General features: G+C 39.2%; 3 protein-coding genes, 1 non-coding gene and 1 pseudogene across 5 annotated transcripts; 1 reads left to right on the forward strand and 4 right to left on the reverse strand.

Annotated features, from left to right (window-relative positions):
• Positions 1–40,446: 40,446 nt before the first annotated feature.
• Positions 40,447–42,165, reverse strand: LOC132637382 (uncharacterized). Its single transcript, XM_060354477.1, has one exon. It carries the CDS (start codon positions 42,163–42,165, stop codon positions 40,447–40,449), a length of 1,719 nt encoding a protein of 572 aa, XP_060210460.1.
• Positions 42,166–66,882: 24,717 nt separating this feature from the next.
• Positions 66,883–80,696, forward strand: LOC132635818 (nuclear pore complex protein NUP85). 2 transcript variants are annotated; one of them, XM_060352360.1, is made up of 19 exons: positions 66,883–67,426; positions 72,209–72,311; positions 72,402–72,512; positions 72,633–72,716; positions 73,110–73,181; positions 73,297–73,353; positions 75,415–75,534; positions 75,604–75,804; positions 75,952–76,062; positions 76,146–76,183; positions 76,297–76,453; positions 76,938–77,039; positions 77,175–77,231; positions 77,413–77,559; positions 78,391–78,461; positions 78,558–78,645; positions 79,014–79,070; positions 79,774–79,998; positions 80,130–80,696. In XM_060352360.1, the coding sequence occupies exons 1-18, from the start codon at positions 67,074–67,076 to the stop codon at positions 79,966–79,968; spliced, it is 2,124 nt and encodes a 707-aa protein (XP_060208343.1). In that variant the 5' UTR covers positions 66,883–67,073; the 3' UTR covers positions 79,969–79,998; positions 80,130–80,696. The 2 variants fall into 2 exon arrangements, with proteins under 2 accessions (XP_060208343.1, XP_060208342.1); XM_060352359.1 differs by having other exon boundaries at positions 66,884–67,426; positions 80,125–80,696.
• Positions 80,697–82,315: 1,619 nt separating this feature from the next.
• LOC132635819 (ultraviolet-B receptor UVR8) lies at positions 82,316–87,015 on the reverse strand. Its single transcript, XM_060352362.1, has 5 exons — positions 86,828–87,015; positions 86,563–86,742; positions 84,172–84,207; positions 83,926–84,041; positions 82,316–83,856 (listed from the first exon to the last, which is right to left on the reverse strand). The coding sequence occupies exons 1-5, from the start codon at positions 86,925–86,927 to the stop codon at positions 82,555–82,557; spliced, it is 1,734 nt and encodes a 577-aa protein (XP_060208345.1). The 5' UTR covers positions 86,928–87,015; the 3' UTR covers positions 82,316–82,554.
• A 1,962-nt stretch (positions 87,016–88,977) lies between these two features.
• Positions 88,978–90,654, reverse strand: LOC132638349 (uncharacterized; annotated as a pseudogene).
• A 24,691-nt stretch (positions 90,655–115,345) lies between these two features.
• Positions 115,346–115,452, reverse strand: LOC132638930 (small nucleolar RNA R71). Its single transcript, XR_009581987.1, has one exon. It is a non-coding gene; the product is annotated as a small nucleolar RNA R71 (small nucleolar RNA).
• Between the last annotated feature and the right edge of the window lie 16,135 nt (positions 115,453–131,587).

The raw sequence follows: 131,587 nt of genomic DNA on the forward strand, positions 1-131,587 counted from the left end.
CGTAGAAAATCAGAAAAATAAGAGAGAAAGGGAGGTAATACCTTGTTTGGGGGAGAAAATGGCCAAATGAATCCCCAACGTTTGACCGAAATCCCAACTACACACCAAACCTTTGCGAGGGTCCTATGAACCCCCTGGTCATTTTAAAAGTGGAATATACTCACCCTTAAAATGCTAATCCCAGCTATGTGTTGGAAGAGTGAAGTGCACAAGCCTACACCTGTACATTTGATAAAAAACAAAATTTTTAAATATTTTTCTTATTATTTTCCATAACTTCTTTTACTTTATATATATGAGAGAGAGAGAGAGAAATGTTTGTCAGTTTCATTCCAGCCGGAGCGCCACCTCCGGCCACCAATGCCATTTCAGCCTCAAGGAGAACTTGTTTTTTTATTACACAAAAAGAAGGCAAGATCATATTTTAATAATTGTTTTTTACATTTTCCTCGGTCATTTTGGCTTTCTTTAATAAGTTCAGGTCCTCCATTCTTTGTTGCCACTGCTGACGAGCTACCATGTCGGAGCTCCAGCGAACTCCATCTCCCTATTCCCTCTTCTCCCACCTCCGTTTTCACCCTCTTCCCATCCCCTCCGTTCGCCACTGTGCTCGGAAAACGGCCATGGCCGACTGACACTAGTGAGAAGCGATGAGCAAACGAAGCAAAGTACAATATGATCTAACACTGAGCTTAAAACCACAAGAACCAAACCCAGTATGAAAGAATTTCAACACATTCAATGGTTTCAAAACTGAATGAATTTCCAGGAAAATAGCATCAAATCTATGTGGAGTCAAATAGGCAAGCAAATCTTTAATCTTTAATGAATCTAATGGTGGGTTTGATAGAACTAAAGTAACCCATTTTTGCAAATTCAAATCAAATACCTCTTTTGGTGGGGTGATTTGATTTGAAGAAGAAGTATAACTGACACAAGTTAAAGGGCGTTTGATATGTGTGAAAATAGGTATGGCTGGATTTATGGTCCTTTAACAAATAATGGAATTATCATTTATCAACTAAAAATCCTAATTGAATTATTCACATAATAGCTATGAAATAACAGAAGAATGAATCAGAGGGCATCGCTCCAATGTCTATCTATGGTGATGAGGAAAATGACAAAATGTAAGAAAAGAAAAGAAAAGAAAAAATATTTCAGTTTAAATTAATGGATTAAAGAGATAATTAATTTAATCTAATAATCGTACAGGTGCAAATTAAGAAATGACACGTGTATAAATTAATCAGTTTTTAACTTGTCTTTTGCCTTCACTCTCTAAAAGAGAGTGAAATACACTTTTTTTTTGCCACCTCATGCCACCTCAACATTTAAAAGTGGATACGGACATGGTCACCTGTTATCGGTTTAAATTCCTCGACTTTATCATCACTTCATACATATTTATTTATTTCAAGTCGCTAACAAGTTCTTTTAGAATGTGGTATTTAATGAGATTACAGGATCGAAATCTTGCATCATATGTTAAATCGTGGGGACAATTGTAGATTTAACCTCCGTCACAACGGGACATGGTTTAGGATGTGGAATTATATCTCTTCACGAATGGTGTTGTGGATGTGGACATAAACGTGGATATGCATTTCTACATTACAAATTGTGAGAGCGGACGTGGATTTATATTTCAATATCGTAGATTGTGTGGACGTGGATTTATTTTCTGCATTGTGGATATTGTGGACGTGGAAGTGGATTTATCTTTTTACATTATAAACATTTTGGACGTGGACGTGGACGTGGATTTATCTTTCTTGCATGATAAAATTTGTGAAAGTAGACGTGGATTTATCATTTTTCGCACGAATGACATCGTGGATGTGGACGTGGAAGTGGATTTATATTTTTTACATTATAAAATTTGTGGAAGTTGACGTGGATTTATTTTATGCATTGTGGATATTGTGGACGTGGAAGTGGATTTATCTTTTTACATTATAAACATTGTGGACGTGGACGTGGACGTGGATTTATCTTTCTTGCATTATAAATTTTGTGAAAGTAGACGTGGATCTATCATTTTTCGCACGAATGACTTCGTGGATGTGGACGTGGAAGTGGATTTATATTTCTACATTATAAAATTTGTGGAAGTGGACGTGGATTTATATTCTGCATCGTGGATATTGTGGACGTGGAAGTGGATTTATCTTTTTGCATTATGAACATTGGGTCGTGGACGTGGATTTATCTTTCTTGCATTACAAATTTTGTGGAAGTGGATGTGGATTTTTATTTTTGCACCGTGGAAGTGGATGTGGATTTATATTTTTGCACCGTGGAAGTGGATGTGGATTTATATTTTGTACCGTGGAAGTGGATGTGGATTTATATTTTGTACCGTGGAAGTGGATGTGGATTTATATTTTTGTACCGTAGAAGTGGGTGTGGATTTATATTTTTGTACCGTGGAATGCGGATGTGGAAGTGATTTTTTTTTCCGCCCTTAAAGTCTGTGGAAGTGGATGTGGATTTATATTTTTGTACCGTGGAATGCGGATGTGGACATAGATTTATATTTCTACATTATAAAGTTCGTGGAAGTGGACGTGGATTTATGTTTTGCATTGTGGATTTTGGGCATAAACATGGATTTAAATTCCAGCACAGTGAATTCCGTGGACGTGGATTTATTTTTTACATTATAGATCTTGTGAACGTGGAAGTAGATTTATCTCTTTGCACTTAAAGTTTGTAAAAGTGGAGGTAGATTTATATTTTTGTACCGGGGAATGTGGACGTGGATGTGGATTTATATTTGGGCATAGTGGATTTTTGGACGTGGACATGAATTCATTTTTCTACATCATGAGTTTTATGATGTGGGCATGGATTCCGTGAATGAGGACGTGGATTACTATTTACGCACTATGGATTTTGTACATATGGATTTGAATGTGATCATAAATTAGACTTCCTCAAAAGCGGACATAATCATGGTTTTAGATTTCCTTAAAAACAAACGTGGGTGTGGATTTAGTTTTCGTTAAAGTGGATATCAATGTCGACTTAATTCTTCTTCAAGTGGAAGCCATAAATTCAATTCATCTCCAAAGTATGTTGTGGATTCAACTTCCGAGACATGGGTTACAAGTGTAAACTTCTCCAACCCTGTCTTATTTACACATATATTTCTTTATTGCTAACAAATGTTTTTAGCTTGCGGCTATTTGAAAGTGACAATATTAAAGTTGGCATCACACATCAACTCGTGGAACTATTTCTTCGGCAGCGAACTGGGGCAATGCGTTGGGAAGGATAATCAGACTTCCCGACACGGGTCAAGGATCTACCTCGAACGCTTGTCTCCAATCCCAAATATTCCACTTGCATTCCAACAATTCAATTTTTAGAATTCTCGAGTTCTATCGTAATACCCAGTGTCATCATAATTCGACACTGGGACAATATTGTGCAAAGATTCGGGCCAATCGGGATTCGTTATTCATAAGGTATCGTATTTATCCATGAACTGCACACGGCCTGATTCCCGTGTAGCCGAGGTGTGTAGGCAACTCGGAGACCAGGGTTCGGTCGTAATCCTCTCAAGTTTTCTTTATCTTTAGTCTTCCAAAATCCTTTATGCGGGACAAAATAGGCTACTGAGTCAACGTCTTTGCCCGAAAATTCTTTCATCATTACCAGGCAAAGAGGGACAAGTTGTTGACACCCAATTTTGTCCCGCCTCTCCTCCAAAATATCTATTTACGCTTCTAATATTTTATGGCAACTTCAAAAAAAGAATTATTTATATTCTACTCCTTTTATTTAGAATTAGAAGCCCATTGTCACCTAAAATAGTACCCTACCCGTTAATAATCAGCCCACATTTTAATTCACCCCAGCCCAAAAAATAAATACCCAGCCCAACATTTTTCATCTGCCCTGCCCACATTTTCAGCCAATTCCTACCTCAACTACCCGACTCGGTCCATCCCATTCCTTCCACCCGAGCCGGTCCAGCCCATCCCCATATTTTATTAACCCTAATCCCTAATCTCTTTCTCTTTCTCTCTTCAACCAGCCGCCTCCCTCCCCTTTCTCTCTCTCGCTCCTCTTTCCCCCCACTTCCCGCTGTCCCCCACGCCGGTCTCTCCCACTTCCCTCTGTCCCCCGCTCCTTTCCTCTTCCCGCTCCTCTCTTTCTTCTTCAAAACGAAAAACCTTAGCTCAAACCCGAAGGGATCCTATAAATAATCGTTTTGCCAGTCGAATAAGGGGCTCTGGGAACCGATCTAGGAGTCATCTAAAGTTTTCCAAAATATCAAATTTACAGCTCGTTGTGGTAGTTCAAAATATCAAATAAAAAAATACTCAAACAATTTTTTCTTTTTTTGTTTTCGTCTGCTCTGTTGTTGCTGTGAATCCGAGCCTGGCAAGCTCGAATTTGGTAGTTTTCAAGGTAGATCGGAGACTCGAGGCCTCACTTCGCTGCACCCGTAGAAGGTAATTCCCCTCCTTTTTATCGCTTACATTTTTCATTTTCCTTAGCTATTTGCAGTTAGTTATGTGCTATATTGGCGTGTTTTATGGTTAAATAGGTTTTAGGTTGCCGTTTTAAGTTTAGCTGCCATGTGGTATGGATTAAAGGTTATTAGTCTTGAATTTTACTAAGTACATTTTTGGCTAAAAAAATCACCTGAATCTAGTCACACGTTTGGTTAATTTAATAAGTTAAAATCAACATGCCGTATGACCCTGTATGTGATTCTGTATGCTTGTTTCCATTAAATGTATGTTGTTTGCTTATGTTTATGTCCGTTAAGCTAGGAGTTGACGTATAGGATTTTATGAGAATAAATCAGCCTGAATGTTGTCTGGTTTCAGTTTATTGAATTTTAAAGGGTTTCCTGTAAGAGCATGCATGAAAAAGGGGTTTAGTCTCAGATACAGGTCTTGTCTTGTTTGGTTTTAAGATGTTTCAAATCTATTAAAGTCTGGTAGAAATGCTTATCCAGTAATTAAAAGCTTTCAGTCGAAGTAGTCTCTCTTTTGGCATATCAGTAGCACTCCCCTTTCTTTTCTCACCATTCTGTTAAAGGATTCTAGTAATGGATTAGCATGTTCTCCTCTGAGAATTATCTCTGTGCTGAGAATGTTAATTGCTTCTAAATTGTTGATTTGATTAGTTTAAGGCCGTCATTTGGATCAACTAATGTCTAGTTAATAAAAGGACTATCTTGAAATATATATTTTGTCATTCTGTAAACTAATTTTGTTTGGGGTTGGTTTCCTAGTTTTCAAGTGCATTATTCATTAATGCTAAAATCTAGTTGTAATGTATATCATCTATGCTGCTTGGTTGAAATCTGAAGCATATACCCATTTACTTTCAAGTAAGTTACTGTGAACAGTATTGTCTAGTTCTCTCGCTGCTATGGGGTTTAAGTAAATAGATTAGGGGACAAATATGGGTAATATATGAATCCGAGGATAAGTTGTGTTTGGAATTTCATTTTTTTTTTTGTGCCTCTCTTGCAGCTTCTCTGTTGTGGTTTAAGGATTTGAATGTTTGGGTTAAGATAGCAAAGGGTGCGTCCTTGTGTTTTATCAAATGAGATTTAGTTTACATGAATGTATGTTAGGAATGGGATTTTCTTTATAAAAAAAATATAAGTGAGTTTGATTGATGAGTGACAAATAAGATTAAAAAAGAGATGTATTTCCTTTTCATTCTAACAAGGAAAAGAGTACCTTTCTTCTATGATTAACCCAAAAGAGTACTTTCTTTTTATTTGGCTTAAACCTCAACCCTATGTTACTACTGGTCGCGTATGTATAGCAAAAAATGATAATCAAGTGAGCAATTTGCCGCTCTTTACTCCCGAGACAGAACTTACAATGGACTGTTTCAAATTGAGAAATGTTGGTTTAAATGTGCAGAAGCTGACTGAATCCTGACAAGTCTATCCACTGTAATATCATTTTCCTCATCTTAGCTTGTATTCTTCTTTGGTTCTGTTATACTAAGTTGTGTTTTTTGTTTCTGCTTAGTTAAAATATAGTAGGACTTATGATTAGTGTTAGGAGTCCTGTCTGTTTCTTTGGACTTTAATCAGGAGAAAGCCTGGCGTTATCTCTACACTCTTTTAATGTAGTATGACATATCTATTTGAATGATCGACTTTTAGTTATGGAATTGAAGAGCTTGGCTCCCTTATTTTCCCTTTCATATGATCACAAGTTTATGTGTTTAAAAGAGGACATTGTGAATCTGTTAGGATTCTGCCGTTGATAACCTGGTGCAGCCTTCCTTTCCTGTTGTCATTTTAGTTCTATGGTCTTGCTTATTTGTTTTCGGTGTTTAGCTCCAATTTTGTTCAAATTTATTAAAGATTTACTGTGTTGTGTGCCTTCATGTTAATTCCCAGGTCCTTTCCAACTTTGAAGTATTGTTTCTCTGCTTTGGTTTTGAATGAGCGTAGCTAGTAGTAACTGGTGTTGTTATTATCAACAATGTTCTTACTGTTAGATTTGCCATTGTTAATTTGTTTCTGCTGTTGATTGGTTGGAACTATAAGTTGTTACTTACATTATTGCACATAATACATCGCGTTCAATGACTCATATTTTCACTATTCCTTTTATGTTCTAGAGGTTATATTTGTAGCTTTAATTTAGTTGCTTAGCTTCATTTTCTTTTATTGTTTGAAGTTGTGAAAATTAGTCTTAATGTGTGAAATGTGCTTTAGTTTCCAATTGGTTAAATAGATGAAAAATCGTCTGTTTATTTTTATCATCTGTTAGCATGCTATTAGACTTAGAAGTGTATTTCTAACCCTTATTCCTCTCTTTATGCATGATCATCGCACACGAGTCCGAGGGATTCGTCTTCTTCCGCATTTGGAGTTGGGCTAAAAGCCCAACATGACCTCTCTCTGTCCAGCCCCCCGTCCGCAAAAAAAAAAATAGAAAATAAATTCTGGGCCAAGCCCAATAGGCGTGAACAGTTCGCAACATGTTTAAAATGGGCCGAGCCCATTCCCACCAGCAGCCCAGATTGCAGCAGTCTTGAAAAAGGGCTGAGCCCATTTAACTTACTTGCTCCTCTATTTTATCTTTTTGCATTTTAATTTGTATTATGCAACTAACTCTTTGCTTGTTTTGTTAATTTAGATAAACCTTAGCAGAATTAGTGTGTTAGTTTAATGTGACGGGTAGTTAATTCAAAGTATCTATAATATTCATTTTGTTAGAACAGTGGATTTTTAATAGCATATTTGGAGTAAAAAGGAATCATGTTTTGCTGCCTTAGAATATTGTTTTAAGAAATGTCACTAATACGCAAACATAAACTCTAGTATATTTTATAAATAACTCTTCAAGTTTGAATCAATCATGCTTTTTTTAATTAAGCATAGTTGATAAAAGATAATGAAAAGGAGAAAGAAAATTCGCATCTTGTCTATATTCCTAAACTGCAAAATCAATTAATACCTCGCCACTTGAGTTGTTTCAAATATTAAAACGCAGCAACCCGCACTCTCTTCTACTTATATGCAAATTATTATATTTTGCAAATCTTATTTTTTAAAATAGCACTTTTTAAAGCCATAGCAATATTTATAAGATTATTTTTTAAATAGCATTATTATATTTTCACTTAAAGCTTTAGCAACATTCTTAAGTTTATTTTAAATAGCTTTATTATTTAAAGCCTTAGTAATATTTACAAGTGTTATTTTAAACAGCTTATATTTTCCTTTTAAAACATTAGCAACATTTTAAGCCAATTTCTTAAAATTTAAATGCTACATTTACATCTTTAACTTTAATTAATTAACCTAAGTTTGGCCGGATAACCGTAGTTAACGGATTCTAAAGGATGCCTAACCCCTTCCCTTTAGGATAATATAGAACCCTTACCTAGAATCACACTGATTAAGCAGACTATTAACGGAGGTTTAGTTAGCTTTACCTTAGTTAATAAATTAGGTGTCCTAATTCACCGTTAAATTAATTAGGTGGCGACTCCTTAAAATAAAACAAATAGGAATCACCAATATGTTGTACTCTAAATTAACCCGTTTAAAATAGGGTATGACACCCGTGTGCACACAGGCAGCCGATGCTGTTGGGCACACAAAACGTCCTCCTTGACATGCGATCCCTGTGACTTTTTTAAGTGTGTTTTTCTTGATTTTTCATTACATTCTTCACTTCTTCAAACCGTAGCACGAATTTTCTCTCTTCTCCTCGTCCTCATACATCAAGATAAATCCCTCCCATGTATTCCCAAGTGAATTTTAATGATTATATATGAATTCTAAGCAAAATCCTATGTTAACAACCTAGGGTTTTCAAGAAAACCCATCTCAATGTTCAAGATTTTGGAATTCTTTTTCAAAGATTCAGACTTTTCTTAAGTTTTTGGAGAGATTAAGGTATGTAGGGTTTCTCTCCATGTGTGGGAACATCATCGTTTTTCCCCACCCAATGTTCGTCCATTATTATACGAAATTTCACCAAAACTAGGGTTCAAGACAAGTTTATGATAACCCTAAGCTCATGTACCATGATATACCATTTTTGTATTGATAACTCGTTATTGTATTCTTCATATTCCATTTTGGTTATTCAGAATCTATTTGTAATCCATGAAAGCCCATACTTTGCGTTCCATGGGTTCTTACATGCAAGATATGAACTATTATGCTTATTTTCATGAAAATCCTACATGTCTCCATGTTTTCATACCAGTATATTATGTAATTATATATTCATGTTATATCATACTTACAATTCATGTCTACAAATTGTGTTTAAGAAAATCATAGGCTCAGATGCCACCTATTTTCATGTTCATGTTTTTGGGAGTTGCAAATACTACCGATGTCACGACCCAGGCCGGTGAGTCATGACAAGTGCTCGACCACTACTGACCAAGCACCCCTAAACTCGTACTTGCATCTCACTGAGCAACATGGTGGTCCATAAATAACTTATAACTGAGCTATACTATCTCTTGTAAGATTAACACAATAGACTCTGCCTCGAGAACTCACAACCAACGCATATATAAACATACGTGCTAAGGATAACAGTGCAAGCCGACTAGGCTGCTACATATGATGTACAACAAAAATAGGAGCCGACAAGGCTACATAACATCATAAGTCAATGTACTTTCGCATCTATTTCCCACGACCCGCTCTTTCATTTTCCCAACTCATGATGTTCTGTAGTTTTCCTTTACTAGGTGGTTGTACCATAGTCAGGCGTCATAGTTCTTCCAATATCTTATCGATCCTTGTCCTACTTACCAATACTTACAAAATATATCTTTTTCTTCCCTTTTCCATCCCTTTATTACCTTCCCTTTCGATGCCATAACTTGTTCATATTTATACATATTCCTTGTATATTCATCTTATTTCCTTTATAATCGAATTTCTATACTCCTTATCAAGACTCTTGTCCCATGCTATCGATGTTTTGTCTCTTGGCCAGACTTATTAGCTTATTAACCTTCCCCTTGTCTTTGGCGGTTACACAACTTCCTTTAACCAATTCATTAGTGCACTTTTCTTACTTTCGATCTTAGGGTTTTTCTTGACTTCCCTTGCTCATGAAGTGTTCTTCCCCACTTGCCATGCTATAGCTTTGGCCCCGGAGTTCATAGAATATTCTATTACGAGTACGAAGAATATTCTATTACGAGTACGAATCATTTGTAGGTGAACGTATCAATATGACTTCATACTTATCCCTTCGAATGTACCTTAAGAGTTACAAATCCCTTGACATCTTTCATAAAACCAGATTATTCTTTCTCAAGTTATATCCATACCCATCGTTATTATAATTCAATCATGTTTAACAAGGTCTGCTTCTGGGATCTTGGCACGCGTCCTTTATCATATATTGCACACTCTGTCCTTCCTGCTTACTTACTTTAAAAATTTATCCGAATATCTTCGCCTCTACCACTGCCTTGACCCTTTTCTCGGAAACCTTACTTCACCCTTACTAGCAGCATACTTCCCTTGCTTACACTTTTCTTCTTTTCACGACATCATAATCTTCTTACTCTTATGTATACATTTTCTTCTTCTCCCTAATATTGTTGCATCATGATTATCCAACTTTAACATTCGGAGAAAACAATATCAATCTGCCCTGTATTACTTGCTACCTTAACTTCAATACCCAGCTCAATCAATACCTTTAGCATATCGTAAGATCGATCATAAGGGCACGCATAATAGTTAATGTGGCCACACATGAGTTATCATTTACATCACTTATTAATACCTCACTTATGAAATATCCCCATGCTATTTAAAATTATCCTGAATCTGTGGCTCGAATACACCTCCCCTCTTTTTGCCTAGCTAGCCATACTTATACCATTCAAATCGCAATGCTCATATGCTTCTAATTTCTCTCGGGCTATTCTGGTTCCTCATATTTTCGTATGTCTGAATTTGTAGGACTTCTTAGTATATTTTCTAAGTCCTGATTATGAGCCTCTGACAATATAACCATTATGAATAATCTCCACTCAAACACCTAGTCTTCTTTCCTCTTTATTCATAAGCTGACATCGCACTTATTTATCTGCTATCAAGTGACCTTCACCACATCCGTCTAAAAAATCAAGGTAAACCTTCTTTTAAGGGCCACATTCGTCCTTTTTATTGTTGCATGGTCTTTTATCACATATCTTTAAAAAATCAATTTGACGTTCTACTGGGAAATCCAAATAAAACCCTGTAATATATTTTCCCCAAGGTTGGAAAAATTCCTTACTTCCCTGGTTGGATAACTACTATCGTAACCTTTGAAACTTCCAATATCTAGAAAATTGTCATAACCACAAGTCAACACACTCGACTGCTTTTCATTCCTTGTCCTGAGGTTCCTAATGGTAACACAAATGTCTTAGTCATAATTACCCATAAATATTTCAGTTATCGGTTTCTTTAAAATTTCCATTTGCCAACTATTAAATGATATCCCATAATAATCACACATAATATAAGGACTTTCAATAAAGTGGCCCATATGCATGTAACCGGCTTGTCCTGGTCCTGGTCTTGGGAACTGTGAAGTGAAATATCCTTTTAATCATCTTCCCACCATCTACGCGTCTGACCATCCTCATCTCCCCCTTCATAGTCCGACGGATACGAATACTCTGGCAGCTCCTGATTGACTGAAGGCCAAGAAAGAGGGCTAGAATACTCCGTAACACTTACACTCGTGGCTGCTCTGACGTAATGCTCAATCATAGAAGAAACTGGAGGGACCAAATCTGGTGCAGCCTTAGGGGCCTCCTGCTCCACTGGTGTCTCATACGAACCCTCAGACGGGTCCGTCTCATAGATATCCTCTAACAGATCCTCTTCCATAGAAGTCACATGCTCTAGGGGAGTCATCTTAATCATATCCTGAGAAGGATCTGACTCAATGGAGTAACTAAGACTCCTCCTAATCTGTCCTGGTACCTGTGGTCCGGAGTCCACCCTGGGGGCCTTCCTTGCACCCCCACTATCAGACGCCGACCTCTTCATCTCTATCAATCTGCACTTACCTACAGGAAAAGAGGGTCAGGAATGATCTTTCCTAGACTCTGGCTCTATTGCACGATCTAAGATAGAAAGAAAGGTCAAAGGTTCCTAAATACCCCGCAGCCTTCTGTTTATAAGTATGGCGCGCTTCACACCCATAAACAAGACTCTACCGGACACGGTCTGTAGACAACCCTAGGACAGAACTGCCATGGTACCAGTTCTGTCACGACCCAGGCCAGTGAGCCGTGACGAGTGACCGACCACTACTGACCAAGCACTCTTAAACTTGTACTTGCATCTCACTGAGCAACGTGGTGGTCCATAAATAACTTATAACTAAGCTATACTATCTCTTGTAAGATTAACATAATAGACTCTCCTTCGAGAACTCACAACCAACACACACATATATATAAACATACGTGTTAAGGATAATAGTGCAAGTCGACTAGGCCTCTACATATGCTGTACAACAAAAATAGGAGCCGATAAGGCTACATAACATTACAACTACATACAACTGTCTACAGACCTCGATGGAGCACGAGCGGTAGAAAGGATAGGACAAGGCCGGTCACACCAATATGTACATGTCAAAATAGCATACCAAAAGGGGACTGCAGCTCCGAGCCAAGTGGAGTGCACTATCTGCAGCTGAGTGGAAAACCAACTGAGCTGGATCGCCTGTCTGGTTACCTGAACCTGCGGGCATGAACGCAGAGCCCCCCAGCAAAAGGGACTTCAGTACGAAACAATGTAATGAGTATGTAAGGCAAACGATAACTGAAACTGAACTAAAAATAGTACAATCTGGAGGCTAAAGAATGCCCTGAATATCTTACCTAACCTGTCTCATATGAAATGCAATATAATACTATTATATATCTCACTGACCAAATGGACAGGAAACTATAAAATCTCACTGACCCGTCGGCCAGGCATATCTGTCTCACTGACCCGTCGGCCAGGCATGTCTGTCTCACTGACCCGTCATCCAGGCATGTCTGTCTCACTGACCCGTAGGCCAGGCATGTCTGTCTCACTGACCAAGTGGTCAGGCTAAAGAAAATATATGTATATCATGCATATGCTGAAAAATACTGATACTGTGATATGTCCCTCTTGTCTCTCTATAAACTCAAGGACAGAGGGAGGGGATATGATCCGTCAGAAAGAATAACACAACATCCGGAAACTAGGCAAAAATATGACAAGCTCCACTTTGACAAATCTCTAGTCATAAGGTTCATTACGCTCTTACCATATATGGAATCATCCCAAGAAAAGAAAGAACAACCTTAACATACCTGAAGCTTACTTCTCGACTTTCCAACCTACTTCCGGTCTTGCAGTCTACATAAGATCATTCGTGGTATCATAATATTCATATAAACCATTCATACTATTGTTTAGGCTTATTTTCATATGCTTATCTTAAGCTTTCAACTTAAACCCCTTTTAGAATCTGTCAAAATTCGGGCAGCATCTCCCCTGTTTATATCCCTAGCCCGAAATCACAGTACCAATAACCACCACCACCACCACCACCACCACCACCACCAACAACAACAACAACAACATCATTATCAACACCAAAATACTCTATAAAACATCCCACATGATGTTTACCCAATTTCTCAACCAATCAATCGAATTTACGAAGCTTTATCAACTAAATCTCCATAATACAATTCATAATATCGATAATAAAGAATATTCTTACCTCAATCAAGGTTGGAAGAGCATGAAATTTTATTTGTCTTCGATGGATTCCTTCGTCCCGTCAAAATTTGATGTTTAGAACAAGAACCACAAAACCCTATACGCTTCCCGAGCCTCGTTGATAGCTAACTTCAACACTTTATGAACAAGATTTGCATATGGACTTGTAGTATCATGCATGTATGTTGTAGGATATTCGCGCTGGGTTGTCTAGCACCCTTCTGCGCATTCGCGCCTAGTGGTGGCGCGTTCGCGCTAGCCAAATCTCTGGCCTGCCAGCCAGATTTGTAACGTCCATATCTCTTTACTCTGATGCCGTATCAATGAGCGGTTTGTTGCGTTGGAAACTAGATTTCATGAACTTTAATTTAGGCTTTTTTTTTTTACTTCAAAACTCTTTATGTGCTAGAAGATATTCTTTCTCCAAGTTGGTTCATACTTTGTCGTTCAAAGTAACACTCATCTTCTTCCAAAGTCATACTAATTCAACTTCTTCAACTCATTTCTTTACAGGACCTCCCGGTATTCCTTGCGTGTATCTTTTCCTCCTAGAATATACTCAATAATGCTCCACTCCTTATATTCCAAAGTTATTTTACTTAGCCATAGCTTAACATACCTTCGTTACTTGCCTCAACATTTATTATATTTTCAGATCATTTATGCATCATGTTTAAACAGTATTTTCATTAGTATTATGATAACTCGTGTTGTTCAGACTATCCATGTTTTAAAGTTATATTCTGTATTCAGTTCATGCCCCATGTTGATTCAGCAAGCCATGTGGTTCGCTCGGTCACATGCAGTCAGGCACTGAGGGTTATGTTAGACCTAGGCCATGGTTCGGAGCGTGACATAAACACAACCATAGAGGTATTAAGATATGGCTTAAATACCTGGCCATAAAAACATCTTGAAATTTATAAGCCTAAAAGACATGACCAAAGAAACATATTGACCATATCTAGTACAGAATGTAGTCTTTGATATCTCTTTTTTCTTGATTCTCAACTGGTGAAATCTTTACCTTAGGTCAATCTTAGACAAATAAACCGCACATTGCAATTGGTCGAACAAGTCATCAATGTGAGACAAAGGATACTTGTTACCTTGTTATCTTTCTATAATCAATGCACATGTATACATAACCATCTTTCTTCTTCACAAACAACATCAACGTACCCTAAAGGGAAATGCTAGGCCAGATAAAGCCTATGTTAAGCAAGTCCTAAATTTTCTCCTTAACTCCTTTAGCTCCACAAATGCCATATGATATGGGGGATTAAAGAAAGGTTGAGTCCCAGTAAGATATCTATACAAAACTTAATCTCTCGCATCGGGGTTAAATTGGTAAATCTTCTAGGAATACGTCTTTAATCTCACAGACAACCCAGACACAATCAATTATAACATCCACTGCCTGAACGCCATGAACTATGATAATGTATCCTAAAAAACATCCCGAACTAATCATCCTCTAACCCTTCATGAAGGATGTGATTTTACCTTTAGGATTGATATTTACACCTCTCTAAGTAACACTAGGCTCTCTCAGAATAACAACTATCAAGGTATTGGTGTGGCAATCAAGCGTCACATGATACGAAGCCAACTATTCCATACATCCAATGATGTCCAAGTCCACCATATTTAGTAGCAAAAGGTCCAAATATGTATCTATATCCTGAATGGTGATCAAACAATCGTGATAGACCCTATCAATAATAATGGACTTCCTTAATCGAGTCAAGATACAACCAAATCATCTAAGCAAGCAAGATCTCTACTCAAATATGATAGTGGTACTATAACACACAGGAAAAAGTAAACTCGGTAGCGTGAAAGCATCATGGGGACATTGTAAGTATACCTGTAAATTTCCACTCACGAGCTGATATGAAACTAGAAAGTTCATGGATGATTAAGAAGGCTAAAACCCATGCTAGAGTTTTAGGCGTGCATTTCCATACCACACATCCTTGGATAAGGAAGATGGGCCTTTGGAGGCCATTGAAGGTGATAGGCAAGCCACAAGGGTGTGGATGATTGGTTGGAAGGGAATTAAAGATGAAGGCCAAGCCACACAAAGTGGTTAGAAGTGCAAACATAGCTAGAAGTGCAATTCATGGCTAAGGAGTGCCATTCGTGGCTAGGAATACAATTCATGGATAGGAGTGCAAATTCGAGGCTAGGATTGCAATTCAAGTAAAGAAGGGTCCATGTTGGTTTATTTGTGAAAAGGCCACTTTTGGCCCTTTGTTGTAATAAGGAAAACTATATAAGCTTGTCTTAGGCTATTTTCATGCTTTGGTTTTTTGATGTTCAGATGAATACTCTAAATGAGTGATAGTTTATTTGGTAGAATTAGTGTAGTGCTAATCTAGTGATTTGTGATAGTTAATTATGGTGGATTCCATTGTTGACTATTGAACCCTTTTCCATTGATTTCATATTAGAGTTGTTCATTTGTGGATTTATTTGATTAACTCTTAATTGAATTCAAATAGTATAGATTCGTTAGTAGAAATCGATTTGGAGGGTTTGGATTTCATATATACAAATTTCCTATAATTCCTTGACTAATTGGGACTTGTTTTTATTTCTCTATTCTCATTCCAATTTCTGCACTTCTCCTTTTTTATTTCTGCTCTATCTTTTGTTTTCGCGTATTTGTTGTTTGATTCTGTGTCTTCCACAAGCCGGATTGTATAATCTAGTATCCGAGCTTAGGCTTGAGTGTTGTTTCTACAATCCTCAATCCATGGTTCTAGAAAAAAAAAGTTTTAAAAAAATCGAAGATCAAAACCCCTAAATTTTGTTGTTGTTTGCTGGATTTTAGGTTATAATTGAGTTTGTTGAAGTGGAAAACCCCCAAATTCGAAGTTTGAAGTTGTTTGGAGGAGTTTTGAAGGTTCCACCATTGAAGAATCTTCAAATCTTGAAGAACACGAAGTGGGTTTAGTGATTTGGTGTTTATTTGGAACTAATTTTTATTGGGTTTTATTCTCCTAGTCAAGGAGGACTTAGATCGAAAATTTAAGAAATTTAAGAGAAAAACAAGTTGATTTGGGCATAGAATTGGTTTTGGGTGTTCTTATCTCATTTCTTTGATTCTCCTAGCTAATTTAAAACTAGTAATTGATCTTTACTTGGTTGTTAACTAGTTCTTGAGTCTGTATTTCTTTCGTACTAATTCTTTCAAGCTTTATTTGTTTTAACTTTGTTGGAAGTTTATTGGCTCTTGTCTGTTTGTTTTGGGTCGTCCGTCATTCATTAAACAAGAATCCATTCTTCCACAAAGCTTAACAACCTTGTGAATTGATTTGAGATGAGAGGTTCTTTACCAAATTTGGAAGAACCACTAAGTTGCGTGGTAAGCTTTGCGTGTAAATACGAGTGACGTAAATACAATGTTTAAGTTAAGGAATTTGGAATTGCCTCCTTGTAGTATCAAGGTGTGTATGGCTCAACTTGTGCAAGAAATAGAGAACATATTCATTGCAAATGTGCAAAATTCCAATGTGGAGTGTGGCCAACCTTGAATCCAAAATTTAATGAAGAAGCTTACTTCGAATGGGAACACAAGTTGGATGAGATAATGAGATTTTTGAATGTTACCACTACTTGGAAAAAGAGAAAGTGGAGCTAGCTTCTAGCGCCCTTAAAGGGATTCTTATAAAGCATTGGGAGCATGAGAAAGAAAGGGGAAACCCAATTGAGACTTGGAGTGCCTTAAAGAATTTTGGAGGTGTCGCTTTTTCAATCCACATGGAAAGAAAAACGACACCAACCACATTTCAAAGAGGCTAGGAGGAAAGAAAGACGCTCCTTGTGCAACCAAATGGAAGATTGACGTGAAGGGCCATCCTAACCCTTCAAAGGATATTTTGGGAGCTCATCCCCTCTCTAAAGAACATAAGAGATACAAAATTGAGAGGAATAAGGGAGATCCATGTGACAACTCTAGATCAAAAAAAGGAGAGGTTGTGTGGAGTGACGTGACGGAGCTGTCACAACATCATTCTAACCTTTTTACTTCTTCATCTTGTTGTGAAGACTCTTTTGTAGGTACTCAAGGAGATAAATTACTAAAGAAGTCTTATGTGAAGAACTTCCATGCTTGAAAGAAAGAAAGAATGGGGGCCAAGACTATCCCTCCAATTGGTCAAGTGAGCTTACCATTGGCAGCTCAAGGTAAAGAAGATCCTTTGAATGCACATCGAGGTAAAGAAGCTTATCCTAATACTCCTACTTCTCTGAGTGATCTTGATGCTGATTTGAGTATTAAAGATAGCTTACCATGCATTGAGCTTAATGATTCTTTACCATGTGTTGAGCTTAATTGGTCTTTGGTGAATATTGACAATGTGGTTGATAGGGGTGTTCCAACACTAGTTGATCCTATTGATGACCGAATTGAATCTTCTTGTGAGGTCAATTTGTGTCCACCTAGTGTTGACACTTGTGAATTGAATGTTAGTATATTGTCATGTGATATGATAGCTCATACACTAGTTGATCCCAGCGATGACCGAATTGATTCTTCTAGCAAGATCAATTTGAGTCCAACTAGTGTGGGTACTTGTGTTGATCAACTTGCTTGTAATGCTAATCCACGATTTAAGGAATTTTTTTATGTGCTTAATGAACCTCAAATATTATTATATGATCTTGTGTTATTCAGTCATACTAATATTGCCACTATTTAAATTAGGTCAATTCTAGCCCTAAAAATTGGGGAAACGGACCCACAAGGGCAAAACGGAAAATTCGGAAGCAAAATGCCAAATTAAGTATTAGATGATCATAACCCAACCATTCATTACTGATTTAACTCAAGGATTAGCCTAATTTCTGATTTCAAGAAAGAAAAAAAACCTAATTGGGTATAAACCCTAAGTCTTTGATTTCGAAATTCAACACTAAAAAGGAAAGATATATAATTAACAAGCTTAGATTCATTAAAATCTAACATAACCATCATCAATTTATCATTAATAAGCCTAGGGACAATATTCATCAAAACCCTCTTTCAACTTCCATCACCATGGGTTTATTAAAAGGAAGGGGAAAATCTAAGATGATTATGGTTAAAGGAACAAGTAAGATTTACCTCCAAGAATGTCTCCAAAATATCTCCAAGAACTGTTCCCCAAGGCTCTAATTTCGAAATGGGAAATAATGAGGGTCTAAGGGATTTTAACACTTTATTAATTTTACAAACTGCCCGTCACCGCTTTAGCGGCACTGGGATCGCCCAGCGGCACTGATTCAGCGGTCACCTGACCGCTTTAGCGGTCAAGCCTAAAACACTTGGGCCGCTACAGCGGCAGGGTTACCGCTACAGCGGTACCGCTGCCACGGTGCTGGTGCCGCCAAAGCGGGTACCAGACACTAGAAAACTTCTGAAGTTTCAAATTTTGATCCAATTTTTCGACTAGATTCCGAGGCCATCTGCTCACATACCGTACACATAGACATACATAAAAACACGCTATGAACGCGCCCGTGGCCTCGGAATTCCCAACGAAGGTCTCGTTGACCGAGTCAACCCCCGATGCCTTAATTCTAATTTCCCAACCCAAGTCCTGAGATGCATCCAAGTGCATTGGGAAGTGAACGAAATACACACCCAAGTTCTAAACGACTATCCGGACCTCTCGGAACCGATGAAATTGTGAAAAAGGTCTGTCTACCCAAAATTAGTATCTTTTGTGCTAACCCTCATGCTATGAGGACCATATTTTCATATATCTTCCCTTGGTTTTTGCAAGGTTCGGATTAGAGGAAGAATCCTTTTGAAGAAGGAGACGATGATATGATCCTAGAAAGCTCATGGACGATTATGAAGACTAAAACCTGTGCTAGAGTTTTGGGTGTGCATTGTCATACCACACACCCTTGGATGAGGATGATAGGGCCTTTGGAGGCCATTGAAGGGCAAGCCACAGGGGTGTGGATGATTTCTTGGAAGGAATTGAAGATGAAGGCCAAGCCACACAAAGTGGCTAGAATTGCAATTCATGGCTAAGGAGTGCAATTCGTGGCTAGGAATACAATTTGTGGATAGGAGTGCAAATTCGAGGCTAGGATTGCAATTCAAGTGAAGAAGGGTCCATGTTGAGATATTTGTGCAAAGGTCACTTTTGGCCCTTTGTTGTAATAAGGAAAACTATATAAGCCTTCCTTAGGCTATTTTCATTCTTTAGTTTTTTGATGTTGAGATAAATACTCTAAATAAGTAATAGTTTGTTTGGTAGAATTAGTATAGTGCTAATCTAGTGATTAGTGATAGTTAATTATGGTGGATTCCATTGTTGGCTATTGAACCCTTTTCCATTGATTTAATATAAGAGTATTTCATTTGTGGATTCATTTGATTAACTCATAATTGAATTCAACTAGTATAGGTTCGTTAGTAGGAATAGATTAGGAGGGTTTGGATTTCATATATCCAAATTTGCCTAGAATTCCTCTACTAATTGGGTCTTGCTTTTATCTCTCTATTCTCATCCCAATTTCTTCACTTCTCATCTTTGATTTCTACTCTATCTTTTATTTTCGCGAATTTGTTGTTTGATTTCATGTCTTCCACAAGCAGGATCGTATCACGAGCTCCTCCGTACCAATGGAAAAAACTAGGTTTCAAAATTCATCACTGTCTTATTTATATTCGGCATAAACTGACCTTGTACTATAGGTTGTGCGTCGCACACCCATCACACATGCCAATATTTTTCCTAGTGCTTTGGTCGTGCGTTGTGCACTCCATTGCACAGGACAAAGCAATGCCTTGTGCTCTGGGTAATGCGACCATGCACAAGTCTACAATTTTGTTATTTTCACTTAGTTTCAGATGTTCTAAGACACACTTAAACAACTTGCCTCCTATTCAAAATCATCCTTACTAGTCCAAAATGTTATACGGATGCATACACATGCTTAAGACTCAATTTGCAACGTAAATACTAAAAATCAGGGGTCGAATATATCGTTACATCTTGATGGCATATCAAATTATGGTGGTGTACTTTGTGTTGAAAGCTTGTGAAGTTAAAAAATTCTAAAAAATTACTTATTTGATTAGATCCAGAGAGGGTCCACTAACCTATGGGGAAAGCTCAGAGGGCTCATAACCTCCTGTCACGACCCAAACCGATGAGTCGTGACGAGTGTGTGATCTCTAGAGACCAAACACCCCTATACACATATCTGAACCATACTACGCATCAAGGGCCCATAAGTGACCTCAACTGATCCCATACTGCCTCATGAAGGGTGGCATCATAAACTCTGTACAATATGTCTATACATAACATACTGAAAGAGCAGCGCAGGCCAGCTAGGCCGCTACATATATTGTACACAAAATAATAGAAGCTGACAAGGCTACATCATCTGACAAATACATACAACTGTCTACAGACCTCTACTGGAATAAAAGTTGTAGAAAGGACGGGACAGGGCCCCGCCATATGCATTTACATATACATCTCAAAAGAATAGCATACCAAAAATAGACTGCAACTCCGGATCAAATGGAGCACACTGAGCACCGCTGGATAGAGGTCCTACTAAGATGGACCGCCTGTCTGTCTACCTGGACCTACGGGCATGAACGCAACCTTCTGAGCAATAGGGGATTCAGTACGGATAATGTACTGAGTATGTAAGGCTTAAGAGTAGCATAAGCATAAGAATCATAAATGGAATCTGTAACTCAAAAGTCAAACTGACTATCTGCATGCATTTGCATGAACTAGTATCTAAAAGTATGTGCATGAGTTTATATCTCTGACAATTCCTCTGTGGGTGCGTAATATTCATGTTCTCAATGATAATCATGCTCCCGTATATAAATATAGGTCATAGTGCTGAGGAACGTTCAGCCCGATCCATATCTCATATAATAGTGCCGAGGAACGTACGGCCCGATCCATATATCATATAATAATGCCAAGGAACGTACAACCCGATCCATATATCATATAATAATGCTGAGGAACGTACGGCCTGATCCATATATCATATAATAATGCCGAGGAACGTACGGTCCGATCCATATATCATCATCAAGGTGCACCAGCTGATCAGGTAGTAATGCGTATATAACGTCTATCCCTTTGCCCATACCTCATATACATATAATGCATGCGTACATAACGTCTTCTGGTCATGCGTCAATATGCATATGTATATGAAAGCAATGCATAACTGAAATGTATACATAGAACGCTCGGAGTGACATAAGGTCATATTACCTCCGATGGACAACCTTTGAGCTAACGTCATCAACATAAGTAATCTCAAGACCCGTGAACACAAGGAACAATCATACGGGGTATAGGAACATCAAAGACTGAAGTACTCCTAGTGCTTCTAAGAGTAGAGTAACATGGAAGCTCGTTCAATCGCTTGTTGGCTCATAACATAGGATCATGCCAAAATGAATAAGGAATAGCCTTATCATACCTTGAAGTGTATCTAACCGTCCAACTTTTACTTCTCGAATTCGTAAGTCTACAATCAAGATAACACAAGCCTTAATTAGACTACTTAGCTCATTTACTAACCATTTTAAATACAAAAAGAGCTTAACAAATTGTGGACAACATTTCCCTTGTAAACTTAACAATCCTTCAACTTCCCATTCAATCCAACATCAATCACAATATCCACAACAACAATGACAACACTCAAATATCAAAATATACTTAAATCCATTCCCAATCATCTCTTAAAACAACCTAAAATCACCATCTTACCCATCATCAACTTACCACTTTCATAAGTATCTTCTCTTTACTTAAAACCACTAAAACTCATAATAATTAGCTTAAGTACAAAGGTAGAAATCATTTACATACCTTGAGGGGTCTAAGATTCCAACGATCAACTTCAACTCCAACTTCCCAAGCTTCACAATTTAATAAAATCCTAGGAGCAACCTTTTTTTTCACAAGCCCGGGTTTTACAGGGCTCGGATCTTACCAAATCTCCACTACTATGATAGAAAATATTGGGAGTAAATATACTAGAGTTTTCTCTGACTTGGAAGAGAGAAAATGAGAAATAAAGTCATGGGATCATATATTTATACTTGGAACTAAAAAGTTCCAGCGGTGCGGGTCGGCGACCCGTCGACATGTCGACGGTCCGTCGACCTGCGTTTGCATATTAGAGGGTGCAGAGACATAACGACGTCACACAATTCTGTAAAACTCGGGCACAGGTCTGATTGTGTCGATTCGATTCGTTCAACTTCTAATTCTGTAAGTTACCAAGAATACCTGCTAGTACCTTTGTACACGAGGTAAGACACTTTCTATCTCTAAAACTCGGGCACAGGTCTATATTCCAAACGCATACCCAACTAGAAAACCATAAGTTCTCTTACGACGAAAACTAGGGGCGTAACATCCCCCCCAGAAACATTCGTCCTCGAATGTTCAAATAAATCATGGGCTATAAAAATTTTGGCAGAGTTTTCCTGGTAATTATACCAATCCAACCTGCACACTGCAACCTAAAATAATGCCACACCGAGCCACATGCTATAATTTGCAATACCATGGCCTCACACAACCAATCACGATAGCTGCAAATGAAATAATACCTGGGGGAGATGATGCCTCAAACTGAGCCTCCTAAAATGCCGGGAACAAATACGGGTACTTAATCTTCATTGCCTTTTCCGCTTCCCAAGTCACTTCCTCAACATTATTATTCCTCCATAAAACTTTTACGGAAGTTACATCCTTGGTTCACAACCGATGAACCTGTCTGTCCAAAATTACCACTGGGATTTCCTCATATGCTAACTGCTCATTTACCTGGATATCATCTACTGGTACAACTCTTGAAGGATCTCCGATGTATTTACGAAGTACAGACACATGAAATACCGGGTGTACAGACTCCAACTCAGAAAGCAATTCTAGCTCATATGCCACCTTACCCATGGTACGAATGATCTTATATGGCCCAATATATCGAGGGCTCAACTTACCCTTCTTGCCAAACCTCATCACTCCTTTCATAGGCGAAACTTTCAGGAAAACTCAATCGCCTACCTCAAACTCTAACTTGCACAACTGATTATCCGCATAGGATTTCTGTCGACTCTAAGCTGTTAGCAATCTTTCCTGAATCATTTTCACCTTATCAACTGTTTGCTGAATTAAATTTGGGCCCACTAACTGGTTTTCTCCAAAATCAAACCACCCTATAGGCGATCTACATCTCTGCCCGTATAAAACTTCATAAGGGGCCATCTAGATACTAGAATGGTAACTGTTATTATATGCAAACTCGATAAGAGGCAAATGATCATCCCATATACCTTGAAAGTAAATCACACAAGCTCTCAACATATCCTCAAGTGTCTGTTTAGTACGCTTCGCTTGTCCATCTGTCTGCGGGTGAAATGCAATACTACCTGAGTCCCCAATCCATTCTGAAAAGATTTCCATAAGTTAGCTATGAATTGTGCTCCTCTATTTGAAATAATAGTTGTAGGAACACCGTGAAGTCGTACAATATCTTTAAGATAAAGTTTCGCATAATCTTCAGCTGCATAAGTTGTTCTGACAGGTAGGAAATGAGCTGACTTTGCAAGTCTATCAACTATGACCCATATTGAGTCATACTTCCATTGCGTACAGGGCAAACCTGCAATGAAATCCATTTTTTTTTATCTTCCATTTCCATGTCAGAATATCCATAGCTTGCAATAAACCTCCGAGCTTCTGGTGCTCTATCTTAACTTGCTGACAATTCGGACACTGAGCAACAAATTCTGCTATATCTCTTTTCATACCATCCTCCCAATAAACTTTCTTAAGAGCATGGTACATCTTTATTGTGCCTGGATGAATAGAATAGCGAGAATAATGAGCTTCCCCCATAACCTGCTGACGAATCCCTACAACATTAGGGACGCACATACCTCTATATCGGAGTACTCCATCTCCTGTAATCACAAGGGGCAGGACAGGGTGTTTTTTCTTTCTGAGGTACTATATCTCGGTAATTGGCCAGAACAGGATCTTCATACTGACGCTTATTTATCTCTGCTGCCAAAGACGACACCACTGTGTTATGAACTGTAACTCCTGCATCACCTGAGTCTATCAATCGAACTCCGAGGCTAGCTAATTGACGAACTTCACAGAATATCTCCTTTTTCTGGATGCACATATGACATGCTGCCCATGGATTTACGACTAAGAGCATCGGCTACTACATTAGCTTTTCCAGGATGGTACAAAATATCAACATCATAATCCTTTAGCAACTCTAGCCATCGCCTTTGACGTATGTTCAAGTCCTTCTGCTTAAATATGTACTGGAGACTCTTATGATCAGTATAGATATCAACATGAACACCGTATAAATAGTGCCTCCACATTTTCAAGGCATGAAACACTGCAGCTAACTCAAGATCATGAGTTGGATAATTATTCTCGTGTTGCTTCAGCTGTCTAGAAGCATAAGCGACAACCTTACCATGCTGCATTAACACACAACCCAAACCAATACCTGAAGCATCACAATATACCACATAGCCGTCTGTTCCCTCTGGAAGAGTCAAAATGGGTGTTGAAGTCAACTTGTCCTTCAATATCTGAAAACTCTACTCACAAGCATCCGTCCACTGAAACTTAGCTAATTTCTGAGTCAGCTTAGTCAACGGGGCTAAAAGAGAAGGAAATCCTTCTATAAACCTTCTATAATAACATGCCAAGCCCAAGAAACTACGTATCTCCGTTGGTGTCGTAGGCGTTGTCCAATTCTTCACAGCCTCAATCTTTTGAGTATCCACTCTAATGCCTTCATGTGGCCCAGAAAAGCCACAGAGTTCAACCAGAACTCACACTTGGAGAACTTGGCATACCACTCTCTACCTCGAAGAATTCCAAGCACTGCTCGTAGATGTTCTGCATCGTCAGCCTCTGACGGTGAATAAACTAGAATATCATCTATGAACACAATCACGAACAGATCTAGGAAGAGCCTGAATACGCGATTCATCAAGTCTATTAATACAGCTAGAGCATTAGTTAGCCCGAACGACATAACATCGAACTCATAGTGGCCATATCTATTCCGGAATGCTGTCTTCGGAATGTCTTCCTCATTCACCCTAACCTGGTGGTACCCGATCTCAAGTCTATCTTCGAGAAATATTTGGCGCCTTGCAACTGGTCAAATAAATCATCAATTCTCGGGAGCGGATACTTATTCTTTACAGTCACTTTATTTAATTGCCTATAATCAATACACATTCTCAAATAGCCGTCTTTCTTTCTTACAAATAATACAGGCACTCCCCACGGTGATGTACTGGTCTAATAAAGCCATTCTTAAGTAAATCTTTCAACTGCTCCTTCAATTCTTTCAACTCCGCAGGTGCCATCCTATAAGGAGGAATAGATATTGGCTGAGTATCTGGCAATAAACTAATAGTAAAATCAATCTCTCGCTCTGGAGAAATGCCAGGGAGCTCCTCTGGAAACACTTCTGGGAACTCATTAACCACAGGAACAGATTGAAGAGTCGGTGATTCTGCTTGTACATCCTGAACCCGAACCAGGTGATAAATGTACCCTTTTCTAATCATCTTCTTTGCCTTAAGGTAGGAAATAAACCTACCCCTCGGTGAAACAGCATTGCCCTTCCATTCTAGGACTGGCTCGCCTGGGAACTGAAATCGAACTATCTTTGCTCTGTAATCAACATTAGCATAACAGGAAGCCAACCAATCCATACCCATAATAACATCGAAATCAATCATATCTAACTCAATCAAATATGCTAAGGTATGGCGATTGCAAACTATCACTACACAGCCTCGATATATCTGCTTAGTTATAACTGGATCACCAACTGGCGTAGACACCTCAAAAGGTTTAATTGATTCAAGCTTTATCCCAAACTTCCAGCAACAAATGGATTAACATATGATAAGGTAGAACCTGGGTCAATCAGTGGATACACATCATGGGAGGAGATTGATAATATACCTATGAAGACATCAGGAGACGACTCACGATACTGCCTACCGGCTAGTGCATATACGTGGTGCTGAGGACTGCTCGAGCTGGATGCTCTACTCCTCCATCTACCTCGTGCTGCTTGTGTCTGAGAGACTTGCCCTGAAGGGCGTACTGCAGAAGATGAACCAGCTACAGACCCTGTGGGCCGAACCACACCCCTATTCTCTTTCATCGGCCACTGCCGCATCCTATGACCTGGCTGACCACAAGCATAACAAACATCTGATCCCAGCCGACACTGACCTGCGTGTAATTTACCACACTGGGCACATCGCGGCAAAGGAGGTCTCATTTGACCAGACTCTGGTCTGTGCTGAAAGCCTGATGCTTTAGAACTCTGGCCGCTCCGGAATAAGAAGACCGATCAAACCTCAGACCTGAAAACTGCAGAGATGGACTCCCTGCTGAATGGAATGGCTATCGGGAATACTACTGCCTCTGTCCTCCCCTGGAATCTCCCTCGATATCTAAAGATCTAGCCTTCTTACCGTGGCCCCGGTCACAGTCACACTCTGTCCTCCTCTGACGCTTACGATCTTCTAGATTCTGTGCATATTCTTGTATACGGGAGATATCTATGCCTGGTTGTAATGTAGCAGTCGTATAAGCATCTATCAAATGTGGCCCTAGACCAGCCACAAAACGATGAACTCTGTAATCCATCTCAGCCACCATGGCTGGAGCATATCTGGCCATAGAATCAAAATACACACAATACTCCTGGACACTCATACTGCCCTGCTCAATGCGCAGAAACCTATCAGCTCGAACTCGTCGGACCTCTGGGGGTAAATAATGGCGAATAAAAGCGTCTGAAAACTCTCGCCAAATAGCTGGATGGGCATTCTCTCCTCTAGATAGCTCCCAAGTCTGATACCACTGTACAGCAATATCATGAAGCCTATACGAAGCCAATTCCACAGACTCGACCTCATCCGCGCGCATAACCCTTAAGGTCCTCTGCATACCATCAATGAAATCCAGGGGGTCCATATTTTGATTTATCACAGAAAATTCTGGAGGATCTAATCCGAGGAAAGTCTTAACCCTCGAACTACCAGGGCTGTCTGCCTGGTTAACACCAACCCCCCTGCAGCTGAGCCTGAGCAGCTACCAATCTGGTTAATAACTGTACAGCTTCCCACACATGCTGGCTCAGTGCATCCGGCTGAGGAACTAGGGCAGGTACTGGAGGTGAGGTATGTGAAGTCTCAGACGGGATCTCACTTTGAATCTCATCTCCAACCCTCGTAGCCTACCGAGTACGGCTAATGGCCTCATCGGACGCTCTCTTACCCTTTTGGGCAGCTGTAACTTTCTTGCGAGGCATCGCTGAAATCAAAACAAATCATCAGAAGGCAAACTCTCAACTCATGGCTCTATCGCACGATCTAAGAGTGAAAAGAATGACATCATCCTAAAAGACATCTAGCCTCCTGTTTATATATGTGGTGCACAACACACCCATAAATAGGACTCTACTAGACACGGTCTGTAGACAACCCTAGGACAGAACTACTCTGATACCACTTCTGTCACAACTCAAACCGATGAGTCGTGACGAGTGTCTGACCTCTAGCGACCAAACACCCCTATACACATATCTGAATTATATTGCGTATCAAGTGCCCATAAGTGACCTAAACTGATCCCATACTGCATCATGAAGGGTGACATTATAAACTTTGTACAATCTATATATACATAACATACTGAAAGAGCAGCACAAGCCAGCTAGGCCACTACATATACTGTACACAAAAGAATAGAAACCGACAAGGCTACAACATCTGACAAAATACATACAGCTGTCTACAGACCTCTACTGGAATAAAATTTGTAGAAAGGACGGGACAGGGCCCCGCCATACCCATATACATATACATCTCAGAAGAATAGAATACCAAAAATAGACTACAACTCCGGATCAGGGCATGATCGCAACCCTCCGAGCAATAGGGGATTCAGTACGGATAATGTACTGAGTATGTAAGGCATAAGAGTATCATAAGCATAAGAATCATAAATGGAATCTGAAACTCAAAAGTCAAACAGACTATTTGCATGCATTTTTATGAACTAGTATCTGAAAGTATGCGCATGAGTCTGTATCTCTGACAATTCCTCTGTAGGCGCATAATATGCATGCTCTCAATGATAATCATGCTCCCGTATATAAATATAGGTCATAGTGCTGAGGAACGTTCAGCCCGATCCATATCCTATATAATAGTGCCGAGAAACGTACGGCCCGCTCTATATATCATATAATAATGCCGAGGAACGTACAACCCGATCCATATATCATATAATAATGCTGAGAAACGTACGGCCCGATCCATATATCATATAATAATGTCGAGGAACGTACGTCCCGATCCATATATCATCATCAAGGTGCACCAGCTGATCAGGTGGTAATGCGTATATAACGCATATCCCTTTCCCTATACCCCATATACATATAATGCACGCGTATATAACGTCTTTTGGTCATAGGTCGATATGCATATGTATAAGAATGCAATGCATAATTGAAATGTATACATAGAACGCTCGGAGTGACATAAGGTCATATTACCTCCGATGGACAACCTTTGAGCTAACGTCATCAACATAAGTAATCTCAAGACCCATGAACAGAAGGAACAATCATATGGAGTATAGGAACAACAAAGACTGAAGTACTCCTAATGCTTCTAAGAGTACAGTAATATGGAAGCTCGTTCAATCGCTTGTTGGCTCAAAATATAGGATCATGCCAAAATGAAGAAGGAATAGCCTTATCATACCTTGAAGTGTATCTAACCGTCCAACTTTTACTTCTCAAACTCGTAAGTCTACAATCAAGATAACACAGGCCTTAATTAGACTACTTAGCTCATTTACTAACCATTTTAAATACAAAAAGAGGTTAAAAATTGTGGACAATATTTTCCCTGTAAACTTAACAATCCTTCAACTTCCCATTCAATCCAACATCAATCATAATATCCACAACAACAATGACAACACTTAAATATCAAAATATACTCAAATTCATTCCCAATCATCTCTTAAAACAGCCCCAAATCACCATCATCAACTTACCACTTTCATAAGTATCTTCTCTTTACTTAAAACCACTAAAACTCATAGTAATTAGCTTAAGTACAGAGGTAAAAATCATTTACATACCTTGAGGGGTCTAAGATTACAAGGATCAACTTCAACTCCAACTTCACAAGCTTCACAACTTAATGAAATCCTAGGAGCAACCTTTTTTTTCACAAGCCCGGGTTTTACGGGGCTCGGATCTTACCAAATCTCCACTACTATGATAGAAAATATTGGGAGTAAATATACTAGGGTTTTCTCTGACTTGAAAGAGAGAAAATGAGAAATAAAGTCGTGGGATTATATATTTGTACTTGGAACTAAAAAGTTCCAACGGTGCGGCTTGACGAACGGGTCGATGACCCGTCGACGTGTCGACGGTCCGTCGACTTGCTCCGTCGACCTGCGCCTGCAGATCAGAGGCCGCAGATACAAAACGATGTCGCACAATGACGGTCTGTCGACATGTCGATGGCCTGTCGATATTGACTGCGATCTGCAGATTTCCCTGAATCTGTTCTGATTGCGTCGATTCGATTCGTTCAACTTCTAATCCTGTAAGTTACCAGGAATACCTCCTGGTACCTTTGTACACGGGGTAAGACACTTTCTATCTCCAAAACTCGGGCACAGGTCTCTATTCAAAAGGAATACGCAACTAGAAAATCATAAGTTTTCCTACGACGAAAACGAGGGGCGTAACACCTCCATCAATTCAATTTCAGTTTGCATCTCAAGTAAGTCTAGATTCATCATACAACTCACCATATCAGATGCCATTATAAAAATCTTGCAAAGATTTACTGTCAATGATAGACATTTTTGTACCTATATAACGAGTATAACCTTGAACAATACATATGGTCATCTCTTAGAAATATCAAGCCTTAACGAGGATCGGAATGAACGGACCTAAATAAATTGGGTTGTATTTTATGTTGTGTTTTTTGACTTATAAGTGACTTTGTGAAGTATTTTAACTTGGTTTGTTTGTTGTCTTGTGTTCATAGGGCCTTAGAATGATTTTGAGAGACTAAGTATAAAAATGTGGAAAATTTCGTGCTCACTGCCTAAAATACACTGCTGCAGTGGAAGGATTTTTGCTGCTACGAAACCGCTGCAGTGAGAAGGGGTCTCGCTACAGCGAAGGGTGGATTCTTTAAGGGCCAGCTGCAGCGAGGGTGTTTCTCGCTGTAGTGAAGTGGGGAGCCTACAGCGGTCCTCATTAAGTCAGAAACCCAATTTAAATAGCTTATTTCGACCCCACATTTCACATAATCCCAAAAATAGTTCCCAAGATCATAGGGGCGACTTTCTAAGGCTAGGGCACTATTCTCCATCAACGGTAAGCCTTAATCACTAACTTTCTTCACATGATGTTCTTATTCGATTCTTGTTTCAATTAAAAGACTCTTTAATGGGAATTGAAGGATAGACCATAAATACCAAGGAAACCCTAGAATATTAATGGGTATTTTTTATTGTTGTTTAATGTTGTTTAGTTATCTAAAAGTAGAGATTATGAATTCATAGCATGAGAACTTGTTATTCAATGATGGAAATTGGTTGTTGAGACCTAGGGTTCCAATAAAATGGGAACTTTGGCTAAAAACGGATTTGTAGGGTTGAAATGATTGGAGAACCCATTAATTGATTCAATATGATACTTGAGACTAGCATTAGGATGATCATGATCCTAAGGAAAATTAGCCCATCTGATTAAGGGTAGAATTGGTGGGGTTGTCATCCCCAATTTGTTATTGTTAAGTGATAATCCTTTACTTACTTAGAATTGTAATTCTAGACTTTGAATGTTCCGAAGCTTTGAGGAAAGGAAAAGCTATTGCGGAGTGATGGAATCATTCCAGTTCGGCTTCGAGGTAGTTACGGTTTACTTGAGTTAGACTTTGATTAGTTGATTGTATGTGTCGTAGAATCAATGGGAGAAATCATGTCTATGACTTCGGACATGGAGTTTGGGTGATTGTTGTTAGTTGTATGATTAAATTGTTTAAAGTGTTTTTCCATTGTTGAGGTTGATAAACTTGACTTGTATTCTTGAGACTGTTGCAAGGAAGGTGTTCATAATACCCTTCAGAGACTGATTGAGATAGCTTCAAATTATATTATCATTGAGCAGATTATTTATGGGTCTTATTGTGACTTGTATTATTTGGTTATACTTCATTGATATTGATTTGGTATGTGTCCTTGAGTCATTCCTTGTAATTTAATTATGTTATGTTGTTGATGATGATTGGGATAAAACATATACATCTATTAAGGCGCATTTGACAGGGAGTGACGATGTAGCCTAGTTGTGAGCTCTGGTCCAAGGTTCTTTCCAGAACGAGTGGTACATGGACACTATTAGTTCCCTGCAGGTCATGGCTATTTGGGGAAAACATTACCATTTAGCATGTGTGTACAGATGTGTGACAAAGCTGGAACTTTATTACTTATTCTACATCTTTTGGCTTGAGCATTGGTGTTTCATTGTTGATAATTGGTGACTTATTTTGAAAGTGGATTATTTGAGGATCTTATTTGTGATACATGTTTGTTGTGCCTATCTATCTATTTCATTTATTTTATGTATGGATGCATGATACTAATTTTAGTCAGCCTATGATACCTACCAATACGTATTGTTTGTACTGACCTACACTTGCTGCACTTCTTTTTGTGAGTGCAGATTTTGAGCCATAGACGTCTTCCAGACCTCGTATTTAGTTGAGGTTGTTCGTTGCCAAGATTAGAGGGTGAGCTCCTATCCGTGCCATGCCGCCTGAAGATCTTTCTTTATTTCACATGTATATTTTCATCCCAAACATTATGTTTATTTTTAGACAGTATCTCTTCTTTTAAACATTGTTCCTTAGACTCCTCGTACAGTGACTTTAAGATTTTAGGGATGTAACAGCAAGATTTCCGTACTTGCTATTTAGTTTATTTTATTGTCAGACATTTTATTCTGTTATTCATGAGCAATGTTTATTAATTGGTTAAGTAATTGAAATCGGCTTGATAATAGGTTAAGTGATTGGTTCGCCCACTATAGCACTAGTGTAGGTGCCACTTACGTCTGTGTGGGACGTGACACAAGCATTATCTCTTTCGAGTTAGTTTTAATTCTAATATACAAGTCTCTAACTAACTAATCATACTCGACACCATGCGGTAAGTATAACAACAATGAGAACACCACAACTATATTTAAACGTGTCACATACATATTATATCACTGTCTTAATACAATCAATTTTTATATGACGTTTAGCTGACATTTTTTTAGACCTATAAAAAAAAAAAGAACTAAATTATAAATACACCTTTAAAAAAGATACAATATGAGAAGTTACATCTTTTTCACCAAATTTATATGCAACAAAAATCTTTCAATAAAATATAAACAAGGTTACGTGAATTTCTTTCTTTGCCATGTATAGTACCCCTATTTTATAAAATTTTGAAAATGCTTTTAATCTCCAATATGTGTTTTCCATACGTAAAGGATTCCAAACTGGAAATTATGAACTCGATCATTCCCTTTCTTTTCCATAAACCTCTATTCTAAAACCCTACGTTAGGGCGACCTGACAATCCGGTGAAAATGTCAGGGATGACATAATCAGAATCTGATGACCTGGCAATGGTTCCATTCTCTGGGGACTCAGAAAAGAAACTAGTAGTGATCTACCCTATCCGTCACTGCCTAAAATCCCCAATTAATCGACTCTCAATTTCATATGGGTGCAGAAATACCCTCCGTGTCTCAGCTTTCCCGAAACCGCAGATTTTCTCTTAAATAGAGTTTCTACTAATTTGGTCCAATGTTATGATTTTGTCCCTCATAAGTTGTTTTACATATATATAGGAAATCAATGGAGTATATATCCATTTGAAATATAGCATAGGTCTTATATATATATACATAAAGAGATTTCTACTTATTATGTTTTTTCTATTTTTTTAGCTCATTTGGGTCAACCATATTCTAACCAAAGCCATCTGCACCTCAAAATCAAAGTCCAAATATACCCCTCTTGTTTGATTGCCTTAGGATTTTGGGCTTGGGGCCCAAAAAAGTTTCAAAATGCCTCAAGTTAATTATAAGTTGAAAAGCGTCTGTTTATGTGATATGACTTTTTAGAAATCGGTCACATTGACCTTATATCAAAACCAGTCCAATTTAAAATCTTAACAACAAAGTCCAAGACAGTTTCTGAATCCCCTTTTTTAGTTCAAAATGATACATTTCATCTCAGATTTTTCCGAAGGCTTAAAGGCCTAAAACGGGTCCAATTTCTTATTCAACAAAATCATTTGCAATATTATTGATTTTTTCAGATTTATACTACTTGCAATGCCTTGCAAAAAATTTCACATCTACCAATTTACATGCAATTATTAGCTTGGCACATATTAGATTTTTTATAACAAAAATCCTTTGAAAGCTTTTTCCTAATCTTTACGTGGGATTTCCTAAGTCTAACCATACGTGGGTTTCAATATGTTCATAGATGTTGTTTACATATACAACTATTATATAAATAACTATACACATGCATGTAGAAATAAGAATAAGAGAGGGTTTAGGCTAGTGGCCTACCTAAGCCCACTAGCTATCATTTTTACCCATGGTTGGGCCTTCAATCATTTCTTCAATCCGGACTCGATCAAATAAAGAAGTTAGGCCTCTAGCCCAACAAGTTTATCGACAGAAAATGGCCCAAGTGACCCATGTAGTACTCCCATGCAAACGAAGAGGGGAAAAGAAGAATAGCGATTAGAAAGTACATAACCTTAATAACTAAATTAACAAGAACTTAAGTAGTAAACATGATTGTATGCAGACATATATGCATATATGATAAACTCATTGTCTTGTGATTTGATAGACGACAAGCGAAAACCAGAGGCCCAAACAACAAGGATTTAGAAAAATAAGCCCAAGTGAGAACAACCTGAGGGTGAAGCCCAATTTAGCAAACAGGTGAAATCAACCAAGGAGAACATGCCCAATTTTTAATTATTAGATTTAAAAGGGGAGGGGAAAGAGATGGTGCAGTTACAGACACACTAGACATCATAAACAAGTACAAAGCATGCTTTCAAGTACAGCAAACTGCTTCAATGCAAGTGTTATATCCCGTATTTTGCACATTCGGATATTTTAAGGTAATTGCGACAAGTTAAAGACAAGGCTATATTTTGATCTTGTTTAATACATAAGTTGTTTATGAAAATTTTTGATGTGGAAATATTAAGAATGGCTAGGGGTAAAAAGGGAAATTCGCAAGATGACTCATAGAAATGTGGAGGAAGGCTAAGGGAAAATTTGAAATTTGGAAAATAAATTTTCATGAATTGCAAAACAAAAAAAAAAGATTGGGCTTGAAAAAAAGGACCATGTGGCCGGCCAAATGAAGTGGGCCAAGGCCCACATGGAAGCCCAATATTAATGCATAAAAGATGAGAAATAGAGCTCATATTTCATTCCTTATCCTAAGACTTTTCAAGAAACTTGGAGAAAGAATAAAATAGAAGGGCCATTCGGCCAAGAAGAAAAATTGAAGACTCCAATTTTGATCCAAAAAAATATTTTCTTCTAGCATTCCTACTAATTTGAAGGTCCTCTTTAACGTGGGATAATTGTTGGAGCAAGTAGACCACTCTTTGTTGCAAGATCATAACCCTAGCCAAGTGAGAAGTTAAGGGTAAAAGGTAAGATTTAATCTTCTTTTTATATGTTATAGATGGTTGTGTATGTTGTAGTATGTAGAAATGGGTGAAATTCATAAAAATATGGATGCATGTTGTGGTCGTGTGTATGTAGTGTTGTGGCCGTGTGGTTGTTGTGTGGTATAGAAGAGAATGAATCAATTTTACTTAGTATTTTGGTTGTTGTTGTAATGGAATCTATGATGAAAATGAAGGTTTGATAATTCTAGTTGAAGTTGTAAGTGTTGGAGAGTGGTTTTAGAAGCTAATGTGACTATAATATCATTTCTTGTATTTATGGAAATAATGTTGCTAGCATGTGAATTGTTGGTGAGGTTCATGAATTTGAAAGAAGGAAATGTATTGTTGTTGTTTTTGTTGCATTTGGAAGGTTTCGGGTGGAATGGAGTTTTGGTTGGATAGTTTGAATATTGTGCGGATTGTTTGAAATGTTCCTGAATCTTGTTTAAATGACTTTGGATTGGTATTTGAGTATGCGAACATTGGCGTTGGTTTGATTGTATGTAGTTAAAGTGAATGTAAACGGAATGTCGTTGAATTATGTTAAAGCGGGTTACTAATGTTAGAATATGTTTCAAATTGATTGTTGGTATTGTTGGAATAATTGTTGGTATGGTTGTTGATAAATTTGGCCGAGTTGAATTCTCAGGGTGGTTGTATTTACAGGGGAGATGCTGCCGAAATTTTTGTAGACAAGTGCTAGCTTAGGATTGAATTCCTAAGTACTTGTAGCTAACGTTTGGTATTTAATGACGTTGTTGTAGATCTTGGGGAGCCCGAGACTTGAGTTGGGATTAGCTTAGGAAGCGATCAAGGTATGGAAAGCCTAACCTTTCTTTCTTTTGGCATGTCCTAGTTGCAAGTAAGCTATGATACGAGCCTCGGGGTAACTCCATTCTTAAGATCCGAGCATGCCGACGATTTTTATTCACTTCTTGATGTTAGTATTCCTAATATAGTCGAGCTATGGTTTTTGTGCCCTTGGTATGATTGGATAATAAATGTGTGTAAAGAATTTATAGTCTTAAAAGTCTTATGTCGAATTATGTCTCTAACTTTCTTAGACGAGCTCGGATCGCTCCAAAACACTCTTAGGGAATTCTAAAGCGTATTATGGTTGTAACTTTCGTAGGCGGGCTCGGATTGGGTTGCTACTCATCCGTGGTCCCCGAGACTTACCTTTGTATAACTCTAACGACGTTTGAAAGGATTTCACATGATTATTGTCTTGACGCTCGAGCGTCGGTTAGTTTACTTATTTGTTGAGTCTAAAATAATAATGTTTTTAAATTGCATATAGTTTCTCACTACTCTGCTCGTGCATACTGTATTTGCATCTTTCGCCGAGTCCCGGGCCGGTTTGTCTTCGTGCGCACTATGTTATATTCGGCAGTATGATGTGTTACGGTTTCCCGAATCCCTCGCTACAGGGTCGGGTGCCGCTTATATATGGCGTTATGATGTGTTATGGCGTATGATGTGCTATGATGTTATGATGTGTTTCGGGGTTGTACGGAGATATGAAATCTTCTGGAGTATGATGTGTTGTGGCGCCAGCGTCGGAGTGGCGACCACGTTCCTGAGCCCTATGCATGATTTTTATATATGCATCATTTGTGTTTCAAAACGAGCTTCTTGGTATACTGATTTTTGTACTCATTTTCCATACTTCTTATTTTCCGTTATGATCTTGATTATTGTATTTCATGCTTTATATACTCAGTACATATTTCGTACTAACCCCCTTTCTTCGGGGGCTGCGTTTCATGCCCGCAGGTACAGACGCTCATTGTGGTAATCCGCCAGCCTAGGATACCCATTCTGCTACTTTGGCGTGCTCCCTTGATCCGGAGCCCATGCTTTTGGTACAGATCTTTTGTTGCACATATTTATGTATATATATGACTATTTGGGGGTACGGCGGGGCCCTGTCCCGTCATATGCTTCTGTTGTTATTCGTAGAGGCCTGTAGACATGTATATGGGTCATGGGTCGTTATTATTCAGTTATGTCTGTGTGATTTGCGTCTTAAGCGGTTCCATTTGCTGTGACGGCCGAAACGGCCTGTATGTATGTATATATATGTATATGTTTTCGGGCGATATGTTTTACGACAGCCTTGCCGGCTTCTGTGTGATACATTTGCTATATGTGACCGCTTAAGACGACATTTGCTCTTCGTATCTGTGTAAGTCAGTGTACGCTGAATATAGATAAGTCACTGGTATGCCGATTTGGTAAGTGAGTGTGTATGAGTGTCCAGCTCGGGCACTAGTTACGACCCACGGGGTTGGGTCGTGACAGCAAGATTGAAACTTCATTCAAACAAAGATATGCATTCTGATATACTCGTGGCATTTAGGCAACCTAAACTAAGTGGAATTAGACATCGGCAGAGTTGTTTATCAAGCTAGTGAACCACAAGTCCAACTGAAAAGTAGCCATGCATTAATGTTAGGCTAAAACAGGATCATGATTGACTAAACTAAAGAGGAATCATGCTAATATGGATGATAGCTATCAGTAAAGGAATGGCATATAGGTGCAAATGACTTAAACTACCACTAATCTAATGTTTCTTACAAGTATAGATGGCCATTAAACTTGACTAATGACAAATATGACTACATAGCAACCAAACATAAGATCTAATCAATAAGCCTAATAACTAATCAAACATACCTATATTGATAGATGCTAAACTAAACTAACTTAGATCAGCCCATAATGAGCGTATAACAGTCATTAGATAGCATGTAGACACTTAATAACTTCATGTTAGACTAAACAGAATAGTCCTCTAATACCAAACTCACTAATATGCTAGTCTAATAACTAAAACTAACAACTGAGGACACACAAAGCACATAAAGCATATGTACATATGAATACTTAAAGCTACTAAAATAACCTAAAGGAAGAACCTTTACTAATGACCAGGGGATAGACAAATAACACAAAGGAAAACTTTCACTTAATCCATAATAGACAACAAGATAATCAGTTGAATACATGAAATACTTAAAGGTAACTAAAGGATAAAAAACACAAAATCTTTCTACTTAAGCAAATCAACACATTTACTCAGTTTCCACCTTAATCAACTTAGGCTAGAAACATGAATAAATACTACATATAGCTAAGCAAAAACCCTATACGCATACTGACTAACATACTGATCAATATACGTAACCATTTAACTGAAATAATTTAAGCAACTAATGCAAGCATCAACCACAACTAAATTAAGCTAAACATGAAACTAAATTAACACACATAATACACAATAGAAAATCATACAAAATTACTAAAAATAAACAAGAAAATAAAAAAGTTTACCTTGTCTAGGCGCAGCCTGATCGAGGATGAAATTGGAAGCCTCCTTGCACTCCTCAACCTAGAGACTCAGCTAAGAAAGAAAATAAAAAATGAAACTTAAGCTCGATAATGTTAAATTTCAACTAGGTGTCCAATTCTAGTCGGTCACCTTGTCAAAAACCCTAGATTCGAGTTTTTTTTTTGTGAAAATATCTGATTTTCTCTGTATGTGTAATGTGAATTGGGGGTTCCCTTATATAGGCCTTAAAAACCCCAATTTTTGGTGTATCAATCGATGTGGGATAAACAAAATTCTGGGAATGTAAAACCCTTTGATTTAACAGTAGACGGCTAGGATTAAAGCAAATAACATATAAAGGGTCTGATTCTACTCATTTTTTATCGATCCATTCGATTCTCCATGTACCAATGAGGATTGAGAGTTCAAAATGGTTGAGACGAATCTCATTAAGGTATTTGTAACCTATTGACCGTAGAAAATCAGAAAAGTATGAGAGAAGGGGAGGTAATACATTGTTTGGGGTGGCGTTTGATGGAAAGAGGACGAAGCATTAAATGCTTTGCTCGATCCGGCCAAACCAGAGCTGGGAAAGGTGTACAACACCTACAACTTTAACAGAAATGGCTACGATGACACAGGAGAGAGGCTTTCGCCTCCAGTCGGTGCTAGGGTTTGATACCCAAAACCTTTGTGTTCACAAATGAAGACTAAAGGGTAATTTGGGTATGCTGACCATAGACGTCAGGGGTCGTTTGGGCCGAGTCTGATCCTGTTGGACTAGGCCTGGTACTAAAAAAAAAAAGGTGGCGGCCCAGGTCATGTATATATACATGTGTATATATATATAGCCACAATCCTTGGTAGACAAAGTTGAACGTAATAGCATCGACACCAGATCTAGATTGACTAGATCAAATTCTTCATATCATTCTTTTATCTCTCCTGTTGATTATATTGTTCAATCTTCATTGAGAGCTTCTCTTCTCAAATTAGAGAAACTGATAATAATAATAATAGCGTTATTAGTATTAGTATACATATATATACACACACACACACACATTGTACATGTGTATATTTATTTATATAGAAGGACAAATGCGCTAATTTTAACCAATAGCCAAAAATTAGAAAATGTCTATTAATTAAACATTTCAATTATGACCAAAATTTAACTAATAAATCAATTAAAAAAATTAAAGCCACGGCTAATTACACAAAAGAGCTTAAATTGCAAATTTAGCCTTAATTGAAATAGACCAAGAAATTGGCTATTTCAATTATAGCCATAATTAGCTAATCAATTGATTATTTCAATTGTAGCCGCAATTGATCATATGATGAACAATTTCAAATATAATCACATTTAAGTTATTTAATCAATTACGATTCATTTAAAAATTGCCAATGCAAATTGATTATTCTGAAATTAAAAATTTGAGAAGTAAAGTGATTATTTATTTAATTAATCAAAATTCTTGAATTAAATGGAGTAAAATTCAAGAATTTAAACAATTAATTGAATAATTGTTTTGATTCATTTCCTGATTAATCTTGACAAAAACTTTAAAATTAATAATAATATATGTAAATTATTTTTAAAATGACTTATAATATATATTTGAAGTTATTTTGCCAAATTAAATTGAAAAATATTATCGAATAATTTTTATAAAATCATTTTGATTTATAAAAAATCCATATTTCACTCCATTTTAAATAAAAGAATCTCGGGTAATTAAATAAATTATTGGGTGTCCAAAATTAGCTAGGTGTCAACAACCTCATCAATATCAAAGATGAAATTTGTGAACTTCCCTTTCAAACCACGCCCCGAAGCTCAACCAAGTGTCACAATGCACACGAGATCTCTACTTGGTACTGTATCATCAATCCAAACCCTCTAACTAAAAAAGTCTGAGTTTTAATAGTCGCAAGCCTTCTCTCAGCTAAGATTTGACTCGTAAGACCACGCAATCAGGCACCTCTATCTTGACATCAGGTTTTATCTCAACCAAAGCAGCAAGGAAAGTTTCTTCACCTTTCTTCAAGCCTTTCTCAACAGAAATAGCAGAAATAATGGGGCTCTTGTACTTACTTAATTTTTCTGCCTCGCCATATGGATGAACAGCCTTTATGAATCCCGCCATCTTTTCCTGCATCACCATGACTCCGTCCAAGTAGGGCATTGGAACAAAGCAGTTCTTCCTCAAGAAATCGATTCCGAGTATCATATCGAAATCTCCTAACGGAATCACCATCAAACTGTGCTTTCCAGCCCAAGGTCCAGCAAGTACCCTCACGTCATATGCCATACCTTCAATCAGTTGGGCCACCTGGTTCACAGTTTTATTATAATTCGGGCTCTTTGTTAATCTAAGTCCGAATCTGGCAGCAACTTTGACATCGATAAAAGTGTGAGTAGCTCCAGTATCCACCATCGCCACTAACACTTTATCGTCAACTTTCATCTCAATGTGCAGTAACGAGGAATGAGGATTTGTAGATGACTCCCCCACCGCGTTCACTAATGAAATATGATTGTTCAAGAGTAAACCAAGTGGGTTTGCCAAAACAACAACTACACCACCTTCCCCATTCACATTTGCATTCCCCGCAAGCATAGCATTCACCCTTTCACGATTTGGACAGCTTTTGGCCAAATGAGCCCCTCCACAAGTCCAGCAACCTTTGTCACCCGCTGAATTTTTCCTGTTCTTTGAATTTCCAGCATCCGCAACAGCCTTTCCTTTGTCAGCACCTTCTTTCCGCTCTTCCTTCCTCCACTCCCACTTCTTTTCAGTCTTTTTCTTGGACTTAGAAGAAGTGGGAATTTCAGATGGAACACGTGTTGAGCGAAAATCCACCAACGAATCTGCCGCTGCAATTGCACTTGGGAGATATTTCACGTTCTGTCTCCTAATTTCGTTTTGGGCCCATGCTTGCATCCCAGAAATGAAGTTGTGCAATTTATCTTCATCCGACATATTTTGGATGTCTAACATCAAAGAAGTGAATTCCTTGATATAGTCACGAACAGAACCTGATTGCCTCAATCTTTTCAAGCGATCCCTAGCAATCCAAGATGCATTGCTAGGAAGGAACTGGTCACGCATTTCCTTCTTCAATTTGGCCCAAGTATCGATCCTTGGCCTGCCAGCACTCATATCGTCCGCATCCCTGGTCCTCCACCACAGTTTCGCATCACCAGTCAAGTACATAGTGGTGATACTTAACTTGTCATTTTCAGCAATACGGGCAGTTGTGAAGTACTGTTCCATATCCCACAGAATATTTTCCAATTCCTTTGCAGATCTTGAACCAGTAAAGGCTTTAGGTTCAGGGATCTTCACCTTGGAACGCTCTGCTTCATGGCCTGCATTAGCACCAGCAGCCATTGCCCTTCGCAGCACTACCACTTCCAAGTTTAGAATTTCGTTTGCCTTCTTCAGATCCTCGATCTGAACCAAGGCTTCTTCACGGAATTCATCATATCCCGTTGTTCTTATTGTCATTATCTCACGAAACTGAGCAAGTTCCGTATTCAAGCCCTGAATGCGACTAATTATAGACGTCACATCATCGGCGTTTTCAGCCATCCCCACCAGCGCCTCCAGGGCAGCCACTCTGTCCTTCAGTTCATTGTACGTACTACTTCCGCCAGCCATCGTGCCACGAACGTAGCCACGCTCTAATACCAGTTGTGACGGGGGTGATTTTTTTTTCTCTTCTGTGTCACCACCGCCCGGCAGTCAGCGTCACAGCCAACTTCAGCCTTCGTACACACGCTCACTTTTTAACACTTAGATTTAATTTCACGTCAATCACAATGAAGGGGACACACACAATTTACGGGCAACGCCCAACCTTTTTATTATCTCTCAGATATACAAAAGGACTCACGAATTTGGAGGCTTACAAAACTGACTTTGCCTTAGCCAAATTCTCCCTACTTATACACACATGTCAGGGGCAGTTACAAGGGTTACAAGGGGGATAGACGTGTCTGGCATGTGCCAGCAGTTACATTAGGATAATGGCCTACAGACTCTAGGCCTAGTATTTCGCCCCATGTGGGCAAAGCTCTCGAGCACCGTGCAGCACTATCGCGCATGCGCCGCGCGCATGGCCCTTCTACATGTGCTGCGCGCGTGCCTTAGCGTCAAAAGTCGTGCACAGCTGTCGCGCATGCGCCGCGCGGATGGCTCTTCTGCATGTGCCGCGCGCATGCCTCGCTCACGTGCCGTGCACCTGCCTCGCTCATGTGCCTCATAGCTTCGCCCAACACTTAGAATATTTTTCGCCCATCTTCATGCCAATGTCATGCCGATACCATGCCAACCCTTTGCCTTACCCGTCTGCCTTGGCCCCAGCCAGCCCATGCCAATGCCCATGTCTACTGGTGCCAACCCACTGTTTGCACGCATGCCCGTCTGGTGCCATGCGCCTGCCCGTGCCACTGACATTCGTCAAGCTGCTTTGCCAACACCCAATCACCTTGACTTGGCTGCACACCATGCCATCGGCATGCAACCCCACACATTGCTTCCAACACCCACATAGGCCAATATCAAGGGGCAATGTACAAGCCCTTGACATTTCCCTCGCCCGCATGCATCTAGGTTAGAACTTGGGGGTCTAACATTGGGGTATAATGAACCCAATATGAGTAATGTAGAATGGGTGTTTGAAACCCAATTAAGCCATAAGAAGAGTCCTTGAGAAAAGTAAAGTCCGAACCAAGATGGGAGGTGTAGCAAGTGTTTTGAAATACCTTTCCATTAATACAAGGATCAGGTCAGAGCTATGTACAAAAAGATATGCACGTTTTACTAAAGAGCTATTAGTGGTGCTCGTCCACGGGTATGCAACGCGTGCAGACTGACGTCCTGTCACGACCCAATTTAACTAAGTCGTATGGGCACCTACCTGTCACGGCCCAACCGGAGGGCTATGACGGACACCCAGAAGCTGACCTCCTAAATGCCCAAGACATACGTAACCTACCTGCTCATGCTCATTCTGGGCCACCTGAGGGCACCCACAACATATTCTGCTGACTGATAGATATCATAAAATTGAGGGTCACAGCCCTCAAAAGATATATATACAAGCACCACTAAACTGAACTGGGGCACAAGCTAACAAGGCTACCCGATAAAACTATGTAACCAAACATGTGTTGAGCGGGCCACACTGTCTGACTGAATATAAGCGTCTATGAGACTCTACTAACACACTGGACATGCTATGGACTGGACAGGGCCCCTGCCCTATCCATATACTTCAAAACATATACCTAGTCTAGACGGTAGCTCCGGCAAGAGATTAGTGGTCCGCTACCCAGCTGAAGAAGCAGCCCAAGGATGCGATCTGTCTTCCTGGATATCTAAACCTGCGGGCATGAATGCATCCCTCCGACCAATAGGAGAGTCAGTACGGATAATGTACTGAGTATGTAAGGCAGAAGAGTAACATACACATAGGAATCATGAAGAAAATCTGAGAATCATAAACTAAACTGACTGATTGAATACATCTGTATGTCTGACTATCTGAACATATCTGTATGAGTGCATCTATATGTCTGACTATCTGAACATATCTGTATATCTCTGCTTACTGAAAATGCCTTTACGGGCGTATGATATGCATAGGTCATAGTGCCGAGGAACATACGGCCCGATCCATATCCCATATAGGCCCCTTCGGGCATAATAGCATAATCATTATCAATGTGCACTAGTTGATCAGGTGGTAATGCGTATATAAAGCCTCGCCCTTTCCCCATACCCCATATATATATATATATATATATATATACGCCTTCTGGTCACGGGTCAATATGCGTGTATGCAATTGAATGCAATGCATAAATATGAACTAACATAATCATGATACAAAACTCAGGACCCATAAACAGAAGGGACAATCATAAGAGGGGTACAGGAACATCAAAAACTGAAGTACTTCTAGTGCTTCTAAGAGTAGAGTAATATGGAAGCTCGTTTACTCGTTGTTCGCTCATATCATAGGATCATGCCAAAAAGAAATAAAGGGAAAGCCTTAACATACCTGGAAGCTTACTTCTCGACTTTCCAACTTACTTCTTGTCTTGCAATCTACATAAGATCATTCGTAGTCTCGTAATCTACATATAAAATCATTTATACTATTATTAGGCTTATCGTCATGTGCTTCCTCAAGCCTTCAAAGTAAATCCCTTAAAGTCTACCGAAATTCGGGCAGCATCTCCCCTGTTTATATCACTAGCCCGAAATCACAATATCAACAACCAACAACAACAACACTAACATCATCATTAACATCAAAATATGCCATAAAACATCCCACACGATGTTTATCCAATTTCTCAACCCACAACTTAATTATACGACCCTTTAATCACTCTATCTTCGTGAATAAACCAAAAGTAACATTAATAAGGAGAGATTCATACCTTATTCTTGTTAAAACAGCAATATCTTCACTACCGACCTTGAATCCAAGCCCAAAATCCACCGCAAAACAATTCTATAACCGTAACTATGCATTACCCGAGCCTTAATTAGCCAAAAATCACTTCAAACCCTCACTTTTTATGACATATTTGCCCCTATATATGTGCTGGGCTTTAGGATCTGTTTTTGGTGCAGAACAATGGGGTCTTAACCCTTTTATAGGTGGGTAAAGTCGATGGCACTATATCAATTAGTGTAGCAGTACTGAAGCGGTTACTGTAGTGCGCGTTTTCTGCTCTGTTAGCCTAACTTGTAACGTTCATAAGTCTCTACTCCGATATCGTATCGACGAGCGGTTTGTTGCGTTGGAAACTAGACTTCACGAACTTCATTTTAGGCTTTTTAAACACCTTAAAACTCCCAATATACTAGGAGATATACCCATTCAAAGTTGACTTAAAATTCTGTCAACTTTTTTCCAAATTTTCAACAAACTTATTTTCTTCGATTTGCTTGATCCCGGAACCTTTAGACGCTTGCTTAACACTTGGTAAGAGTATTCATTAACCTTATAAGGGTTCCATGACCTCTTCGAGCTTACGTTAGTTTTCTTACAACGCACATGACGCGAAAATTTTTGAGGTGTAACACTACCTTTCCCACCTCGGTAAGCGAACCCTCAACCCAACGATAGTAAAAACGTAATTAAACAACTAAATATGCGGAAGAGAATAAATCACGTAAGTCTGACGATAATAATATAGAATAAGTGCCGAAATAAGAAAATACACCCCAGAGTCTGGTCTAATCCATACAAGAGCATCTAACTAGAATTTATAAGTCTGGAATATCAATAACACATCAACACTGAATATGTCTCGGAATAGAAAATGAGACATAAATAAAATAGAATCTTCAAGGCGGCAGACGTCTCGTGCTCACCCTGTAGACTCTAAGCACATCTCGAAGCGACTATCAGTTGCGAGAAACAGAAATAGATCCAACCTGGAATTCTGCATTTATAAAAGAATGCAGCAAGTGCAGGTCAGTACAAAACCACAGTACTGGTAGGTATCATCGGCTGACTAAGTTTAGCTAATATAATCCAGACAATAAAGCAAGATGAGTAGATAAATCAACAAGTATAAGTCAAACCTAATTCAGAACCAAGTACACATCATCACCTAGGTTGAAGAATCTAAACCCAAGTGTACCAAGTCTCAATATATCCAATCCTGACACAACAACACAAGTAAATCACCAGATCATCACAATATAAGCCATAATGCCATGCAATGCAATAATGTATAAATGCAAATGCAATGCAATGTTGTGTACACATGTACTCCGGACAGAAGCATCGACGTCCCAGTAGCACAACCCATGTGTCACGACCCAGCTAGGGGCCATGACGAGTACCCGGAGCTACCCCACCGAGCACCACTTATCATGTTAATTATCATTCTTAACCTATACACATATAATCCCCAAAATAACGCTTCATATGAACTGATCATAAAATATCTCCCAAAGCATGCATATATGCACAAGCCCTCACGGCTACAAAAATGATATACAGAATATACACTGAGAGGTAACATGACATCTACTACCCACATATATATATATATATATATATATATATATATATATATATATATATATATATATATATATCTACGAGCCTCTAACTGGAGTACTAAGCATAAGGACGGGACAGGACCTCGCCATGCCCAAATATGTACACAAGAGAATATATTAAAACTGCACCTCCGGAGTAGGGAAGTGCCCCGGCACAAGCTGATCTGGCTCCTAAGAATTTGGGTCGTCTCCCTGTCTACCTGTGGGCATGAACACAACGTCCACAAGAAAAAGGACGTCATATGAGCAATGTACTGAGTATGTAAAGCATGTATAACAACATAATGAGAAAAAATATAGGAAATATAAGATAAAGGGAAAAACCTGTGACATATGGCCCCTTCAGGCGGAATCATGCATATTAACTTTCCTTTAGCATCTTTCGTACATACACTTATATATATATATATATATATATATATATATATATATCACATACATATATCCATATATAGCCGCGGAACGTGCGGCACGATCCATTTATCCACAAATCCCGCGTCCGGGCATCCCGCATCCGGGATGGTATAATCATATCAGATACCAACTGATCAGGTGGTTATGCGTCTATAGTGCATTGGCCCTTTTCCCCTTTATCCCCTGTATTCATGCTCACATATCCATGTACATCATATATATATAATCAATTAGCAAATGATCATGCGTCTATAGCGCCTTCCCTTTCCCCATATCTCATATATATACATATATGTACTCATATGTCCCTTTATATATACATGTACACATATCCTGTACTATAGAAACATGTATGAGTGTTCTAGCAAGAGCTATAACTTTATAGGGGTGACATAAGGTCGGTAGCCTCCAATTCCATTATGGAGTAGTCTAGATCATCATGTCTCGCCTTGAAGGAACTAACATCATAAGGTGAGACTAGCAACAAAGAGTATCGTCGAGGAATCGTGTAAGAATCATTAGCTTCACAACAATATCATATCACAAGCTTTAGGATCTTGAGAAATGAAATCATCACTATTGTCATCATTATCATAAACCATGTCTATCTCTTTCTCATAAGAACTATCAAGAATCTTTATCTTTCCACATTTTGGAATACAAGAAGACCATAGAAACATCTATAGGAAAACATTTTATAGGAGTCATGCCTTTGAAAGAAAGGGACTAGCCTTACATACCTTTACGACTCTCCAACTTTATCAATTAAACGCTTTTCTCCAAGGTTCACGATTCTACCTTCAAGAGAATTCGTACTAATATTAGATAATTGGAACATACTTAGGCTTAAGCTAAAGCTAACGAAAATTGGGCAGCATTTCTTGTTTTTACAACTTCCTCCATATAATCAAAAACTCCCAAATACCATTATCAACACCCAATACATCATAATCAATAACTTTTTCAAGTTAAACATTATTCAATTCTCAAAATCCCTTTCCAAAGTCATCCATAACCATAATTATGACACAACATCATACTCATTCACATATAATGCTTTTACAATATCTCTAATACCATTCTTAGCAAGATTATATTCATAGCATCTCAGGAATCATGATTCAAATCAAGTTACCCTTCAAGAATTTCACTAGTTCTATATTTGCACTTCCTACTCTACTTTCTTCCATAACCCAAGTCTTTCAACCATTCAATACTCTTAATAACATGAAATGAACATAAACCTCACCTTTTTTTGTACAGGAACAATCTTTGGATGAAGATACTTCACTTGGAGAAAACCCAACTTCAATTCCAAAGAGATTCTTGGCTGCTAACAACCCTAATGGGCACCCATATACTTGATTTCCTTTGGTTATTGGTGTTTGATCTTTGATATACCTTGGATTTATGTTGATCTAGTGTGGAGAAGGTTCTAGAGGTGTGGAAATGGTTTTTGGGAGTGTTTGGGGTCAGTTGGTGAAGAAAAATGAAAAAACAACGAAGTGGACCAAATATATGTAACTTGGAACTTTCTCCACTGACAGCAACTTACGGTGGACATACGGTTCGTATGTCATATTTACTGTCCGTATGTCTGACTTACAATCCGTATGTCTGACTGTATGTTGGCCAAAATTTTGCACAACTCTCTGATGTTGTTTTACGCCTCTCAGACATGACAGACGGTCTATATGTCACTTTTACGGTCCGTATGTTGGGCCGTATCTCTACCAAGTCAACAAACTTTCATGAAAAGTACTTTCTTCGATTATCTTAGCCTCGGAACCTCTAGGGTACATGCTTAATAGTTGTCAAAAGTCTTTCTTTAACCTGATAAGGGTATCATAGCCTCTCTGGACTTACATTAGTTTGCTTACGACGTAATCGACGCGAAAATTTTCAAGGTGTAACACCATAGGGGACCCGCGAAGTCCATGTCCTCACTCAATCCTCGATTCCGGGACAACCATCGGACTCTCACATCACTCCACACAATCCACGATTTCGGGATAACTATCGGATATCATACTTCTCACATCACTCCACACAATCCACAATTCCGGGATAACCATCGGATATCGGACTTCTCACATCACTCTCATGCAAACTGAGCCCAGCTCATCACAGTGTTTCATCAAGTATCAACAATGTATCAACAGTATATCATGAGAGATGTGAATGCATGCAATGTATGAATCATCACCGATCAGGTCAATATCACAAGTACCAAGCATGGATACGCCCACCATACCATGAAAGACTACACTAGTCTTATGGAATACTATCCTCGTATCAACATTAACAAGTGGGGTACCATAATATCATGAACAATATATATCAATAGTATCCAATATCTACTATTACCACGCGGCATCAAGCCAATAATAATAGAGAAATCAAGTCACAACACAACGGGGTGGGTAGCTCCAAACACACAACAGGGCCCAACCTAAGACAATATCCAACCCAACTGCCCGAAGTTTACATGCTTTCTCTGATAATATAATCTAAATATATGTTTCGCTATACGAAGTCTCACCAAGGGCAAGCCATAACCTACCTGGAAGGCCGAACAACAATATCACCAACAATCACACCGTAGCCTTTCCTTTCCTTGAGCCTCGAGATCAAAAAAGTCTATTCATATTCGAAATCTAGATTAGAAATCATAAAGATCGATACCTATATTTCTATCATTCAAATTGGGTCAAAACCAACCCTAGAATTTAGGGAAACGGGGCCCATAAGGGCAAAACGGAAAATTCGGGGGTAAATTATCCAAGTAAACACTAGGTGATCAAAACCCATCAACTAATTGTTAAATTAACTCAAGGATTCATCCAATTTCGAAATCCAAGCCAAACTCCCAATTTTGGGTATAAACCCTAACTCTTAAAGCCAAACTCCCAATAATGGAAGTTATATGATTAACAACCTTAGATACATCATAACCTAGTAAAAACCCAATCGATTTCATCATTTAAAGAAACTTAGGAAGTCTAACCAATTTTATGAACTTCTCAAGAAGACCCATTAAACCCTCTTTCATGAAAATCCCAATTTCGTACTTTAGAAATCATGGATTAAAGCTTAAACCAAGTGAATGAATCAAGGAAAATACTTAGATTGTGGTTTAGACCTTACCCCATGGAAGAAACTTGAAGAACATCCTTGAATTCTCCCAAACTCAAGCTTTCAAGATGAGAGAAATTCAAACAACATTAAATAGCAAAAACACCCAGCTGTTCTGCCTCGTTTCTGGTGCCAAACGATCTCAAAACTCGTTTTTGATGCCTCCATAGATTCCTTGTGAAATTCCAGTCGAGTTAGGCTTTTGAATCACTCCATTTTACCTTATAATGAAGGAGATATGTTTGTTTCAATATTTGGAATAATGTAGATTTTTAAATACGAATTTAGTGGCAATTTCGTAATTAATCTGAAAAATCTAGCAACCCAATTCTTAGTAAAATGACCATAAATCCCTCATACGATGTCAAAACTTGATGATTTCAGTTGCTATGGTTCCGAAATTACGATACGGATATAATGGTTTAGTCGAAACACAAATCAAAGGTTGTTTGCTCAATATGGTACCATTTATGTTCTAATCGACGTCAAAATCGAAAACAATCACCATACAGTCCAAACTTATCCAAAACTCATCGAAATCTAACCAAACTTTATGGACATGTCCAAAATCATCATACAAACTTATTGCAACTTTCAAAACATCGACATGGGATCATCTTGACCCGATAATGACCGTGGTCAACTCCAATTCTAACTTAACCAGTTTCTTAACCAATGACCCAAATCACACTTGATCCCTTTGGGAACCAAACCAATGACACCACTAAGTCATAACTCACCCTAAGAAGCTAATGGAACTGTAGGAATTCGATTACAGGCATGTTTACCCAAAAGTCAACTTCGAGTCAAATGGTTTTCGCTTTAAGGCTGAATTTCTAAAAGTCATTCTAAAACCCAAAACGATGTCGGTGGCACCGGCCCCCGCTGGTTAAAATAGTACTAACAAGGCTCGGGGATGAGTAAACAGGGGCAAAAATGGTAAAAACATAATAACGTCATTACATGTCCTAAGGCCATGTCTCGCACAGACGGGCAACGAAGCGAGGTCCATTGCGTGCACGTGCACACTGCTGGGCATGCAAAACATCTTCTTTGACGTGCGATCCCTGCAACCTCTTTAAGTGCGTTTTTTGTGATTTTTCAATCCATTCTTCATTTCTTCAAACCCTAGCACGAATTTTCTCTTTTCTCCTCATCCTCATACATCAAGATAAGTCCCTCCCATGTATTCCCAAGTGAATTTTAATTATTATATATGAATTCTAAGTGAAATCCTATGTTAACAACCTAGGGTTTCAAGAAAACTCATCTTAAGGTTCAAGATTCAAGATTTTGGAATTCTTCTCTAAAGATTCAGACTTTTCTCAAGTTTTTAGAGCAATTAAGGTATGTAGGGTTTCTATCCACGTGTGGGAACATCATTGTTCTTCTCAATGCCATATTAATCCATGATTATACGAAAGTTCACCAAAACTAGGTTTCTAGACATGTTTATAATAACCCTAAGCTCATGTACCATGATATACCGTATTTGTATTGATAATTCGTTACTGTACTCTTGATATTATATTTTGGTTATTCAAAATATGTTTGTAACCATGAACGCCCATACTTTGCATTTCATGGGTTCTTACATGCAAGATATGAACTATTATGTTTATTTTCATGAAAATTCTACATGTCTCCATGTTTTCATACAAGTATATTATGTAATTATATATTCATGTAATATTATACTTACAATTCATGTCTACAAATTGTGTTTAAGAAAACCATGGGCTCAGATGCCACCTATTTTCATGTTCATCTTTTTGGGAGTTGTATAGTTTATCGAGAAAGCTCAGATAGCTTGAAACTACGCTTGCCACCATAGGATAATGATCTCTCTGCCCAGTTAGGATGATTCCTTCAGGTTTTATTGATTAGATCCTTTCATGTCATATTTATGTCTCATACCCCTAGCAAGGTATGAGATTGCTCTGCTGGTCGGGCCAGGTACCAGACTCCACGTACTGACGTGGTGAATCATGTGGTCGGTTATATTAATTCTCTCCCAACTAAAAATGCTTTTACTCATGTTTTTTTATACACACACACACACACTCATGTCAGATGATACTCATGTTCATGTTCAGCTTACAGTTACAGTTTCAGTTCTATTATTTCTATGTGTCATGATTATTTCATTTAGTTGCTTTACATACCAATTCAATTCAAATGCACTGACATCCCTTTTTATTTGTCTGGGGGCCTGCATTTCACGATGCAGATTTACAGGATGACGGATTAGCTCGTTAGGACACTGCTCGTATCAGCTTTTTGGTCAGCCCCATTTCACTTGGTGTTTAGTCAGTATTTATATTTCATGTTAGTTTTACAGGTTATGGTATGCCGGGGACCTTGGCCCGGTAAACAATTTAGCAGTCACTCATGTCAGAGGTTTCATAGAATAGTCAGTTATGTCATGTCAGATGTTCAGAGTCATATAGCCAGTACTGGCTCAGCATTTATTAGATTTTTAGATTATTTTCGCATCATGTTTAAATAATATTTTCATTAGTATTATGATAACTCATGTTATTCAGACTATCTATGCTTTAAAGTTAAATTCCGCATTCAGTTCATGCCCCATGTTGATTCAACAAGCTATGTGGTTTACTCGGTTACATGCAGTCATGCACCGAGTGTCGTGTTACACCCAGGCCATGGTTCGGGGCATGACATAAACACAACCACTGAGGTATCAAGATATGGTTTAAATACCAGGAAATTTATAAGCCTAAAAGACATGACCAAAGAATCATATTGACCATAGCTAGTACAAAATGTAGCCTTTGAGATCTCTTTTTTTCTTGATTCTCAACTAGTGAAATCTTTACCTTAGGTCAATCTTAGAAAAACAAACCGCACATTGCAATTGGTCGAACAAGTCATCAATGCGAGACAAAGGATAATTGTTACCGTGTTATCTGTTTATAATCAATGCACATGTATACATAACCATCTTTCTTCTTCACAAACAACATCAACATACCCTAAAGTGAAATGTTAGGCCAGATAAAGCCTATGTTAAGCAAGTCCTGAATTTGCTCCTTAACTCGTTTAGCTCCACAAATGCCATATGATATGGGGGACTAAAGATAGGTTGAGTATCAGTAAGCTATCTATACAAAACCTAATCTCTTGCATCAGTGTTAAATTGGTAAATTTTCTAGGAATATGTCTTTAAACTAACAACCAATCCAGACATGATCAATTATAGCATCCACTGCCCGAACGCCATGAACTTGATAATGTATCCTAAAAATCCCTTACTAATCATCCTCTAAGCCTTCATGTAGGATATGGTTTTACCTTTAGGATTGGCATTACACCACTCTAAGTAACACTAGGCTCTCTCAAAATAATAATTGTCAAGGTATTGTTGTGGCAATCAAGTGTCCCATGACACGAAGCCAACCATTCCATACATCCTATGATGTCCAAATCCACCATATTTAGTAGCATAAGCTCCAAATAGGTATCTACATCCTGAATGGTGATCAAACAGTCCGGATAGACCCTATCAACAATAAAGGACTTTCTCCAATGGAGTCGAGACACAAACAAATCATCTAATCAAGCAAGATCTCTACTCAAATATGATAGTAGTACTTTAACACACAGGAAAAAGTAAACTCGATAGTGTGAAAGCATCATGGGGGCATTGTAAGTATACCGGTAAATTTCCACTCACGAGCTGATATGATCCTAGAAAGCTTATGGACGGTTATGAAGGCTAAATCCCATGCTAGTGTTTTGGGTGTGCATTCCCATACCACATGCCATTGGATGAGAAAGATGGGGCCTTTGGAGGCCATTGAAGGGCAAGTCACAAGGGTGTAAATAATTGCTTAGAAAGGAATTGAAGATGAAGGCCAAGCCACATAAAGTGGCTAGAAGTGCAAACATGGCTAGAAGTGAAATTCATGGCTAAGGAGTGCAATTTATGGCTAGGAGTACAATTCATGGATAGGAGTGCAAATTCAAGGCTAGGATTGCAATTCAAGTGAAGAAGGGTCTATGTTGGGTTATTTGTGCAAAGGCCACTTTTGGCCCTTTGTTGTAATAAGGAAAACTATATAGGCTTGCCTTGGGATATTTTCATTCTTCAGTTTTTTGATGTTGAGATAAATACTCTAAATGAGTGATAGTTTGTTTTGTAGAATTAGTGTAGTGCTAGTCTAATGATTAGTGATAGTTAATTATGGTGGATTCCATTGTTGGCTATTGAACTCTTTTCCATTGATTTCATATTAGAGTTGTTCATTTGTGGATTCATTTGATTAACTCTTAATTGAATTCAAATAGTATAGATTCGTTAGTAGGAATCGATTAGGAGGGTTTGGATTTCATATATCCAAATTTGCCTATAATTCTTGACTAATTGGGTTTTGCTTTTATTCCTCTATTCTAATTCCAGTTTCTTCACTTCTCATTTCTTATTTCTATTCTATCTTTTGTTTCCGCGTATTTGTTGTTTGATTCCATGTCTTTCACAAGCCGGATCGTATAATTTGGTATTAGAGCTTAGGCTAGAGTGTTGTTTCTACAATCATCAATCCTTGGTTTTAGAAAAAAAAAAGTTTCAAAAAAAACTGAAGATCAAAATCCCTAAATTTTTTTGTTCTTTGTGGGATTTGAGGTTATAATTGAGTTTGTTGAAGTGGAAAACCCCCAAATCCGAAGTTTGAAGTTGTTATGAGGATTTTTGAAGATTCCACCAATTGAAAGATCTTCAAAGCTTGAAGAACACAAAGTGGGTTTAGTGATTTGGAGTTTATTTGGAGATAATTTTTATTGGGTTTTGTTCTCCTAGTCAAGGAGGACTAAGATCCGAAATTTAAGAAATTTAAGAGAAAAACAAGTTGATTTGGGCATAGAATTGGTTTTGGGTGCTCTTGGTGTTCATAAAGAGCTTCATACCTTCATCTTGAAGAAGAAGGCAAAAGGGAGTGTTTGATCCAAAAGTCTTCAATCCAAAGGATTGAAAAGTGATTGTGTGGGCCCAAGAAAAGTCTCCAAAAAAAATTAGTAAAAAATTCAACCCGAATTTTTTTTAAAAAAATAAAAATTCCACATCAGCAGCCATGTCAGCGACGCGCCTGATGCACGCCCAGTCGCACCTGATGGACGCATGGGACCCAAATTTAGAGAGTTTTTTTTTTCAACACTCAGAAATTTTTTCTAAGTATTGGAAGATTTTGGCCCGACTTTAGGGGGATATATCTTCGTGTGTATAAAGAGTTATGAGACCCATAACCTATCTAAATTGAAGTTCATCGAGTTTACTTTCCAAATCAACAAGTCGTTTGTCAATCGGAGCTTTGTAGAAAACGTTACATGAGTTTTAATAAAATGCTGCAAGCAGCTCTGAATTTTCTAATTGTTGGCCCAAAAACTTCCCAAATTTTTCCTAAGTGTTCGGCCAAGATTTGTCTATATCTTATCTCATTTCTTTGATTCTCCTAGCTAATTGACAACTAGTAATTGATCCTTACTTGGTTGTTAACTAGTTTTTTAGTCTGTATTTTTTTCGTACCAATTCTTTCAAGCTTTTCGTTTTAACTTTGTTGCAAGTTTATTGACTCTTGTCCGTTTGTTTTGGGTCGTCCGTCATTCATTAAACAAGAATCCATTCTTCCACAAAGTTTAACAACCTTGTGAATTGATTTGGTATAAGAGGTTCTTTACCAACTTTGGAAGAACCACTAAGTTGAGTGGTAAGCTTTGAGTGTAAATACGAGTGACATGAGGAGCTTTAACTACTAATGTTGTTTGCTAGTTTTGCAGGTACAATGTTTAAGTTAAGGAATTTGGCATTGCCTCCTTGTAGTATCGAGGCGTGCATGGCTTAACTTGTGCAAGAAAGAGAGAACATATTCATTGCAAATGTGCAAAATTCCAATGTGGAGTGTGGCCAAACTTGAGTCCAAAATTTAATGAAGAAGCTTACTTCGAATGCGAACACAAGTTGGATGAGATTTTTGAATGTTACCACTACTTGGAAAAGGAGAAAGTGGAGCTAGTTTCTAGCGCCCTCAAAGGGATTCTTATAAAGCAATGAGAGCATGAGAAAGAGGAAACCCAATTGAGACTTAGAGTGCCTTAAAGAATTTTGGAGGTGTCGCTTTGTCAATCCACATGGAAATAAAAAGGACACCAAGCACATTCCGAAAAGGCTAGGAGGAAAGAAAGACGTTCCTTGTGCAACCAAATGGAAGATTGACGTGAAGGGCCATCCTAACCCTTCAAAGGGTATTTTGCGAGCTCATTCCCTCTCTGAAGAACATGAGAGATACAAAATTGAGAGGAGTAAGGGAGAGCCATGTGACTACTCTAGAGCGAAAAAAAAAAAAATTGTGCGGAGTGACGTGACGGAGTTGTCACAACATCATTCTTACCCTTTTACTTCTTCATCTTGTTGTGAAGACTCTTTTGTAGGTACTCAAGGAGATAAATTACTAAAGAAGTCTTCACGTGAAGAATTGCCATGCTTGAAAGAAAGAAAGAAAGAATGGAGGCCAAGACCATCCCTCCAATTGGTCAAGTGAGCTTACCATTGGTAGCTCAAGGTAAAGAAGATCCTTTGAATGCACATCGAGGTAAAGAAGCTTATCCTAATACTCCTACTTCTTTGAGTGATCTTGATGCCGATTTGAGTATGAAAGATAGATTATCATGCATTGAGCTTAATGATTCTTTACCATGTATTGAGCTTAATTGGTCTTTGGTGAATATTGACAATGTGGTTGATAGGGGTGTTCCAACACTAGTTGATCCTATGACCGAATTGAATCTTCTTGTGAGGTCAATTTGTGTCCACCTAGTGTTGACACTTGTGAATTGAATGTTAGTACATTGTCATGTGATATGATAGCTCACACACTAGTTGATCCCAGCGATGACCGAATTGATTCTTCTAGCAAGATCAATTTGGGTCCAATTAGTATGGGTACTTGTGTTGATCAACTTGTTTGTAATGCTAATCCACTATTTGAGGAATTTTGTTATATGCTTAATGAACCTCAAATTAGTGATGATCTTGAACTAGTTGATAATGTGGAATATTATGAATATGACACACCACCCTCATTTGATACATATGAAGATGAGACCCTTAATCTAGGGGTGGGCATTCGGTTCATTGGTTCGGTTTTCTCAAATTTCGGTTCGATTTTTTAATTTCGGTTTTTTGAAAGTGGACGCCAAACACCGCACCAAACTAATTCGGTTCGATTCGGTTTTTTAAAGTTCGGTTCGATTTTGGTTTTTCTAGTTCGGTTTTTCTAGCTTAAGCACCAACAAGACACTGCATAAAAAAATATACATATGTTCATAGATTTTAGCGTGCATGAAGTTCATGTCACATATTAGTGTTGAATTGTGAGTTTACAAGATGAGAAATAGTAACTTTTCTTTAATAAGACGCCCCTGAATTGCACAATAGTTTCTATTCCATACAATTATGGCATGGAAATTTAATGCATCAGTTTCCTTGAAAATCATTTTACAAAATGAAGTTGCAGACAACCAAGATTAAAATGAAATTTCTGGAACATCACGCTTACAATTCTGTTTGTAATGTTTGATGATAATGAATACTTATGAAACATGAAATATTTGTATAACAGGCAGCAATGGTCTTGCAAACTAGGGGTGGGCGTTTGATTCTTCTGTGTTTCGGTTCAATTTTTTTAATTTCGGTTTTTTGAAAGTAGACGCCTAACACCACACCAAACTAATTCGGTTCGGTTCAATTTTTTAAAATTCGGTTCAGTCTGGTTTTTATTTTCGATATTTATGCCCACCCCTACCTTGATCTTACCTTATTAACATTTGATGAGGCTCAAGGCTATGATAGTGTTGTGTGTCATGTAGATAGTCATAAAACGTAAAGTGCTTTGAAAAATGATGTTTATCTTTATGAGGTAAATTCACTTGTTTTGAATCCTCATCATGTAGCGATTGTTTCCTATTTAAAGATAATGTCTTATTTGATTATAACATGGGTATTGAAAATGAAGTGCCTAGTGGAACGTATTGTAATGTTGAAAGTGTAGTCATTTTTGAAGACTACAAGGTGTTTGGAAATCCACTATGGGATGATGACACTCTTTCCTTTGATGGAGATTTTCCCTTGGGGAATTATACTATTTTTGTGGGGAAGGATTGCTTTGAAAAGGAAGGTGATGTTTATATACAAATTGGTACTTCTTCCTTGTGTCCCCAAAAGTCTAGTAGTATGCTTGATTGTGTTCTTAAACCTTCTCGTAATACTACATGTGAAGGCACCATAGATGAAGTTGTTTTAGGAGAAACCTTTCCTTACTACTTGTTTGCTTATGATGACACTTATGCTTGTGTTGAAGGTACATCTTGTGTTGAGAGAGGTCTTATTGAGGTATATCGTTGTTGTCTTGACCAAGATGTGTAGGTATTCTTCCCTTTTGACCCTGTGATGTCTTAAACTTGCATGAGTACTGTACGCGGCGCCTTCCTGAGACTTCTTGGAAGGGCGACGTAAGGCTAAGCAACCGATGATTCCAAGGTTACTGTCCGCCAACCGGGGTCCCCTCCGCACGCTAGACGAGACTGTCAGTGCCGTGCGGGAAAACCAATGTCAAGAGAAATTGAGAGAACAGGAAAGTGAATTGAGAAAATAGTTGTTTGCATTAATGAAATCTATTACAAAGAAAGCAAGCGGTGTCGAGGGGGAGAGACACTAGTACAGAGAATTGATTGCTTGCTTGAAAGTTTTGATTGCTTGATCCCCCCTAATAATGCTTTAAAAATAAAAACCCAAGTCATAGAACTAGACATAGACTTGCTAGAGAAACACAATCAAAATACATAAAGTAAACTACTCTATAATTACAACAAAAAGGAAACCTAACTAGAGCAGGTCCATGTGCACCCTCGGTCGGGGCACTGTCATGCACGCAGGGCACTATGCGCGCGCGCACTGGGCGCTGAGCGCTGGCACTGTAGCAGGGCTGCATTGATACTAGGCGCTGGGCACGCGTTGGGGCGCGGCCAGCGCAGGAGCGCGCGCGAGGGGCATAGATGGGGTGACATAGGCAGAAGCAACCTTGTCACTTGGGGCATCCGAGACCACGGGGCCGTCCATGGCGCTAGGCGCCGAGAGGCTTGCCATGGCGCCATGGGGCGCGCCCAAGGGGTCATGGGGCATGGCTGGAAAGCCGCCCATGACATTCTCCCTCACCTGAGTTGGCGACGTCCCCGGCGCCTTGCTTGTAAGATAGTCATCGATCAGGTGCTTGTAGGCTTTGAGGCTGGTGCCCCTCTCCCATGTATTTTCTTCGGCATCACATCCCAGCCATTTCACCAGGAACTCCTGGTGATCTTTTCTTGAGGCATGTATGACTCGATCGTTGAGGATGGCTTCTACCACCCTTTTCCCCGTTGCTTATGGGCCTCGAATACTGGGTATTGTGAGATGGCTGCGTGAAGGATCGTCTGTGTCTTCTCGAAAAGGCTTCAAAAGACTGACAGGGAACACAGGATGAATCTTCCACCATGCTGGGGTAGCCACCCGGTATGCTACCTTCCCGATGCGCCTCTCAATGGACAGAGGTCCAATGTATTTTTGTAATAGGCGGGGGTCATGGACCCCTGCAAATAGGTATCTCTTTGGGATCTTCACCATCACCTTGTCTCCAACCTGATATTCCACAAAGCGACGATTCTGATCGGCATGTCTCTTCATCCGCTTTTGTGCCTTGACTAGATAGCTCCGCACTATCTCTAAGTTCTGCTTCCATTCTTTCGAGAAGCTAGCTGCTCGTGGAGATTTGGCCATATTTGGGGCATTCACAGTGTGTGGGAGTAGCGGTTGCTGCCCGGTAACAATTTTGAAAGCGCTCTTGTTTGTGCTGGAGCTCTTTTGTGAATTGAAACACAATTGGGCCGCATCCAATAGCTTCACCCAATTCTTCTGCGAGCCGGTAACAAAGTGCCGCAGATATTCCTCCAACATGCCATTGAACCGCTCCGTCTGACCATCGGATTGCGGGTGAAAACTCGAGCTGTGACTCAGTTTAGACCCTAAGCACTTGAAGAGCTGGGTCCAAAAGTTGCTGGTGAAGCGAGAGTCGCGATCACTAACAATATCCTTGGGCAGACCCCAATATTTGACAACATGGGTGAAGAAGAGTCGAGCTGTTTCCTCTGCTGATATATACTTGGGTGCTGCAATAAAAGTGGCATACTTAGAGAACCGATCAACCACGACCAAGATAGTCGTGAGGTCTCCAACCTTGGGCAAACCGGTGATGAAATCCAATGAGACGCTTTCCCAAGGCCTCTTTGGGACAGGTAATGGCTCCAACAGGCCCGCTTGTGTTAAGCGGTCAGACTTGTCTTTCTGGCATACTAGGCAAGTTTTCACATACTGAGCGACATCATCTGCCATCTGGGGCCAATAATATGCACGGCGTAGCAGTGCCATGGTACGTTCTTCTCCTGGGTGGCCCGCTCATAGAGTATCGTGACATTCCATCAGGAGAGTCCTCCGCAGATCTCCTCCTTTAGGGACATAAAGACGGTTCCCCTTTGCCTTCAGGAACCCGTCCTCCATGTAGAACTGGCGAGTTTTTCCTTGACCTGCTAAGTCAACCAAATATTGTGCATAAGGGTCCTTGGTGAGAAGATCCTGGATTTGATCTTTTATGGTGGTAGCCACCTCACTCCCCCTAAGGGTGGCGAGTAGGCATACCGACGCTAGATCAGCCCTTCGACTTAGTGCATCCGCAACATGGTTGGTCTTCCCGCCTCGATATTCCAGGTTGAAGTGAAATTCTGCCAGAAGTTCCTGCCATCTGGCCTGGCGGCCATTCAGTTTTGGCTGGGTCATGAAATGACTGATAGCTGTGTTGTCCGTCTTCACCACAAACGGACACCCGAGAAGATAGTGCCTCCAAAGGCGCAAGCAGTGGACGACAACCAATAATTCTTTCTCATGGGCCGCATAGTGCCATTCCGCGTCCTTCAACTTTCGACTCTCATATGCTACTGGGTGCCCCTCTTGTAGTAAAACTCCGCCCAAGGCGTAATCAGAGGCATCCGTCTGCACTTCGAATGGTTTGGTCAAGTCGGGCAAGGCCAAAACAGGACTACTAGACATAGCCGCTTTTAGTGAGTTGAAGACGTCTGTTCTCTTTGGCGACCAGTCCCAAGGTGTGATCTTCTTGAGGAGCTCTATCAGTGGTAATGCAATGAGGGAGTAGTTCTTGACGAACCGTCGATAAAAATTGCATAGGCCAAGGAACGCCCGCAAGGCATGGATATCCTTGGGTGGCGGCCAATCTGTGACAGCCTTGATCTTTTGTTGGTCCATCTTGATGCGACCTTCTTCCACAACATGCCTGAGGAAGTCAATCTGTTTTTGGGCAAAGGATCATTTGGACAGCTTTACGTACAATTCATGCTCTCGCAACCGAGTTAGGACTTTCCTCAGGTGCTCCAGGTGTTCGTCCAACGTTTTGCTGTACACCACAATGTCGTCCAGGTATACCACCACAAATTCATCAATGTATTCTCGGAAGACCTGGTTCATTAGCGTGCAAAACGTGGCCGGAGCATTGGTCAAACCGAACGGCATGACTAGGAAGTCGAACGAGCCATATCTTGTCACACATGTCGTCTTGGACTCGTCTCCTTCAGCAATGCGGACTTGCCAATAACCTGTCTTCAGGTCTATTTTGGTGAACACTGTGGCGCTGCCCAGTCTATCAAACAAGTCCGCCATTAGTGGTATGGGGTACTTGTTCTTCACGGTGATCTTGTTGAGGGCCCGATAGTCAACACAGAGCCTTAGAGTACCGTCTTGTTTCTTTTGGAATAGCACAGGTGACCCATAAGGCGATTTGGAGGGCACAGCGATCCCCGTGTCCAGCATCTCCGTCAACTGTCTCCGAAGCTCGGTGAGTTCGGGTTGTGACATTCTGTAGGGTGCTCGGGCAGGTGGCTTCGCACCCGGCACCAATTCAATTTCATGATCGACCGTCCGCCTAGGCGGGAGTCGCTTCGGCATGTCTTGCGACATGACATCCTCAAACTCCTTCATGAGCTCCTTCACGGGCATTGGAATGGGACCCGAATAACGCTCAATCTCTTCGACGCAGAGGGTAGCTAGGAACGTGGGTTCTTGTCGCTGGACCCCCTTCTTCAGCTGCAATGCAGAGATATTTCCTGAAGCCATCTTTATGGTTGTGCAGGGGACAATGCAGGGTTTGGCCCCGTTTTCTCCCATCATCAGAAGCACATCCGCATAGGGTATAGGAATGATGTTAGTTTGTCTCATGAATTCCAACCCCACTATCAAGTCGAAGTCGTCAATGATCACTACCCGCAAGTCGAACTTGCCTTCGTAAGGGCCCATCTTTACCGGCACTCCTTTGGCTATTCCACCTACCAATTGGGGCGGTGAGTTGATAGCTTTGACACGACCCTTACCTTTTCCAACAACCAGGCCAAGGCGTTCTACTTCTGTGGTGGCCAGATAGTTGTGCGTAGCACCTGTGTCTATCATGGCCTTAATAGGCTTGCCATTTACTCTCAAGTCAACAAACATCAGGGTCTTCTCCCTTTTGGGAGGAGGCCCCTTGCCTGCCTTTGTCTTTCCCTTCTTGGCAGTTGAGCTTGGGTCTCTCTTTTTGCATATGCCGGCACTGGTACCCCCTACGGTATTGGAAATGGAACAAACAAGTGCATTGAAGGCACCTATTGGTTCTGTTTGATCCGCATCATCCTCATCATCGTCCGTCCCATCATCCAAAATTTGATGGACGTTCATCTGTGCCTGCGGGCACTCCTTGTTCCAATGTGGTCCGCCACAAGTATGACATCCTGTGGGGGGCGGAGGCCTCCGCCCCCGATCATTATTGTGAGACGCAGCACTATTGCTGCCTGAGGAGGAACCTTTAGATTTGGCTGCACTCCGATCTCCCCCACCTGGGGCCAGTATTGTAGGATTGGCCTCCTTTGAATCCCCCACGGCCTGGTGGTTGAGGTCTATCCTTTCGAGTATCCACTTGGTAGTCGCTGAGGCACTCCGCAGCTTGGATAGCTTTGGGCAAAGAGTCAACCCTTTGTCTTTGTATTTCCATGCGGGCATAGGGTTTCAAGCCTTCCATGAACGTAAAAAGCTTGTCCTTGTCACCCATGTCCCTTATGTTCAGCATGAGGGCAGAAAACTCGCGAACATACTCTCGAACTGACTTCGTTTGCCTGAGTTCGCGAAGTTTCCTTCGTGCATTATACTCGACGTTCTCGGGGAAGAACTGTAAGCGAATGGCTGCTTTTAGTTCTTCCCATGTCTCAAGAGCGTCCTCACCCGCCTTAATGGCTTCGTATTTCACCCGCCACCAGAGTTTGGCATCACCGTGTAGATACATGGCAGCAGTTGCTACCTTCCTGGACTCCTCCAATTCTCCCACAGCGTTGAAGTATTGCTCAATGTCAAAGATGAAGTTTTCCACCTCTTTGGCATTTCGAGCGCCCTGATAGGGTTTTGGTTCAGGAATCTTGAGCTTCGGGGTTGTTGCGACAATGGGTGTCGCGCCCCCAATAGGATTGCCTCCTCCTCGGAGTAGGCCTTGTAAGGCAGCGTTGACAACATTGAGCTGATTGGTCAAGTCGTCGATGGCTCCTTGCATGGCAGTCAGTCTGTCTGCCTTCTGAGTCCTCTGGGCGAGGTCCTCATCTCTTTGGATGGCAGCCGTCCGCGCGGCTGCATCCGTGTCAGTAGCTATATTCACAATGTCTTGTTCGGCCTGCCACATCCTGCGGTCCAGGTCCTCCACCCTTTCGGTCACGGGTCGAAATCTATTAACCGCAGTTTCCAAAATCAAGAGGCGATCTCCATGGTTCACCATGGTCAGAAAATGATAACAATAGCAACGTGTTCCCTCGTCCGATATCGAGCCTAAGCTCTGATACCAACTGTTACGCGGCGCCTTCCTGAGACTTCTTGGAAGGGCGACGTAAGGCTAAGCAACCGATGATTCCAAGGTTACTGTCCGCCAACCGGGGTCCCCTCCGCACGCTAGACGAGACTGTCAGTGCCGTGCGGGAAAACCAATGTCAAGAGCAATTGAGAGAACAGGAAAGTGAATTGAGAAAATAGTTGTTTGCATTAATGAAAGCTATTACAAAGAAAGCAAGCGGTGTCGAGGGGGAGAGACCAGTACAGAGAATTGATTGCTTGCTTGAAAGTTTTGATTGCTTGATCCCCCCTAATAATGCTTTAAAAATAAAAACCCAAGTCATAGAACTAGACATAGACTTGCTAGAGAAACACAATCAAAATACATAAAGTAAACTACTCTATAATTACAACAAAAAGGAAACCTAACTAGAGCAGGTCCATGTGCACCCTCGGTCGGGGCACTGTCATGCGCACAGGGCACTATGCGCGCGCGCACTGGGCGCTGAGCGCTGGCACTGTAGCAGGGCTGCATTGACACTGGGCGCTGGGCACGCGTTGGGGCGCGGCCAGCGCAGGAGCGCGCGCGAGGGGCATAGATGGGGTGACATAGGCAGAAGCAACCTTGTCACTTGGGGCGTCCGAGACCACGGGGCCGTCCATGGCGCTAGGCGCTGAGAGGCTTGCCATGGCGCCATGGGGCGCGCCCAAGGGGTCATGGGGCATGGCTGGAAATCCGCCCATGACAGCACTCTTGTTTGAATAATAAGCATCACTTTCTCTCAATGCTTGATAGGACCAATGTAGTCTTACTTGCTTCGTATTTTAAATCCATTAGTTTCCCTACCATATACTTGTTTCATGATATTCGGAGGAATCAATTTTTTGATGCCTCATGTGTGGAGATTTTGTTCTTAGTAAACATTGACTTGTGGTTGTACCATAAGTTTGCACATCATTGGCATGAGAATAAAGTTATTGTCTTTTGTGCTAACCCTCATGCTATGAGGACCATATTTTCGTATGTCTTCCCTTGGTTTTTGCAAGGTTCGGATTAGAGGACGAATCCTTTTGAAGAATGAGAGGATGATATGATCCTAGAAAGCTCATGGACGATTATGAAGGCTAAAACCTGTGCTAGAGTTTTGGGTGTGCATTGCCATACCACACGCCCTTGGATGAGAATGATGGGGCCTTTGGAGCCATTGAAGAGCAAGCCACAAAGGTGTGGATGATTGCTTGGAAGGGAATTGAAGATGAAGGCCAAGCCACACAAAGTGGCTAGAAGTGCAAACATGGCTAGAAGTGCAATTCATGGCTAACGAGTGCAATTCATGGCTAGGAATACAATTCATGGATAGAAGTCCAAATTCGAGGCCAGGATTGCAATTCAAGTGAAGAAGGGTCCATGTTGGGTTATTCGTGTAAAGGCCACTTTTGACCCTTTGTTGTAATAAAGAAAACTAAATAAGCTTGCCTTAGGCTATTTTCATTCTTTAATTTTTTGATGTTGAGATAAATACTCTAAATGAGTGATAATTGTTTGGTAGAATTAGTGTAGTGCTAATCTAGTGATTAGTGATAATTTATTGAACCCTTTTACATTGATTTCATATTAGAGTTGTTCATTTGTGGATTCATTTGATTAACTCATAATTGAATTCAAATAGTATAGGTTCGTTAGTAGGAATAGATTAGGAGGTTTGGATTTCATATATCCAAATTTGCCTAGAATTCCTTTACCAATGGGGTCTTGCTTTTATCCCTCTATTCTCATCCTAATTTCTTCACTTCTCATCTTTGATTTCTACTCTATCTTTTATTTCCGCGTATTTGTTGTTTGATTCCGTGTCTTCTACAAGCCGGATCGTATCACGAGCTCCTCCTTACCCAATGGCGAAAACTAGGTTTCAAAATTCATTACTGCCTTATTTATATTCGGCATAAACTGACCTTGTACTATAGGTCGTGCATCGCACGCCCATCACACATGCCAATATTTTGCCTATTGCTTTGGTCGTGCGTTGTGCACTCCATTGCACAGGACAAAGTATTGCCATGTGCTCTGGGTAATGCGACTATGAACAAGTCTACAATTTTGTTATTTTCACTTAGTTTCAGATGTTTCCGGACACAATTAAACACTTTGCCTCCTATTCAAAATCATCATGACTAGTCCAAAATGTTATACGAACGCATACACATGCTTAAGACTCAATTTGCAACGTAAATACTAAAAATCAGGGGTCGAATATATTGTTACATCTTAATGGCATATCGAATTGTGGTGGTGTGCTTTGTGTGGGAAGATTTTGAAGTTGAAAAATTCTAAAAAATTACTTATTAGATTAGATCCAGAGAGGGTCCACTAACCTATGAGGAAAGCTCAGAGGGCTCATAACCTCATAGGGGTCATAACCTGCATCAATTCAATTTCAGTTTACATATCTAGATTCATCATACAACTTACCATATCAAGCGCCATTATAAAAATCGTGCAAAAATTTACTGTCAATGATAGACATTTTTGTACGTATATAACGAGCATAACCCTGAACAATACATATGGCCATCTCTTAGAAATACCAAGCTTTAACTCTTTCGAGTTAGTTTTAATTCTAATAAACAAGTCTCTAACTAGTAACTAACCAATCATACTCAACACCACGTGGTAAGTATTACAACAACGAGAACACCACAACTATATTTAAACGTGTCTCACACATATTATATCACTGTCTTAATACAATCAATTTTTATACGATGTTTAGCTGACATTTTTTTAGACCTATCAAAAAATAAAAAATAAAAAATCACCAAATTTATATGCAACAAGAATCTTTCAATAAAATATAAACAAGGTTATGCCAATTTCTTTGTTTGCTATGTTTAGTAATTTATAAAATTAAAAATTATGAACTCTCTCATTCCCTCGCTTTGCCATATACCCCTATTCTAAAACCCTAGACCGGCGAAAATGCCAGGGCTGACGTCATCAGAATCCGATGACCTGGCAATAGTTCCATTCTCAGAAAATCAGCCAGTAGTGATCTACCCTGTCCGTCACGGCCTGAAATCCCCAATTAATCGACTCTCCATTTCATGGGGGTGTGGCAATACTCTCCGTGTCTCAGCTTTCCCCAAACCGCACGGTGAGGCTGGTGGTGGTAGAGTGGTGGAGGTGAAGCTGAGTAATAGCGGAGATGATGAGGAAGTTGATGCTGCTACATGCAGGAGAATTGCTTACAGTTCGGTCACTCCTTTCGCGCTTCTTCAGAGCAGGAAACATTCTGGAATGTCCTTGGATAATCCTCCTTACAAGGCTGACTGGTAAGTTAACTCTCTGTTTGGATGGTTGTTTCATAATGTATAAGTATTGTGTTGTATTGTATCGTACTGCATTGTTTTGATGGATACAACATTTAGATAGATTGTACTGTTTTCCGCTGCTACTTAATGTCATACGTCTTCAAGTTGAAGGGTAAACCTACAAGAAAAGAAGGGTACCGGGTAGAGCTACTTATAAAAGGGTAGGGTAGAGGATAAAATATGATTATTAGAAAATAAGTAAAGACAAAATGAGGAAAAAAGATAAGGTAACGACGCGGTCACACTAAATCAGTCATCACATATATTGGGACTTCTCGTCTTTACAAAACGATGGATTTAACCATTCGATACAACAACACAATACAATATAATAGGTAACAACCATCCAAACAGAGTGTTATAAATGCTAGAGTGGTAAACTTGTAACTTGATTTAGCTGAAATAGACCTAAAACAACCTCAAGAATTTTTCATCTATGGGCGTGTTTAGTGTGAGGAAAACATTCCTCAATGTAATCATTTTATAGTGTTAGTCCAAATGGGAGAAAATGAGTGTAAATTATTTCGACCACTCTGATTTATTCAATCGTACAACATCTTATATATACACTTTCAGCAGAAAGAGTTTGCTTTCTAGCGAAACACTAACTCTATCTAGCTATCAAGTATCAACCTTATCTAACTTTAAGACTCAGTCTGATATTTGATCTATAGCCTGTTTGGCCAAGCCTATTTTTCTCCAAAAGTGCTTATTTTAAAAAGTGAGGTGTTTGGCCAAGCTTTTGGGAGAAAATAAGTGCTTTTGGGGATTAGCAGAAGCAGTTTTTCAGAAACTAAAGAAAGTAGCTTTTCCCCAGAGCAGAAAAGCACTTTTGAGAGAATACACTTAGAAACACTTTTTAAAAGCTTGGCCAAACACTAATTGCTGCTCAAAAGTGCTTTTTAAATAAGTTGGCCAACACAAAATGCTTCTCGCCAATAGTCCTTTTTTGAAAGCACTTTTGAAAAAAGTACTTTTCAAAATAAGCTGATTTTAGGAGCTTGGCCAAACAGGCTACTAATCATACTAGCTATATAAATCTGTAATTTGAATTTTGGATTTGTGCACAACGGATAGATATTGACTTTCCTCGAACACTCCTCTCAAGTTGGAGCATATGCATCTAAAATACCCACCTTGCTCTGATAACTCGGCAAATTGTCGTACTCCTAACACCTTTGTAAAAATGTCCTCTTTTTGCTCCCGAGTTGGCACATAACTAGTGGTTAGGCGACTATTCAAAGAGGAAGCTGATTGGAGACTGAAATCAGAGTGTGGGGTGTGTAGTGTAGGATTTAATGGCAAAGGGAAATAGGGAATGGTTGGGAAGGGTAATTAGGGAAGAGGAGGCGAGGAAGGCGGTGGAGTATTGTGCGGGTGATAAAGCTCTGGGAACGGATGGATTCACTTTGACTTTTCTCCAACAATGTTGGATACAGTCAAAGGTGAGGTTATGGATACCATAAAGGAATTTCAAGAAAGGGAGAATTCGAGAAAAGTCTCAGTGCATCTTTCATTCATCATTTCAAAAAGGAGGGAGCATCGAGCATCAAAGATTATAGACCCATAGTCTAATGTGAAGTATTTATAAGATTATTTTATATGCTTTCCAATAGATTTCAGAGGGTATTAGATGAGATACTGTCTACATCGTAGAACACTTTTGTGGAGGGCAGACAAATACTTGATGCAACTTTGTGGCAAATGAAGTTGTTGATTCCAGGAAAAAATAAGGGGTTTCGGACATTTTGTGAAAGCCGGACCTCAAGATGGCATGTGACCATGTTAACTGGAATTCTTGGACTAAATAATGTCGAAGATGAATTTCAGTCTTCACTAGAGAACTTGGATGAAGCGCATTATTTCCATTGTTAGTTATTCGGTTCCTGTGAATGGCAACTCGTTTGATTTCTTTTGTAGTTCGAGAGGTTGAGACAGGGAGACCCCTTATCTTCCATGCTACTCATTTTAGTTATGGAGGGGGCGGAGCAAGATGATAGGTAGGGCCATGGTAGGTGGTTACCTGAGGGACTTCAATGCCGCTGTTGGAAATAGTACTGTGAAGGTCTCACATCTGTTGTTTGCAGATGACACTTATGATTTTTTTGTGATGTTGATAGGACTCAATTGGAGCATTTGGGATATGTGTTAACATGGTTTCAGGTGGTGTCCGGCATTAAGATTAACCTTAGAAAGTGTCCAGTTGGAGATGTGGAAAACATTGCAACTTTAGCACAGGTGCTGAACTGTAAGGTTGTGGCTGACTACTACCTATCTTGACTTGCCATTTGGTGCTGCAAATAAAGATCAAACAACTTGGAACCCAGTACTACAATGAATTGAGAAGATGCTTGTAGAATGGTAGAAAAGATAACTATCCAAAGGAGGAAGTAAGTTTTCATTTAGAGATCTAGCATCTCCACATACTTTATGTTTTTATTTCACGCCCCAACTTGAATCACGAGAAAGTTGGAAAGGCTTGAGGGTAACTTTTTATGTGACTCGGTCGACTGAGCAAGGAAGTTCCATTTGATAAGGTGGGAGACGGTCACAACTCTGAAGATCTAGGGGCATTTAATGAGGCCTTGTTAGGAAAACGATCGTAAAGATTTGGGATGAAGAAACATTCTTTTTTTTTTTTTTTTAAAAAAAGTGACAGTGAATAAAGAAATAGAAGAAATGGCAATGCAACTAAAAGAGAGGAGAGATGGAAGATTGTCCCAGCTTGTATTTGGTGGTCTGTCTGGGCAGAAAGGAATCAGAGATATTTTGAGGTCAAGGAAAGCAATATTCAGAAGTTTAAAATGAATTGTTTACGTCTTTATTATGTTTGGTATAAACAGGAATTGTTAGTACAAACTGAAGATAGTTTTGATGTTCTAGGCAGTTTCTAAGTATCCTTAACATATAGGACTCCATCGTGTAAGTGAACTATTTTTGAGGGGGACTACACAGGTTTTGGGGTAGTATACCTGTTGATATTAATATAACTATTACCTTTATCAAAAAAAAAAAAAAAGAAAAAAAGAAGAAGAAGAAGAAGAAATGGATGAGTTTTTTTTCTTTTCTTTTTGAGAGTGTAGAGATGAATTTTGTACAGTTGAGGAGTAGACTCTAATCCTTCATTTCTTTTGGGTGCACCCATGAACTTCCTTTATGTAAAGAATATTGGGTGTCTTTCATAGAAATCATATACTTTTGGGTTCTGCTTTTTCAATCTACATCTTGTATACGGTCACCTTTTGGCTTTTGCCCAAACGTGAATAAAATTTATTGCTTTATTAAAAAAACTATTGTTTATGACTTCTGTATGTATCTTTTCTCGTATAAACTATAAAGTGACAAGATGCTGTTGCAAGCTTAGTGCCTCTTGTTCATCTGTCTGTAAATACTTGCGAGCTTCTAGGATTTTCCAATTGGGTTGCTCGTGATGCAATTCATGAAAAATTTGAAAGCTGGAGGTCTTATTTTTTTGCTTTCTACAACAGAAGAGTTCTAAGTCACATAAACTTGTCAAAAAAAAAAGAGAAGAAAAATGAGTCCCAAGTCTAGAAGCTTGAAGTTTTTTTTCTCTTTTTTTTTTTTGAAAATGTAACATTGGTATGTATTGACTTGATCAGTGCATAGTTTGCACTGGAACCATATTTACAGCAAAAGTGAGAAAGCTGATCCAAACTCTGAAAATCTAACAAGAGCCTAGGATTTCAATTATGGATTCAGTCTCCTCAAGGTAAATCTGTTTGCACCAAAAACAAAAAAGTTTGACGCTATTTAGCTTGATCTTTTGTACATCACTACTACTGTCTTCAAAGCACCGTGAATTTCTCTCTTTCCATATTGTCCACCAAATGCAAGCTGGGACAATCCTCCATCTATCTCTGTCTGAAGCTCCTATTCCTGCCTCCTCCCAAATATGGAGTAGATTAGTAATCCTATTTGGCATTACCCAGACAATGCCCCTGAGATTCACAAAGATCCTCCAAAGCTGTATTGTGATCCGACAATGTAAAAATAGATGGCTGACTGTCTCACCCTCTTCACCACACAAGTAACATCTGGAACAAAGAGAGAATTTTCTCTTTTTTAGGTTTTCTTGAGTCAGTACTGCTTCCCTTGCCAACAACCATATGAAACATGCAACTTTGAATGGTACCTTCACTTTCCAAATGTGCTTCCAAGGCCAAAGTTGCACCTGCTGGTTACTCTGGTTCAAAAATTTGTATGCTGTGCTCACTTTGTAAATGCCTTTGCTGTCTTCTTTCCACCACAATTTATCTGCAACTTCTTGTGTGCCTTTAAACTCTTCTAGTAGCCTAAAAAATTCTGTCAATGTGTTGATTTCCCAGTCATTGAAGTTTCTCCTGAACTGAAGGTTCCATCCATGATTGTCCCATATCTCAGCTACTTTCTTGTGTTGGTTTACTGCCAGCCCATGAATGACAGGAAATAATTCCTTTAGACTAGTGTTTCCCAACCATTTGTCCTCCCAAAAAGAAGTTTTGTGGCCATTACTCACCTTAATGGTGGAATGGTTCCACAGGAAAGGCCAAAGAGCTCTGATGGATCTCCACAGACCAACACCATAAGGAGTGTGCACCTCCTTGGTCATCCACTTGTTTTCTTCCCCATATTTTTCTCTATTAGAGACCTGAGAGAGTTTTAATCCACACTATAGTAGCCTGGGTGGCTATGTCATTTCACTGGGTCACTATTTGACAGTTATTGCATTTTGCATGTAATCAGGTGGGAGCATGTCATAGAGTACAGCAAAGAGATAAGTTCACTGCTCAGTGATCGAAAACCGCCTCCTAGACCAATTATTGAAGATCCCAAGTCGGTAGTAAATGTGAGTATGTCATCACTCTTTTGTTTTGCTGTACCCAGACTCTGACCTTTGCAATTTAGTATTTATCTGGTGGCTGTGTGTGCCTGTTAGGAAATTGCAGAGCCAACGTGTCTGAAAGCGGCGTGGGAGCTATTGGAGATATTTTACGTAGACAAGCAATCTCAATCTTGGATTCCTGAACGGTTGCTAGATTGGTTGGCTGTATGTTTTTTTTTCCTTATTTTGTATAAGTTTCCTTGATTTTCTCCGACAGATGTCACGGATCTTATACTCTGTGATACTGTACTATTCGTCCAACTTAGTGCATGTTTCATTCAACAGGACTACAGTTCTTTATTCTCGGGAACTTTACCAACTATTCATTCAAAGCTTGTGGATTTTCAGCAGGAACTTGTTGGTGTACAGGTTTAGCTGTCAATTGATATCCCTGTGAACTTTACATTTGTTGGGCCTATTGGTGGACAAATTATTAGTCATAATTTAAGTGTCCTAATTTGACTGGATATAGATATAAACGTAAAAATTAAAAATAGTTGTATTTAAGCAGGTGTGAGTTCAAAAGTAGAGTGAATATTAACATTTTGAAAAATTGGAACTTTCTTCAATGAAATAGTGGGTCAATGATACTTCTTTCAGGGTAGGATATTCAAAAGATAATCATTGGTGTAACGACAAAGTTTCCCTGTAGAAGTGGATTTTGGTACAATGCAAAATAGAAAGAAGGATAACTAAACTATGATGGAAGGAGTAGCCATCCCATCTTTGAGCGTTCATTTCCAATTAATGTACTCATCACAGGTTGTTGAAGAAGATCCTAACTACTGGGACGCGATGTCATCAGCGTTGGCCGTTGGCTGGCTGGAAATTGTGGTAAGCATATTATTTGTGGATATAGACCATTATAATTGTGCATTCATGTTTTGTTGCTTGTGTGAGGTATATCAGGAGTTTGGTTAAGGAGCATCTATGATTGCCAATTTTGCAGGTAAAATTGTTGCGCTTGCATGGCTCTTACCGGTTTGATCAATTAGTTAGCCGAGAGGTAAGAGTTTTGAAAAACTGCAAAAAGGAAAAAAATAAAAAAAAGAGGCAAGAATTTTGAACTTGTGATCAGTGGCAGTCTAGCATAACTTAACTCAACCTAAATTATTCACATAACATCATAGCATAACTTAACTCAACCTAAATTATTCACATAACATCATATACTGTACTTTTCTCTCTTAAATGACATGTCTATGAGTTAACTTGGGAACAGTTCTTGCCTTTTCTTTATGTTGGTATACCTAATCTTGGATAATGAGTTGTCTTTTCAGAGCTTTGACACCTTATTAGGCCTTGTACCTTTTCCATCAGGTTCCAAAGTCTATCACTCTTAGCGTGTTTTGCCTGAGAGATTAGCCACAGGATGCGCTATCATTTAGGATGATAAAGTGGATTTGCTTTTTCTTTTTGTAGCAGATTGTACTTTCTTTAGCTTCTAGTTGGCATAAGCTACCTACCTCTTAACAGCTTGAGAGATCAATTTTTATCCACCCTTTCATCCCTGATCTTTAGCATTGACAACATTATAATTTCTTTTAGTAACTACTCAGGTTAAGATGATTACAAGTAATTAGTCTCTATGGGTAGAGGACTCTCTCGATGAGCCTCTATGGCAAGTGACTGTAATATCATCAGATTAAGGCTTCATTTGTTTGCCACTTAATGGAGGTCTAAATCTGAATGGTTCAAACCTTAGGCCATTAAGTGCATTTGTTTACATTAAGAGCCTGTTTGGATGGGCTTATGCCTATAAGCTGTTTGCAGCTTATAAGCTAAAAAAAATAAGTTGGGATAGTCTAACTTATTTTTTTTGGCTTATAAGTTGTTTTCAGCTTATAAGCTGCTTTAGATAAACTAAGTTAAATGGGCCCAATTATTTTTTTGAGCTTATTTTAAGCACAAAGTGACTTTAAGCTGACCAGCCAAACACTCAAAAAAGCTGAAAACAGCTTATAAGCAACTTATAAGCCAATCCAAACGGGCTCTAAGATCTAAGCACTTATTTGATCTGAATAAGTCTTAATCATTAAGATCTTGAACAAAGTCTTATTTTCATTAAGAGGTAATTTTTGTATGGATAATTTTTACAATGATTCTATCCATAACCACCAAAATCATCCCTACCCCCAACCCCCACCCACCCCTCTGCCCCACCCCACCCACCCACCACACACTCCCACCCCCCTCACCCCACCCACCACTAACCCCCCCCCCCCCCTTACCCACCACTACTAGTCATCTCTGCCATCACAATTGCCACTGTTATCAACCGCCACCACCACTAACCACCTCTGCCATCGCAACCACCACCGCTGACAACCACGCTACTGTCAATCACTACCATACCTACCACCTCCTTCATTATAATTATATCAACAACCACTGTCGTCGCTGCCACTACTACTTACCACTACCACCAAGCTACTACCAACCACCTCCACCATCATAACTAGCAGCGCCGCCAACTACCACCATACATTGTTCAGCCACCAACACCGCCAATTACTAACATCAACCAACTCCACCATCATAACTATCACCACCACCATTACTAGCCACTAGCATCAACCATCACCGCCACCACTACTACAAAGCATCTCCACCATCACTAGCGAACATACATATTTTTTTATCAAATAATAATTTTATTTTATTAAATTGACATTTATCTTTAATATTTAGTTACTTTTTTATTTAAATTATATATTTATTATAATGTCTAGATAAATACATTATGCACATTCAGATGTTGAAAATAAACAGTCTTAATCATTCAGTGTTCAGATCTAGAGACAATATCTTAATCATTCAGACGTGCATTCAGATTCAGACGTCTTGATCTTAATGAAAACAAATGGGGCCTAAGTCTAGGCAATTGGTCACCTGCTGATAGGGAGCTGGTGACTGAATCCCTGGGGAATGGCAGCTATGAAAATTTTATTTGATTGCTCTCAGATAGTTTCTGAAGTATACCTATCTCCCGAAAAAAGGGTCTCTGAACTATGAATATAGCTTTCCCGTTTTCCCTTTTAACCTGTTTGATTCTTGCTCTTAAAAGACAGAGAATGGATTGGTTGAAGCAGTTGCTGTTCTTATATCCAAGATGCCTAGAATGCGTCCTAGTCTGAGAGAAGAAAATTTGGGCGAGTGTTGCAAAACCAAGCCTGACTTCTTGAAGGTAATGTAGGCCTTTGCTAATGATCAGTGGCCTTTACTGGACAATGTTTGATTCCTTTTTCCCTGTTAGGCATGGGAGAAGTGGAGGGCACAAATAAGTAAACTGGACTGCAGTTCCTATTGGCTTCAATGTGATCACCAGCAGACTAAAGAAGGGCTAAAAAATTTGATCCAGATCATGTTGGGAAATCCTAGTGTTCTATCAAATGCAACTTTCAACTGGATGGAGCTTTTTATATCCCATTTCTTATACGTTAGGCCATTTACTGCGGTCAGTTCCTCTTTCAAATTGATCTAAACATCTAAGATCACTAGAGTTGACTCACTTTGCGCACAATCATCCAAAAGTGGAGAGCAAGAAGATTCTTTTGCTGTTGCATTTGCGATTAACATACACATTCTATTTTTTGTGGTGTAGGGTCTAGAGAGCATGCACAATTTAGCTCAGAAGTGCATGCAATCAAAGCCAGTTTCCAGCCCCCATAAGCTGTTTGGTCTTATACTTGGAATTCTTGGAGAAAATAATGAGGTAAACCACTCTAAAGATTTAGTTTGTAACTTTTGGTATGTTTAATGTAGTGCAGAACTCATGAGCATATCCTATATTTTCAGGTTGTTCTAGCAGAGTGCTCAAAATCATTTGGCCCCTGGTTTGTTAACCTTCTCTTCTGTGTGCCTTTTTTTTTTTGGGTGGCTTGAGTACTTCAGCATTTTCTTATCTATTTAATTCGTCTGATGCAAATCTTTTTGTTTATCTCTCAAGGATGATGGCGCATGCCGTAGAGTTGTTGACAGCTGGGAACACTCATGCAGAAATTCTTTTGCATGAAGAGCATTCCAAACTGGGGGGAGTTAGCATAGAAGAGCTGCATAGACTTGTATATGCACAAGTTCTGTCTTCTCATGCATTGACATGGCAAGTATGTGTGGATGCAAACTTGGGCAAATGAATGCCTGATTTACTTGTACTATTACTTAAAACTCATTTCTCATAAAAAAAAAAGTATTACTTAAAACTCTTCTTTTATCCTCCTGTACATGTATAAGGTTCAGCTTTCACCCTAAGTAACGGAAAACGAAAGACATGAGTGAGATTCAACATGGGTATATGATATGTCCCCTAAAATGTATGGGAAAATAACATTTTGATGATTCTGGATTGGAGACAACCTATAGCTTACAAGTACAATTGAACTTGAAACAATGGTTATCTAGATGCTGGAGAGATTTTACCTATAAACTCCCTTACACAGTTTGCATACATCGTTTAATTTTATAAGCTGTTTTGCTGAATATACTCTAAGCTCAATCTGCGGAAAACTACAATACCGGTGTCTGAAAACTCAGTTTAGATTTTGGTTCTTTTACTCATATTTGGATCGCTGTTTTTTCACTTCCCTTCAGATTGCACCAATATACTTGACTTCATGCATAAAACAAGGGATTGGATTACTGGAGAATTTGCTGTACAAGCAGCCTGTACATCATAGTCAAATTCTGTTAAAGGTACAGCTTCTAGGGTGATTTTTCTTTTGATTCCTCACCCTCACGGTTTTGCTCTCAAATATCTTGTTCTACAGCCTCGTTTCAATAGTGGTTCCTTATTGATTCTTGCTTGGTTAATTTTGCTTTTCTATGCAGAGTATAGAGATCTGCCGTCTGTATGAACTTGACACCCTAAGTTCAAACATTATGAGGGTATGTCATGATATTATTCATATTGACTATCTTTAATCTCTGAGGTGTAGTTACTTTCTTAAGCTCAATAATAAAGGTACTCTGATGTGATTTCCCTGTAATGGCATGTATTTGAATTATTGTAATTACTTCGAAAATACAAGTGCTTCGCTTTCAACTTATATTTCATATTTTTCATTAGATTGCTGGGGTGCATCACTGGAAACATGGGAGAAAAGGCTCTGGTGTCTTTTGGCTGCAGCAAGCTCGAGATGAATTTCGTTTAAGCAGAATTGCCAAGCAATTATTTGATTTCGTGGGGAAGTCGGTTTCTGATGAAGGATTCAAGGTTAGTATTACTCGGTTATACTGGTTGAGTCCCTTGTATATATTCTTAGTATTACTCTGTAACAGTTCATGTTTATACCCATTTCTCTAGATTGCAAATTTTTATATGTTATGTATGCTGAGTGTGTTCCGTCTTTTTTTTTTTTTTTTTTTCTCATAAAGGAATTCATTCTTTAAAGTGTTGATTTGGTAGAAGGTTGAACTGTACTAAGTACTTCGCAGGCATGTTTACGTATCTACCTGTTCCTAGTTATCCAAGCATGTGCATTATGATGGGTGAGACAGAATTCTAGAAGAAATTTAGAACCTTTCATATGCCAAACATGGTACACCACGTGCAGATGTATAGATGTTAGTTGGCAAGCTTGACCAGGTGCTTGATTAAGCATCTTAAGCAATATGGATAGTAGAATATCATGGTGAAGCCCTTGAATATTGTTCAGATGTGATTCATATAATGTAAGGAACCTCAAAATGGTTCAGATGTGATTCATATAACGTAAGGAACCTCAAAATGCTAGAAGTCCAATCTTGCTAAGCTTGTACTTCTCAGGATCTGGGTTTAAGCGAATCCAGCCCCGGCAAAAAGAAGACGAGAAATATTAAAACAGAAGGAAGATAGCCAAAAATTGGCTTGTCGATCTAGTTAAATTTGGTAGAATTGGTTCGCCATCAGAGTTGATCTATTTTGATTATCATGAATCTGATTGCTGTCTCTGAGATATTTGTTCTAAGTCAAAAGTCTAGTAATTTTGCTCTGAAGCAGCATCTCTTTTCTCATAGAATTAGCTGGCTTATTCTCTTTGATCATTCTATTGTTCTTTCCCTGCAGCAATGGGAAGGTCTCATAGAGTTGCTGGGTTCCGAGTCTAGAACTGCTGGCGGTCTTGAGTTTCTGAACAAGTAATTAATACTTACTTTGAATTAGTGGATGTCACCTGTAAGCATGGTTTTGAAGCATTTCATATATTTGAAGTTTTTATGTTTACTACTGCACAGATACAGGAATTTTAGGAGATCCCTGCTGCAGGTTCACGGTGATGCACCCACAGATGCTGCTCGTAACGCATCTGAAGCTCTTGTCTCTGTATGTCTGACACCTCGTATAATAATGAAGACTAACATTGGAGTGATGTAAAATTTCATTTTATGGGTGTATAAGATCAACAAGTACCAAATGCAAAATCTTTCTTTTTTTGACTTGATCAAAAAAAGATTTTGCATTTGGTATTGAGGCCTTGTTGATGTATAAGATTTAAACTTGAGTGGCTACCTTAAGAAACTGAAAATAAATTAACATAAGATTTGTTAATGAAACCTGGCAGCCGGAATGTTGTGTCGGTTCGATTGAAATATTTGTTAGGATATGTGGCGTGTTTATCTCCGTTACCTAAGAAAAATAAGCCTTCTGCTTTGCCTCCTCTGAGTCAATTTTTTTTTTTCTGTACTCTGCAGCTCATGAAAAATCCTTCCACGCCGCAACGCTTTTGGTTACCTCTTCTATATGATTCAGTGAGTACTTCTCTGACTATTGCATTTAGTTCCTTGCTCAACTTGCCAGATTTTTTTTTTTTTCTGCTTTTCAAAATCATAGTGTCAAATAGGTCATAGAAACACTAGGTGGCAATTAAAAAAGGTCGACATGAAAGAAGATCATGTTTATGAGTGGGATCTAGATTGCTAGTAAATGTTTAGAGGTGTAATCACTCTTTTCTTTTGTTTTTGTTTACAGTTATGAGTATGATGTAGCTTCCTGCTTTCTTTTTTTTAGTTTCGAATAATGCTTCATTGCGGTTTCATATTAGTTCGCTCCTGCTCAGGTGCTAAATTCTTGCTTAAGGGGAAAAAGAAAAGAAAAGATAAGCTGGTTTGGTGGGTATCTCTGTTAGATACCATTTGGTTGTGAAGATATTCCTGATGGCTTAATACATGAAACTTAGTTTATATCAAATTGAAAAAGCTAATATATTGTGACTGTTCAAAAAAAAAAACCTAATATATTGTGTGGGGCATTTGTGCTAAAATCTTTCAGACGACAGTACACCCAGTGGATTGGGAAATGGGTACCGTTGGTGGTGTGGGAAGGGGTTAGCAATCTATTTATTTAATTAAGGCTGAAAAGTTCACCATGCTTTCAGATTTATATGTTTATCAATAGCTGGTGCATATTTCATCTTTGACCTCATTCTGTTTTCCTCTTTTTCTTCCTGCGCAGTTGAAATTGTTAAACTGGCACGAGCGACTGTTGCTTAATGTTTCTCAAACTCAGCTTCTCTTGAATAAACTGCAAGAGTTGTCCATGGCAAGATTGAGGCCAGACTTTGTTGAAGCTGACTTGCCATCTGACGCCTTAAGCTCTGTCAGGCTGGCACTTGCCACTAACCTGGGTCGTGCAATCCTTGAAGAGTGACTTTGTTACCCCTGTTTTCTTGCTTAAGAGGTGACTGATTGCATCTTTCTGACATGCTTAAAGTGTTATATCAGTATCCTCTTTCCTCTTTAGTAGTCTGTTTCGGGAGTGGTTAACTTTCGAAAATCTTACTGAACTTATCATTGCTTGCGGCAGAAAAGCTACATATGTGAAGCAGGCACTGCATAGTGAGTGGTCTGGCCCCCTGAGCCACTTCTGTCACTTACATGCTGCAGAGCTAGACAGACAGCTAATCTGCCGGAAGCATTTGGATGAGAGCTTCGGGCTATGGAAGACTTACCCTGGCTTGACCAGAGTGAAGATGATTATAAGAATTAAGGTTTCTTGACTTAGAGAAACTTTTATTTATTTTCTTTTTAGAGGGGAAAGGGGAGGGGGTACCCTACTAATGTATATGCCTTTGTAAAAGACCACCAAAACCCCTGCCTGTTGCCTGGTTAAAGTGTTGAGATGGCTGTGATAGAACTCTTATGTACAACTTTGTTGTGTTATTGTTCCTGGTTGGGCTAGTATTTATAAGATCAAGTAATCTGCAACATATTCAATGAAGGTTGCAATAGTTTGCCTTACATGGTGGGACTGCAATTGATTTTCAACCCATCTCTGCGAGTGGAATGGGACCATATATCTTCTGATTTAGTGGGTTGGCTAATTGTAATATCATGTTCTAGATTTGTTTTGGCCATTTATATCATATGCTTTGTCAATATCCTAAGGGGTCAGTTAATCGTGGTATTGAATCCATAGAATTTGCACCAGGTATCCGCTTTTACATGTATATTTAAAGCCTAACTAACCTTTTCGAAATATTAAAATTTTATCCTTAAGAATGTAGCTTCAGACAAAATCAATGTTGCTGCTGCTTCTTCTCAACTACAATAATCCATCCTTTTTCGTAACAACAGTTTGGCTAATGAAGCAATGGAAGATCTTTGCTAAAAGCTAGTTGACTTGGATATTTTGGGATATTTGACGAGAGTTTTTGGCCAAAATTATCCCTCATGATTAGTGTAAGTTTAACTTTGTCATCTAAATATAAATCTAAGCCCTATTTGTCCTTTTAAGTTTGCAAAACTTGGAGCGCTTTTAGTCCAAGTAATAAAAAATGCCCAAAACACCACTAAAACTAGCAGAGATTCCAAGGCGACCTACATGAAACTTGAAAACAAACTAGCTTTGTTTCACCCCAAATTCAAGAACCCTTCTTCTCCAGTTCACTTTTCTCTGTCACAGCAGTAAAAGAACCCTACCCTCCTCAATTTCACTCACTAATTCAGATGTTATGAATTTTTTATCATATTTCCTAAAATATTAGGGTTGAAATCGACAATCCAGAAGTTATTGAATTTTTAATGGCATATACTCTGTTGGTATTGCATCAGGCTATGCATTTAAATTGTTGCCTGTATAGAAGCTTATCTAGATTTCAGCTTGAATATCAAGATTAATTTCTCTATAATAGTCTCTCTTAAATTTGTTGCCATTGTTTTGTACCAAAGAGCTAGTTTTGTGTTTTGTCTCTTAATGCACATTTTAGCCTTACTGCGTCTCTGTAATCGTTAGAAGAGTAAATGAAATCTAGAAGGTTAGGATTTCTTTTTACTGCTGGAACAGAGATGAGCAAAGTGAATTGGAAAAGACTAACGTGGAGTGAAACAGAGCAAGTGTATTTTTATTTTTTTTAGTTTTACCTGCAGGTGATTTCTGTTGGTTTTAACAGTATTCTGGGTGTTTTTTATTACTTAGACAAAACTACTCAATTTTTACAAATTTAAAAGGACAAATAGTGCTTAGGTTTATATTTAAAGGACAAAGCTAGACCCACCCTTAAAGATGAGGGATAATTTTGGTCAGAAACTCTATTTGGGATAGTCTATTGCTACAAACGCTAACTGATGTAGGGGAAATTCTTTTTCTTACTTCTGCAAGTCCAATTTATTCAGATCTCAATGCCAATCTTCAACTTCACCTTACATTTTGTGGACTCTTTCTCCCTAAATTTTCTACAGTCTAGGCACATGAAGTCATTCAAATTTGTGCTTCTTAATTTCTACTTCATTCGAACTACAGACATGCTTGAAGTTGGGCTTTGGCATAGCCCATCATCGGACCTGCATTCTGAAGTTTGAAACTTCATATTCACGTTTTCAACTTCAAACCCGCATGACTACCGTTGATTCTGAGGCGGCTAAATTGCAAAACCTTTGAAAATTTCAGCTATCCTTTAAATAAAAATCCTACAAACGGCTATAGTGCACTTCCCCTGCAAAGGCTTACTCAGGAGTTCTTTCTATACTGATATGTAAAAAGAACCAAGACGATAAAATTATACCAATCAAACAACATCACTTTCAATTATTATTTCTTCAAAGCTAACTAATTACAATCATCAAGAGGTTCATCTATAACGGGGAACTACTTTCCAACTCTCTGTTTTACATATTATTATTTGGATTAAGTAATAAATATATACGGCATTTTCTATCAGAGTTTAGGTATGCGCAACCAAAGAAATACCTGATACAAGGTAAGACAAACTTAAATTTGAAACCAAAGCATTCTGCATTACTTGTTTCGTTTACTGGATTCTGAAGGCAGAGAACTTTGACACTCCAGAAAAATCTCCTGAACCCGTTTCTTCAACAGTTTATCTTTGACACCTGCTAGCATACCACGATAGAACATCTCCAGTCGGACAAGCTTTCCACGATCTGAGGCCTCCAACATGTTTTCCCACTCCTTTGCAATGTCAAATGACCCTCCGCTGCGTAACGAGTCTGGCATATCTCGCTCTTCAAAAGGTTTCCCAAAGACAGCACCATGAAGAACGCTCGCATACCTTTCCATTAGAGAAAGTTTCGACTGAAGAAGCTTTACATCCTCCGCTGCCATAGACAGTTTCCTCTCCAATTCTACCACATCTTCAGGTTTATTTTCTGTACCACTTTTATCGCCACCGTCGTTTGCACTTTGATCTCTAAAATCTGCATCCAGAGGTGGCCACAGTGCCATAGTTGGAGAGTAGCAATCAATCATCTTACCATTTCCAAGGACACCACTCCATCCTCTACCCCAAGACCACATCTTATATCCAGCATCAGCCAGAAGAACAGTATGGGCTGCACCACAAACAACTTGAACGGGTTCTGGAAATTTAGGCCCGTATAGCCCGGTACAGGGAAACAACCGAGGAAGAATCGCATCACCTGCATCAGGTCCATTATAACTTGCTTCAGGACATAGGCCAAGGCCTTTTTCCATTCCCCATGACCACACATCTCCAGCAGAAGAGACAACACTTGTGTGAAATAAACCACAGTCAACAGAAATCAGAAACGCATTCCGCGGTAACTGTTTCACTGGTTCAGGAGATAACATACTTTGGGTTGTCCCGTGACCTAATTGCCCGTTTTCTCCCTGGCCAAATGTCCAGCATACACTTTCTAATTTGTCACTTGGACTTTTCTGAGCTAGTAAAGCAGTGTGAAAAGCGCCACATGCTACCTCATACACTGTCCAAGGGGATTCCGAATTAAAGGGCTCAATAACTTCAGGATACTGTCTGCTCTCCTTGTCTCCCAAGCCTAACTGGCCGTGGCTGTTTCCACCCCAAGAATAACAAACAAGATCACTCCCTCCTTCTGCAGCAGTGACTAATGCCACAACATGCTCGTTTCCACATGCCACATTAACAACTGTGTGTCCATGAAAATTCCAGATAGGTATTTGGTTGCAACTGCTAGTAAGAGAAAATTCACTCTCAGTAGACTTGCTTTTCTGCGGTTCAGGAAAGTTACCCCACAGCCATAAAGACCCAAGATTATCAATTGCCGCTGACATCATTCCGCCACCTTTAACCAAAGAAATCTATAGGAGAAAACAGAATTAGCCACTGACATCAACCTATTTCCTCATTAATTTTAACTTGTTTCGTACCATTAGTTTCTTTCTCTCTGAGCCACTAGCTGATGAATTGGGGGAACCTAACTCAAGGAATCCCTCCAATAAATGAGGAACCAAAGAATTTTCTCCGTCAAAACCAAGTTGTCCATCTATTAGGCAGTCAAGGGATTAATAGTAGATGCACATTTTAATTGCAAATTCAATATGTTAAAGACAAATAATACTGAACGTTCACCATATAAAGCATGTACTAAGTGCAAAAGAATCTCTCAAGGATACAGACATTATATCCCCAGCCCCATACTGATCCATCATCTGCGAAAACAAAGAAAAGTCAATAAAAGATAAGGAAAGGAAAAAGGTGTCTGGGAACTCATGATATAACATTTTTCCTTCTAAACTGCATTGTTGCTCTTCTTAGAATCAGTATTCTTGATAAGCCAAAAATTGTAACTACCTAAATGTTATTGTTACCCTTTCACATATTAGCACAAATCTCATGGTTCGATAATTTTAGCATTTTGGATGAAGCAAGCAAATAATCAGAAGATGAGGGCAAAGTGTTCAGAGAAAATTGGCTTAAAATATAAATGATCTCAATCCCTCACCTATATTATTGATGAACGTTCACAGAGATCTTACCTGCTTGTAGATGTCGAAAACAATGGAAGCGAATAATTGCAACAGTAACCTCGAGAGCCAAAAGTTGTGTTTCCTAATTTCTTTTCTCTTAACTGCTCCAGTCATTCTAAACATAACAGGAACCACCCTTTGGGGTTACTCCAATTAAGATCACCTTATCTTTAGAATGACATGAGATCATTTTGAATTACCCGCTCTTCGTTTGACTAGAAAACAGTTGGTCCATTTGAGGCTTAAAAGAAGAGTGAACTCTATTGAATCCTCCAATAGGGATTAGATAGTTCGGTTAAACCCATAGGCCATGTCAACTTACGTAATATGTAGATCTTTTCAGTTTGTGGAACATGAGAGTGAATTAGCAGTTATCTACCTAATCTGAAAAGCAATTCAGTAGGGCAAGGCTTGTCTCAGTGATATATTAATATACATGGTCGAAACCTTGAAAACTATAGTACTACTACCTCCATCACAATTTATGTTATGGTGTTTCATTGGACACGGAATTTAAGAAATTAAAGACTTTTGACATAAGAAAATATATGCCAAAAGTATCATTTAAGATGAGTGGTGGTGAGAGTTCTATATGTCTTTTCATTCTATGGTGGTAAGCGTTTCAACGTGTCATGTCATAAAGAATAAAATGGGGATGCTAAATTTAAGTAATTTCCAAAAAGAGAGGTGTCATTCTTTTTGGGACAGATTAAAAAGGAAAGTGTCACATTAAATGGGATAGAGGGTTAAAAAAACTCAAAAGGCTTAAAATAGTAAAATTACAAAAAAAACAAAAAAAAAATAATTGGAATTACGATAAGCTTTCGTGAAAATGGACTCTAAGACAAAACTTGCTACTAAATGCTACGGTGAAAGATAAACACAATACTTTAATCTGTAAGATCCAGTGTTCCAAACTGCTATATATTATTTATGGAAGGACACCATTCTGATCCGCTAGTGGATTATTGAGTTGCGATAAGTGGTAACTTTTGAGGCCATATTAATACAGTGGTGGATCCACAGGTTTGATAGAACATTCAACTATCCACTTAATTCTCTATATATACATGTGTGTGTGTTAAAAGCAAGTACATATAATACTATGTATATTTCAATACCATACTCTTAATTTAGAGCTCACAATGTCTAAATTGTAGATCCACCACTACATTATACACATTTCATAGAGCAAGTGAACTATTCCGAAAGAATGCAAAAAAAAAAAAAAAAAAATTGTAGAAGACGGCCTTGACAATCCAATGGCTTTATATTTAGGAGCAACCAGAAAATTCAATTTCAACCCAGAGACAATTAAAACGGGGATAGCCAGCCTAAATTACATTTCCACAGAGGTGAACTTCAAGATTCCATCTCCTAATGAAACAAGTTTTGGAAACTAATCAAGACTTTGACTATAAGTCAACAAATTAACAAAGAAACAAACAACAATATACCCAGTGTAATCCCACAAGTGGGGTGGTCTGGGGAGGGTAGGATGAACGCAAACTTTACCCCTACCTTTATGGGATAGGGAGTCTGTTTCCGATAGACCCTTGGCTCGAAAAAAAGAAAAAAGGAAAAGAATTTAAAGCATGGTAGCAAGAAGATATGACAGCAAATAGCAAGATACAAAGCAAACGAAGCAATAGATAGTAACAAACATTGAAGAAAAAAGAAGCTGCGCGATTACTAACAACAACAACACACCCAGGAAATCTCACAACGTGGGGTCTGAGAGGGTAGAGTATACGCAGACCTTACCCCTACCCAGGTAGGTAGAGAGGCTGTTTCAGGAAGACCCTTGGCTCAAGAGAAAGCATGACAAAAAAGGTCAGGCAAAGACGAGCAATTCAAAGCAATATGCAAATGAAAATAACGAAAGTGAACAAGTCATGATAAAGCAGTATGAAAGAAGGAGCAGTAACTACCACAGATAATCCAAGTACAAGAAAGTAGCAGAAAAAAATTCTAACTTAGCAGAAAAAACAAATTGAAATGATATAAGAATAAGAAAGGTTGGAAATGGGGGGTAACCTGAAAGGGCAAGACTGTGATAAGCACCAGCTGCAATACCAACAATCTTGACCCTCTTCTCTCCATCATCAGAATGGGTCGGGCCAAAGTGGATTCGGGTCGGGTATAACTGGTCAGTTTCTTCACCGGTACCAAGTCTACCGAATGTTCCTCTTCCCCAAGAATACACATCCCCATGTCCTACAACCATTTGCAACACACTAATTAATATCCCTGTAAGAATAAAAGAGTTAAAAGTTTCAAAGATGTTTTTTTTTCTGTTTACCAGTGAGAGCAAGAGTATGAGCTTCGCCAGCGGCAAGTGATATTATTTTGTTAAATAAGTTGCCTGATTCTGCTTCTGGTGATTCCACTTGCTCCGCCATTTCTATATCACTGTTCAAACTGTTTCTATCTCTGAATTTTTTGGCAATTGCTTTGTGGAATGATATGTTACGGCAACTAGTTAAGTACTCCCTTACTTCTAAATATTTATATGTGATCCAAATGACTAGTGACTAGATTAGTATTACTAATTTTTCAACTTTATTCAAATATGTTAGTATTTAATACTATACGTGCAAAACTTGATACTACCTTGTCTCAAAATATTTCTCGTTTTTTCATTTTACACACTCTTTAAAAAATATTAATTATAAGGAATATTTAATTAGCTTTATTCTTATTTATATTTAAGTTATAATTTTTCTTTATCAAATATTTACTTTATTTATATGTTATTTTTCATTAATGATAAAATAATTAATTATGTCTTAAAATTTTCAAATGATAAATATTTAAAATAATTATTTTTAATAATTACGATAAGTAATTTGAGATGGAGGGAGTATTCCTAAACTTGGTGTTCTGGGACTGATGCCAAGGATAGAATTTATCTGTGGACCCACATGAAACTTTTTGTTTTGTTTTATTTTATTCTAGTCATTTTCCTTTTAATGATCAAGTGCCCTTTTCTTTATTTTTAATTCTCCAACTGAGGCACCATATGGGAGAAAATAAGAAGAAATGCTGGATCTAATGACAGGAAATTTAAGATGCAAAATTGAAGCTTTTCAAATAAGATATCTTTCAATTCTCTTTTTTTTTTTTTTTTTTTTTTTTTTTGCTGAATAAGTTATCGTTTAATTCTAAAAGTAGGGCCCATGTCAATAAAAGTAAAAAAAAAAAAATAATAATAAGGACGAAAGAAAGATATCAAAGCAATGGTGTGTCAAGCTATCTGGAGTCTTAATTAAGTAGGAGTACCAAGAATTTATCCAATTAGATCTTTCTTTTCATTGGTAAAGATTTTATATACAATCTCTCAATTATAATGTTTTGCTAATTAATCAGCTGTTGTAAAGGATAAAAGTGGACTTTTACTCAAAACAATAACTAATACTCACTGATAAGGATCATGTAATTTTCTGGAATGTGTGACACTGACAAATTGACATAGGGAGGAGTTTAGAATATTTAATTGCTGACAGCCCATGCTGTGAATATGGCATAGGGACACGAAGAACTATAGTTGATTAGATTCAAGAATTCATAAATCTATCTTTTTAGACTGGCAAAGATTGAATAGCAATGATCCGACTAATTTTTTACGCTTTAATTGATTGAATTCAGGATTTCAGGTAAGATAGTCAAAGTTGATGACTACTCTTATAAAGAAAAGAAGACGTAGGGGATTCTCCATTCTCCTTTAATTTTGTCTATGTTGATTCTCTCTTTTTAAATACTAAACTAGAATGACTAGAAAACGGGAATAGAAATTATTGCAATATTTGATTTAAAAAAGAAATTATATTTTTATTTATTATTTCAACTTCAACATGAAATAGAAAATTGAAAGTTAAAAATAATAATCTCTGAGGCCTTCAATTAAAAAAGTACTGATTTGCAACCACGAAACTTGAATTTCCTTAAATTAAGTCAAATTCATGTTCAAAAACAATTATAATTTCTAAATGCAAAATGATGTATAATTACATAGATGGAGGATTGAAAATACCAATGGTAAAATAGTTATTGCATAGGATAATGGGGGGAATCTCTATTACTATTCAAAATTGTAAGGAAGAGTTTGATTTTTAAAGTAAAGTTGAGCAATGTAAATGATTTTCACCCTCTCTCCAAATATTTTATTCCATTTAAGTGTAGATCAAAGGGAAGCTTGACAAACTAGCAGATTTAATCTACTGGAGAGGAAAAATAGGATACAGAAGGGATACCTAATCTATTACATATCATCCTAGCTCAATTTATTCATCTACTTATAGTTTGAATGACTGTTAAGAAAACAAAAAAAGTAACCTTACTCCTATGAATTGTTTAGTTTGTATAGTACGCATCTTGTTACATGTTAGTGCTTGAATAAATACGATGTTTGCAAAATAAAAGAAATTGTTTTTCACATGATGATCACCTAAATATAAGTATATACTTGTTGAGAAATATTAAGAGCTCATTTGGTACAAGGGATAAGGATAAATAATTCCGGAATTATATTTGAGATGAATTTATCCCACGCTTGATTGAGATAAAATGGTGGTATAGCTAATCCCGTATTTTATTCCCGTGAGAAGATGGAATAACTAATTCCGGAATAACTGAGGTAATTTATCTAGGATAACTTGTTTTCAACCAAAAGACCCCTAAGGATCAGTATTTTGACTTTGGTGGTATAGTCTTATAAAAGTGAGAACCTTATATTTTACCCCCTCTAATAATAGTTGAATATACTTTTGCAGTTATATACAACGTTACAACTGATCAAATCCTGCAATAATTATCGAAGGCCTAACCCCCACAATGGCTCTGCCGATCTTCCACATGCATGTCACCGTCACCGCTAATGTAAGCAGACAAATTCAAGTACTTGTCTTCTTGTTCAGCCCTCACATCCCTCCACCTTGCCCTGCATATCACACAGCTAATGGATCTTCTTCTGTTATCTCTTCCATTGCATTAAACATTCTTCATGCAACGGATTCCTACAAGTCCTACAAGCTGCCACTCTTTCTTCCTTGTTCATTTCTTCCAAACACACTGGACACGTTACACCGTTCTCTATCTCTATTTTCAACGGCGTATATTTTGACCGTTCTTGAAAAAATAGTTGGTGAAACCTGTTGAGACATAATATAATTAAATAATTAGATTTGAAATCGCTTAAACTTTTAATTAGATGATATGATTATGTAATTTATAAATATGGTATTAGAGCAAATTAAATAAGAGAAGGGAAGTCTTGTCTATGACTCTATGCGACCCATAAGTTACGTCACTACTAAAAAATGTGATTGCCAAATGATGTTCCCGTCGAAATACCATCCAAAATATCGGATTTCTAATGGAAATTTCGATGGAAACGTTTCGAGCCTTGAAATGCTTGCTCATGATAGGCTGTTTACATTACACTCCTTAACGTGCGATTAGTCTCTAGGCCCTGCGTGCACGCAAAATGCTTTGCACATTCAATTGCCCTTTTATTAGAGCAGACAATAGGTCCTAGACTCAAATCTCACTTCCAAAAAAGCATTCACATACTTGGTCCATGAAAAAGAAACATGCCTGGACGTGATAGCAATGTTGAGACATAACATAATTAAATTTTTAGAACGGTGCTCTCTAACCTTTCTCGAACATTAGGGTTTGCTAGTGATTCAGGTGAGATGGGTAAGCTGAGAAGACCTTGGAGCTCGCATGGGCGGAGAGTTCGCCGGAGAAGACACGTATCGTCGATGGAGACACCCAATACGCGGATGAACACGAAGAGGATGTGTTTGCATGGGGTGGTTCGATCTGGACAGCTGCATGATGGGGTGGTGGAGAGGTTAACGGTGTATACATTTCCAGTTGCACCTAAGATAAAGAAAGTGGTGTCGTAGTGGTGGAGGAGTTGGAGACGGTGGCTGACTGCACGAATGATTCTGTCGGCGAGTGGTTGTGTTGGCGCCAAACGGCGGCGATGAAAATGGTGGTGGTGGTCGGAAGGGGTGGAACTAGATTCAATGGATTCCATTTTTGGGAAGTTAGAGAAAGGTAATTATGGAATTTGGTTTTGGTATGTGTTTTGTAGGAAGGGAAGTATAAAAACTAAAGATTCTTTGTAGAGTTTTGAGGGACACGTGAGGAGTAGTTCTAAGGGTTAGGACAAGTTAGGTTACAGATACCTCTTGACTTTTCGTTCTTTCTATTTCTGGTATTAGGTTAACCTTAAGGCATACGTCATGTACCAAATTCCAAATTCCTGAAGGAAATATGACTTGTAACTAGTGAAAATAGAGGGATTAAGGAAGTAGAATCGTGTGGGTTTATCAATAAACTTACTTATTATCTTTTGGTTTTTCACTCAGTGTCCTGTACTTGCACTGGAACGTAATCGGACTAAATTTAAATTCTTACTAGAAAGTCCACAATACGGGGTAAGGCGCTCCCTAAAGGTGACTCTATACCTATGACTTGAACCCGAGACATTTGATTAAGAATGATGAGTACTTACCACTCCACTACAATCCTTGTTGGTAACTTACGATTAGATTACTTCATCTCCAAACAACTAGTATTAACCATATTAGTAAATCCGCAACTAAATAGTTTTCACTCCATACGTAGCTAAATTGATAGATTTCAAGGAGGAATTTAAGTTATATATATAGAGTATTAACAATGCAAAGAATTTTTATACCATCTATATAATTTAATTACGTGTAATAGCAAACTAGTTCTATTTTACCAAATTATTGCTAGTATTTATCATAATGTAATGATATTAAGTGACATAACTTAGTAAATAATTATTACATCTTTAATGCATAAAACTCATAAAACTAAGTTCAAAAATATATAGCACCCTCCAGTTTACAAAAGAAAAAGAGATATCCGGGGGGTTATTATAGTGATTACCACGTGAATTTGGACTAGAAAAAGTAACACAAATACAACTTTTTAAAATGATAATTAAAAAGATTATAATTACTTTCTAAAAAACATAAACAAAACTTATTCAAAATTTGAAATTTTTAATTACAAAAATACAACTTTTTACATTCCTAAAATATCAATAATACTTAATTTTAGAAGTTACTATCATTAATGCATATCCACTTTTTACTTTCTCTTTCTTTCAAAATCACCCCCCCAACTCTCCCAAATCTATAAAAAGGGCATGAGAGAGAATGTAATTTTTCAAATTAAAAAAAAAAAAATCAACTTCAAATCTCATATTCCATCTACCGTTTTAAAACGATTTTTTTTTATTTTCTTTTCCTCCTCTTTATTCTTCTTTTTAGTTTTTATTTTCACTTGATGACTGATGCAATTATTTTTTTGTGACTAAAAGAAATTATTTGAATATATTAGTATTAAAAAAAGTACATGAAAAGATATGGTATGTGGTATAAGAAAAGTACATGAAAATATACCTAAAAAATATGTGGTATATTCAAATTGTTAATTTAACTGAAAAGGTAATAACAAAATATTTGACAACATGTTAAGGTATTATTTGTGCTTTTCGTCTTGTGTTATATAAGTGGTAGCTAGTATTATTTTTGTTTAACAGAGGGAGTATTTAAGTAAGTTGAATATATATATGTGTGTGTGTTATACGAGCATACATGGATGGTATACGGTATAAATATACTTCATAATAAAAATGTATATAATATAATATACACATATAAACAGTATATCTGATATATTAGTGCAAATGTAAAAGTGAAAATTAATTACATATGTATATTAAGTATACTACATTATATGTATAAACAATATATATATATATAAATTAATTGAATATGCTATGTTTATATCAAGTACACACCATTAATATATCATTTTTAAAAAGACTATTAGATATGATTTTAGCAGAAGATTTTTATTGGTGGTCATTATAATATTTACTTTGTTTCCACACAAAAAAAAATGTAAAACAAAAAAAATTCTAATGAGAAAATATAATCACTAATATACGGTATAAGTATTCTTCATACTAAAAATTTATATAATATAATATACACATATAAACAGTATATCTATTGTATTAGTGCAAATGTAAAGTGAAAATAATTATATATGTATTAAGTATACTATACTATATGTATAAACTATATATATGTGTGTATATACATATAATTAAGTTAATCCTTTTAATCCTATTACAATTAATCCCATATGCATTAAACTCCTTTTAGTATTTTTTTTTACTTGTCTTACAAATCATCATAATATCTACTTTGTTTCCACACACACAAAAAAAAAAAAAGTAAAACAAAAAAGTTTCTTAATGAAAAACATTATTCATATATAAAAACAATACCTTTTTTCTATTTATGGGTAAACGAATCTTCATAAATCAACGTACAAATGCAACATTTTTCAAATCTGATGGTGGAATGTTTTTCTAACTTAGGAATGGTTATTATCATAACTGATAAAGACATAATTAATTGATTAGCTTAAATTTAGGGATTTTTTTATAATGTGAACTTCTTGATTTTTTTTGGTAAAGTAATAAAATGTCATTAGTAAAGCATCAAGAAGATGCAAGGTTACAGATGGGTAAAACGCTGCTTCAAACAAAACATGGAGCAGACTTAGCAAAAACCTGTAGAACATTCTAAAGTTATCCCATCTCTACTGTACTAGAGAGAGGGAGCTAACAAAATCTAGAAAGTTATCCACACTATTTACAGGGGCAAAAAAAAATGACAACTGAAAAGACTAACTAAAAACCTAGACTTTAAAATGCAAATAGGAGTTGAGATTCCATCAAAGCATCTACTATTTCTCTCCTTCCATAGGGTCAAAAAAATTACTATTGGGATCATTCTCTAGATCCTTTTGATGGATTTGTCAACTCTCCAAAGTATCCAGCTAGCATAGGCATCTTTGATGTTGAAGGGCATTACCCATTGGAGACCAGGCATAGAATAGAAGAAATACCAAAGGTTGGTTGTTGTAGGGCAGTGCAAAATAGATGGTTGACACTTTCATTAGTCTGCTTGTACATAGCACACATGTTGACGACGATTACACCTCTCCTCCTAAGATTGTCTTATGTTAGGCATGCTTCCTTCAGTGCAGTCCAAGTGAAGCAAGTAACTCTGAGAGGCTGTCTAGCTCTCCATACAAGCTTCCAAGGCCAGACATCTAAAAGGATATTTTGAGAACTCCAATAGTTGTAATATTCCTTCACAGTGAAAATCTTTTCCTTAGAATTGCCCCAGAGGATACTGTCTTGAGATTCTGCCACCAAAATGTTTTGTCCCAATCTTTCTAAGAGAGAAAGAAAATTATCAACTTCCCAATCTTGTAAGTTTCTCCTAAAAATAGGTGTCCAACAGTTATTATCTCTATATTGAGCTAAAGTTGCTTCTTTGTTGGAAGCTATCAGAAATAGTCAAGGAAATGAGTCTTTTACGAAAGTGTCCCCAAGCCATTTGTCTTGCCAAAATCTGATCTTAAGCCCATTTCCAACCTTGAATGAGGCATTCTGGAAGAATTCCTCTTGGAGACTACTGATGTGCTTCCATACTCCGACACCATATGATTCATTGCTTCTCTTTGCAGTCCAATGGTCTTGAATACCATATTTAGCTTTGATGATATCCTTCCAGTACCCAGCCTCATTTTGACCATATCTCCAGAGCCACTTCATGAGTAGGCTATTGTTATGGAGCTTTAGATTTTTGATTCCCAGCCCCTCTTGGCCTTTGGTTTAAATAACTGATTGCTATTTGACCAAAGAGAATTTGTGAGTAACACTGTTACCCTTCCATAGGAATTTCTTTCTAAGCCTGTCGATTTGCTTTAGAACTGAGCTTGGCGTAGGGAAGAGTGACATACATTAAGTGGGAATGTTGCCTAGGACACTGTTGATAAGGGTGAGCCTACCTCCCAATGAGAGGTATTGCATCTGCCAAGTGGCTAGTCTTTTCTCCATTCTTTCAATGACTCCACTCCATATCCCAGATGATGTGAATTTGGCACCCAAAGGAAGTCCCAAATATGTGGTGGGAAAAGAGCCTGTTTTACAGCTAAGAATGTCAGCAAGAGCTTCTAGGTTGGCCACTTCATTCACAGGATATATAATGCTCTTAAGCATATTGATATGGAGTCCAGAAATGGCCTCAAAGATCATGAGGGTGGTGTTGAGATTAGAGACCTACTGACAATCCGCTCCACAAAATATATAGGTGTCATCTGCATATAGCAGATGAGAAACTGAGACTGAGGTGGAAGGATTTCTGCCCACTTAGAACCCTTGAATCCACTGAAGTTCTTTGGCCTTAGCTAATAACTGAGTTAGTCCTTCCATGGAAATGATAAAGAGAAAGAGGGATAGTGGATCCCCCTGCCTGAGTCCCTTCTGAGAAAAGAAAAACCCAACTGGACTTTTGTTCACCAGAATTGAAAACTTCACTGTGGAAATATAGAAATAAATCCACCTTATCCACCTTTCGCCAAATCCCATTTGCTTCAAAATGTTGACTAAATAAGCCTAGTTAAGCTAATCAAAAGTTTTCTCAATATCCAATTTCCAGAGGATCCCAGTCTCTCCACTTTTAATTTTCCAGTCTAGCACTTCATTGGCAATCATCGATGCATCAGTAATCTGCCTATTCTTCAGAAAAGAACTCTGTTGTCCAGAAACTAAGTAATCCACCACTTTTTTCAACCTCTCAGCTAGAATTTTGGCCAGCAGTTTGTAGACACTTCCTATAAGACTTATAGGCATATAATCTCTAAGTTATATAGCACCTTTCTTCTTTGGGATAAGAGCAATGAATGAGGCATTACATGATCTCACCATTTGGCAATTCTGATGAAACAAATTAAAAGCTGCTAGCAGGTCTGCTTTGATGAAGTTCCATGATTTCTGAAAGAAGGCCATAGTGAAACCATCAGGGCCAGGAGCTTTATCAGGGGCACAAGACATGAGAGCTTCTGAGATCTCCAATTCGGTGAAAGGAAGTTCAAGGTCCTCTTTATCAACTGTGGTGAGACTTGGTAGACCTTCAAAGACAGCAGAGGGTCTCCAAGATTCAGTCTCTTTGTAAATTTGTTGATAGTACTCCAGAATACCATCCTTGATCCTTTGTTTATCTTCAATTACTTCATTCCCTATTTTAAGTCTGTCAATAGAATTGGCCTTTCTATGCGAGTTGGCTATTCTTTGGAAAAACTTTGTATTCTTATGCCCCTCTTTCAACCATAAACATCTTGATTTTTGTCTCCATGAGATCTCTTCAGCGGTTGCTATTTGCTGAAGTTCAAGTTTAAGATTCACTGTCTGACTTTTCTCTTTTGTAGAGAGAGTTCTGAGCTCAGCTAACTAATCCAGCTTTCCTAGTTCTTTGAGTGCCTTGTTCCTTTGAGTCTCAGTTCTTCCATAAACCTCCCTATTCCATTTAGTAATTTCTTTCTTGAAATTCCTTAGTTTCTACATTAGCACAAAGTCTGAGGTGCCAAATACAGTGTAAGAATTCCACCATCCTTCTACCATGTCCATGAAACCCTCAGCTTGAAGCCACATATTTTCAAATTTGAAATAAGAAGGTATGGCCTCCCAATCCCCACTCTGCAGGATAATTGGTTTATGATCAGAAAAAACTCTAGGCAAAGGGTATTGTTTGATAGCATTGAACATCTCACTCCATTCTGGTGAGATAAGGAACCTATCAATTCTTGAGGCTTGGAGAGATTCCTCCCCTCTTGAACAGGTGAATTGTGCTCCCTGAAGTGGAGGGTCAATCAAATCCAGATCCAAAATAGTGTTGGAGAAGCCCAACATCACCCTTGATCTTCTAGCATAGTTCAATCTTTCCTCCACAAATCTGCACACAGTGAAATCCTCTCCTATGACCCATAAGTCAGACCATAATCCCCTGATAAATGCTAACCCAAGCCAGAGATCCTCCCTTTCTGGATTGGTATGAGGACCATAAACACCAGTAAAAACTCATTTGAAGTCCTCAGCAAGACTTTAAAATCTGCATGATAGAGAAAAGGCTCCTGCTTCAAAATCAACACATTTCCAAGCTCTTCATTATTAATATCCCTCCTTTGGTACCAATTTCTTTGACTTCTGCCAAAGAGATCCATATGTTTCCCTAAATTTGCCTAATTAAAGATGAATTTCATGCCTCTATTTTGGTTTCCTGCAGACAAATAATATCAACTCCCCACTTGTAAATAAGAGATTTCAAAGTGTTTCTCTTGTCTTTATTGTTGAGACCCTGCACATTCCAACTGAGTGTTTTAACTCTCATCTGGAATAAACCTTGTGAGTCCTGCCCCTTTCTTTCTTCCCGCTCTCGTCATGGAGACCCCAATCCAATCTTTTAAGTTCAGTAACTGCTTTTCTTTTCCCTTTCTTTAATTCCCCTGTTTTATTTTTTTGCTTAAGAATCTGTGCTTTCCTTCTTTCCTCCATTCTCAGAATAATTAATACCCAGAAGTTCATGTTCAAACCCTACAACGTTCACCCCCAACACTTTGCAAGCCTTCAACATTATCAACTTAGTCCATTTTGAGGTTTCCACCACATCAGGAATATCAACAGTTTGAATTTGAGGGTCATGCCAAGGCAAAGGAAGAAAACTGTTGAAGGACTGAGATGAAATACTATAGTCAGATTCAGCTGGAGCTGAGAATTCTGAGAATATCAATTTGGGTATATTAGAGTCCATCGAGTGTCCTGCATGGTCTGCTTCATCATCTGCTTCAAGCTAAGAGATAGTCCCCTCAATGACTTCTAAATCCCTGAGACTGGATGCTTGAACTTCTAGTTCAAAAGGATCAAAAGAGGAAGAAGCATTCGAGGAAGATGAAGCTCTGAAGCAATATGGGTCTATCTTTGATCTCCATACTTGCTTCTTTTTGTGCTGCTTGAAGTGTTTTCTTATAAATGGGCCTTTAGTGTAGTATCCGCTATTCAAAGCTAATGAGTTCTCCCTTTGTAGTGTTTCTTACTACCCTGACTATGAGATGAGAATAGGGGCAGCCCATTTGTGGTTAAATCCTTCGAATTACTTCTTTTCTCCACAGGTTCTCCCACATGGGTGTCACGTGATTCATTAATGGTATTAGCACGTAGAGCTGGAAAAAAATTTGACCCCATCTGATTACCAGTCGAAGGACCAACGGCTAAAGAAAAAGATCGAATTTCCGAAATTATTGGCAATTCGAAAATCCTCTGATCAAATTCAAAATTCAAACTGGCCAGAAACTTCATGTCTGATTTTTTAACGCAGATACGAGCCCAGATCAGATGTGTTCTATTCTTCGGATCGTCATCAACACCGATAAAACCCCCACAATGAGCCCCTATATTTTCGAAAGTGTCCATTGACCAAGCATTTAGGGGAATTCCAAAAACTTTCAACCAAATGTTTTCCGAGCAGTTACTAGATTTCTATGAGATAATGTCATACGACCACCAAGATAAAGAGAGATGTCTTCCGCTCCAGAACCAACTCCCTGCCTTTACCCTTATTGCCTCTTGCCTGGAAGGAAGCTCAAAGAGGAACCGATTGTGGTCTAAAGGTATGACTTTGATGCCAGCAGTTACTCTCCATCTACTAATGAACCATTTCTGAATAGTTTAGGGATTGGGACTGTGATGAAATGGATCATTGAAGGTGCCAACCAAGCTTCTGTGCAGGGGATGTTTTTCATTCAATTCTCCTTTGTTTGTTTCTTCACTTATTTCTGGCCATCTCTCAATGCTGGCTGCTGTGTGATAAGATTTTGTCAATGGGGGAGGAGGAAGCAGTGGCTCTATTTTGCTGAATTCCCCCAGAAAACGAAGAAGTTTCTTCGCAATATCTGACCATCCACTGTTGAGGTTGATCTCAGGGATGATCACTGCTGCTTTAGATGAACCATGCCAGACCTCTATGCGAACAAATCTACTATAAACACTGAAATTTTGGTAGACTATGAAAAGAATGTGTTGTTGCTTTCTTCCCCACCTTCTGTATAGTCGTCCAGAGCCTTTTGATGCTTGTATAAGCGCTTCGCACACGCATCTCAGGTTCTGAATATCCATGTTGATCTTGCTTGTATATCTCTTGCCCCTTTCTATTAATGAAAACCAGTTGTAATATTTGTCCCCTGTATTTCTAAGTTCGAAAGATTTATCCCCACTGATGAAAAAAAGATTAGAACCCTGCATGTTCCTAATGGAAAGTTCCGATTGTCACTGAAGAGAAAACTAAAGTGTTTTGCTGATTGAGGTGCTCGCCGGCACTGATAGAGGTCGCTGGTACTGTTTTCGGCACTGACAGATGTCGCTGGTGATTTTCTGGCACTGACAGAGGTCGCCGGCGTGTTTCCGGCACTGACAGAGTCGCTGTTGACGTTACCAACACTGACAGTGGGTCGCCGGTGCTGAGAAGAAGATCTGAGAAGGTTTTGGATAAGAGAGAAAACGAAAAAGGATGAACGGGAAGTGGTCGTTGGAGGCTAGAGAGGAGAGAGAAAGCTGAAGTCATGTCCGAGAGAGGGTTGCGATGGTGATTTGAGGAGAGAGAGAGTCAGATTTGATATTTTACTGCCCACCTCGGGATCTGGGTCTGGGAGCAGTTTTTAATCTTTTTCATGGGCTTTGAACTTCTTGATTTTAGGAGAGAGAATAGGTTCCTTTTTAATATATCATGTAATAAATGTAACAATGAAATTGATCGTAGATGACTAATAATTTACTCATTTGCTATTATTTATATAACTTCCCCTTTAGACAAATCCATCCTAAGATACATTTGGTTGTGGACATGGCATTGCGTTGGACTTTCTTGGGATAAATATTTCATTTTTTTTGTGCGGAATCCCCTTCAAAGGCATTGGTCTTTAATTTTTGTCTCTCAAATTGGTGGCCTTTAATTTTTTCCCTTCGTTAAAAATTCCTTGGTTCCGGGTTCGAACTCCTGCTTAGTCAAAAATAAAAAATAAAAAAAATCGCAAGGCAGAGTTTTGTTACCTTCAGGCAGAGTTTAACTGCAAACTCTACCTGATCAGGCAGAGTTTGAGGCAAGATAGAGTTTTGATTTGCCTTATATCTAAAGGCGAAACTCTACCTTAAGGTAGAGTCTTGATTTTTCCTTATACTTAAAGGCAAAACTCTACCTTAAGGTATGGGCATTTGTATTAAGGAATTTTTTTTTTTAATTCAGTTGAAATTTTGTAAAACTCTGCCTTAAGGCCTAACTTTTGCCTGAATAGGCTTAATTTTTCTATGAAATTCTGCCTTGATAATATTTTTTTTTATTAAGCCAGATTTTAAACTCAGAACCTCGAGATATTAGGCAAAAGATAAAAATTAAAGACCAGGGCCTTTGAAGGACAATCTTGCAAATGACCCCAAATATAATAGGCCCATTCAGTCAATCAGCCATAATTTTGGTCCTTTTCTGAAATAGTAATAAATAGGAGATGAGATGAGAATAAAAGCAAATACATCAATATTCCTTCTACGACGTCGTTGTATGCATTTGTGTGCCAGTAATCAATAGCCCCATCACTCCACACTCATCCTCTCTCATCTTCTCTTTGTTTTCTGTCAAACAACCAAAGCTCAATACGTATCTTCAATAGCAGCACTTCCCACTCTTACAAGAAGGTATGAAAAGTTACTTTTCTTTTTGGTATTCTTATTAATATGAGTATATGGTTGTCTTCAATAGCTCGTTTTCTTTTGCAAAAACTAGCAGAAGGAGGAAAAAGAATGGTTAGGAGCAAGTTTCAAGCCAGAGAATTTTATTCCGGGAATAGTTATTGGTTTCATTCTTGGGTTGTTGTTGGATTTGACTAAGCCTTCCAAAAGAAGTACTAGTAACACTTTGAAGAAGACTAGTCATTTGCTGAGTAGAAATCATCCTGAAAAGATTTTGGCCTCATCTAAGGCTGATCAAGAACTCAAAATGGTTTGTGCATTCTTCTTTTCACTCTTATCCGTAATTTCCTGTCTATTTTTTGGAATTAGTATAGCTTTGATTTGCTTAAATTTTATATAACATTTTATCCGTTCAGTTCAGGTGGAGGATATTTTTTCTTCTGTGTGCGCATATTTTATTACTCCCTCCGTTTCAATTTGTTTGTCTGGTTTTGACTTGGCATGAAGTTTAACAAAGTAAGAACCTTTAATCTTATGATCTTAAACATGCTGCATGGAAAGTTGAAATTAAAGAGTTGCCAAAAAAAGAAAGAGGTATTCTTTTTTAAACGGACTAAAAAGAAAAGTAAGACAAACAAATTGAAACTTAGGGAGTATTATTGTTCGGGGTTTGTAGTAATACTTATACTGAAAGAACATACAACTGAACAAGAGACTGCAAAGTAGATTCTCCGTTAAATATGTTATGATAATAAAATAGGCAGATGAAAAAGGATTAATTGGAAACTAGTTTTTAAGATGATTAGTCACTCCCTTAAAGAGAAAAAGAGTATTAAGTTCCAAAGTTTGTAACTTTTTTATCATATTCTGGTAACTCTTGCTTTGGCCCTCATAATACAAAAGTTAACTTGATATGTAAGAATTGTTGGGTGATACTTGAGTGGAAATCCCTGTGCATTCAAAATATTGTTTCACTGTATTATACTGATCAACTTTTGACTAGGATATAAATATTAAGGAAAAATATTTTCCTGTGAACTGTTTCTACAGCAATGAATTCTTGACTGTACCCAAGGTTGATGAATCTTCGATCTTCTAGGCCTCTTCACCAAAGGTGCCTCTTCGGCCGAAACATCATCTGAAATGTCGATAAATTCAATGGACCTAAGAGGAATCAAATAAAGAACATCTTCTTCCCCACCTGTGTGCCGGATCGGGATGGAAATTCCTTCCTCGGCTGTAAGCGGGGGCGGAATGGTAGTTTCTTCCTCCGGTACAGAGGAGATGAAGGGGCCCTCACTAACCCTTCGAATAAGAATATCGAACTTTGATTCATCTTTCAGGGTCCGAACAACGCTCCTCGGCCTCTTCTTTTGTTATTGCCCTTTGGCCGAGGGCTTTCTTTGTCTCTTTCGGGCTGCAGCAATGAGCCGGGATGACCCTGCCGTATCAAATTCAGGAGCTGGTGCAGCCGTCTCGGCCGTTGATTTGGGTCTTGGCTCCACCGAGCCCTTGGGCAAGCTTGAATACCAAAGGAGTTATAGAAAGAAAAAGAAAAAACGGGAGGATGCAATAAGTACCAAATCAGGGAGAAGATTACCATGATTTTGGGCCACCCACTGGCTATGGGACAGGTCCCCCCATGTCTGTTCTAAATGAGGTAGTTGGCTAATGATTGCCCCAACTCACTCGGAAAGGTTCCGGACAGCAGAAGGTATCCATATGTTACACCTCGGAAATTTTTCGTGAGCCAACAATGAATAGACAACCGAAGGGCATGAGTGTGTGATGTTTTACTAAGTAGGGGATGACTATTTATGAACTTTGGAAATAAGAAAGTTGCAGAATTTCATTTCAGCCCAGTGGTCGTAAAATGGAATACGGCCCGTAAAGTGATTTACGGACCGTAAAGTGTCATCGTCCTTCAACATTCCAAAATTTCAACTTTCTGTCAAATGCATCAACTGGTTAAACACGACTTGGAATACGGACCGTAAATTGAAATACGGCCCGTAAACTGAGTCGTAAACTGCCATGATCTTCAGCCTACCTTTCTGGTTTTTATATGCTTAAATACGATCGTGGAGGACAGATCGTAAACCAGTATACGACCCGTAAAGTGGGGTTTACGACAACTGTACACCCCGACTGATGTTCATTAAAAATCAGATTTTGAGTTATTAAAAAGGGACCCTAAGCTCATTTTATTTCATTTCTCACCTACACGGTTCAAGAACTCTCTAGAGTAATCCAAAACACTTCATCCACAAGAATTTAAGAGAATCAAAGGGAGATCAAGATCAACCACATTAAATCCATGAAACAAAGTGTGTGAAACTCAAGTGAAGTTCATCCAAACCAAGAAGTTCCAGAAGAGGTGAAGTAGGGTTTTAGTGGTAAAGGAAGAACTCCACTCTAGGCTTGTTCCACCACCATCCAAGGTAAGTTTCATGGCTTTATCATGTTGTTTAAGGTATTGGAAAGCTAAGATGCTTGAATTGTAGGAAGACATGGAAAATGGGTCTTGAATGGGAGAATAGTGTCATAATTGAATGGTAGTCGAATGGAACCATAAACGTTGATATGCCATGATTATGAATATGTTGTAAATGATGTTTAGACCAGGAAATAAGCATTATATATGAGAAAACGCGATAACGAACTATAACCTTAAATGTGAGAAAAATGAAGAGAAACGGTGGATCGTGGCCCTTGTATATGAATGATGATTGTTGATTGCTATATTGTAATTGTTGTTGTGGGTGTTGGAAATTGACATGAAATAAGGGAAAAGTAGTATAAACAAAGGAAGTGCCGCCCAAATTTTCCCTAGAGTTAGTAACGCGTTCTTATAGTCGATTAACTAATGTAAATGCGAATTCTCTTTTGAAGGAAGAAACGCGCTATCGAAGGGGAGCAAGCGAGCGATAGTTCAGTTAAACGCCAAAGGTATGTGAGGCTAGTCCCTTCTTTCTAATGGCATGAATCCTATAGTGTAACTTGTTTCTTATCCATGAGCCTATGTCTATAATTAGCTACACAAGGTAATGAGTTAAAGTATAGAAAGTCTAATGATGTTACTTATCGCTTACACTCACCTTATATGCTAATTCCTTCAAGGTGAGGCAGAATGTCCATGATTGTTCCATAATGCAATCGGGGGATCACGACCTTATGTCACCCCGATAGAGTATGTATTATGATAAGCTAAGCATATTGTGATGAGCATATGATGATATTACTATTACACCGCGCCTATTTGGCCGGGAAGTCACCGCCAAGGCGGGCAGTTATGCGATACACCATGGCCAGATGGCATGGGCAGACACCACTAGTGGGCGGCATGAGATGTTACCCCGGACGCGGGAGGCCTGGACGCGGGCTCATGTTATGATTATCACACCGATTCGATATGGACGGGCAGTTTATACATGATGCATATATGATATGATATGATGATGAGCATGAGTAAGACAACATGATTTGTTTTCTTATACTTGGCAGTAATATTCCGATGTTCCATATGAGTATCTTCTCTATATCATTAACTTATTTCATAGTTCATGCCTCTCATACTCAGTACAATGTTCGTACTGACGTCCGTTTTCTTTGGACGCTGTGTTCATGCCCACAGGTAGACAGGCAGGAGAGCTCGATCCAGACCCGTAGTAGCTGTCAGCTGATTGGAAGGACTCCCTTGTCCCGGAGGTGCTTGATTATTCTTTTGTGTATATAGTCATGTATATGTATTTTTGGGCATGATGGGGTCTTGTCTCGTCCCTATATTCAGTACTCCAGTAGAGGCTCGTAGATGCGCAGTGTGGGCTAGATGGTCTCACGAGATGCTCTCATGTACATGTATATATTATTTTGATGGCCGAGAGGCTTATGCATATAAAAGAATTTTTGTGTTCTCAAAATGAAAAGATGATTTTTCTTATGTCCTAAGTATAAATCGATAAACAAGCATTGAATGAGTAAGATGAGTAGCAGAACGAATGGTGCTCGGTGGCTAGCCCCGGGTACCCGTCGCTACCCCTAGCTGGGTCGTGACAAAAGTGGTATCAGAGCAGTTCGGTCCTAGGAAGTGTCTACGAGCCGTGTCTAGTAGAGTCTTGTTTATGGTGTGTTGCACGCCACATCAATAAACAGGAGGCTACAGGGCATTTAGGAAAAATGACCATTCTTCTTCTATGAGATCGTGCGATAGAGCCATGTGTAAGATTTTATCCTCCCTAATAGTGCGTTATGATTACAGAATGCCGCCAAAGGGGAAAGCTACAGCCGCCCGGAAGGTCAAGACTACGACAAAGAGGCGGGTAGAAAGAGAACCTCCAATGAATATAGAAGAAGGCGAATCGCATAACGAGGCCTTGTTCAATACTTCTTCTACCCCGCCCAATGTGGGAGAGCAAGGAGGAGCTCCAGCTCCAATCCTTCCGCCGGCTGCTTCGGGTCAACAAATGACCGAGGCCATACAGCTATTGACACAATTGGTTGCCGCACAGGCACAACGGCAGAACGTGGGTTCAAGCGATCGGGCAGCGAGTACAAAGGCCCGTGATTTTATGAGTTTAAATCCTCCAGAATTCTTCCGGTCAAAGCCGGATGAAGATCCGCAAAGCTTCATAGATGAGATGTTAAGGACATTGAAGATTGTCCATGCCTCTGAGATCGAATCCGTGGAGTTGGCATCTTATAGACTCCGGGATGTGGCGGTGTTATGGTACAACAATTGGGTGTTATCAAGAGGAGAGAACGCGCCTCCTCCGGTTTGGCAAGAGTTCGTAGATGCTTTTATTCGTCACTATTTTCCACCCGAGGTCCGCCGAGCTAGAGCGGACAGGTTTCTAAATCTGAGGCAAGGAAATATGGGTGCCCGGGAGTATAGCATGCAATTTAATTCCTTGGCAAGGTATGCCCCGTCTATGGTGGCCGACATGGGAGACCGGGTGCATAGATTTGTAAGTGGCCTAGGGCCCCATTTATTCAGAGATTGTTTGACGGCTTCCATGCAAGACGAGATGGATATTTCCCGAATACAGGCCCATGCTCAGAATTTGGAGGGGCGACAACAACAACAAAGGGGTGATCGCGACAGTGATAGAAGACAAAGCAAAAGGGCTAGGTCTATGGGCACAGGTAGTGATTATAGAGGGGGATCAAGGCAGACATATTCTGGGTACTCAGGCCAGTCAGGGACGAGTGCACCTCCTCGATTCGCAGGTAGGAGATTTGATCGCTCCTTCCGTTCAGGTCAGGGCCAGAGTTCGAGGGCTTCAGGTTCCCAGTTCAGGGAAGATTATAGTCAGGGGAGACCCCTAGTGCCGCGATGCAACCAATGCGGCAGATTACATTCCGGGCAGTGTCGTCAGGGTTCGGATGCCTGTTATACCTATGGTCAGGTGGGGCATATGATGAGGGATTGCCCGTCGATGAATGGCAGAGTTGGAGTTCAGCCTACAGGTTCCGCAGCTGGCTCTTCATCAGCACGCCCGGTAGGGCAGACCCCCCAGATGACAGCAGGCCAAGGTAGAGACCGAGGGGAAGCCTCTACTTTAGGTGCCACTCAGCCCCGCGTATATGCTTTAGCCGGACGACAGGATCTCGAGTCCTCTCCGGATGTAGTTACACGTATATTGTCTATATTCTCTCGTGGTGTGTATGCATTGATAGATCCGGGTTCTACATTCTCTTATATTACCCCATATGTTGCTGGTTGTATGGGGGTGAAACCCGAGTCAATTAAACCCTTTGAGGTACTCACTCCGGTTGGTGATCCCGTGATAGCAAAACAAGTGTACAAATATTGTGTCATCGTGATATGTGATCGTCAGACCAAAGCTGATTTGATTGAGCTGAAAATGGTAGATTTCGATGTAATCATGGGTATGGATTGGTTGGCGTCGTGCTATGCTAATGTTAATTTCCGCACAAAAGTGGTTCGATTCCAATTTCCGGGAGAGCTCGTGCTTGAATGGAAAGGTAATGCAGCATCGCCAAAGGGTAGGTTTATTTCCTATCTCAAGGCAAGGAATATGATAGCCAAGGGTTATATTTTTCACTTAGTTCGGGTTCATGACACAGAGGCAAAGCCGCCAACTTTCCAGTCAGTTCTGGTAGTGAATGAATTCCCAGATGTGTTTCCGAACGAACTTCCAGGTCTTCCACCAGAAAAAGAGATTGACTTCGCCATAGATGTGTTGCCGGACACCAAGCCCATTTCTATTCCTCCTTATCGAATGGCCCCGGCGGAATTGAAAGAGCTAAAAGCACAACTGAAAGATCTGCTTGACAAGGGGTTTATCAGACCCAGCTCATCGCCGTGGGGAGCACCAGTCTTGTTTGTGAGAAAGAAGGACGGATCCTTACGAATGTGTATCGACTACAGGCAATTGAACAAAGTGACGATAAAGAACAAATATCCTCTTCCAAGGATTGATGATTTATTCGATCAGCTGCAAGGTGCAAAGTGGTTTTCTAAAATAGATTTGAGGTCGGGTTATCATCAAGTGAGAGTTAGAGAAGCAGATATCCGCAAAACAGCTTTCAGAACGAGATATGGCCACTATGAATTCCGAGTAATGTCGTTTGGGCTAACTAACGCTCCGGCCGTGTTCATGAATCTGATGAATAATGTATTTAGGCCGCTCTTGGATTTGTTTGTCATAGTATTTATTGATGACATTCTAGTATATTCTCACACAGAATCAGAACATGCAGATCAGTTGAGAATTGTACTTGGCATTCTTCGAGCCCGGGAATTGTATGCAAAATTTTCAAAGTGCGAGTTTTGGCTAAATTCTGTAACATTTCTGGGCCATATTATTTCCAATGATGGCATTCGAGTCGACACTCAGAAAAGTGAAGCGGTGAAGACTTGGCTAAGGCCTACGATGCCCACGGAAGTCCGTAGTTTTCTGGGTTTGGCAGGCTATTATAGAAGGTTCGTAGAGGGCTTTTCATCCATGTCAGCCCCATTGACGAAGCTAACTCAAAAGTCCGCTAACTTTCAATGGAACGATGCATGCGAGCGTAGTTTCCAAGAGCTGAAAGACAGGTTGACCTCAGCTCCAGTGCTAACACTTCCAGAAGGGCCAGATGGCTACGTTATGTATTATGATGCCTCCGGTGTGGGACTAGGATGTGTATTGATGCAGCACGGGAAATTTATTGCATATGCTTCGAGGCAATTGCGGAAACATGAGAAGAATTACCCCACTCATGATCTTGAATTGGCTGCGGTCATCCATGCGTTGAAGATATGGAGACATTACTTATATGGTGTGCATGTGGACATCTATACAGATCACAAGAGCCTCCAATATATTTTTAAACAGAAGGAGCTGAATTTACGGCAGAGGCGGTGGTTAGAATTATTAAAAGATTATGACGTGAATATTTTGTACCACCCCGGTAAAGCAAATGTAGTAGCTGATGCACTTAGCCGCCGATCAATGAGCAGCTTATGTGGAATCCCTCCAGGAAGGAAAGAGATGGTTCAAGAACTTCACCGATTAGCAAATTTGGGAGTGCGTATAATTGATTCGGGCGATGCCGGGATTAGTATAAATGATTCCACAGTTTCGTCCTTGGATATGGAAGTGAAAGAACGACAGTGCGAAGATCCGCCGATATGCCGTTATAGAGACACATCTCATGAGAAAGAAAAGTCTTCGTTTGAAGTTTCTATAGATGGAATTCTTAGGTACCGAGGCAAGTTATGTGTGCCGAATGTGGCGGATTTGCGCCGACGAATTCTAAAAGAAGAACATTGCTCTCAATATTCTACTCACCTAGGTGCAACCAAAATGTATCATGATCTCAAGATGATGTACTGGTGGGGCGGCATGAAAAGGGACATAGCAGAATTCGTGACACAATGTTCAAATTGCCAACAGGTAAAAGCTGAACACCAGAAGCCGGGAGGCTTGTTGTAAGGGATGGAAATCCCTACTTGGAAATGGGAAGTGATCAACATGGATTTCATCGTGGGATTACCCCATTCCCATGGCAGGTATGACTCTATATGGGTGATCATGGATAGGCTGACGAAAGCAGCCCATTTTCTTCCAGTCAAGACTACGCACTCAGCGGAAGACTATGCAAGGTTGTATCTCAAAGAAATCGTGCGACTCCATGGAATCCCATCATCTATTATCACAGATAGAGGAGCACAGTTTATAGCTAAGTTCTGGAAGTCTTTTCAAGAATGTTTGGGCACGCAAGTGAAGTTTAGCACGGCATTTCATCCGCAAACTGATGGGCAGGCCGAGCGTACTATTCAAACCTTAGAAGATATGCTACGGGTGTGTGTGTTGGATTTCGGTGGTAGCTGGGATGACCACTTACCCCTTATTGAATTTGCACATAACAACAGCTATCATTCCAGTATTCAAATGGCTCCATATGAAACTTTATATGGGAGGAAATGTTGATCTCCAATTGGATGGTTCGAAATAGGATAAGCACAACTAGTGGGCCCTGAATTGATCCAACAAGCAATATAAAAAGTCAAGGTGATCCAAGGTCGGTTGTTGACAGCCCAAAGTCGCCAAAAGTCCTATGCGGACAACCGCCGACGAGACTTGGAATTTCAAGCCGGTGATTGGCTGTTCTTGAAAGTGTCGCCAATGAAAAGGGTGATGAGATTTGGTAAGAAAGGGAAGCTAAGTCCTAGATACATTGGACCCTACAAAATCATCCGCAAGGTGGGTCAAGTAGCCTATGAATTGGATTTGCCTTCGGAGCTTGAATCAGTCCACCCAGTTTTCCACGTTTCGATGCTCCGCAAGTGTATTGGAGACCCCACCAAGATTGTCCCGATAGATGATGTGCAAGTGACAGAACGGCTTACCTATGAAGAGGTGCCTATTGCTATTTTAGATAGGCACCTGCGGAGACTCCGAAATAAAGAGCTAGTTTCAATCAAAGTCTTATGGTGAAATGATAACCGGGAAGAAATGACTTGGGAAGCAGAAAAGAGAATGAATTCCAAGTACCCACACTTATTCCAACCCCCGGGAGAGATCCAAGACGAAACGCCGACGATATGAGGTATGTACGCTTTATTTTTATGTTTTTGGTCGTGTGTGGCCACGGATATGTTGATATTGTGATGTAGCCTTGTGAGGCGATGATATTATGGGTTGTTGTGACAGGTTGGTAGTGTCAAATTACAGGGGAAACTCTGGCGAAATTTTCGTAGAATCCCGAGTGTTTAACATTCGAGGACGAATGTTCCAAAAAGGGGGGAAGAGTGTTACACCTCGGAAATTTTTCGTGAGCCAACAATGAATAGACCAACGAAGGGCATGAGTGTGCGATGTTTTACTAATTAGGGGATGACTATTTATGAACTTTGGAAATAAGAAAGTTGCAGAATTTCATTTCAGCCCAGTGGTCGTAAAATGGAATACGACCCGTAAAGTGATTTACGGACCGTAAAGTGCCATCGTCCTTCAACATTCCAAAATTTCAACTTTCTGTCAAATGCATCAACTGGTTAAACACGACTTGGAATACGGACCGTAAATTGAAATACGGCCCGTAAACTGAGTCGTAAACTGCCATGATCTTCAGCCTACCTTTCTGGTTTTTATATGCTTAAATACGGTCGTGGAGGACGGACCGTAAACCAGTATACGGCCCGTAAAGTGGGGTTTACGACCACTGTACACCCCGACTGATGTTCATTAAAAATCAGATTTTGAGTTATTAAAAAGGGACCCTAAGCTCATTTTATTTCATTTCTCACCTACACGGTTCAAGAACTCTCTAGAGTAATCCAAAACACTTCATCCACAAGAATTTAAGAGAATCAAAGGGAGATCAAGATCAACCACATTAAATCCATGAAACAAAGTGTGTGAAACTCAAGTGAAGTTCATCCAAACCAAGAAGTTCCAGAAGAGGTGAAGTAGGGTTTTAGTGGTAAAGGAAGAACTCCACTCTAGGCTTGTTCCACCACCATCCAAGGTAAGTTTCGTGACTTTATCATGTTGTTTAAGGTATTGGAAAGCTAAGATGCTTGAATTGTATGAAGACATGGAAAATGGGTCTTGAATGGGAGAATAGTGTCATAATTGAATGGTAGTCAAATGGAACCATAAACGTTGATGTGCCATGATTATGAATATGTTGTAAATGATGTTTAGACCAGGAAATAAGCATTATATATGAGAAAACGCGATAACGAACTATAACCTTAAATGTGGGAAAAATGAAGAGAAATGGTGGATCGTGGCCCTTGTATATGAATGATGATTGTTGATTGCTATATTGTAATTGTTGTTGTGGGTGTTGGAAGTTGACATGAAATAGGGAAAAAGTAGTATAAACAAAGGAAGTGTCGCCCAAATTTTCCTTAGAGTTAGTAACGCGTTCTTATAGTCGATTAACTAATGTAAATGCGAATTCTCTTTTGAAGGAAGAAACGCGCTATCGAAGGGGAGCAAGCGAGCGATAGTTCAGTTAAACGCCAAAGGTATGTGAGGCTAGTCCCTTCTTTCTAATGGCATGAATCCTATAGTTTAACTTGTTTCTTATCCATGAGCCTATGTCTATAATTAGCTACACAAGGTAATGAGTTAAAGTATAGAAAGTCTAATGAAGTTACTTATCGCTTACACTCACCTTATATGTTAATTCCTTCAAGGTGAGGCAGAATGTCCATGATTGTTCCATAATGCAATCGGGGGATCACGACCTTACATCACCCCGATAGAGTATGTATTATGATAAGCTAAGAATATTGTGATGAGCATATGATGATATTACTATTACACCGCACCTATTTGTCCGGGCAGTCACTGCCAAGGCGGGCAGCTATGCGATACACCATGGCCAGATGGCATGGGCAGACACCACTAGTGGGCGGCATGAGATGTTACCCCGGACGCGGGAGGCCTGGACGCGGGCTCATGTTATGATTATCACACCGATCCGATATGGACGGGCAGTTTATACATGATGCATATATGATATGATATGACGATGAGCATGAGTAAGACAGCATGATTTGTTTTCTTATACTTGGCAGTTAGATTCCGATGTTCCATATGAGTATCTTCTCTATATCATTAACTTATTTCATTGTTCATGCCTCTCATACTCAGTACAATGTTCGTACTGACGTCCGTTTTCTTTGGACGCTGTGTTCATGCCCATAGGTAGACAGGCAGGAGAGCTCAATCCAGACCCGTAGTAGCTGTCAGCTAATTGGAAGCACTCCCTTGTCCTGGAGGTGCTTGATTATTCTTTTGTGTATATAGTCATGTATATGTATTTTTGGGCATGACGGGGTCTTGTCCCGTCCCTATGTTCAGTACTCCAGTAGAGGCTCGTAGATGCGCAGTGTGGGCTAGATGGTCTCACGAGATGCTCTCATGTACATGTATATATTATTTTGATGGCCGAGAGGCTTATGCATATAAAAGAATTTTTGTGTTCTCAAAATGAAAAGATGATTTTTCTTATGTCCTAAGTATAAATCCATAAACGAGCATTGAATGAGTAAGATGAGTAGCAGAACGAATGGTGCTCAGTGGCTAGCCCCGGGTACCCGTCGCGGCCCCTAGCTGGGTCGTGACACCATGCCTCGGTTAAAAAAAATCATCACATATGCGTGTAAGGGAGCAATTTGGGCAAAGTATAAAGGAAATATAATTATAGAAGGGAAACAGCTTAGAAACTTACGTCTATTGTTCCACTTTTCCGAAAAGGGCATGTGATCAGTCGGAATAATGTATGCAGTCCTTACCTGAACATAACGTTCCAACCATCCTCGATCTCTATCCTCGTCGAGTTTGGAAAGAATCGGGTTCCGACCTCGTTTGGCGACCTATATCACGCCCCCTCGGAAAATTCTCGGAGAATACAACTGGATGAGGTGAGCCAATGTGAATTCCCTTTTGGCGTTATTGGCTAGTAGGCGGAGGCAGGCCACGATCCTCCAAATAATCTGCCCAATTTAGGCCAAGGTCACGTTGTACGTCCGGCACATCTCGAGAATAACCGGATCAATTGGAGGATCGAATTTGAGCGTGAACGGATACGTGTAAACGTATAGGAAACCTTCTTTGTAATCAGTAATGGACTCGTCGGGCCCGGGGGCGAACACTTGCACCGGATGCTTATCCCATCCATATTCGGCCCGGATCCGAGGGAGGAGATCCTCCGTAATAGACGAAGGGTATCGAATTACATCGAAACCCCTATCCGCGATTGGAGAAGGCTTCTCGACGTCAAATTCGTGGCTGTAGTTGGGTCTAGACGGTATTATGTCCAAAGCAGTCGGTTCCACAAATGTTTTTGTTTTGGGTTTTGAAACAGGCTCAGCTCCCGGGGAAGAAACCGAGGGAACGTCCTGGAAATTAGATTCGGTGTTGGCAGACATTTTAAGGGTGAAAGAGTGGGTAAGAAAATTTGAGAATTTGAAGTGGCAGATGGAAGATTCAAGAACGAAATAATGAAAGAGGAAATATTAGAAGGATGGAAGAGGCAGTTGGAAGATGCAAAAAACTTTGAAGTAACAAAGGGGCTTTACGATCAAAGTAACAAATGAAAGAGTTAACAAAGGTGTTTTTACGATTAAGGAAGTAAGAAATAAGAGATGGAGAATGAGAATGAGAAGTGAAAGTGAAAGTGAAAAAGTGAAGCAGCTTTGGGCCTTGTATAGGCGTTAAACTGCAGCGGTTACAGACAAGGGCCAATCGAGAGGCGACACGTGTCCCACATTTAATGCGACGTGATTTGAAGCGACGTGGTTTAAGGCGGTTCCCGAGGTCAACCACTCGGGACAAGACTCGTGGCCGAAGTCAGAAAGACATGACATAACTGTTCTCGCCAAATTTGAAGATAAGAACGAGCTTGTGGAACCACCGGTTTTGAGACTTATCCACTTCCCGTTAATCTAGTAAAACTACGATCCGGAAAGTGTGAGGACTATTTGTATACGGTAAAAATCAGGTCAATGTATGACCGGTGAGTCTGGAGCCGGAGGTAAGTCCAAGTGAGCACCAGCATGTTCGATCTTTTCTTCGTACCGGGGTATCGTACTGATGTGCCGTGAATTTTAGCACATTTTATGCCTTTGTAACTAGACATGTTTCTTGATTTTAAGTGTTTTTACATTGTTTCTTATGTTATTTTTGTGTTTTATAGGGTTGATTAACTAAGGATCGGAAATGAGAAGTAATGCTGAAAAAACGGACAAATTGGAGCTAAGCGACGCTCCGTAACTCATGTTACGGACCGTAACTCATGTTACGGACCGTAACAGGGTCCGTAACTCATGTTACGGTCCGTACCTTTGAACCGTAACAGGGCCTGAATTTCCAGAAAGTTTTCATTGAAACCATCAGTGTTACGGTGGACTGTTACGGTCCGTAACTCATGTTACGGTCCGTAACATGTCACCGTAACATGAGCTAAATTTCCAGAGAGTTTCAATAAAACCTTCAGTGTTACGGTTTAGTGTTACGGTCCGTAACTCATGTTACGGTCCGTAACCCTTCACCGTAACATCATCCAAAATTCCAGAGAGTTGCCAAGTAATTGTCACCACTTACGCTTCAGAAGGACGGACCGTAACACAGGGTACGGTCCGTCGCATGGTGGCCGTAACGTCAAAGTGGTCAAATGACGAAATGAAGGACGGACCGTAACCTGAGTTACGGTCCGTAACAATGTGGCGTAAGGGCATTTTTGTCCAGAAACTTGGCGCGATTTTTGGCTCTATAAATACATAATGTAGGGTTTTAATTCATCATTCAGATTTTATTTTAGAGGCATAAACCCTAGGTTTTTAATCTTGAAGTGGTTGGAGCATTTAAGGCAACAAAATCACTCTCATTCCATCTTGTATTAGTATTGTAAGTGTATTATGTTAATCTTTAAGCTTTTTCTGTCAAGAAACATTATGAGTAGCTAATTTCAATTCTAAGGTTGTGAATCCCATGATTGGTATTATGTGAATGGGTTTCTATTATTGATATATGCATAATGGTTGTTGTTATTTATTCTATCTTTGAGTTGTAACGTTGGGTAATGATTGCAAGCATTAGCCGAAGCCATTATATTGACTTTTCTTGGGAAAGAGAGTCAATATTGGTAAGATTGAATAACAATGACTCGAGGCGTTAACCCTCGTTTAATAGACTAACTTAGGAATAAGAATAAGTCTAAATTGGCATCATTGGCCGCTCTTCGATTGTAACTCTTTTATATTCGGAAGAATCATAAAGAGAAAATATTGCTTAACTGTTGGGAAACATTAAGAAGTCTTTAAGAGACCAAGTGCATATTCATAGAACAACCATTAGAAGTATATCACTTTGAAACCTAAAGCATAATATCTAATCAAATTGGGGAACACAACCTTACTCTCTCTCTCTCACATTAATTACATTTTAAGTCAAAGTATTAAATTATATTATTCAACAATCAATTCAAACTATCCGGAATAGGATTAAAGCATTTAAAGACCGGTATCGCATACGATTAGTACTCTTTTCTCTCCATATTCCCTGTGGGATTCGACCCCAACCTTGTTGGGTTACTATATTTGACAACGTCCGCTTTACGCCATTAATAGGTGTAATTTGAGCGTATCAAAATTTGGCGTCGTTGCCGGGGAATACGGTTCAGAAATTACTAATTGTTGTGTACTATTCTTTAAAACTTTTTCTATTCCATCACACCTCGTTTGCTGTTTTAGTGAACCAGGTGAACATGGCTGGAAGACCCCATCGCAATCAAGGGAACCAAGGGTGGATCCAAGTGAACCATCCTGCACCAGAAGAAGAGGAGGATGAGAATGTATTTGCAGAATTCATCGACGAAGCTGATTATGCTTCTGCTGTAGTTCCCCCGAGAACAGGAAATGCTAATTTCAAAATTGATAGTTCTATCTATCAGCTATTGAAACTTGAAGGCTATTTCCGAAATTCTTCGGAGGACTGTCCACTTCGACACCTAAAGAATTTTGTGCATGTATGTTCCCAACAATCTCAAGGTGTTGTTCCTGCTGATGCACTGCGACTGCGGATTTTCAAATATTCCTTAGCTGGCCAAGCTAGGGAATGGTATGAAAATCTCCCAAGCAATACTATTCATACCTGGAATGAGCTGGCCAATATCTTTCTAAAAAAATGGTTCCCACCCAGCAAAAAGGCTGAGCTTCGGGATAAGATTTTTGGGTTTAAACAACTTCCAGGGGAACAACTATATGCTGCATGGGAGAGGTTCAAATATTATCTAGCTCAATCTCCGACTCATGGATTTCCAGATGCAATTCTTACAGAGAAGTTCTACAAGGGGCTAGATACAATGAATCAAATAGCTGTCAACACTGCAGCTGGGGGATGCTTCATGGACAAATCCTTTGTCAACATCACCCGGTTGCTCGACAAGCTTACTACCCATAATCAAGCCTGGCATTCGAGTGATAGCGAATTCCTATCATATGGTAGTCCCTCTGTGGCCGCGGTGGCCAAAGAAAATCATGAGCGAGATCATGCGTTCGCTCAATTGCAAACCACCGTGGATTTATTATCCAAAAGGCTTATGGAGAAAGAGGCCAAATATATAAATGTTGTCGATGAGATGCCACCTCATGCTCCCGGAATGTATCTAGTTTCTGACGAAACTTATCTTGAGGGGCAGCCACAATATGAGGATGCGAATTATGTCAATAACTCGCAAGGGGGTTATCAACGGCAAAACTACCAAGGTCCCGGTAATCACCCATGGCAAAGGCCTCAACAAAATTACCAAGGAAATAATTATGGAAGAACTGATCAGGTTAATCCCAATCAAGGGAATTACAATAACTATAATTATGGAAACAAGAGCTCTAACCCCTACATTCCACCTAGGGGGCAAGCATCCAATTCCCAGCCATGGAGAGATAATTCAGCTACTAACTCTGCTGGAAACACGTCTAATGATTCTGCAGAACTGAAGAGTATGATGCAGAAAATGCTGATGAATCAAGACAGAACAGAGAGCACAATCAAGGGAATGTCCCAGGTCCAACTATCGCATTCAGCTTCCATTCAGAAGCTTGAAGCGCAATTCAGAGACCTTTCCCGAGAAGTGCATACTCCTCAACGGGGACAATTACCGAGTGATACAGTTCCTAATCCAAAAGGTAGTGGAGTGAACTCTGTGGAGAATGTACTTGTCATTAGCACCAGAAGTGGAAAAATACTTCAGGGTGACAATAAAAAGCCAATTGATCAGGAACCAATTGTTGAAAAAGAAGCGCAGCCTAATGTATTGGATGATATTGTCGAGGAAGAAGCAGGGGAGGAAGTCCCCATTGTAGTTGAAGAAGAGCTGAATCTTAATAAACCAAAGGAACCGGTGGAAAACTAGGAAAAGGGGAAGGCAAAACTTTCTGGTGCTCTTCGCCCTTTGAGCCAATTGTTCAAATCTTCACCACCTTTTCCTCAAAGGCTGGTGAGAAAAACAGAAGATGAGAAGTGCTTGCGATTTTATGATCAACTCAAGCAGTTAACGATGAATTTTCCGTTCATGGATGCTGTCCAAGAAATGTCTGGCTTTGCTAAGTATTTGAAGGACCTTTTAACAAAGAAGAAAAAACCATTGAAACATGACACTGTGGGCATCACTCACCGCGTTAGTGCCATTCTTTCCAAGACCACAGTGCAAAAGAGGGAAGATCCTGGAGCATTCACAATTCCATGCACCATAAGGCAGCAAAATTTTGCTAGGGCTTTATGTGATAACGGGGCTAGCATAAATCTTATGCCCCTGGAAATTTTATGAGATCAGGATTAGCGATGCCGAGCCCAACTACCATGAGATTGCAGATGGCTGACAGATCGATAAAAAGGCCAGTGAGGGTAGTTGATGATGTGCTGGTTCAAATCGGAAAATTCCTTCTGCTGGCAGATTTCGTGATTCTTGATTGTGCTATTGATCAAGAAATTCCTATTATTCTGGGAAGACCTTTCCTTGCCACAGGGAGAGCTCTTATGGATTCCGAGAAGCACGAAATAAAGTTCCGGGTGAACGATGAGGAGGTGACTTTCCACGCAAGCAGAGGTATGAAATTACCTAGTCCTTATCAAAGTATTTCAGTCATCAATTCTGTTGATGAGATGGATGATGCTGTGGAATTCAAAATGGAGGAAGAATGTTTGAGTGAAGCACTATCGGCCATCTTGGTAAATTTTGATGCTGAACAAATGGAGGGATATACTGAGACAATAAATGCACTCATCGATCTGGGGTCTTACTCTTATGAGCCCAAGAAACTATCTCTTGATCTAGAGAAACGAACAACTCCTCCAGCAAAACCCTCAATTATTGAGCCACCGAAGTTGAATCTCAAGCAACTTCCAGCTCATCTTAAATATGTGTTTCTTGAAACGAATGCCACCCTCCCAGTTATTGTGTCATCACTTCTGAATGAGGGCCAAATCCAAAGACTCATCAAAGTATTGAGAAAGCATTTAAGAGCTTTGGGATGGACTATTGCAGACATCCGGGGGATTCCCGCCGGAATTTGTGAGCACCGAATACAGTTGGAGGAGGAAAGTTCGCCGAGTGTTAAGCATCAGCGAAGATTAAATCCACCGATGCAAGAGGTGGTGAAGAAGGAGATTATTAAGTGGTTAGATGCTGGGGTGGTTTACCCGATTGCCAACAGTCCATGGGTAAGCCCAGTTCAGTGTGTGCCAAAGAAAGGGGGCATCACTGTTGTCCCTAACTCTAAAAATGAGTTGATTCCGACAAGGACTGTCACCGGTTGGAGAGTGTGTATGGACTATCGGAAGCTGAATACCGCATCTTGCAAGGACCACTTCCCTATGCCTTTTATTGATCAAATGCTTGATCGGCTAGCCGGAAGATCTTATTACTATTTCTTGGATGGGTACTCAGGATACAACCAGATCAACATTGCGTTGGAAGACCAAGAAAAGACTACTTTCACTTGTCCCTATGGGACATTCGCTTTCAGCCGGATGCCATTTGGTCTTTGCAATGCACCAGCTACCTTCCAACGATGCATGATGTCCATATTCTCTGATATGGTTGAAAACTTTCTTGAAGTTTTCATGGATGATTTCTCTGTGGTGGGAGATTCATTCGATGAATGTTTGGGTCATCTTGATCGGATGCTACAACGGTGTGAGGAAACCAACCTCGTGCTCAACTGGGAGAAGTTTCATTTTATGGTCAAGGAGGGCATTGTCCTTAGCCATAAGATTTCAGAAAAAGGGATTGAGGTTGATCAAGCTAAAATCGATGTGATTTCACAACTCCCTCCGCCCGTTTCAGTAAAAGGAGTTCGGAGTTTCTTGGGGCACGCCGGATTCTATAGAAGGTTTATCAAAGACTTCTCCAAAATTGCAAATCTCATGTGCAAACTCTTAGAAAAAGAATCCAAATTCAATTTTGATGAGAAGTGCATCAAGGCGTTTGACGAGTTCAAGCTGAAATTAACCTCCGCACCTATTGTGGTGTCCCCAGATTGGTCACTTCCCTTTGAATTAATATGTGACGCCAGTGGTCTTGCAATTGGTGTTGTGCTTGGTCAGCGGCTAAACAAAATCCTACACCCAATTTATTATGCCAGCAAAACATTGAATGGAGCCCAGCTGAACTATACAGTAACGGAGCAAGAATTACTTGCTATTGTTTATGCTTTTGAAAAGTTTCGGGCTTATTTGTTGGGTGCCTAGGTAGTGGTTCACACTGACCATGCTGCATTGCGCTATTTGATAGCGAAGAAGGATGCTAAGCCTCGGTTGATAAGATGGGTGTTGTTGCTACAGGAATTTGACTTTGAAGTCAAAGACCGGAAAGGGTCAGAAAATCAAGTAGCTGACCATCTTTCCAGACTGGAAGCACCAGGGAGACCGAGTGATGTGCTAGATATTGATGACACTTTCCCGGATGAAAGAGTTTTGGTTATTTCCAATGATGTGGCACCATGGTATGCCGATCTTGCCAATTATTTGGTAACTGGCATCGTTCCCGAAGAGTTGAAGACATATCAAAAGAAGAAGTTCTTGAGAGACTGCCGACAGTATTGTTGGGATGAGCCTTACTTATTCAGAACGTGTGCTGACAATATGATCCGGAGATGTGTGGCGGAATCTGAGGTGATGGACATTTTGAAAGCGTGCCATGATTCTCCAGTTGGTGGACATCACAGTGGAAATCGAACAGCAGCCAGGGTGCTAGAGTGTGGCTACTACTGGCCAGCCATTTATCGTGATGCAAATATGTTGGCACGCTCTTGTGATAAATGCCAACGCCAGGGCACAATAGGTCGGAGGCATGAAACTCCGATGAACTTTGTTCTTGAGGTGGAGCTATTTGATGTATGGGGAATTGATTTTATGGGGCCCTTCGTGAGCTCCTACGGCCTGAAATACATTCTTGTCGCAGTGGATTATGTCTCCAAATGGGTGGAGGCGGTGGCCTTTCCTAACAATGATGGTAGGAGAGTCAATGTGTTTCTCAAAAAGAACATCTTTACTAGATTTGGCACTCCTAGAGCTATTATTAGCGATGGTGGATCTCATTTCTGCAATAAACCATTTGCTGATCTTCTTGAAAAATATGGCGTGCATCACAGGGTTGCCACTCCATATCATCCTCAGACGAGTGGTCAGGTTGAGGTCTCAAACAGAGAAATAAAAAGCATCTTGGCAAAGGCGGTCAATGTGAATCGCACTGACTGGTCTAAAAAGTTGGATGATGCTTTATGGGCATATCGCACGGCATTCAAAACGCCTATAGGGACTTCACCGTATAAGTTGGTATTTGGGAAGGCATGTCATTTGCCTATTGAGCTTGAGCATAAAGCCCTTTGGGCATTGAAAAAGCTGAATATGGATTGGCATGAAGCAACCAAGCTGCGGTTGTTTCAAATCAACGAGATGGATGAATTTAGGAACAATGCCTATGAAAGTGCAACACTGTACAAGGAAAAGATGAAATACTATCATGACTCGAAGATCCTAAAAAGGGATTTTCAGCCAAAAGACTTGGTCTTGTTGTACAATTCACGCCTGAAGTTCTTTCCAGGCAAGTTAAAGTCCCGTTGGTCTGGCCCTTTTGAAATTGTGAGTGTATCCCCAAATGGAAGCGTCATTGAGGTGAAATCCGAGGATGACACTCGGACGTTTAAGGTGAATGCACAAAGAGTGAAGCATTACCATTGGTGTATTGATGATGGTAAGGTCGTGGATAGGTATCGTTTGAAATATGGCTCCTGAACTCGAAAATGAGGTACCACGTCGAGCTGTGACGTTAAACCAAGCGCTGTGTGGGAGGCAACCCACATTTACCGCTTTGTAAGTAGTTTAAAGTTTGTATTTTCCTTGTATTCTTTTGTGTTGTTGATGTGCTAATGTGGTGGGATTTTGAGAACAGAAGGGACCAAATAACTGCTGAGTGATCCAAGGCGAGACGCTCCATGTTACGGCCCGTAACTCATGTTACGGTCCGTATCATGAAGCGTAACAGGCAAAAAGAAAAAAAGAAAAAAATCACTGAAGGATGAGGAAGAGTGTTACGGTACAAGTTACGGTCCGTCGTACGTGTTACGGACCGTAACACTGGGTCGTAACTTTGATACAAAATCTGGGCTTCACTGAAAATTTTCAACATGTTACGCCAGGTGATACGGACCGTAACACGAGTTACGGTCCGTCGATTGGACTGCCAGGTCATTAATGAATAAGTGAAACGGGGTCGTTTGATGGACCGTAACACAAGATACGGTCCGTATCTCAGGATACGGTCCGTAACAGGTAACGTAATTGTCGGAAATGTTTAAATACATTACCGACGGTTCCCATTTCAAATTAAAAGGATTCTTAAAACGTTTTTCAACTCCCTCTCCCTCATAAATCCTCTTTTCTCTTCTTCACATCCTCCTCTCTTCATCTTTCCATTCTCCCCCATATTTCTCTAAAAATCTCTTTGCTATCTTCTTATCACAATCCCTGTTGTAAGTTTGAGTTTCATCCTTACAATCGCCAACGATCAGGTATTACATGTCTTTGCTTTTTTTTTCTTTTAGCTATCAATGCGAGTTCTATGATGCTCATGAGTAATTTCGTATAATATGCGTTGAAATTCGTGTTTTGGGCTGTGTTGATTGAGTTTGAATTTCAATTGATAAGTTATGGGGGATTTGACAATGGTTGGGGGTTGGGATTGGTATTGGTACTGTTTAAAAGATTCGTGGGCACAAGCAATTGCTTCCCACTGAATTGGAGGGCAAATCCGGTTAAAGGTTTCATTTGTGAAATTACTAAATCGGTTTGCCCACCAACTGTTCGATAAAAGTCCCCAATAAAAACTTTAATAAAACCGGGTGAAGTCTGAGTAACTCGAGGCATGTGAGGGGATATAATATTGTTTTACAACATACCCATGGGACATTAAGTCGAAAATCTTGGCCTCGTGCTTAAAACGAGAAAATTTGGCCAAGTCATTTGTTTGCTAATCCGTTGCCCGTCATTATGTGTTACAGACTGTAACGTACGTTACGGACCGTAACATCGCACCGTAACACCGATAATTTCCATGAAAACTTTCTGGAAATTTGGCTGATGTTACGGACCGTATCCTATGTTACGGACCGTAACACCACACCGTAACATCGATGGATTCCATGAAAACCTTCTGGAATTTTGACAGACGTTACGGTGAGGTGTTACGGACCGTAACACGAGTGACGGACCGTAACATCATACCGTAACACCTCTCAAATTTCCAGTAACTTTTCTGGAAATTTTGATCATGTTACGGTGAGACGTTACGAACCGTATCCTACGATACGGACCGTCGACTGTGTTACGGTCCCTTTGCTTAATTGAACCATTTCAGTTACGGTTGAAGATACGGCCCGTAACACCATCGACGGTCCGTCGACTGTGTTACGGTACCTGGCCTAATTAAAGTCCTTAGCTTAAATTCATAAGGTGTCTAATTTTTTTTTAACAACTTCTCGTACATCATATCTAACTTTTCCTTCCACAGGTATGGGTAAACCACGACAATCAAAGAAGGCTTCACCTAAGGTCGCGCAAAAAGGAAAAGGTCGTGCTGCAAGCAAGGTAACCTCACGGCTGCGCGACGACGATCTGATCAAGGACGCCAGGCCTAAAAAGAGGCCGATCGCACCTAGCAAGCCACCCCCACCAGTTGCACCCAGCCAACCAGACCCACAATCAGAAAGTTCCTCCTCGACTGAGGAGTTGAGAGAGTCGAGCTCGTCGAGTTCGTCGAACCAAAGTGAACCCCAGTGGGCTATCACACCAACACACCGATCTCAACCACCCATTAGACAGCCTACTGCGGAGGAGCGCGAAAAAGAGCGCGAACAGGAAAGAAGGAAACTTGACATTCGGCTGCAAGCTATGACTGAGAAGATCCTCCGGTTTAATGTGGAGGGATCTGAAGATTTATATAACAAGGGGTGTGAGCGGGTAAAAGGTGAGGGAATGGACCCAAGGCGGAGTATTTTCGAGGAACGGAATGTCATCTTCGATGGAATAGAAGGATATCCCGGCATTAGTGATACTATCCGATTCCACAAGTTGGAGTTTTTGAAAAACCCCGTTGGGTCCTACATATCGGTTTTTGTTAGGGAATTCTACGCTTCATATGGGGCAGCTGTATTCAAAGTAGTGAAGAAAGGGCAGCGAGCAACTCAAGTACCGGCAATGAATGAGGTTGTATTCCGGAAAAAGAAGATAGATGTCTCTCCATCGGCTATAAATAAAACACTATTCGGGGAAGATTATATAGAGCCTACAGCAGCGGAAGAAGGGGAGTTTGCCTACAAAATTGAACAGAAGGATACAATCCCCGTCCGAAAATGGGTAGCTTCTCTTATTGCACGGACAACAGATCCTGAATGGGCCATAGTGCCAAAGTTGACAGCCACCACGCGGATTTGGAAAAACACCCTAACGCCAGAGGCAAAGTTTTGGTGGCAAATTGTTCTGTTCCGCATCCGTCCTACCCAATCAGATAATTATTTGACTCCAGACAGGGTTGTTCTTGTGGCTTCCATAATGTCGCGATATAAGATCAACTTTGGACGACTGATAGCCGAAGACCTCCGAGAGAGAGCCACCCAGCCGGCCACTTCCCTCATTCATCCATGCCTGCTTACGCTACTATGCTTGCGTGCAGAACCAGAACCCCTACCCCATATCGATCACAGTGTGATTGCCAGCCATATTTATGACATCACAAAGGGGAAAGATGAGGTGTTGAGCCAGGGTTCGTTGCCCTCTGCATCGGTTTCTGAGGTGCCGGAGGGGCCTACGGGGTCAGATGTTATACCCTTGGCTATCATGGGTGAAGAGGGAGCTGCTGCGGATCAGCCCACAGATTCTGAGGCTCCACCGGCTGATCATGCTACATAGCCTATGCCACCTCCAGCCGCACCTACTTCGGGTGGTCCTACCTCTTCCACTGGAGCAAGCCCAGCACCACCGCAGGCAACACCAAGAGTCCCACCCGAGCTTGCGAGAAAAATGATGTTCAACCGGGACAATTTTGGGGCAGTGGTCCTGCAAGCGGATCGCACAGATAGGCAGGTCAAGCAGATCATGACTGAGCTAAAATTATACACAAAAAGGGCTATTGATGTAGCGCTGCGACCGATAAAAGAACAAATGGATGCGGACCACCTACAAATCCACTCCCGAATAGATGGTATTGAGGGCAGGATGACTGAGCTGACTAGGACACACCCTACATTGGAATTGGGTGCTATTCCGAGTGAGTTGCGGTCTGTCAAGGATGATGTGCAGAAATTGAAGGCCCAGGAAGTGGCTGTGGCGACAGACCAGGTTCCTAAAGTACACACGGAGTTGGTACAGAGCCTATACCAGCCGGTTCAGAGCCTACTAGGGGATGATGACAACGAAGACACGGTTGAGGAACAGCACGACGAGGAGTTGGAGGAGGATATCCCCTCTGTGGACAAAGGGAAGCGAAGCAGAGCATCGCCAGATCTCGAGCCCATTCTCCAAAGTCTTGATCCATATGCTGAGTTGCGCCCACAGAATGAGGAAGAGGAGCGGCGTACTTTGAAAAGAATCCGCCAGGAGTCCCGGTTAAGTTCCGACACCGCAGGAACTACTTCTAGCTCAGCTCAGCCCATTGAGCCGGCTCACCGTATTTCTCCCCCACCCACTGCTCCACCCCATGATGCTGCGACAGATCCGAGTGCCTAGGGCGCTCCAGGGAGGCCCTCCATTTTTTTTAAATGTGTTATATTGATGCTTTGAGGGCAATGCATGCTTTTAAGTTGGGGGTGTGGTATTTACTGATTGGTTGTTGGGATTGCTGTTTTAGTATACTGGATATTGTTTTTAGTATTTTTGTTTTGATGGGTATTTTATCCCAAAATTGTGATAATAAGCATGTGTGTAAGACAATTGTTATTGTTTTGTTTTGTTGGTATTATTTTTATTAGCAAGTATGTGTTAGGACGTTCTTCGGCTGTTCTTTGCTATGTGTTTGTTAAACCTAGCATGTTTAGGATGTTTAATATAGAAGTAAAGTAATGATGACTTAAGTGGTAGTGGTCCGTGTTTCTAGCATAGATATAAATGGTTTTTACAAGTTCAATGATATCCCTCCGAAAAATAATTTGTGATATACATCAAAAATGAGTTGTTAATATTGACATGTATGGTTCTTTTAATGACATTGCAAAGAAAGGGTGTTTATGCATATGAAATCTTCAAATGGAAATGAAGTCGGAATATTTAAACAATCCTTATACCATTGTGTGGTGAGTTTTTTTTTAGCTTCTATTTGCATATGATGCTTGCAATCTAGAACTTGCCCGGTTGGTCGTGCGTGAATTCTAAGGAGAATTTGATTGTGAAGTGATCTTAGGCTTTCTTTGTATTAACCCCCAAGTATCTTAAATGAGCTTGGCCCGTACAGAAAATGATCCCTAGTCTCCCATTTTTTAGCCTATAGACTTTTTCTTCGATTAACCATGAACTAACCTATTTCCCTTCTGTGAATAATCCCATTTGACACCAAGTCCCTCCTTGACACGGAAGAATGACAAATGAGGCTAAAAGCCTAAGTTGGGGGTGATAAGTCAAGATGCGGAAAATGAGGCCAAAGGCCTGTTGGGGGTGATCACGAATATAAAGGGACATAATTCAGCGTGGATATAAAAAAAAAAATTTAGATATATAGGTATATAAGTTCTAAATAAATCCACGCTAAAGATGGAGGGTCGGAAATGATAGGAAGAATGATGAATGAAGTCAAAAAGAAGTGTCGAGGAGAGTGAGTCACCGATACCCAAATATTCATCCTACCCATCCCTAAGCCAACGTTACAAGCCCAAAAATTCCTAATGTGATCACGATCAAATTGTTCAGAGTTGAATGCATGGAAAATAAAGGCAAGCCTATGGTTTGTGCACGCATGGTATGCAAATTTCTTTGTGAGTGTGAGTGTTCTTCTGTCTCTTTAGTCTTCTGTCCCATTTATGTCGTAAAAATGTGTTGGGACATTCTTTGGTCTATGTGAGGGCATAAGGATTATAGGTTTCAAAGTAACTGGCTTTCCGGAAGTTGAAATTCATGTGCATAGAGATCCCCGTACTATGATTGTGTCATTAATTGAGGTTGCATAGTTAATTGAAATTTTTCTAAAATGTGCGTTTTGTGTCACAAACAGGAGATGGATAAGAGCCTAAATATTTTTCTTGGATCGAAGAGTCCGTGCTAGAAACACATGCCAAACCCACCGTAGTCATTCTTATTTTGCTAAGATGTCGTGTGTTAGTAGCGAGTATTGTTGTAGTTGCTTGAGGACAAGCAAAAGCTTAAGTTGGGGGTGTTGATGTGCCGTGAATTTTAGCACATTTTATCCCTTTGTAACTAGACATGTTGCTTGATTTTAAGTGTTTTTACATTGTTTCTTATGTTATTTTTGTGTTTTATAGGGTTGATTAACTAAGGATCGGAAATGAGAAGTAATGCTGAAAAAACGGACAAATTGGAGCTAAGCGACGCTCCGTAACTCATGTTACGGACCGTAACTCATGTTACGGACCGTAATAGGGTCCGTAACTCATGTTACGGTCCGTACCTTTGAACCGTAACAGGGCCTGAATTTCCAGAAAGTTTTCATTGAAACCATCAGTGTTACGGTGGACTGTTACGGTCCGTAACTCATGTTACGGTCCGTAACATGTCACCGTAACATGAGCTAAATTTCCAGAGAGTTTCAATAAAACCTTCAGTGTTACGGTTTAGTGTTACGGTCCGTAACTCATGTTACGGTCCGTAACCCTTCACCGTAACATCATCCAAAATTCCAGAGAGTTGCCAAGTAATTGTCACCACTTACGCTTCAGAAGGACGGACCGTAACACAGGGTACGGTCCGTCGCATGGTGGCCGTAACGTCAAAGTGGTCAAATGACGAAATGAAGGACGGACCGTAACCTGAGTTACGGTCCGTAACAATGTGGCGTAAGGGCATTTTTGTCCAGAAACTTGGCGCGATTTTTGGCTCTATAAATACATAATGTAGGGTTTTAATTCATCATTCAGATTTTATTTTAGAGGCATAAACCCTAGGTTTTTAATCTTGAAGTGGTTGGAGCATTTAAGGCAACAAAATCACTCTCATTCCATCTTGTATTAGTATTGTAAGTGTATTATGTTAATCTTTAAGCTTTTTCTGTCAAGAAACATTATGAGTAGCTAATTTCAATTCTAAGGTTGTGAATCCCATGATTGGTATTATGTGAATGGGTTTCTATTATTGATATATGCATAATGGTTGTTGTTATTTATTCTATCTTTGAGTTGTAACGTTGGGTAATGATTGCAAGCATTAGCCGAAGCCATTATATTGACTTTTCTTGGGAAAGAGAGTCAATATTGGTAAGATTGAATAACAATGACTCGAGGCGTTAACCCTCGTTTAATAGACTAACTTAGGAATAAGAATAAGTCTAAATTGGCATCATTGGCCGCTCTTCGATTGTAACTCTTTTATATTCGGAAGAATCATAAAGAGAAAATATTACTTAACTGTTGGGAAACATTAAGAAGTCTTTAAGAGACCAAGTGCATATTCATAGAACAACCATTAGAAGTATATCACTTTGAAACCTAAAGCATAATATCTAATCAAATTGGGGAACACAACCTTACTCTCTCTCTCTCACATTAATTACATTTTAAGTCAAAGTATTAAATTATATTATTCAACAATCAATTCAAACTATCCGGAATAGGATTAAAGCATTTAAAGACCGGTATCGCATACGATTAGTACTCTTTTCTCTCCATATTCCCTGTGGGATTCGACCCCAACCTTGTTGGGTTACTATATTTGACAACGTCCGCTTTACGCCATTAATAGGTGTAATTTGAGCGTATCACGTACCGAATGCGGTTGACTCGAGATGAGAAAACCGCATCTGTTGGTGCGGGTACGCCGATCCAAAATAAGCGTGTCTGTTGGCCCGGGTACGCCGATCCAAAATCAACGTGTCCATTGGTCCAGTTAACCAGTTGCAATGTTGCCACGTGTCAGGAAACCGTTCTGTCGTTCGCACTGACGATCGTACGGGTGTCAGACCGTACGGTCCTACCTTATCTATTTTAGGGTTTCTTTATTCAAAAGGGTTTTGCATTGTATTCAAGACCCATAAGGCATACCTATAAATACAGGACATTCTCCCACTTTTTAGGGTTAGCTTTTCAGATCCAACATTGTAATCTATATATAATATAAAGCTAGGCATAGACAATCCTATGTGGCACCTCTCTATGACCTCCATTGGCATTTATCTTTTTTCTCAATTTTTTGACTTTTGTCCTATTTTTCTACACCTATATGCTACTAAAAAAAAAAAAAAATCAAAACTCAATTGTTAAAATAATTCTCAATATACGTAACTCACTTTTTGCAATACTCAATATTGAATACTGTTTAATGCATTTCACTCTCTTTAGTAACCTTTAAGACCATCATTATCATTTCATGAGTTGTAAAAAACCTCCATCTATTTGCATTCTCTAATTAAATAACATGTCTCCTCCACTTTCTTTTACCTAAATTTTTATGGTTTAATCTATCTATAAAAAACAAAAATATCCATGGACGATGGAATTGTGATGCTAAAGTTGCTGGCCAACTACTTGAGAAGACTGAATTACTATTGCTAATGTGATAATATGGCACCAAAAGACAAACAATCATTTTTGTTCTTCGCTCTACCATCCGGTACTTTGTCATTCCTTTTAACAGTTTGGAAGCATAGTTTCATCTGTTAATAATATTTTGAGTTGGGTAAGATACGGATCCTTGACTACAAATTCATAGAATTATATTCCATCACAAAGCAATTACAACATTATTCTTCTGACGCATTTTTTGATTTTTGATCTTTAGGTTCCAGTTCTCTTCTGAAACAACCAACTTTATTATTGTTGTGCTTCTATTCCCTTAAATGACTTTCTTGACTTATCACTTTAGATGTAATTCTTATTACCTTATTTTTAAGTTTTTGGTAATTCATTGATGTGTTATTTTTGCCTGATAATTATTTTTTTAATTATTTATTCTCTTCTATTTTTCTGATTTGGTGCATGAGTGTAATTTTACTTACCGTGTATGTTTTTTTTGGTAATTTATTCATGTGTTATTTTGATTGATAATTATATTTTTCAAATGGTGTTGTTCTCTTCTTTTTGGTTTCATTATGCTTTAGGATCTGGAAGTGGAATTTTCTATTTTGATCTCCATAGGTATGAGTTTTCTGGTAGTGAAAGCAAGTTTGTTGAGGTATTATAATTTTAGCTGCCTCTCACCATCTTTTTGTCTCACAATATTCCTATTTATATTTTTGTTATTTCCTCCTCTCATTTTATGTGTGTGGTTTTGTTTGTGTGTGATCAGCATAAATAAATAGATTAATTTTATTTATTTATTTATTTAGTTGTTTAATCTTTTATTTCTAAAGTTTTCTTTTTTCTTCTTCTCATTTAGTTTATCAGAACAATACATTTTTATTTTTATAATATTTCAATTCTTATTTGTTGAAAGTTATTAATCAGTTATTTCATGAAATAGTCTAAAACTGATCTCATCATATCAAAGGACTTCCGTGTGATTAAATGGATGAAGATACAATGTAAAACATAAGAAAATAAAAAAGCCTTGAGGAACTTGCTCTTTTATTATTGTCCTACGACGGATTCTCACGTTCTCTTTCTGTAACAGAATGAATAAGTGTGTTTCTACATTTATGTATATCATTTTTGTCAGCTTCTAATTAATTTGACTATATTAATTTTTATCCCTCTTTTCTTTTCAGTAATTTTTAATGGTGTAACACACGAGTTTTGTTAGAACCGATATCCTAGAAATCTTAGCAGTGCTGGAAACCATGTCAACAACATATTTTTCATAGCTATCGATTGTTAAAGCCAGAGTGAAATATGATACATGTCTAACACATTAGAAGTCAATCAAATAATAAGCATGTAATTCTTTTAGAGTTTTTTATAATTCATTTCATGAATCACACAATGTTAATATTTTTTATGTGAGTAAATAACACATGGTAGTATTTGGTATGCAATGAATTCACGTGAGAATTTTTTTCAGTCGATTAGTTGTAAAAACTATTGATACCGTGTAATGTATCATGAAAGTACATGTTATCACCATACAAATCAACTTTTATACAAACATTTTTGGATAGAAAAGAAAATAAAATTTAATTTAGAGGATTTTGAAAAAAATTCACATACAAAATGAAGGTTGTTTTGACTTTGGCTAGAGAATAATGAGAGAGAGAGAGAGAGAGAGTGGGATTGTATGTCTCCTAAGAGAATTCTGCTTTCAACTTAAAGAAAGTGATGGAATGCATACTAGAAGGTATTTACAGAAAGAAACACATTTTTTAAAGTTTAGTATAAAAATTGGAAGAGTAAATAAGGGTTGTTTCAAGAAAAAGTTATAAGAGAGATTATAAGATATTTGTAAGAACATAGCCATTTGATTCCAGAAGGTGAATAACTACAAACTTTAGTACCTTAGAGGAATTAAAATAAATAAATCAAAGTAAAATGAAGAAGGAAAAAAACATATCACTATATGTAACAATACATTTATGTATCACTTCTTGTATACATATGCATATTTAATGTCAATATTGATTGAATATTAACAATTATTTTGTTAACTACTAATGATAATAGTTGTTAGACCAAATTCCTCTCTTTCTATTTTCCTGAATATATTAAAGAGGGAGAATGGAAAGAGGAAAAAAAAGGATAAAGAAAATAGTAGAATCATGTTTCATGCTTGCTGTTGATTAGCCTATCTGAAAAATTGAACCGTTTACACACTTATATGATCCTTGATGAACGAAAATCGCACCATATGTGTGATTGAAAATAATATATTAGTGATTTATTAAATTTACGAATTAATTTTATATGCATATATAAAAACATTTTGTTACATATTTTATATTAATAAAAATTACAAGATAGATCCTTTATTAAAACTATTATTATCCTTTTCGATCGCGCGAAGCGCGGACAACTTCACTAGTAGAAAAAATATATTGAAGCGCTCTCTCTCTCTCTGTGTTATTGGTCCAGATTTGTGGTGTTCTTTAGCTTATTCATTCAACATAATATATTACTCAACATATATATTTGGCATAAATTACACACATGCATATATATATATATATATATATATATATATATATATATATATATATATATATATATATATATATATATATATATATATATATATATATATTGTAACAAATGAATCCATAGTCACTTCCATCAACCAAATAGATTAAAATTCATCCACATATTCTATACCTCACTTACAATTTTAATTGTTATCAAATTCGGGGTAAACAAAATCCACAGCAAAATAGTTTTCATTCGCAGCTAGCAAAATTGACATTCTTTTAAAAATCGATTAGTTTTTCCAAGTCAAAAAAGTCTTCCATATAGCATCTTTTACACCATCTCCATAAGGATAAAACATGTCCGGCTTCTGGTCATGAGTCATGATACCTCCTTATCCATGCAAGTTTTTTCAAGAATGAAGCGCTGTAGAGTAACGAGCACAATGCCATCTTCAGCACCTTGCCAAAGATGTACCAAGGCTTCATTGTTAATGTTACTAAAAGGGTTCTTCAAATCCATAGGATCAAATTCAATTTTTCCAAAACCAACAATCAAGTATCGATGGAGGTTGGAGGGACTCAAAAATCCCCTTGTTGTACAACATATGCCTGCATATAAAGATCACTAGTCACCAAATTCAAAAAAAATATGTTTTCGAATTACGGATCTTTTGATATATAGATTTTGTT

This window comes from Lycium barbarum, chromosome 4 (genome assembly GCF_019175385.1).
Source record: "Lycium barbarum isolate Lr01 chromosome 4, ASM1917538v2, whole genome shotgun sequence".
In the NCBI taxonomy this organism is placed as follows: Eukaryota; Viridiplantae; Streptophyta; class Magnoliopsida; order Solanales; family Solanaceae; genus Lycium; species Lycium barbarum.

Bases quoted from the DNA above. Each gene is read 5' to 3' on its own strand.
- LOC132637382 (XM_060354477.1), bottom strand. From the start codon at position 42,165: ATGGCTGGCGGAAGTAGTACGTACAATGAACTGAAGGACAGAGTGGCT.
- LOC132635818 (XM_060352360.1), top strand. From the start codon at position 67,074: ATGCCAGGGCTGACGTCATCAGAATCCGATGACCTGGCAATAGTTCCA. The intron at 73,182-73,296 runs GTAAGCATATTA...CCAATTTTGCAG, and splicing joins TTGGCTGGCTGGAAATTGTG to GTAAAATTGTTGCGCTTGCA. The intron at 77,232-77,412 runs GTATGTCATGAT...ATTTTTCATTAG, and splicing joins TAAGTTCAAACATTATGAGG to ATTGCTGGGGTGCATCACTG.
- LOC132635819 (XM_060352362.1), bottom strand. From the start codon at position 86,927: ATGGCGGAGCAAGTGGAATCACCAGAAGCAGAATCAGGCAACTTATTT. The intron at 86,743-86,827 runs GTAAACAGAAAA...AAATGGTTGTAG, and splicing joins TCATACTCTTGCTCTCACTG to GACATGGGGATGTGTATTCT. The intron at 84,208-86,562 runs GTTACCCCCCAT...TTGTTTTCGCAG, and splicing joins TCACAGTCTTGCCCTTTCAG to ATGATGGATCAGTATGGGGC.